Source organism: Diadema setosum, chromosome 4 (genome assembly GCF_964275005.1).
Source record: "Diadema setosum chromosome 4, eeDiaSeto1, whole genome shotgun sequence".
NCBI lineage: Eukaryota > Metazoa > Echinodermata > Echinoidea > Diadematoida > Diadematidae > Diadema > Diadema setosum.
Genome location: NC_092688.1, coordinates 42751694 through 42888025, shown reverse-complemented (window position 1 = coordinate 42888025; position 136332 = coordinate 42751694). Strand labels below are relative to the sequence as shown.

General features: G+C 38.7%; 6 protein-coding genes across 6 annotated transcripts in view; 4 read left to right on the top strand and 2 right to left on the bottom strand.

Annotated features, from left to right (window-relative positions):
- Positions 1–10791: 10791 nt before the first annotated feature.
- Positions 10792–16256, bottom strand: LOC140227292 (sulfotransferase 1B1-like). Its single transcript, XM_072307715.1, has 6 exons — positions 16103–16256; positions 14900–15159; positions 13450–13570; positions 12220–12317; positions 11413–11593; positions 10792–10901 (listed from the first exon to the last, which is right to left on the bottom strand). Exons 1-6 carry the CDS (start codon positions 16254–16256, stop codon positions 10792–10794), a joined length of 924 nt encoding a protein of 307 aa, XP_072163816.1.
- A 19127-nt stretch (positions 16257–35383) lies between these two features.
- LOC140227905 (uncharacterized) lies at positions 35384–37555 on the top strand. The gene has a single exon (XM_072308290.1). It carries the CDS (start codon positions 35384–35386, stop codon positions 37553–37555), a length of 2172 nt encoding a protein of 723 aa, XP_072164391.1.
- Positions 37556–46118: 8563 nt separating this feature from the next.
- LOC140227291 (protein rogdi homolog) lies at positions 46119–91484 on the bottom strand. Its single transcript, XM_072307714.1, has 12 exons — positions 91354–91484; positions 78353–78424; positions 77724–77757; positions 65332–65380; positions 62935–62992; positions 61524–61607; positions 59378–59473; positions 58944–59042; positions 53038–53160; positions 50513–50550; positions 49454–49580; positions 46119–46163 (listed from the first exon to the last, which is right to left on the bottom strand). Exons 1-12 carry the CDS (start codon positions 91393–91395, stop codon positions 46125–46127), a joined length of 861 nt encoding a protein of 286 aa, XP_072163815.1. The 5' UTR covers positions 91396–91484; the 3' UTR covers positions 46119–46124.
- A 3279-nt stretch (positions 91485–94763) lies between these two features.
- Positions 94764–99283, top strand: LOC140227904 (tigger transposable element-derived protein 4-like). The gene is made up of 3 exons (XM_072308289.1): positions 94764–94769; positions 96107–96178; positions 98021–99283. Exons 1-3 carry the CDS (start codon positions 94764–94766, stop codon positions 99236–99238), a joined length of 1296 nt encoding a protein of 431 aa, XP_072164390.1. The 3' UTR covers positions 99239–99283.
- A 7651-nt stretch (positions 99284–106934) lies between these two features.
- On the top strand, positions 106935–116597 carry LOC140227289 (uncharacterized). The gene is made up of 7 exons (XM_072307713.1): positions 106935–107127; positions 109430–109608; positions 110599–110676; positions 112391–112483; positions 113267–113353; positions 114242–114327; positions 115660–116597. Exons 1-7 carry the CDS (start codon positions 107027–107029, stop codon positions 115723–115725), a joined length of 690 nt encoding a protein of 229 aa, XP_072163814.1. The 5' UTR covers positions 106935–107026; the 3' UTR covers positions 115726–116597.
- Positions 116598–124346: 7749 nt separating this feature from the next.
- LOC140227903 (calpain-A-like) overlaps positions 124347–136332 on the top strand; it is a 24576-nt gene continuing 12590 nt past the window's right edge. Inside the window, exons 1-3 of the mRNA XM_072308288.1 lie at positions 124347–124811; positions 134383–134523; positions 136271–136332. The exon at positions 136271–136332 is cut by the window's right edge and continues 70 nt beyond it. Coding sequence (XP_072164389.1) covers positions 124347–124811; positions 134383–134523; positions 136271–136332 — 668 coding nt within the window. The remainder of the gene's footprint in view (positions 124812–134382; positions 134524–136270) is intronic.

The window sequence follows — 136332 nt, the reverse complement described above, 5'->3', positions numbered from 1 at the left end:
ACATAGGGAGTAGATATAAATGTGTGCACTCGTTATTTGTAAGACTATGTTCACTTGAGACTACACTCTCTGTTTAGACTGCGCAAAAACCTTCCATCCATTGATTAGTCTTCTTTTCCTATATAGGAACTTGGGCACAAGAGTTAGAAATATTATGAGGGTATCCGTGCACTTCTCATTTCTTAGTTTGCCTTCCGTAATAATAATAATAATAATATATACAATTTCTATAGCGCCGTTCTCCACTTTGATTAAATGCTCAAGGCGCTTTACAATAGGTACATCAAAGCAAACAGATTGAAAATACAAGTACATCACAGTAATAGAAGAAGATGAAGAAGCAGATAAAAAAAAGAGTTTTTTTTTTTAATGTGCTGAAAACTAGACTTGCGAATTGACTTTTAAATCATATTTTATGTATTTACTTTGTGAGTAAATTTCATGAGGACATTAAGCTTTGTCTTTCAGCATGTTCGGTGTATTGTATTGGAAAGAAGTTTGTTTTGTAGTGACCTATTTCTTTATCGGCTGGAAAATACGGCAGTGGTCTGAAGATCGTTTTATCTTACATTATTGAGAAAAGGAACAACTTTATTGAAAAATTGATACAAATGAATTTATCCGAATATTGTGAACATTATGATTACAAAGTAATTATTGATTGTGGGGCTAACTGTAATCTTTTCTCTAAGAACTACGTCAAAAGCGTGTAATGAGCACAGATGATATATGTTAATTTTCCCGTTCAGCTATATTCCGCAGTAGGTGCGTGTCTGTATATTTCAGTAACGTAGACCTACTATTCGAGAGTTAATGTCCTTCATCTTCTGGCAATAATGCTAACCATTCTACTAACGTCTGTTTTTTATCGTGAATGTGAGAATGAGTAGCAAAATAAAAGTTCTGTGAGAGAATCTTCGAGTGATTTGGTCGTTGTTTTTATGTTTGCCCGAAAACATCAGTGCTAATAAGACTGTGTTTACAGTTCACATTCCTTCATTTTTGAGAACCCTTTTAAAGGATCTTTTTTTGTATCTTGTGCGAGATTCATTGCGAGATGTGCAAGATACAAAAAAAGATCTACATCTACAAGGTTCCGAAGCAAGTCCACCCAGATACTGGAATTTCGAGTCGCGCCATGTCCATCATGAACAGCTTCGTCAACGACTTTCGACAACGAAATTCTCTCATTCGCTTTTATCTTCAGGTACTCTTCTCTCGTTATTACCATCTACGAAATTGATTTCCCATCCTCGTTTAAAGGGAGAATGCTTGTTAAGCCAAAGAATTTTCATGTCGCCAAGAGATCAATTCATCTGAACATTCGTTCCTTCGTTCGTTCGTTCGTTCATTCTTCCATTCATTCCTTCAATCATCTAATCGTTCATTCGTTCGCTGGTTCATTCATTCATTCATTCATTCATTCATTCGTTCGTTCGTTCGTTCGTTCATTCGTTCATGCATTCATTCATTCATTCATTCCCTAATGCAATTGTCATGCTAGACGTCTTATATGCTGGGATCGTGATAGGAAGCACACATGAGGCTTGCTAGAAATTATCCTGTACAAACAGTCATTATTACATTTCCACAAGGGCAATCATCACATGATAAAACAAACATGGGGGATGCAATAAAAAGAGAAAAGAAGAGACGGGGAAACAATGCATACTCGTACACATAACTTCAGGTACATTTCATCAAAAAGGAGTCTTCTTTTTTTAATAAGGTATTTTAAATTGACAGATGGAACAAGGATATTCCAAAGAATCAGGTCATTGTAAAATATAGAAGATTGTTTGTGTATGTGTGTGTGTTTAATCCGGTTTGATGGAGTATGAATATTTTGAGCATTCCTATTGTTGTAATCATGATTGGAACAATATTGAGAGCGAAGTGATTATGAAATACTTCAAAAAATGTTCGCACAAAATTTAGACATAAAAATAACACTCATGGGAAATTAATTCTTCAACAGGTAGAATTTTCATCTTCGAAATGAAGGTTTCGTTGGAGCTGAATGTGAAGAGTATATATAGTACATTTCTGTAATGAATGCGATTAATTTTTTTTCTTTGCAGTGAAGCCCAAAACAATACTAAGATGTTTTATAATAGATGAAATAAAGGAATACCTACTATAATAACTGATCGTTAACGTGATTGTCCTGCATTCAGAGCAGTTACGACTCTGGATAATAGTCGTAAGGGTTCTGTTCTTGATTGGGTACGCTGAAAGCAGTAACGTGCAACTAAAGAAAAGTGTTCGTTGAACCGTCTTATGTGAGAACAAGGGTAACAGAGAATAGAGGTCAGGATATTATGCCTTGCACAAAGAGTCCATGTGAAACAAACTGTCTTTCAAATGTAAATAATGTATTTTATGTGTATCTTTTATATACAAAGGATAGCCATGACAAGATAATACTAATCGTATATATATCTAATGTTACGAAGCTGCTGTGTTCAATAATGGCAACGAAAAATAGATACAGCCTACAGCCTATGAGACCAGCGCGATGACTCATATAACATTTTGTGTGTCTTCTATACCATGAATAATCATGAAAAATCCATTGATGTAAACACGCACAATAGAAATATATTTAAAACTTATCAAAAATCGGAATCGCTACATCCGAAATTAATCCAAGACCGGCGAGAAGGCCTAAATAGAAACCTTTGGTTGACACCAATCATTTGAATCAGAATAACAGACCGACCGACTCGAACGTATCAAAATTTGTGCAGACCTATTAAGAAAGGTTGTTCTTGACAACCATATAGCGTACTCAGACTCAAACGACAGCTAGGCAACAAAGAACAACAGAAGTAAGCAACCTATAGATTCCATTTATTGAAATATATTTAAAGTCGCTGGGAATTCTTTTTTGTAAACGTCTGAGAAGGAAATATGATATAGATTTGAATACGTTGGTCTGTTGGTAGACCGTCTATTGTTAAAGCTGCAGTATTCTCCCCCCCCCCCTCTTTTTGAGAGAAAAAAAAAACATACAAAGTGAATACTTAAAGGTCCAGTTTACCTTAGGGAGCAGTGGTTTTAAAAATGTTCAAGTTATGACATTTCATGCATATGTGTAGGTCAGTTGTATCACAAAACATCATACCATCTAACATTTATGTAATGAAGCCTAAGATATAAGGAGATATCACTATATTTCTCATTAAACCATAACTGTAGACGGTTTTGTCTGGAAACATTTTTATTATAACCATTATTCACATTTTGTGTATTTAACAATACTTAACGTCGATTATACTGATTCAAATTTTTACAGTGGTTTTTTCTATCCCTAACTCGCATTTTAGAACTATTTAAAGCACTAATGCTGGGTTTTTGTGTCATCTGCAAATGGTAAATTACGCCTTTGACCTATACGTTCAATGGAAAGTATTGTATTATTCCACTTTAAAGATCCAGATCCCATTCTGTATCATAACAATGCGTAATGCGACCAAAATATTAGTTTTGCGAAATTCAATCAGAATAAAAAGTTCTATCAGCTTTAGCCAGAGAGTTTTTTTTCTACCAATCAGAGAGTTTAGTATAAATAAAGCGTCATTTTCTCATAAATTCTGCAACGCATATTTACAGAATACCCCAAAATTGTTCGTTCCTCTCTAAAGTCTTCAGATTCCAAAGCGTGCCATCGTTGCCCTTTAATCTATATCTGTTCTTCTTGTGATTCCTCAGAGTCCTAAAGCATATGATGCAAATACTGTGTATCCCCAAAGTATCGACAGCTGATAGTTCCATACATAATGTTATACCAGCTTGAAGGGATGTATAGCTTTGGTTGAGATGGGGATTCAGGTTTTATCTTTTTGCGAGATAATTAGAAACCACGTGTATGAAATATTAAGGAGCATACAATATACAAGGATTTTAAAAGTTCATCCGATGAAAATCGGATTTGAAATGGCTGAGATATAAAAAAAGTAAAGTAACACAAAGATAAAAGAATAAAAGATTGGACACACTTTTATTAGGACCACTTTGTTTTGCTTATACTTGAGCTAAATTCTATTTCATTTTCATCGTTAGACTTTTGATTCCTTTTAGAATAGTAGTATGCTCTTAATTTTTCATATACGTGGTTTTTAATTATCTCGCAAAAAGTTAAAACCTGAATCCCCATCTCAACCAAAACTATACCATCCCTTCAAGTTGACACCTTGTTTACATTCTCCCATCGTAAGAGTGGATCGGGTTTCGGACGACCGACTGGTCAATCACCAAGGTTGGCAAAGGGTCCTGTGACTGATTCCGATGGTCAGGGTAATACGCTGGCTGTGGACGCAAACGGCGGCCGGAGCCACGCCTGCCGAACTCGAAGTCGCTCGCGGCTCGGCGGCTTCCGTAGTCCTCGAACACTGAATCCGTGTCGTGATTGCGGTGACCGTGATCGCTGCCGAACATCTGGGGAGGTGCGCTCACATGCCCTTCATATTGAGGTTGCACTTGTTGAAGGTGTTGTTGATCTGCTTGATGTTGCTCTTGTTGTGGTGGTGGCGGTGGCTGAGATGATGGGTGTACTGGATCCAAGTACTGAGTGTTGTCAACCCTACTACCGTCTGCATCTTGCTGGCCTGCGGGCTCCTCCTGTATGGTTGGTGGATGGGTGTGTCTCACGTTCAGACGGGATGGACCGGGGCGTGGTGTCACCTGCGAACGGCCGTCCTGATTGGTCAGAAGTTGCCGCTCTCGCCTTGATTCTGACTGAGTCATCACCTCGTCATGGAGACTGTAAGAACGTTGACATTTCAATGAACCTTACAACATCCGGAAAATCTGTGATGACCACTTAATGTTTTCGCAAACACTGCATTTCACCTTTGAAATCAAACAAGAACCAATGTAATTGATTTATCGGTGAATGAGAGCATTCACTATGACACAACATTCTCAATCAGTTCCTTTATAACCAATTAGGGCAGAACTTTTGAAAGCAAAGAGAAGCTTTATACATAATTTCAAGCTGTATAAAAGTACAGTGTAACAGAAATGTGAAATAAAACGGTTATGTTTAATCGCATTCAAATACAATGTAGGTCTACAAAGTAGAAATGTTAGCTTCATCTTCTGTACCAATCAATAATTTGACGATGAGTCGCTGGCATCTTAAAATAATATTTCTTACATAATCATGAACGTAAATTTTGCTATAAAGTATGAGACAATAGTGATAATGATATTTTCAGCACGTACGCCGGTGTTGGTAAGCATACGTTGTTCGTGTTGCCAATTTTGTTAACATTAAGTCCAGGTCGGGTGCCAAAGTAGCTGTTTGGATATCTAACGTACCCTTGGGGCGGGACAGCCGCTCTTAGCCCTGTATCCCGGTGGTGTGAATGAGTACTTTCCACACTCCCATCCACAATGGGAACGAACTCGCGCGCAGGGTTGTACACGGCGCTTTGTCTCTGTCCAGGAGGGAGCGAGGGCGGGCTTGGTGCGGGATACGACGGCGGCGGGGGAATCGCACTGCCCATACCTCCTCCTGCTGGACCTGCGGGCAGTGCGTACTCGTCAACGTACTCGTGGTCGGAGCGAGGAGGCAGGCCGGGGAGTGCTCGCTTGTCGGCCACGCGGTATTCGCTGGGGGAGTGGGCACGCCGCCTCTGCTTCCTCGTTCTTTGACGAGACCGACCGTACCTTTCGAACAGCATTAGAAAAATGGGGAGAAACATCGTCAGTCAACGCCTTGATAGTTGTTGTTTTTTTTTCTGTACTCACGCATGAAAGTACGCTGAGATCTCTATGAGGAAAAGGACATAATGTATCATCGTGCTAGAGGGAAAAAATCGCACAATACGAGTGATCCGTTTAATAAAGAGAGAACACTGGAGTAAACATACCGTTTGCTGATTTTCACTATCTATCGACTAGATATTCACACTCTTTATCAGTAAAGAAATCTCGAACAATGTCAAGAGTGAAAGCAGAGACTATTAAAGCAGATCTTGAGAGGTGGAGATGCCCTATGAAAAAAAAAAATCAGTTGTCTCCCGAGCTCTATAATGCATTTGTTTATTCATTAAACTCTTGCTTTTATTATTCTCTGTATAATGGGTTACCATTTAATCGGTTGAGATCGGTTTATTTTGGTCGACAACAACAACAACAACAACAACCACAACAACGGCAAATGCCCACCCCTAACCTCATTTCGTCCATTCGTTTCTCCGTGATATGGCTGTAAATGAGTCGGAAGACCAATCCGACAATGGTCACGAGGGTGAGGGCGATAAGCACGGAGACGATTCCGACGAGCCATTGGTAAATCTCCGTCCCATCAGTTTCTGTGAAATGATACGATATCGTGTTATAATCATCACTGACAAATCGCGTATATTATCACCCTGAGAGCGCTCAAGAAGAAAAAGGTTCGTTAATCCGAAGATGAAACAGCGTTGATTGATCCGAAAATGAAATAAGGAATAACTAACCTTATTTTCTTTCTTTCTTTCTTTCTTTCTTTCTTTCTTTCTTTCTTTCTTTTTTTGATGAACAAACCATTGGAATAACGAACCTTACTTCATATTCGGATTAACGACCCTTCGGAATAACAAACCTTATTTTATTTTCGGAATTATGAACCTTCGGAATGACAAACCTTATTTCATTTTTGGAATTATGAACTTTCGGAATAACAAATCTTATTTCATTTTTGGAATTATGAACTTTCGGAATAACAAACCTTATTTCATTTTCGGAATTATGAACCTTCGGAATGACAAACCTTCTGAATAACGCCACAAATGATAGGAATAACAAACCCTTTTTAATCGTCTAGATTTTCGAACCTGTAGGCATGAGGAATTTGTGTGTTTCGAAACAACGAACCTTCGGAGTAACGAACATCACCACAACTGGACGACACTTAAAACTGCATCTGTAGCAGGAAGCCTAATGTTAGATAAAATATACTGGACACTAATTTGGATGATGACAGTCCGTAAATTCACGTGTATTGTATACTATAAAAGTCTTGTTATTGGAAACATCAAGAAAAGAAATAGGTACAAGCTGCATGAATCTACAAATTACACAAGCGCAGGTTGATTTATCATAGTGTGTTTGTTGGGGTCTGGCTTATCCCTTCAACAGAGGAACCAAACCAAAACTCTGGCAGAAGTAAGGAACTTTAACAGTGTTTAATATATTGCATTATATTGTGTTGTCCCGCAGAAGAAAGGTACAATAACGAGCAACTTCGCTTAATGATTTTGAATGAGATAAATGCATTTATTTGAAAATTCAAATCTGCATACGTGTGGGTAAAAACTTATTGTACTTACAGTCGGAAATGTTTGCAAAGGTTGACAATCTCACCTGGGATTGCTGAAACAGGCGGGACGGTTGTCGTACATCGAACGGCTGGAAGAGCTGTAAGCACTGCCGCCAAAATCACCGAAAATCCTCCAGAGATGTCAAGCATGATCTCGTCACCTGAAGTTGACCTTCTCGTTCCCTTTTCGCTAAAATTAAAGCAATGAGCTTCCCTCGTACGATCTTAAATCGAAGCTTCATGGAGTCATGACTCAGGATTTGGCCTCACTGCTTCGTTGGCTACTGTACTTCTCTCTCCTAAATAGATCAGGGAAAGTTGTCTTCTGTTTCTTTTCACAGTTTGTCTCCGTCGTTGCAATGAAAACTCTCTTTTTTTATTTAGATTGTAAGCTTTAAATCGCAGCAAACCTCTTCCATTGATTCAGAAGACCTCTCCCTAAAAGTTAACAAGGGGCGAGTCTGTTTACCCTTCCTGTGAAAGTTTGCCCTTCTCTTTTATTCCGATGGTCCTCTGACATTGTCAAAGGAATGGAGTGGCGTTCTTCTCCGTTTCGGCAGTCCTTCTACTCAGGCATTGTAAAGCACGATAAAATATTTGTTTTACGATTAAACCTCCCTGGTTTGAAATTCCCTGCCCTTGCACATACAACCTTGCAAGTTAGATGCCTAAATGTTTGAATGGGAGTTTTCTTACAAAGAATGCGCGATTAAAGTCAAATCGGAATCGAGTATTTGCCGTCATTGCAGTGGCGTACCGTGCAATATTACAGAGATGGATGAGGGGCTCAACCAGTATGAGGCTGTGTCTTGTACACATGTATGTCTGTGTGAGTGTGCGTGTGTTTATGCGTGTGTAAGACTGATACATTTCTTAGGTTTTCTTTTTACAGCGACTTATATTTTACACAAATGATTATACTAATCCATGCATTGCACATGAATAAAGGACATTTCACAGAACACATGAGTTGTATTGGTTTAATGGAGATTATCCATGTTTCATCCCTACAAACGTACAAAAATATCGTATATTCGTACCACTTTAGAAAATGATGATAACAACAAACGAACAGACAGACAGACAGAGAGACATGCAGATATGCTCATCATGTGGCAGTTTAACAACTCTATCCAGCTTCTGAAGTTTAATTTGTGTAACTTTGACATACAAAAGAAGGCTATATTCAATCAAATTCAAGTTTTGAGATCTCTCTACATAAATTGATAGATCTCAAACTAATACATGTTCAATTACTTACATGACAGTGAACCCAAAATTAATATGTATGTGTTACGAATAACAGTCAGTAAATCTGTTACGATCTCTTTTACATGTTTGTAAATGAGTAACGATGGGCGCATTGTATTCAAAGCAACGACTGCTTTGGAACAGTTTACAGGACACAGCTTTGTAGTCATCAGTCTTTATTCTGCATATCATTTAATACACTCTACAAAAAGATTTGCAACACGCACCAAACCGAAAGTTAAAGTTTTACCAGCTGATGACGAATTATCTGAAACATGTTTTCATGTCAATCTGTATGTTTAGAATGTCATTTCATTGCCATAGGTTTCTGGGGTTTGGTTTTAATTCTTGTACTCTTCCTTGACAAAGTTTGGTCCTGTCAGAACATTATAATCAGTTTATTTCAAACGACTTTACCGTTCAAAAACTGTATTCTTAATGAAATGTATATAAAGACCATTCTAGATGACTGAACTTCTATTCAAGATCAAACAATCATCGACACTCTTTTAACAATTCCAAAAATTAAAGAGCGATTCCTGATACTACCCCCTTTCCAGTCAATGACATGCGCAACGTGCTTATAAGACGTAAAATGCCAAACACGCCCTATATGCTATAATAATTCAAGTCAATTCAAGTTCAGTCTAAATTCATCTTTATTTTCAACAAAACATAACATACACTTCATTCTGTTCTTTTTGTGACAAAATAACAATGTAAACGGTACACTGTGAAAGGAACAGAGTTAACACCAAGAGCGAAACATTATGATATACAGAATTGGACTAACAAGAAACATTTCAATGTATCACCATGACAAAATATTGCGCAATGCACGAAAAATTTAAGGATACACTGAAAAGACAATGCTTATATTTTGTGCCACTATACATGAAAAGGAAAAATCAATGCAAAAATAATTCTGGAAGTTCACTTCAGAGACAAGACTGACTGGACAGTCTTGTTGTTTTTGCTGTTGTTTTTGCTGTTGTTTTTGCTACTATATTTTTTTTTCTGTATGAGGGAACTGCATTCTACAAGCTCTGCTTTTTAGCAGTCCCCTCCATTTCCAGCAATATTGTTTATGCATTTACCACAGTGACATAACAGTTATTTTTTTTTGTATCTCTGTTGATAATTTACCTGTATCTTTTTTACAATGTTATTTCTGTTCATCGCATTGTGGTACTGATTTTCTGACATCTGTGTATATGAATGTTTCATTGTACTTTCAATTATTTTGTTTGTTGGAAATGAAATAAATCAACTTGAACTTGACAACAGGACGATCATGAGACCAAGACTGACATAACAAGACAAATAAAGAAACAAGGAAACACAACGACCTGAGACAACGACCTGAACAGAAAGATCACAACAAGGTGGATGTGGTTATAAAGTGTAAAGAGGGAAAGGAAAACAGAAGAATTGAGGAAATGACTTGAAGAAAGTCAAAGTTGTAATAACCGCAAACGTTTACAATTTAGTAGCAATAAAATGAGATATCAACTTGATAAAGGAGATTTTGCGAGTGAATGATAACAGGTCTCCGATTAAGTGGAATTATGTGAAATTATGAAAGAAAACATTTTAATCTCTTTTTGAATGAATATAATTGAAGAAGCTGTTCTGATATCGTTATTCAAAATGGGTAAAGGTGCTCTGAGCTAATAATCATCTCCTCGACTATAGTAAATATCAACTTCAAATGTGGATTCGAATCTACGTTATAAATGAAATAAACACCTACAAAACCAGCATAGTTTGAAAGTATACATGAATACCAGCTGACCTGATCATAGCAAAACAAAATACAGAGATAAAATCAGATAAGATTAAAAGCGAAGAAACTATGTAACACGCATTAATCGCTTAGACAGCAAAGCTACGTTTACATTATGCTCCCGGCGGCCAAGATAGTTGCATTTGCGGATGTGTTGCTCCGTGAGATTGGGCCATTTTATTTTTTTTTTTCTGTATAATGGTGGCATTTTTTTTTCTCAGCTTGGTCATCTCTCCTTGTATTAGAGATGTAAGATGTAGTAACGGCCCAATCGCCCCCCCCCCCCGCTTCCCTCCCCGCCCCGCGTTGTTTCACGTCCATCCAGTTTTGTCAACGGCGCGGTGGCCCGAAACGTGATTGCCGTGGCCGCGCGTCTAAAGAAACATAGTGTAAAATTGGCATAAGCGAGGCAGTAAGTTCCAGTTAGTTTTAGTCACCGATCTTATTCAAATCGGACCTCGATATCCACTCCCTGCATCTCCTTCCGGAACCACTCGTCGAACTTTTCGTTTTGTGCAACGGTGAAATAGTTCTTCCAACGACCTGTCTTTCCTGTGTAAGAATATAAATTAGTTCAACTAGTGAGACTTGAGCGCTTAATTTTCAGTTCATTGATGTGACCAATGATGAAAGGCAGTATATGAAACCATGGACCTAAGTAGGTCCATGATGAAACGATATTCGAAATAATGCACGACATCTGGTGCGAGAAGTGGATGTGCTGGCAAGCAACATTTTAAGGATTAAATGAAGAGTCATTACATCACAGATACTTAACACAGTGAATCTAAAAACCAGCATTACTGTCAGTGCAAATAACCTTTCTCTGATCAGGCCAAAATTGGAACTACGAGCTGGCTAATTTGACATGTTTGTGCTTTGTTTTGATTTTTGTATCATGGTTCTGATCAAGCTATCTTATCGTACCACGCCCACTCTTTATCTATAATCTAGAAACTTTTGAGGAAGAAATTATCTTGACGTTGATCGAGGGTGGCTCTTTGCTATAATCTCCCCTATTTCCAGCGTCAATGCAAGACACTGATGGCGATATTTGCTTTACCTTTGTTGAGGAATGGCAGTCGAATGAGCTCAGAATTGGGTTCCGCGTTTTCTTCAGCTCTTTTCTGGTAGGTCTTCCGCATTCCGGGCATGGAGCTGTTTTCAACAACCCGCTGCAAGGCTTCCTTCGACAGAGGGCGCCCCATATGATCGGCCACCATCCGGATGTATTTCGCAGGGTCCTGAAACAGTGTTGACCGCAAGAGTCTTATCATTCTTCTCACCCTTCCTTACTCTTCTTTTCTTCCCCTTAAACCCCGCCACTCTCACCCAACCCCCCCCCCCCCCTCTCTCTCTCTCTTCGGTTTCGTCCACTTCCAATGCATATTCACTGATGAATACTTAATCAATGCATTGCACATGATTATAAAACGTGCTCCAAGAGAGAACACAAATTATCGGCTGAAATTCACATTGCAAGAACTATTTTGAAACTTAAGGCGTGCTTATCTATAACAATTCTAGATTGCAATCTGTGGTGAAAGTAAGGTTGAAAGTGAGATAATATGATAATCTACAATAGATCAACACAACCGCGCGTCATAGTTATACATATCAAGATGAACTTGTTTTGACTTTCTAAAGACTGCAGTGTAAAATTAAGTAAAATCTCTGGAATTGAGCAACAAGGCCACATAATATCTGATGTTAGAGACCTTACACATGTTATGAAACGATCGACGAAGTCTCCTATCGTCAGATTAGATATCTAGGGATGACTATAAGTTCCAAAGTTCATACGGTAACCGTTCTACGTCTTGTGGGTATAGTCTTGTTGCAATGCGCACTGTCTCCCACTCAATCATACCTGTAGGATGTCTTCGTAGAACAAAAAGAGCAGATTTTCTTCCTGTCGGATTTCCCAGAATTCCTTGACATGGTCAGGCCATGGTCCGAATTCAATGTCTGGGAAGATACATATGACACAGATTGAAAGAACAATCATGCCTTTCTCTGTTGATTAAATCCTCATTGTATTATCCTTACGGCGCCAAAGCCGACTTAGATTTATTCAAATTTTTATTCATTAAATGAAATCAGACAGAAATTTTACCAAGAATCATTATCATCATCATCAATAATTTACAAGCTATCATCAGACAATAACAAGGTGTGTAATTGCAAAATATACAAATAAGATATAATGATGTTGTCTCCTCCTAACTTTTGTAATAAATTGTTTGTCGAGTTTTGTGATTGTATTATTTGTAATTGTGTTATTTTTTGCATGAAAACGACAAAGCAAAATTACTGAGCGTAAACTAAATACAAGAATCAACATTACAGTTGGATTGCCCAACTCAGCTTAGCTGTTGTACTGAGTGGTCCAAGGGTAAAAATTGATGATGATACAGTTACATATAATAATAAAAAACATAATATAAAAAACATAAATTTATTTTGATAAAAACATTCTTGAAACATGAAGAGAAAGCACATGCACAAACTACTAAAGAGAGCATGCATTTCATAACAATATGTCCCCCACCATTCCATTGTCAAAGACTAGATTTCATCTTGAAATTAAATTCTCGAGAGAAGAATGTGGGGATACTAACTACAGATGCAATACATACCATTTAAAACTTTAGAACTATTTTGGAATTACAACCTCAATTATATTGCTGAATACAGTTGAATTTGAATGAAATTATGGTTCTGGTGGCATGCCATTATAACTGCAAGACTCTCTAAATAAAACATATTCTGTAAGAGTATTTAGTCTTGGTTTCGGTAATGAACATCTTACAACAGGGAATAGTAGTAGGGAATTAATTCAAATGATCATTTTAGATACTGAGCACTGGGGACATTCAAAATTTACAGAATTAACATGATTTTTGCGTCACGTAAAGAATCCCAGTTAAGCATGTGGATAATTTGATGGCTGGATACATGTTTGTATGGATCTATTCAGGGAATAATCTTGTCTACACCCTATATTGTGGTCTTTGTAATTGCATAGTGTACCAGTATTTAGAATTATAGAGGAGCCATAAAGATATTACTGAGTAATTTTCATTGAGTCGATACTCACTTCCGTTTATAACCAATTCAATTGTTCTTTCCCATGTCAAAGGAACTTCGAAAGGATAGTCCTTCAGAAAGTTGTACCAGGAGACGGCAGTATCCTTAGGGTTGCGGGCGAGGTAGATTACCTAGCAAGGATTATTGATATAATGCGAATGTGTTTTATTGACGAATGAAGACCTCTATATCGCGAAGTCAAAGGGGATGGCTAGTAACTGATCAGTGGGAATCAGTGGAAATGCTGGGGGATGATTGTTCCAATCCTTGTGGGATTCATTTAAGAGTACATTATATATCTATTGTTGTGTGAAAATTATCTGCTGCAGAATGGTCTCATAGTCAAGTAATGTGCAGTTTAATGCCCCGTCATTGTACAGGCATGTAAGCCTGGAACCATTAAACTGCACATTACTTGAATATGAGACCATTCTGAAGCAAATAATTTTCACACAACAATAGATATATAATGTACTCTTAAATGAATCCCACAAGGATTGGAACAATCATCCCTCAGCATTTCCACTGATCAGTTACTAGCCATCCCCTTTAAGTCAAATGTGAAATAATATATTCATGCATTGCATGGCTCGTCACAAGTGGAAGGTGTGGAATAGAGGGCACGGGAACCTTTGAGTTTATATATATATATTTATTCATTTATTTATTTATTTATTTATTTATTTATTTATTTATTTATTTATTCATTCATTCATGTTTCATATTACACATTTCATACAAGTTTTATATTCCATTTGATTTCAGAGAAGAAAATGTGTTTAATACAACAGTCAATTTGAAACAAAATTGCACATAATGTATAAGGACATAATTATAAGCGACGTGGTAATATGAGGAACCTACTAAAAAGCAAAGCTTGTAGGATGTAGGTTCTAAAGATATGATATAGGCTTTTAGTACAATATGTCAATGTCAGAAATGACGAAACATGCGAGAATACAACATGTCGAGAATATAATTAAGTTTACGGAATGCACAAAGTATTGTATGATGTTCATGATTAAACTTAAGGTATTAATGCTAAGTAAAGTAACAAACTGTGATCGAACAAAATAATATCTATTGAACGATAATTCAACTCAAGAAGGAAAAAAAAAAGCAGCAAAGCCCCCCCCCCACCCAAAATTCAAGGTGGATAGAGGGGGGGGGGGGGACCAGATAATTTCAATAGTATGCTCCGCCATGAACAGATGAAGGCAGCTTGAGACCCACTTCTACTGTACATATATTATCTTCTACACAACTATGACCTGATTTATAACAATATTATTCAATGTGAAAGTAAAATCATCACCTAATGATAAGACAATATACCACCCCAAAGGGAGATACGCTTTTCATTTCGTATTAATCAAATATAAGATAAATATTAAGCAAGTCATTCTGCCACTACCTCGGCTATCCTATACAAACACACAGTTCAGTCTTACTCTACCAACCTTGCCTGTCTTCAACAAATCCTTGGGCATGTACTTGAGCCTCAGATGGGTCTGGATAACTCTCGGTGAGGGCGCTTTCGCTATCTTCTCCATGTTTGGCGCCATGTCTGGAGGGCTGTGCTCTTCTTCCTCCTTGGTGTCGGGCAGCTTCTGGTCCAGGTCGATCATCTCGACGACGGTGGAGCTGGAAATGCGGTCGATTTTCTCCGGGTAGCCATCCGAGTTGATGAGACCGACAATTTCCAACATCCAGTGGGTTCCTGCGTGGGAGTCAGACAAAATGCTTTGGCCTTTAAATGTCCTGTCTACCTTTGGGAGCAGTGATTTTGGAAATGTTCAAGATTTCACTTTTGATGCATATGTGAAGGTCAGTTGTATCACAGAACATCATACCATATAAAATTGTCGCAATAAAGCCTAAAATATAAGGAGATATCACTATTTTTCTCATTAAACCGTAACTATCTGACAATAGACGATTTAGTCTGGAAATATTTTTATTGTAACTATTATTCACATTTTGTATATTTAACAATGCTTAACATCAATTATACTGGTTCAAATTCTTACATTGGTTGTTTCTATCCCTAACTCACAGTTTAGAACTATTTTGAAGCAGTAATGCTGGTTTTTGTTCCATCTGCAAAAGGTAAATTATGACTTTAATTTTTTTTTCTGTTGTGCTACATTCCCCTTGCGTTGTCTTCCTCAGACGAAAATTTTGTCATACCATTTAGTGATATTGAAAATACTAAAGAAATTCAAGTTATTCATCTGTGTGCGTGTGTGTGTGTGTGTGTGTGTGTGTGTGTGTGTATGTGTGTGTTTTGTTCCTTCATAAGGAGGAACATTACTGTATACAAACCAGAATGCCCAGAGGTCGTTATTCAAGTCCACTGACGAATTGCCTACCGTTGATAATGGTCTCCTCTACCTGTATACATGAAATATATCATGTAGGCCCTACAGGTATGCTAACTCGTAATTACATATTTCTGTTAAGTATAATGGTTCATCTTGATGCGAAAATTGTTGATTTTGTCATCATGCTTTATTTGTACCAATGGAGAAATAAAACAAACTGAAAATACACGACTGAAATTTTACCATAATAATCGTAATTCATTAATGTTCTTTTGTTCGTGTGTGTATGTGTGTGTGTTTTCAAAACATTGCAAATAATTCGATAACTGAGAAATATACCTGATTTTGGATAAGTCACTACCCAGGTATCGTCGGGGCGGACGTCAAATGTCCGCAAGGCTTTGATGCTGGAATCCAACACAGAGTTGAAGTAGTTGATCCCATCGTACTCGTGCACACCTCGGATATAAGAAGGCTTCGCTCGCTTTGCCATTCTCATGCGAATTCCGGAACTATATCAGAGATCTGTGCGGAAACACAACGGAAGTGTTAGAGAACAAAGTGTAGTGGTGCAGAGGATATGTGTCTGGACTTCCACACGTGAGGGTCCTAGGTTCGAATCACGTAATATGCTTACATTCATGGACAAGATGCTTTGCTGGTGCAATCATAACTATAGCAGGACACAGCACAGCACCACTGAAAAGGCAATCTTTCAAGCTTTCAACGCAAACAAACAAACAAACAAAAAAAACAAATAAAAGATTTGTTTTTGTTTTTATTCGTTACAATCAAGTCTCCTAAAGATGTTAGAAATGGATGATAAAACTACAAATTTGAAATTCACTTTTCTTCCTCTGACGTATACGTGAATGTCATGTCCGTTTCAAATTTTATATCATGATGCTTATAATCCCGGTTTCTAGAATGTTCAAATATTGTAGTTCTATGCGTTTTTAGTGCTCTTTAAATAATATCAAAAGGCAGACAGACAACAGTAATATTAGGCGCTCAAAATGGGAAACATATTATTCCCTATATCTACGACAGGTGACACGTTCAAGAAACATAGTTGCATTCATGACAGTTTTGTTTTTAGATTGTTATTCTGCTTAATGGGATATCGATCTTAAACCGACCTTGTGTTGATATGCATAGCCTAACAATAATGCGCTTTAAAGGAGATGTCCGTTTACAAAATGTAATCAATAGAGGGGAAAATACATTACTTTCCTCAAGTAAAGAGGTATCCCGAAAATAATGCTGCGATTTAGTTGCAAAACGTTACATTCCTGGCAATTGTAGTTTATAATGGGACGCTGGCCTGGGCCTCGAAAAATTATCATATCGTGATAATATCTTCTACCTTTGACTTTTGTATGAAGAGAGAGAGAGAGAGCGAGAGAGAGAGAGAGAGAGAAAGAGAAAGAGAAAGAAAAGAAACATGATGTACAATAGAATTGACATGAAACAAAAACGCGCATTGCCAACAGAAAAGGTATCAAAATCAAGTTGTTTCCACTTACCAACTTAAATCACTTCAATCCAACACGTCCAATTACAACTGCCGCAACAGTGCCACCCTCCAAAATGGATTACAAACCAATGATGTGTTGTACATTCTAGAATATTGTGACCCGCCGCAACAAATGGACCCAAGAAAATCGCGTTAGAAGTCAGATTGTCAGAATTAGTGAACCATTTCTCGAATTATTTCGATCCTGAAAAAAAAAAGGAAATGATCGAAGGAAAGGCACCCTCCCCCTCAGTGGCGTAACTACGGGGGGGCATGGGGGGGCACGTGCCCCCCCCAATCCGCTGGTAAAAAAAAGGAAAAAAAAAAAGGAAAAAAAAAAGGAAAAAAAAAGGGGGAAAAAATACCAAAATGGTAATTCAAGGGTTAATAAACTGATTTTGAAATCGACATGAAAGGATGATCAAGAAAAAAGATATTTTTCTAAGATTTCTTTTAACCATATAACTAAAGAGGTATTATAGTGAAACATTGTTCAAAAAGCCCGGAGACAACAAAAGATTGTGATTCAGCGTGATTCCTGGTTGGCATTTTGAATATAAGCAGGATGTGCGCAGTGAACTCAGAACATCGGAATGGCAAAAAGAGTCGCTGCAATGTTACGCAATGTGATGTTTGATAGGTTGTGCGCATTTGCTATCAAAGCTTGATCATTGATTTTGCAGTATTGCTTTACATACTAGTCTATATTAAAATGCCTTGCATTGCCAATAATAAGACTTGACCTTGGCTATTTCCTAACTTTTCCATCTATATGAAACACACACACACTCACAAACGCAAACAAATTAGGGGATGCTCTATATAAAGTGCAGATTTTGGACATCCTTCTCCCGCTTGGTCACTTCGACGCCCCCTCGCTGGTCATACTCCCCCAATCATGAACATAAACCAACACCCTTGACTACCAGTGGCGGATCCAGGGGGCGCACCGGGCGCCCCCTCCCTCCAAAGCGAAAAAAAAAATACATGTAGCTACAAACGACAGTTTTTGGACTGTAAAATGTCAACATTTTCAAGCTCGCTCGCTTCGCTCGCTCGCATTTAACCGTTATACGCCATTCTCCTAATGTTATTGCCAATAATTGCCAGCAGTTGCGCCCGGTGCGCCCCCCCCCCCCTCCTGAGTTTCCAAAGCGAAAAATATAGCTACAAACGGCAGTTTTGGGACTGTAAAATGTCAAAATTTTCAAGCTCTCTCGCTTCGCTCGCTCGCATTTAATCGTTATGCCATTCTCCTGATGTTACTGCCAGCAATTGCCAGCAGTTGCGCCCGGTGCGCCCTTTCTCCTTAATTTCGAAAGCGAGAAAATATAGCTACAAACGGCAGTTTTGGGACTGTAAAATGTCAAAATTTTCAAGCTCGCTCGCTTCGCTCGCTCGCATTTAATCGTTATGCCATTCTCCTGATGTTACTGCCAGCAATTGCCAGCAGTTGCGCCCGGTGCGCCTCTTCTCCTTCATTTCGAAAGCGAAAAAATATAGCTACAAACGGCAGTTTGGGGACTGTAAAATGTCAAAATCTTCAAGCTCGCTCGCTTCGCTCGCTCGCATTTAATCGTTATGCCATTCTCCTGATGTTACTGCCAGCAATTGCCAGTAGCTGCGCCCGGTGCGCCCCTTCTCCTTAATTTCCAAAGCAAAAGTAAAGCTACAAACGGCAGTTTTGGGACTGTAAAATGTCAAAATTTTCAAGCTCGCTCGCTTCGCTCGCTCGCATTTAATCGTTATGCAGTTCTCCTGATGTTGCTGTCAGTAATTGCCAGCAGTTTCGCCCGATGCGCCCCCTCCCCTTAATTTCCAAAGCGAAAAATATAGCTACAAACGGCATTTTTGGGACTGTAAAATGTCAAAAATTTCAAGCTCGCTCGCATTCAACCGTTATATGCCATTCTCCTGGTGTTACTGCCAGTAATTGCCAGCAGTTGCGCCCGGTGCGCCCCCCCCCCCCCCCGCCCCGAATTTCCAAAGCGAAAAAATATAGATACAAACGGCAGTTTGGGACTGTGGATAGCGTAAAATGTCAAAATTTTCAAGCTCGCTCGCTTCGCTCGCTCGCATTTAATCGTTATGCAATTCTCCTGATGTTGCTGTCAGTAATTGCCAGCAGTTGCGCCCGGTGCGCCCCCTCCCCATAATTTCCAAAGCAAAAATATATAGCTACAAACGGCAGTTTGGGGATTGTAAAATGTCAAAATTTTCAAGCTCGCTCGCTTCGCTCGCTCGCATTTAATCGTTATGCAATTCTCCTGATGTTGCTGTCAGTATATAGTAATTGCCAGCAGTTGCGCCCGGTGCGCCCCCTCCCAATAATTTCCAAAGCGAAAATATATACAGTAGCTACAAACGGCAGTTTGGGGACTGTAAAATGACAAAATTTTCAAGCTCGCTCGCTTCGCTCGCTCGCATTTAATCGTTATGCCATTCATGTTACTGCCAGCAACGGCCAGCAGTTGCGCCCAGTGCAACGCCCTTAATTTCAAAGCAAATATATTATTATATATAGCTACAAACGGCAGTTTGGGGACTGTAAAATGTCAAAATTTTCAAGCTCGCTCGCTCCGCTCGCTCGCATTTATTCATACCGTTATGCAATTCTGATGTTGCTGCCATAAGGTGCCCCCCCAATGTCTTCCCCCTTTAAAAAAGTGTGTGTATGTGTGCGTGTATGTGTTAGGCATTTTATCGTGGATTTCAAGCAGTTCGAAACAAGTGCGAAGCTTCAGATGGCTGTACTAAATACAATGTAATAGTAGACTCCGCCCCCAGTACCAAGGGAAGCATTATCATTGGTCACTCCGCTGTTATGTGCTAACCGAAGCGGAAAGCTCGCGCAATATATAGCGCGTGGGCGTCCGTAAAGTTTAATTTTCTTTTTTTTTTTAACTTCTAGATCCGCCGAGGAGCTTTATGTTTTTGTTTATGTTTTAGTTTATGTTTTAGTTTATGAGTTTGTTTATGTTTTTGTTTATGATTTTGTTTATGGTTTTGTTTATGTTTGTTTATATTTTGTCATGCTTTGTTTGTTTGTCTGTCCACTGTTTGCAAAATAACTCTGAAAGTTGAGAACGGACTTGGCTGAAAGTTAGAGAAAAAAATGGTGATAACACAACTGGAGCAGATGATTAAATTTTGGTAGTGATACACATAACCATCCTGATCAAGGATTCTTTTTGTTATTCTTTTAATCTTTTAAAGGGTTTTCATTGGCAAATGGGGCCAACAAACAATCTCCAAGTGCTTTTCTAGCTTTGCCCAGTTTTTTTTTTTCCTGGATCTTTCTCATGAAAATATTACCCTAGCGAAGAAAGCCGGGAGAGCGCCTTTCTGTCCATACCGTGGCAATGCATGCAAAGACACCAAGCCACAAACCTGCATGAGCAGATTCCAGCCGTGATACATAGGCCTACGATTTATTCAGACGACTAAAAAATTGCCACTTACCGGTACTTATTACTTAAGGCCTTATCAAATACCTCCAGAAGACTGAAAATTGTCAAATTTGTTTCCTTCATAAGTACATTAGCATTGACTACAAGATCATGCATCTCAACTGTATGTATATAAACAGGAGCTATCAAGGTTAAAGTCCTTGTGACTGGTGTACTGTACATGTAATGAAGTATGTTGTTACATGCAATATCTTATCTCCGTGTGGATCAGTCACAGGACGAAAATCTGTTCAGAGAGTAATGCTTCGCTACTGGGCAGCCAATTTCTCCCCTTCCGGTACATGATTGTCATTTCTTACAAATTCAATTCATTCCATTCAAATAATTATATTTCTATATATTCCAAAGTAAAACAAGGTAATGTACATAACGCTTACATGAGTAAACAAATGTAAATCAGACAAATTTCAATTATGCATAATATAATCGTAGTAATTTTGTTTTGTATTTCGATAAATGAACTAATGATAGGACCAAAGCAATTAAACTGATGCTTAGAACACGGTTCCATGACATTTGCTCCTGCGGCAATATTGCTCGTGTGAAACATCTGCGTGCTGAGTCAAAATAAAAAATCTAACATAAACAAACATAAACAGAACTCTAATCCTAATCCTCATATGAGAGTATAAACCTAAACCCTATCACATCTCTAACCCTTACCCTAAGTCCTTGGAAAAAATAAGACCAGAGGAACTGTCGCTGTCATGTCACCTTAGGACACAACATGTCAACAGAATTTAGGTCGAACGTCCTTTGCGGCGCTGCTCATAATGTAGGAATTTAATGACTGGAATTATAGACGTAACTGCAAATAGATAGGATTGCAAATAATTTTCCTCCTCAGTACGCACAGAAATTTGGCATAATCTGAAAGCCAAGTATGCTACATATCAAGACCAAATCTGAGTTTACACCGGTATTATAAAATGTTGAAAGGCAGCGCGACATTTTGAAAAATGCAGTTTGGTGGTGTTGGTGTTGGTGTTGGGGTGCGGGTGGGGGCGAGAGGGGTGAAATCCCGCGCTGGGTCTAAAAACATGTTTTCTGTTTCATTCATGCGTATAGTAAAAGTTAACGAGTTCATCCTTTGACGACTTGCAAACCGGTGTTGGGGGTACAACACAGCTCGAATAATATACGCCATCAAATCGAGTCATCCTATGAGTATGATAACAGCCTGCCAACCCTCAGTTGCTTGCCCTTCTCAACGCTATCTCATCCATGCTTTACAATGTCGGAAAAACATGACACAATAAACTGTTTGTGCCTTTCCGCACCAATCTCTGAAAAATCGACATTCCACACCACAGTCCAATGATTAGGAACCATTCGAGAGACATAAAGCAGACAATCACTCGACATGACAATGATAGGAAAAAGAAATTAAAGGCATAAGCATAACGGCAGAATTCAAAGTGAACAGTAGGGCGTGATAGGCGAATATTTCGTTCAAGTAATAGCGGTTTTCTTTTCTACGAGACCTGCACCTCATGAAAGGCAAACGTAGGATACAGGCTCAAATCCTGGCAATTAATAGAACAGGTCTCTGTTTGCAAAGCTATAATGTAGCTTACCCCTTTTTTCCCCTAGGTGCACTTGTTAATTTTCATTTCCGAAAGAGTTATATTCTATGCAAAGAAAATATGTAAGTATTGAACATGGCATAATTCAGAACATGAATCAAAGTTAACTATCCAAACATAATGAAACTATTACTGTATTGATATGTAGCGAGTATTGAAAATTGTAACGGTGAATAGCCCACTAAGCCCTTAACTTCCAAGGGGAAAAACACACACAGAAATTGCCAGTGATATGGCAACAAAAGGCTCTGGTGTGCAATTTTAAGTTTAACAAAATAGACAGACAGTATAAATTAACAAGACAATATTGGCTTCATTGATACAATGTTTCTCTCACTCGTTATTTGTGTATCTCCACCTCTCATTCTGTTTTTTCTCTCTCTATTTTAAAAGGTCCTTTGTACTTCGCTCGTCTCTTAAGTGATATCTCACATCAGTACTCCTTTAAACCCTTCAAACTTTGAGAATTGTCTTGTATCACTTATAGCAAGTGCGGTGCCAAGTAAGTGTGAAAAGATACAGAAAAGCTATAGTTATATTATAGCATATCAGTAGGTGTGATATGAATATTAATCATCAACTGTCAAAGGCATTTGACAAATATGCTAATTGAATGAATCTATCTCAATTCAATTTAGTTCAAATATTCATTTTCATTTTTCCCAACAAAGCATAACATAACCTAATTACGAATCATCCTAGGTATACATTTGACTGTGAAAAAAGAATAATGATAGTTAACAAGTGATGATGATACATGCATACCAGTTAAGAAAAAAAAAAATGTGTTTAGAGGGAACAAATCTGAGATATCCATAAAAAAGCATGCTTGTATTGCGACCACTCAAAGAATTCTAGGAGAGTACTTCAATTGCAAATACCTAACATCAAATCCAAAACAGGAAGGAACAAAACAGGAGAAACACAACAACATGGCATTATTGTGGGGTATTCAATTAAAAGATCAGCAACAATCGCTTTGTTTTACTTTGTTTTGGATATTCAACCATTCAAAAAACCGATTTTCATCAAATAAACTCTGAATTCCTCTTAGAATAAGTATGCACTGTAACATTTCATAAGTGGTTTCTTCGTGTCTCGCAAGAAAAAGTTGAAAAGCTCAATCTTCATTTCAACAAATAGTATTCCATCATTTAAACCCGTGATATCTTTGCCAAAAAAAAAGAAAAAAGAATTTATCTAAATGAATCGCGCTATGTATCAAATTAAAGCAAAGGAATTAAAAGAGGAGATCAGAGATTCCGCGGGATCATCCCACAAGACCGACACCCATATAAGTTATACAGCCCACGAGTTCGACACTAGGCAAATTAAGCCCATGAGACCGACACTAGGTAAAAACAGCCCACGAGTTTGACAGATACAACACGGGGTTTAATGTGTCGGTCTCGTGGGCCTTATTTGCTTAGTGTCGAACTCATGGGCTGTATAAATCGTGAGCTGTATAATTCGTAGGCTGTATGATTCGTGGGTGTCGGTCTCGTGATGTGCACCCGATTCCACCACTCCAGACATTTTGCTTCTTTTGTTGAAGGGCATGGGGTCACATACTACACAACTCAGTAAGCATATTGAAGAAGTTTTTGATGAGAGAAAGAGAAAAAAAAAAATAGCATACCGCCCGGGTCACCATAGTCCCTGTTCACAGCCTCTCTATGCTTTAAAATACATTAAGGAAACAAAATCAGGGTTTGGGATAAACGAAAAGGTTGAAAAGTCACGACAGCGTGGCTTTTTGTGGAATTATTTTTTATCACCTTACGTTCACTGCCCTATCATTAAAGGTTGATTGTGTACACATTTTTACTTATAGGAGAACGTTTCATAGATAGAAACTCTTGGAATATCATTTAAAATTTGTTTGGATTAATTTCTGGTTGTTTTCAAAGCAACTTTTGTCACATTGTCACTTCATACAGGCTTAACAAATAATGCTCTCGCGTAACAACCAGTAGGAGTGATGTGTAATTGTAGCTTGTGTAAATATCATAATCATTATCATAATCAATAAAGATTAAATATAAGTGTTGTGGTGTACCCTGTGTTGTACTGGCACTACATATTTGAGTAATAAAGCTGTTGGGTACACGGGTCAGTGCAATCTCAAGTCAACAGGCATTTTGGCGCACACACAATGTCAGTTTGCGAATTGACAAAATGAAATTCATTTCGCTCATTACACCGTGACGTTGAAAATTTGTTCATCCATGGTGTTCGACTGTCAGTGGTTGTTACCACTTGCCATGGTGTGTGTGTGTGTGTGTGTGTGTGTGTGTGTGTGTGTGTGTGTGTGTTTCTTTTGTGTAGTTTTGAATTTGTGTACAAAATAATGTCGTATGTCTTTCGGGTCATGCACCGATTGATTTTTTTTTCCCGTTGATCAAGCATATTGATTATATATTGTGTGCATCCATTCAAGATGAATGTTTTGTCATGTGAAATCATAGAAATCGAATAAATATTTTTGAAAAACAAATAAAAAAAAAGTGTCTCTGTGTGTGCGTGCGTGTGTTATAGCTGACTACCGTTTGACTTCGTGCCATGTCGGAATGGAATCATTTTCCCATTTAAAGGGCAAGTTCACCTTCATAGACATGTGGGTTTAGTGAATGCAGCAATATTAATAGAACACATCAGCAAGAGTTTGAGGAAAATCGGACAATCCGTTTAAAAGTTATGAATTTTTGAAGTTTCTGCTCAGTCACGATTGGATGAGAAGACTACTACGGCTTATGATGTCACATGAGTACAACGATATAAAGAAAGAATAAAGAAAATTCAACATACAACGTATTTCCATTTTTCTCGCATAACGAAAGAACACTCAACTTCTCTTTTTCAGAAGGCAGGGGGAATAATATTACCCTTAATATACGTCAGTGACAAGTCGAAGAAATGTGCACTTTATTCAAAAAATAAAGTTTTGTGAACTTCTCTTTTTATTTTCCTTATTTCGTTGTACGCATGTGACATCATGCACTGTAGTATTCTTCTCATCCAGCAGTGACTGCGCAGATACTTCAAAAATTCATAACTTTTGAACGGATTGTCCGATTTTCCTCAAACAAAAAAGTTCACTAAATGTGTTGTACTAATATTGCTGCATTCTCTCAATCCTTATGTATATGAAGGTGGACTTGTCCTTTAAGTATGAAAAGCCTTGTGTGTTAAAAAGCTTTTCAGACTGCTGAAACGCTAACAGGTGCATTTGAACGAAAAAAAAGGGGAAAAAAAGTCGCATAACAATGTGCTTGTTTGCTCTTTTTTGATGTCTTTTGTTTTGTTTTGTAGTTATTTTGGTTTGGTTTTCACCCCCATAAATCTATCATGTGAGCTAGTCTTGGCAAAGGAAACAATTTGCCAGACCAAATATACAACCATTCAAAATACATACACTTGTCTTCCTAGTCTTGGCTTATACTATACTATTTTGCTGCATTTTTCCCGTGTTCAGATTCTGTACATTGTAAATATACATTCTGAAACTTCCCAACGTTAAAGCAAGTCACCAAGATATTCATGGCATCTGTGGTTGAGCTTACTTTTACTCAGTGATCGTGATTGATCACTGATGCTAATCAGTAGAAACTTTGATAATCAGGTTTGATCCTATATAGCGATAGAATTTACATATATATATATATAAATGCATGATATATATATATATATATATATATATATATATATATATATATATATATCTTGGAATTTTCCACGTGTTGGACTTCGAATGTTGTAATTATTAGAAGAAAGAGTCTCAAGTACGCCATGGATCCAACGATTACACAAAAATTTTATTACATAATAAAATTTTTGTGTAATCGTTGGATCCATGGCGTACTTGAGACTCTTTCTTCTAATATATATATATATATATATATAATATAATATAAAATATTTCATGCTACATTTAGTTTCTAATCGTATGTAGAGACGAAACAATTTCTAAAGCATTATTTTGATACATATTTCGTTACATATTTCGATCACAAGTAAAGTGATCGCGATTTTATTTGACACCATAAACATTATCACCGTTTTGGAATGGTTGTTGATAGTTTCTTCCGATTTTGTACTTTCTGCGCATATTTGTTGGTAAGTTAATTTTGTAATCTATCTTATGACTCAACAGGGATTGTATGCTTAGTTGAAAGTATTTAGCTGTAGGGATATGCGTAGTAGAAATAAACAGATGGCTAGAAAAATGTAATTGTTATATGTACTGTATGAGAGATTGGGTTGTGACCAAACTTGAGAATCTTTTCCTCGTAGTAGGCTTGGTTGATGTTCATCAGGTATTGCCATCTCTATTTCTTTTAAAGAAAAGCTTTAAAAGAAAAAGAGAAGGAGACACAAGGATAAAAGTATATTCACCCCACCACAATACACTGGTTCATTCTTACGCTGATGCTGATGACGCAGCTATTTGCTGATACGTAGTGTTTTGATTGTCAATGTTGAATGGAATAGAAATGAGATAAGGCGAAGATAATTCGAATGATATATATGTATATTTATCAATGCCTAAGGTTTGATCTGCCATGACCTTCACGTATATCCCATACGTTTTGTCTCGCGGAACAAACGCATTGACGTGGGATTCCGGTTTAATTGTCTGCTATATGTCTGCCGCGTATATTCCACATTTTGTCTCATGGTATACAAACCCGCATCATACAAGACACTGTGCTGCTCTATTTTATGCCTTTTCCAACGAGTCTGCAGAAGTTCTTTTGAGTTTTTTTTTCTCAAAATGTTCTTCTGTTCTTTTTTTTTCCCTCTTCATTTATGAGTAGTGTCTGAATGTCTGCAGCTGCTTGATGGCTGTTTGTTAACATCCTACGAGACCGACTCCCACGAGTCATAGTACAGCCCACTAGTTCGACAATGGGGGAAAAAAAAGGTCCGCGATGAGGTACACAGCCCACTCGAGTCATGCAGCCCATGAGTAGGTAAAAACAGCCCACGAGTTCGACATTGCAGCACGGAACTTAATGTGTCGGTCTCGTGGGCCTTGTTTGCTTAGTGTCACACTCATGGGCTGTATGACTCGTGGACTGTATAACTCGTGGACTGTATAACTCGTGGGCTGTATGACTCATGGACTGTATGATTCATGGGTGTCGAACTCGTGACGTGCACTTAAAGCGACGAACCATTCAAAAGGGTATTTTGTGTCGGTAATGCAGGACATTCATCGTTTATATATCGTACTATTTTTTTTTTTTTTTTTTAGATTGTGGCAATACAAAAAATGCATTTGTTTTATTTTTGTGCTGGAATATATTAGAATATGACAAAAACATTCAAAGACTTAATTTCATTTCCTAGTTGTTATTTTCTTCTTTCTTTCTTTCTTTTTTCTAGCTTCAAATCACCTTTTGTTTGATGTGAGAAAGTTCTTAATAATTGCCCTCATTATCATAAGTATCTCGTATAACAGTCACAATTATTGCAATACAATCATGCCAAGTATTTTAGGATTATCAGTGAGGTTTATTGCAATCCTTATACAGCTGGTCCTTGCCATCGGTAGTTTTTAATCGTTGAATTCTTGTATTTACTTAGATTAAAAAAAAAAAATAACGAAAACAGAAATGAGCCAGCATAAATGTGCCAGGACTTTAAGTCTGATCGTTTGCCGTTTTTGTGCGACTTCAGCTGATGTGTGTCGTAACAACATACACATGACACATACGAATGGCAACAAAACCAGCTGCTGACGTGAAAAATGACAGTTTTTTTGAACAGAACAATTAGCTTATCATCGCTGAAGACAAAAATTCATCCTATTATTGGAAACCGAAGTTCATAATACAGTTCTGATTTGCGCATTTTTGATTAACTGTCTTTGTTAAGTGGCCTAGATCGTTGTCTCACTGTCACTTAAATCTTTATAAGCCAATGAGTAAAATGTGCTCAAATTTCACACACAAACCAATGGACTAGAAATAAACGTTGCACACAAAGGGTTAATAATAACAATAAGGTCTTATTTACCCAGGGTAGCCTCTTCAGTGTTGCCACTGCTCTACCAGAGGGCCCTGCTATTATTATTACCCTAGCGTTGACAGGTACCCATTTATACACCTGGGTCGAGAGAGACACAGTGGGTAAAAACATCTTGTCCAAGGACGTAAGCACTGGGCGGGATTCGAACTCGGGTCTTCAGATCGGGAGTCGGGAGTCTTATCCACTATGCCACAGCGCCCCCACTTCGCAGTCTGGCATTGCTTTATCTGCTTTCTTCCTCTTCTCCTTCGTTTGTTTAAACTTCCTCACCTTCTTTCCTCCTCTGTCATCTTGTCCTTTGTTAACGTAGCGTTGCCTTCCGTGAAGTTAAAGCTAAACATGTTATTTTATGCAATGTTCTTCGTCATTATCATCATCATCATCATCATCAACATCACCATCACCATCATCATCGTCGTCATCATCATCATCATCATCGTCATCATCATCGTCATCATCATCATCGTCATCATCATCATCATCGTCATCATCATCATCATCATCGTCATCATCATCATCGTCATCATCATTATCATCATTCCTTTCTTCTTCCCCCTCATACCCCTCTAAACTTTATCAACAACATCGTCACAGTATCTGGTGTATAAAACAACAACAACATCGGTTCTTACTGTCTTAGCCACTGTAAGAACTCAACAAAGCTCTGCAAACTTGTGACGTAGAGGGCTCTGTACACACTTTGCCCGCAAGTAGACATTGACGTCAGTGCAATGTGAAATTTCCAGATTCCATTGCACATTTTGTATCAGATATAGCTGCAGATTGAAATGAAAAAGAATGATGATGAAAATCAATGATAATGATAATGATAATGAATAACATTTATATAGCGCTTAATACTGATGTTTCTAAGCGCATCAATCTGGAAAAAAAAAAAGGCGTGACATTGAGGTAAAATATGCAGCATTATGTACATAACGACAATAACAACAACAACAACAACAACAACAGAATTAAGGTTTAGTAAACAAATAAGTTTTCAACAATGACTTGAACTTATCAACATTTTCAGCATTACGAATATAAAGAGGGAGTTTATTCCAAAGAGATGGGGAAATAACAGAAAAAGCTTTATTACCATAACAGGTACATGGGTGCGGGGACCATGTGATAATTGGAGAGTGGAGGAAGAACGGAAAGAACGGGTTGAAGTGGAGGAGCGGAAGGAAATCAAGTCTTTGAGATAAGATGGGGCAAGATTATTACACATCTTGAAAACAATAAAGAGGATTTTAAAGGTGATACGTTGATGTATGGGGAATGTATATCTCATGTCATCATTGTGATCATGTTTGAAACCTGCAAATTCCACGGCAAAATATGTCCCTCTAATATTCATTATTTGGAGAAGCTCATTACACGATAAAGATGAGGATTTAGCGATAACTGTGAATCTTATGCAAATCAACGTACCTCAGAGTTCATCTTTTAGAAATGTAAAAAAAAAAAAAATCAATCCCGAACATTTTCCTTGTTCGTTAAACTTCTTTTCAGACTGCTTTGTGACATTATATAAACAACACAATACGGAAAGTATTTGGCGTAGACCTGCGTACGCGTGAAAAACAACAACAGCAACTAAACAACAAAAACAGCTAACATCTGACAAAATAAACACCAAACGAATAGTCCGAAATTTTGATTAACCACAAAAGATTTCGAAGCAAACTATCTTGTTTAAACAAGCAGTGTACTATTTTTTTTAATCGACCTACACACAGGAGGTCACCTCTCTTTTCAGAGTGGAATTGACTCCACGGGGAATAATTTTATGTTAGGGGTTGTTCAGGGAAAAGAATTTTTATTGTGAGTCACTCTTAGTGGAAAATCCCTTAATTCTGTGGAGTCATCCAGCGAAAGAAAGCGTGACGTAACAATAGGATACTCGCCTTCGATGGCTGTCGTAATACATCGTATCGTCTGCGGGGGGCACTGATCGATCGTTCGGATGATCGATTTTGAGACAACGCCTTTCGCCTATGCGTGCAGCTGCCCATTGTTGCCGCTTTAGATATAAATCTAATGATCTGTATTGTTAAAAACAACCCATTGCCTCTTTTCGTGTTACTTTTCAATAGGCTTTGGAGGATTCATCCACCCCTACCGTAGCTCACATTGATTTGGCTAACCTCTGTACGGCAGACCCTATTTCTACCTGACGCATTAAATGTCACCTTTACCCATAATAATAACAAATCAACAGTGTTTCTAGAGTCATGCTCTTTTAAAAGTAAACAATCGATGTTCAAAATAGATTAAATTCATGACTTTTACAATACTTCAAGTTGCAGTACGTCTTTTGATGCGAGGATGTGATGCCCATTTTGTAAAACGCGAAGCGAAGTTCTTGACAATTTTAAGTGCAATTGATTTTAAGTATGGAAAGCCCATTGCTTTTATAAACATGCTTATAAGATGGAAACCCAGTCCATGGTGCCAAATTTCACGTTTGGCATAGGATGATTTATCTATCAAATCTGGATTTTATCTGTTAATTTTCACCACCTTCAATACACAATTTGTGACGGCGTGTGGTGTATCTTTAATTTGTCTGTTGTTGCATCTTGTTGAAATGTTTTTGCGATTTTCCTATATTGTCTCATGGTTATTCAAAATAAGATGAAACTGATGGGTGGCCTACCACTGTGCATGATGATAATGAGATACTCATTGCTATATCATAAGTACAATCACAAATGTTTTTATCATTGATACGATTATTTGGTATCAAGATGTTGGTACCTGTATGATTATACAGGCCTAGTACTATGTTTGTTCAATGGTTTCACTGAAGGGAATTGCTGTAAAAAAAAAGATAATCATTCAGTGACAAGAATCGTGAAGGAATACATTATAGTGTTTTGTCTTTCTTGAATAGTTAGATTGTCATTCATTACTCATCGCTAAATGGTTGATGATATCTAGGATTTAACCTCTCTCATAAAGAAAAGATATGAAGGACAAAAATTAGGAAAACTGATTTAAGCCTACATGCCAGTGTTCATGTCAATTTAGCTATAAATCGATTGTAATACCTAGGAAACAAAATTTAAAGAATTATTGTTGTGGAAGAACTAAATGATACAAATTATCTCATCGAGAACGTTAAATACGGCTATCCACTCCTGTTTTTGGTTGCAGTAATTCATCTTTTTTTTTTTTTTTTTTTTTTTTTTTTTTTTACTTCTTTGCGAAGGATATTTGCGAAAGCATGTAGATGGGAACCTTGTTTGACATCAAAACTTCGGCCTAATTGCGATCTATAAAATAACGGTGCTTTTGAGACCGTCCAAGTCACTAGCCTTTATTCTAAGCGAGCGCAGATCACTGATACACACGCATGCACACGCACACACAATCATCTTGGCGGCTCGAACAGGTGCTGCTCCGTATCGATCGCAAGACGCACCCCTATTCTTGATCCGTGGATAGCTACGGGGCCGCCGCTTGACAACGCCACGTTGTTTACACTTCTAATACTTTGATCCACTTTAGATTACCGGGCGGGGATAGAGCACACACTTAGCTGACACCTCGGTACATTATTGCTCCATGTTTGAAGTTTCTCGGACAAGTTCGCTCACACCTGACCTGAAATCAACGGAACTAATACATTTTGCTTCTACTGATCATTAAATTGAAGTGGAATATATTTCTTGACGACGAAATGTTGGCCATAGATTTTCTGTGAACTTGATATCAGGAACTAAACAGACAGCTTTGGAAAGCACGTGTATAACCTCACTGTATAGCAATCTCAACAAGGACGAAAGAAAAATCCTTCTCCTAAATTTACAACGGTGAGTATGAATTTGAATTATGAAATTGCACAATTTGTCTGATTTTACTGTGGAATATAAACCGGCATCTCTCTTGAAATGTTGTTTATAAGTCAACCTTAGTGACTCGATCAGCCTTAACGTCTGGTCTTATCTTCTTACTGTCAAAGTGTGAGTTTTTTATTCGAATTCATTTTACCGATGTTTGGTAAAAACATATTTGACAGAAATGGAACTAATCGGTATCGAAAAGGAAAAAAAAATCACTGATGACTATGTTTCGAAGACGATGATGCATTAATATTTGGCTCATAATTGGAAACACTGACAAAAGTCTGAAACTGTTCTGGCCCCGAATCAAGTTCGTCCGTAAAAAGCACTACATCCATTAATCGTTTCTCAGTACAGTGAAAGATTTGATGCAAGGTTCTTAGATTAACATCACATTCAACCTGCGATTGACCATCTTCATCGTAACCGTCAATTTTGTCACGCGTTTGATATACATATAAATTGTATACATACATGTGTGTGTGTGTGTGTGTGTGTGTGTGAGGGTGGTCATTTCCATCTACATGTCTGAAATAGGGAAAAAGAGTATATTTTTGATAATCTAATTGCAAATACCATGCAGCACGATGCTGAGATATTTCATATCATTTATATTACGTTTTATAATTTCAAAACAAATTCTTTCGGATTACATTCAATTTCCAGGAAGTAATATTGCATCAAAGGTGAAGGAGCGAATCGTCAGCTCTTTTTCCCCTTTTCTTTCCAGAGAATATTAGGGAAATATTCAAAACCTGTTTTGTTTATTTCATCAGCTTGTTGTTAACTTTAACAAGAAACGCAGCAAACAGAGTCTGTACTGATCCAATCTGTCATAAAAATTGCCTGAACAAATCAACTGGGCAGGCTTGTTCAGTCCTTTCCACCATGTGTTTGTTTTGAAATAACTATTAGATTATGCGTGCTGCATTAACGAGGTCCAGAATCTAGCTTTTTCTGTGTACAGAACACAGCTGATCTACATTTGATAGGCACGACACATGACTTTTAGTGTTTGTTAAAAAATAACACACACTGCATCGCTGGGAAGTTAGGTCTACTTCTTTATCAGCTTATTGGAGGAAACGTATATCTTACTAGGTGCTAATCAGTAAATGATTAAACGATTAAATAACGCCACCCCTTTGTATCACGTTATCAGCCAAGACAGCTCAAAGAAGAACCCTTTACTACACTATGTAGAGATCGGGTTTCGAGTGCTTGACATGTACAACCTGCATGTTTACATTCGTTAGATGTTTAATTGAGTGACTGGTTTTGTTTTGTTTTATGTCTGTGTGTGGATTTCTGAAAGCGGGGGCGAGAACTTAAATGACGAGCCCCGGGCACCCCTGCCGGGTGAAAAGGAGGGATGCATAGCGCAAGTGATCAAGATTTCCGACCTAAAATGATCAAATCTCTTTCCACTCTGGGATATCCCCTAGTTTAAAGTGAACATTTACTCCAATTTTGTATCTCATCACTTCTACTGTGTATTGTTTTCATTTTAAAGTCGTTCCAGACCGTGGGATATTGAATTCAATATCCCACGGTCTGTCCGGAACGACTTTAAAATGAAAACAATACACAGTAGAAGTGATGAGATACAACGTTTTACGAATGAAGAAACCACAGACAATATTATTGCCACCAACGTGTGACCTTACAAAGTGACATAAAATAATCTATCTTCTCCCATATTCTCTGATACTCCAAATAGAATTTTCTCGATATTTTAGGCCATCTTTTGCGAGAAATGTGTGTTAAAATAAAATTGATGCCAGGACAAAATATCATACCCGCCATATACCCTGTTAGGCTATATACAAAAGTGCACAATATCTTTTCCTCGATTCAAAATCTTGCGCAACAAAGAAATAAGTCAAGTCACACACACACACACACACACAAATAAAAACAGTGATGACATTTTCCTACGTAGCATTCAATCAGCGAAATGTACAGGTTCTCATTTATTGTTTTTTCTTCCAGAATATCTTTCTCCATATATAGACATATCATAATTGTGAGGTGATTAATCATATACCGCCATGACTCTCGTCATTCAACAACAACAAAAAATATTTACATGCTATAATGTGGACCAGCGTCGCCAGTTGCCATTCCAACGGGCATCTTGGCATGAAATCGCATCAGGATGTTTTGAAACCACGAGCAAACTAGCAGAACGCCAATCTGCCGTTCACTCGCGCGTATAATGCAAATAGAAATAATTACTCGTTTATATCACATTCTGAAAAACGACAGGTGGTTCTGTGAAGGGCTATGAGCTGTGTTCCCTGATCATGAGGAACAGGGTAAATATTTCTGTTGCTGCGCTGTACACTCAAGGACTCGTGTGGGTGTGGGTTTCATCAGCATAAGATGTGGCGTATACAAAAACAAACACGACACGAAGAGTAGATGATACACTGTTCCTGACTTTTCTTGTGTCACAGTAATGAAAGTAATAACCACGATGATATCGGTGATGATAATTATCTACTAATTCACTTGGGGCAGCATCTTGACTATGAGCTCGTTAGTGCTCCGAGTTCGCTGCTGATGAAAAAAAAAAACAAAAAAACAGAGCCTTCAGGTGTGAGTTTCTTCAATTTGTCTCCCTCTACAAATTAAATTTCATTCAAACAGAGCCTTATTTACTAAATACAACACAGTGCTGTCACATCCTATACAACATAAAAAATGATTAAACGTTTGCAAAAAGGTAACGTGTTCGCAGTTAGTGGAGGCTGTAGTACGTCACAGTAAAACCGTTATGTGTGTAAGTAATGTGTATGTATGTGTGCTTGTAATGTTTGTGTTTGTTTGTTTGTTTGCCTGTGTGTGTGTGTTTTCATTTACCGTCAATTCATGTATCCTGCACTCGCTCACACACTAAGTATGACAAGGAGGTGATTTTACAAAGTTGCGTTTAAATTACATTGATTTAACGTGCATCTACTCATGATGTCGCATCACCTTTGATTGAAACTGCTAACATTGGTTACTAATGTGTTTTTTTTTTCTCTCTCTCTCTCTCTTCCGCAGCACCCTGTGTTACTGATGACTGAAGAAATGACTGTGTGGTTGAAGGCGATGCTTTGAAATATTGCGTCCTTCGGGATTTTCTCTTCGAACAACACCACAAGCCCGCCCTCACCATGCTCCGGATCTTTGTTGTTTACAATAAGCTGCGATACACCTTCGACACCGACGCCAATGAGACCATCGCGTCGCTCCGGGACCGCGTCTGCGACACCTGTCAAATCGACACCCGCGGCGGTAACAATGGCGAGCAGAAGTTTGTGGTGCTGCAGTACCAGGGTGCAGATCTCCAGGACACTTGGAAACTCGGCGACATCGGCATCGTAGCCGGGTCGACCCTTCGCTGCTTTCTCCGTGAGGAGATCACGCCGAAGCTATTCGTCTACTGCGCGTACAACGACGAGAAGGTGGAAATCTTGGAGGAGGTTCGCTTCGAGACGGACTATGTCGCCGCACTGCGGTCAATTATCTCGCGTCGCGTTGGCTTGCCAGTTACCGTCTACCGCATCATAGATTCTGAAGGGAGGGAAATGTTTGACGGCAACACTCTTCAAATGTATGACATCACGTTCGGTTGCACCGTGAGACTCGAGACGTACGATGGGTGGAACGATTTCCTGCGAGCAGCGTCCATCGGTCATACTTCCCACGTATTTCACAACCTGTCGCAGGACGAGTCGATTTCCAAGTTCCAGACGCGAGTGGCCCTCTTCATTGCCGCACACCACGGCCACATGGACCTGGCTTCCGCCGTGCTCAAACTCGGGATAAGGTCCGACGAGGCTGTAGGGGACCATCCGACGAAAGAATGGTGCCCAAGCTCGCACATCGAGGCCTTGAAGACGCCGGTCCACGAAGCGGCAGAACACGGCCAACTTAGCATCCTCAGGATTTTCGTATACAACAACATATGCTGCGTGACCTGTAAGGATGGAAACGGTCTAACAGCTCTCAACGTTGCCCTGAGAAAACAGAAGCGTGAGGTAGCACTCTATCTCCTGACGAAGCAATGGTCCAATGTACAATACAGCGCCCTCATTCTGCCCTTGACTGTCTATTCGCAGATACGTAAGTGGTGCGATCGAGCAAAGGACAAAGTACTCCTGGTTCACGGACCAGAGAAGTCAAGTATGCGATACAAGAGAACGACCCGCCAGCCTGGTGCTCTTTGCGGTGAAGGTGTCCATGTTGATGGTTTCTCGAAGAGTGCTATAAATACCAATCCTAAACGTGGGTCAGAGATCAGTCGTACCAAGCGGAAAAAGCAGAGAGAACAAAGGAGACTCACCACAGCCATGACGGGTGTGACCGGACTTACTGGAATGTCCTCACCCGATCTGAGACTTCCTCGGCTAGCTGGCGTGAAGACCCCATCCATCGTCAACGAGTGCCGAAATCGTCTTCGCAGGAAGGAAGAAGACGAGGATGAGCTAGAGGAGGACATCTTGCCAACGGAAGAGGATAAGTTCGCCCAGTCGGGCCGCACCGACAGGATCCGTCCACGGAGTAAAAGTTTAAATCAAGACAGAACCGTTGCGCTGCCTCAGATCAGCCAGAAGCATCGTCCGCGCAGCTCTTCCCAGCAAGGAAACGGTCTTCCTGACATGCGCACCATAAGCGCCGCGCCAAGTAGTATTGACATAGGCGCCGAGCGCAGCAAGATTGCATACATCCGCACGACGGGGACGGGGAGTAGGCGTTCGCGGCGCCCCAAGCCGCAAGCGTCAGAATCGTTACCCGCTAAGTCTATCATCATCGAAAAGAAGCCGAACTCGTCCACTGAACGCATGGAGAAGTTACGAAGGCAGCGCAAGAAGGCCGCTAAGATGGACAGTAGCATCCCCCTACCTCCTGTCAGCATCAACTCCGTCAACCGACCATTTTTCTATTCGGTGGATGAGGCGGACAACATACCGCGCGTCACCGTCGACCTCTACGACCAGATGAACGGTAAGACAACATGGGAGCGCGCACTCGACGCGCTGACGATCGCGTCGACGTTCAAGGAGAAGCCGTGGCTGCAGCGAGTGAGGATGGCCATGGTGTTGTCCCAGAACCACGTAAGGCGAATAAAGACGCTTCAGCGCCCTCCAACGCATAGCAAGAGTAAGGGAGTAGCGAGTGTTCCTAGCTCGAGGAGAGGAAACACTGCGGACGAGCGGGGCATCGAGCGAGAAGAGAGGGGACTTGGGACAGAAACCGCGGTGAATCAGACTGAAACGAGACTATCGACGTCAGCTGTCGAACAGCGCCACGAAGAAGCACGGGTGGCTGAAGTGAGCGGCTAAAATTGCTTAGAAGACTTCCTCAATCAACACAAGCAGCTTCCTCCTGGCTACAACATGTATCTTTCAAATAAATCAATTTTATCCTTCCAACTTCCTACATGTACGTGATTTTTATCATTGTATGGTTAAGTCTGTATTGATCTGTATCAAATGTTGAATGTAATCATCATCGCTAAAGACGTTAAGGTTACTAATACACAGTCACGTGTGCTAATTAGGTGTAAAGGAGAGAGTGAAGAAAATACTCCTTGTAAGTGTCCTCCTTTCATAGTTCATCTATTCTATTCTATTCTATTCTATTCTATTCTATTCTATTCTATTCTATGCTATTCTATTCTATTCTATTCTATTCTATTCTATTCTACTGTAACCCTGTATCATTTGCTATCTTGCCAGATGCTACCTCCTTTACATCAAGTGATGTGTGTAGGGAGTTTACACTCTCTTGTGCTAATCAGCCTGAATATCTTTAAGGCATAATCAGAAGGAAGCTTGTGTGATTAGAATAAAACCAAAGACTCAGAGTCATAGACTTTATGCTGAATGAAATTATTTATAATATTATTCTGTAAAGTTTGTTGTAACTATTACACATGATAATCTTTGCTCATAGTTTGCCGACGATGCCGATTTCTTTTTACACTTTTTTTTACAAAATAGTTTATTATGACGAAACGTGTTATGTTATATCTATTATACAAGCTACAATGTGTGCTATCATGTAAGAGAATTATGCAGTATTAAATCTAATGTATTTAAATATATAATGTACATTTGTATTTTGGGTCTGTATACTGTTCTTCATTCTTAATTTTATGTGCGTATATTATGTGTCGTGTATGTGTGTGTGCGTGTGTGTGTATGTGTGCTTGTGTGAGAACGAGAGAGAGAGAGAGAGAGAGAGAGTGTGAGAGAGGGAGAGAGAGAGGAAGGGTGAGAGGAAAAGACAAAGAAAAAAAATCTGGTTGCTATGGACTCTAGAAAATCCACAAACAATACATGCAATGTACAGTTAAAGAGTACGATTGCATCCAGAGGATCTGTGTGTGTGTGTGTGCTGAAAGATTAAATTCTTAGTCAAGTGGAGTGCAAAAAGCACTAACTAAGTGACAAACAGACGACAAGAAACCGTGAATTAATGCGAAGGAATTTCGCTCCGTTAATCTCTTGTTTGACGATCGGAGGCTGTTCCTATTGTCCGCCCGACAATGGGTGTCGCCCTCTGGTGAGCTGGGAAGAAAGGCATTTCGTCCCAAGCGAATAAAGTCATGAGGATGTTAAAGCCCTCAGCATGAACAAACCGAAAACGCAGTTTGCATCGATGTAGTAGAGACAAGAGGGCTGAAAATTGAAAAGGGGGTTAGAAGAACCTCAATTCGTCCTTTTGTCTGCTGTATTTGCATCTTGGCGAGAGGATATAGTTGAGAAGAAGTACAAATGGAAAGATCTAAAGATTATTGGCTCTCAAGATGTAAACAGAACCCACCGAGTCTGCGGCGGGAGGAGAATGACCAGAGAGTGAAAGGAGAAAGGGTTAAAATAAAAGAGGGAGAGAGAAGGAAATGGTTATAAGAGAAAAGAAATGGGTTTATATCTTGGTTGAGTGGCTATTCGAAAGTAACTTTGCCAGAAGAGAGTTGAAAGTGTGGCGAAAGTTGTAAATGTGGCGGTGGTGTATAGCATACTAAAAGTGGCACCTGGAAACGAGCACCATTATGATGCATGTCTCGAGTGAGGAGTTTAAAGTTCCCTCCCCGTAGCTCGAGGGAGGAAGATGATGTGGCGCTACAGGGAACGATGTATCTAGACCAATGTATATCATACCTAAAAGAAGAAGGGTCACAGGAAAGACGACTGAGGTTGCAAGGATGACCACATAATGTTTAAAATTATAGACAGGACGTGATGATGTTTACATCACGATGGCCGAGACTTACTGTTGGCAGTCGCCAAAACTCGAGAAGGATGTGAATTCACATTTTGGCATCTTGTTTATCTATAAACAAGCCAGAGAAATCGAATGTAACACGGCTGACATAAAGGGGAAAAAACATATGTAATCGATAAGAAATTATGAGGTTTACTGTGGTTTCGCTTCGGGCGATGTTCGATGGTTTACCGACACGTTCCGAATGTTGTTAATTGACATTGCCATGAAGAGGTTAGAAATCGAAGAGGGTCGGAATCGATTCGGAGCTTGTTTGCTGGGGAAGGACAAACAGGACTTACAACACTTCAGGCTGGCTTAGGGGCGTAAACAACGGTGAATGTTGAGCTGTTCGTCCTTCGGACGTGTAAAGACTGTACAAGCATTTGGCAGTGTTGGGACTGCTCATTGCGGCGGATTTTTGGGGGGCGAGGGTAAAATAGAGGGCGCCCTGGGGTATACAGACTGGCAAGAGGTACGCCGTGCGAAATCATTCATGTCGTCTTTGTATTTAAAGTTTAATGGAAAACATTTATTTGTGGAAATCAATTTATGGGTACGTCAACAATAACAAAAACAACAAACAATGTGTCCAAAAATACACTGTATCTCACTCGCCGAAGCCAAGACTTCATGACACGCTTGCTCCCACAGACAGAGGACAAACATGCTAGCACACACAGGAACACACACACACACACACACACACACACACACACACACACACACACAACTGCACACATACATTGGTCATTGGTAGTTTTGAACACTTTGAATATGGTACAATGTACAACAAGCGCAGACGAATGTGATCATTATTTCATTCTTGATCTAAAACATCAAGACATTTATTGGAATCACTGGTTCACATTCATTCAAAATGGATGACACTGCAAGAAGTGAGTAGTTGACTTGTCTTAATAAGTGAACAAAATGACAACATCACATTTTTTTTTCAAATTTGCTATCACATGTCATACATGGGACATCTATGAATTACTCAAAAAAGAGAGATTAATTACTTCTCAAACTTACAACCATCTAATAAACAAAACTCTGGCCTTTACTCACAAATCAACATTAAACTGGTGTCAAGGGAAATTATTAGTAACATGTACTCTATATCCACATGGGTGCACAAAATAAAGCTAAATGTATCATTCACATGGCAAAATCTGGTCATGTCTTGTGTATATCACGGCATCAATCATACGAAACTGGTAATATCTTGGTAAAAAGGGCTACCCGGGAATATCAAAATTTACTTATTCTATGGGGGGGGGGGGGAGGGTGTAGGTATGATGGGGAAACTTCGGTTGATAACATGATTACCTTATTTAAATCTATCCTAAACATTAATTATAGTACATATGTTGACAATTTCACTTCAAATTACATTTCAGCTCAATCGTGGCTTGCCAAAGAAATATTTAAAATCAACTGATTCTACAGGGTTGGAGGAAAACTTCAATATACTATATAGTATTACACGTTTATCTCATTTAGATTTGAATATAAACATCACTCTATAAATGGAGACTATATCATTAACACTATATATACAGTGTATATATATTTCAGCTCAACCTCTGACATTTACTGGTGAACTCAATTTACCTACAATGGCATTCCCTCTACCTTTAGGAAGGTTGTGAATTGTACATTGATACTGGCTAAAACACAGAAACTTATAGAATACAGTTCTTTACCCTAACAAGTGATCATTTTTATTTACTTATCTAAATTGGGGGGGGGGGGGGTTCTTTGGACATGTGCAAATAAGAAATACCAGTAGGGTTACTGAAAATATGTTCTGTCTATGCTGGCACATCTATTACTTGTACCTCAATGGGCAAAAACAATTTACAACTCTGAGAAGTTTTTATATACACTGTATCTCCCTTTTTTGGTCAGATATAGATATGGAAGTTTTCAAGGGGGGGGGGGGGGGGGGGAGTGTTCTTCGGAATCAGGGAGAGTTGGCAGCTTGGTGGAAGTGAACCAAAAGAATGGATTAATGATTTTACTTGTTACTGCTAAATTCTGAAGTATGCATTGGTACTCAAAAACTACAATTTTGATAATGCATGCTGCTTTCACACTATATCCAAACTTCAGATGAAACTAGACAGCTATGTCTGTCTGTCTGTCTGATCCCTTTTGGATATTTGGGAGACAAATAGTTTGAATAGGAAGGCATCTATATTTATGGTGGAGCATTAATGAGTGTTCAATGAGTCTAATCTCACTGATGCATTACAGTTGAGCACTTAACCCATCTCCTACCAAGTTCTTAGACACCCATAAGCTTTGTATATGACTGCCAGAAATCTCAGAAGTAATGGGATAATGGGGAAATATATGTCTTCCTCCCCCACCTGTTTAACCCTTCAATAACTACCTCCCCAAGATGCCATAGATAGCATCAGTAAAGTGCTATGGATGGTGACCGCAGGGTTAACATGAATTTCATTCAGTTCTTTGGGCAGTGTCTTAGGAAGTGGGAAGTGATGTCATTATGACACTGTTCACAGGACAAACACTGGCATTATAACACTGTTTATAGGACAAACCTTCAAATTAGAAAACAAAAACAACTGATGCTGCAGCCATTTAGATATTGCAAACTGCCTGATTCAATGAGTGCATGGTATTTAAAGACATCATTACTAGTTTAAGATAATATTTTTAGACATGGTAAAATGCAGCAATCATTGGCAAAATTTTCAGATGTCATGCCTTAATAACAAACTGTACCATGTACAATGGAAATCCGGCAAAAAAAAACCTGTTAATTTTTTATCACCTGGAAGTACCAATCACATTGCATACCAAGTCACGAGTTGAATCATATTTTGTATAAATCTTCCATAAATACATGTACCTATACATCCCTGGAATGTAATAAACGAATGTAATACAACCTAAAATTCAGCACATTTGACATTTTTCACAGTTGCATTTCAAAATCAGCAAAATCAAATTCAAACACATAGCTTGCACAAAAACACAAATATAAAACTAGTGAAGTGGTAACAAAATATCAAACCAATATCAAAACAAGAACATAATATCTATTCACATGACTGAACTTCAAACAGTCCCTAACTCGTGGCAGGTGAAAATACAAAATCATCATTGTGCAAAAAAAAAAAAAAGCAAAAAAAAACAAAAACAAAAACAAAAAACCCATCCCAAAATCCAACAAATCTTCAGAAATGCTTTTCAAGGAAGAAAGCCTAATTTGCCATTTTTATTATTTATGTATTTACTATTTATAAGAAATACATACATACATTTTTACTTTTTTACTCTGTTTATTTCTTCTTCTTTTTTTTGGGGGGGGGGGGGGTGTCGGGGTTCACTATCAGAAAAAAATGATGTCGGGCACAATGTCTTACAGTGATAACTACCCACATACATAGATTACATCAATGTACAGCAATGGTGAACTTGTTTCTTTTACCACATGAATCAGACATAAGTTCCAGAGGGGCAATTTGAAAATGGGGAATTATTATAAAAAAATCATGAGAAAATCCGAAAAATGCTTTCATTCCTCACTGTTTTAAGTGATATTCCAATTCATGGTCAGGTTGATTTGTAAAACGACAAAGAAAGTAAAAGCAAGCCAACAGAAAAGAACAAGTTTCAAAGAGGTACATTTCATTCAGGTAAGTTTCATCAAGATAACTGTCATTACGACTGGATGGAGAAAAAGAAATTTCCAGCATTGTATTTTTTTTTTTATATCCTCATTTTTACAAAACAGTGATATTTCGCACAACCACCAATGTTAATCAAATGAGATCATAGTGACATCAGCTCACTACTCTCTACGTAGTTTGTACAAAAAAAATGTTATAAAACTCATGTTTTTGATCTCGTATTGCCCCCACTCAGACTCCTCCCCAGAAACAGTCACCATTGCTGAGTTATTACAATGCTACAATGATTTGATGCAGAGGACATAACTAACTCTTTCAAAACTTTATTTCAAATCAGGAAATTTGGTGAAAATTAGCATACAGGTCACTGCGAATCGATGACATAGTGCCTTCTAGTACGAAAATGTGGTTGTGAAAAAAAAAGTTTTGAAAACATGTGCAAGTTAGGAATACTGTATTTTTCTTCTTGTATGTCCAATTCTAATGTAAGGTTTAGGACTTGATGTGTTTCATTCTATTTTATATACTAAAATCAACTTGAATATGCATTGGAATTTCAGTTAAATCCTGCAGGTGCAGGTACAACTGTTTGATAAAAATGAATAAATGTTACTTCTTTTGTGAATGCAATCTCTTGATGAGAATTCAGGGAGAACTTGAGAAGGCTTGTAAAAGAGGGTTTATAACTCAATGAATATTATTTTTCTTTATTTTTCTTTGTAAGGGCTTAGTTGCATCCAAGCAACTACAACAGTTCAATATGCCTTTTTCCTGCTGTCTCGACCTTATCAACATAACAAAAGGTATACTCATTTGACTCGGCTCAAGAAGCGAACCAATGTCAACATCAAATTACACAACAGATTCATGCCCTTCGATTTGCAATACAAGTTGAACCTTTATTTCTTTGATGAGTTGGACTCCTGAATAAATCTTTTTAGCACATTACTCATTCACCACTTCTCACAAGCTAATTTTCAGAGCAGAGCAGAGGTTCAGACTAGATGTTATTGCCTCCTGCAACAGACTAACCTGCCAATATTGTTATGAAATCACACTTTTTTTGCTACTTTTGCCAGAAAAAAAAAAATCCTCTCACAAAAGGCAATACATGCATCAAATTTGCAATGTCTGAACTAGCACAACAGACAAAAAATTGCATGTATGGGCCTATCAACGTATCCACACTGAAGGGTAGTTCTGGAGACATATAATGAAAACTGATTCATAATAATGTCATGCAAAATTGAACATATTCTTCTGGTTTCTGTCACTGCAATCTTAAAAGAGAACGAAGTGAAGCACATTGGGTGTCTCTGCTCTGCTAGGTATCATCATTTGTACAAATACATGAGCAGTAAACAAGGAGTGTTACCATGGAGAGTGGGTAAAAAGGTTCAAACTCTGTGGCTGTACAGAACGATGGTTTCATTGCACAGGAAGAGCACTGAATGCAGTATGCTTAGGACCTGAAATCATTCTTTGATGGTCTTACTACAGTAAGATTACTACAGTAAGATCACAGTTCTGCTCATGATTTGGCTGATGATGACAGCTTTAGTAAACTTCTTCTGTGATGTCATACTAAGAAGCACGCACCCTGGCATCACTACAGACTGCGTGACGCGCAGAAGGCAATGTTATCTAGCAACACCTACACGCTTTACTTGACGACAGCTCAACTTCGGCAATCTTCATATCAATGCCTACATGATCGGCCTTATCATCCAACAGCTGCCGGGTCTATGCATCTTTGAAGACTCTGCGATAGATAGTATTAAATTCTAGCACACTTTACCTTGCTATCATCGTAGTAGTCATACAGTGCTTTCATGATAGACTCATATTGTTACACTAAGTCTTGCACTGTATCATGATAGGCAATAAAATCTCTCATATAAAGCTTTGTTTTAGTTTTCTTTTCTTTCTTCAAATATATCTCATATGAAGCCACTTTTGTAGACTGTATACATAGCCGAGTAATTATCACCCCGCCAGATTGGTACAATTCTGTACATCATACATGTTTTCTTGGGGGGGGGGGAAGAGCACTGGTGAAATAGGTAAAATAATGTTTTTCATGCTGTAATGGATTAGCATGATGTATGATAGTCGTGAAAGTACCATGCAATATGCTTCAAATCATTGGTCAATATACACTTGGATTGCATTGCATTGCATCACAAAGCGGTGAATAAGTACATATTCGGATCTGCCAAAAAATGATGTTTGTGGTTTAATTTGACACAAATGTATGTAGATGATGGATAAAAACGTAGCATGGCAGTTATTTTCTTTCCCTCTGTGAAATGTACTCGTATCTGCTCAAAGTGTCCCTTGCCTCATGTCTCTTGCAACATGGAACGGCAATAAAAGTACAGTCTCCTACTCGCTGAATGACTGCCACCAGTAGAATTGTGCCACCGATGGGTGGGGTGAGTAGGGGACTCCATGTTGGGTAGCTGCTGCCATCCATCGCTCCCAGACAACATTGCAGGACAGTAATATCATGTCTCAGTCTCTCACATCCTACAGCTTGAATCATGATGCGGTGATCCCTGGCAAGTATATCAATCTACCTCTAATCTCTGAAGGAATCTTTGGCAAGCTTTCATTGAAAACTAGATGGATAGATAGATGAATAGAGAGATATATAGATAGATTGAGGAAAAATAGATAGATTGATGGATAGATTGATAGATAGATAGATAGATAGATAGTTCAAGGAAAAATATAGAGTTAGATAGATTGATGGAGAGATTGATAGATAGATAGATCAATACAGTGAGACAGACTGATAGATAGATAGATAGATTGATAGATAGATAGAAAGATATACAGAAAGGCAGGCAGGGAGAGAAAGAAAGAGGGGAGAGACAGAAGGAAGAGACAGAGAAAGATATAGAGCAATGGATAGATAGATAGATAGATAGAGAGACAGAGAGGGAGAAAGAGAGATAGAAAAGATACAGCACTACCTATACTGATCCCAGCAGCATGCAAAGACAGATATCTACAATGTGTGAGATAAAAGAAAGAAGAGAGAAAGAAAATCACAGGTCAATTTCTAGTCAAGGCGCTAATTCCTGTAAGAGGCTTAATTAAGGAGTTCGTTCAACCCACCCCGCAGAAAAGGTTTGACCAGACAAGGTGGTAGATGGGACCTCTATGAACATCCCCAGGTAGTATGTGGTTCCAAATTGTGGTGTCAGTAGAATTTTACTGGCCACTTTTCATCATGATTTGTTGGAACAAACGTAAAAGAGTCTGCGCACGTCAAGACTACTCTAGTATTACACGCACCACTTGCACTGCTACAGGCGCCAGTGCCAGTGCTGCGTGTAGTAGTCTTAGCGCGCATATACTTTTTCTTCGATAAACAAGGGTTTTGCCTGCAAACTAACTTTTCACGCCAAGCTGGGTTCGGTGTAGTGTAGTTTCTAGCCGTTTTTATTTCGTCTTTATTTCAAGAGTTCAAGCAAGCCGAGTGAGAGCGCATACCCGGTGATTGTGACGACCGAATCGCAATTACTGGGTGTGTGCTCTCACTCCACTTAGCGCAATATATACAGCGGGCTTCTGCATAATACACAAGCTGCAACTCAGAGAAATAAAGACGAAAAACGGCTAGAAATTAAGACTAGGGTCGGTAAACGCTTGTCGCTATTTGGGGCACTGAAAACGACGAACTCACACAGTTTTTGCATTTATTTCATGAAGAATTCATCAAAACTGCATAAAACTATATATGTACATGTTGCTAGAGATGTCACCTATACAGTGGGATTCATTGTAAGTTATAATATTGTGCATGGTTACCATGGTAACCGGATGCCTAAAGGTGACTGGTGACCCCCAAAATGCCTCCTACTGCTGCAAACATTGTTTTTTTTTTTTTAATCTTATAGATGCAATAAAAACACACACACACACTTTTTTATTGATCTTCGTTTAAAAAAAAGTTTTCCCTGTTGCCATGGCAACCAGTATCATCCAATCAGAATTTAGTTGTCAATAACTCAAAAACTAAAGCCCATAATTTCAAAAAGCTCAATAAGCATGTCCTTCCTTCTGCATAAAGTGTACGACATATATGTGAAGAATATTTTGAAGCATTCTCAAGTTACAGCAAAATTTGTATGCAAAGGCATAATAAACGGCCATTGAAAGAAAGATATCATTTTCGAATAGTAAAATGCATGAAAAAGTTGCTTCCGTCGCACTTTCAACACAAATTTGACTTCAAAGCATAGGCAAATGTATATAGTTTTTAATAATGTATGGACACAAATTTCCCTTAAAAATAAGATGAATACAGAAAGCAAAGCCAATATTCTATAGTAGCTCTTTCGAGTATTTACAGAGCGATGGTTATTCAAAACACCCTGGAAAAGAGCTGAGGAAAGCAATTGAATGTTTATGTTCTTAAAGGTTTATTCAAGAATATCGATAAATTCCTTTCTAAAGAAGGAATATACACGTGCGCTGGATTATCCATCAAGAATTAAGCGTACTTTTGTGTTCGTTAGCTATTGTAAAATATATATATATGTACAGTATATAGAATAAAATGAAATATCATGATATGTAAATTTTATTCAAAACACGCTGTAATGAATTAATGCCGAGGAGAGAATGAGGGAAAAATCTTGGGCGTCTTTTCCCTTTTTATCCAGACTAATTTTACAGTGTAGAGCTCATCTACAATGAGTGATGTGCACGAAAGGCAAAAGAAACAAACCTGTCTAAATTCCAGATATTTTTGGGAGTTACCAATCACCTGTAGACATCCGGTTACCATGGTAACCATGCACAATATTATACCTTACAATGTATCCCATTGTATTGCTGACATCTCTAGCAACATGCACATATATAGTTTTAAGGCGTTTCGACGAATCTTTCGTGAAATAAATGCAAAAACTGTGATAATTTTGTCATTTTCAGTGCCCCAATAGCGACAAGCGTTACCAACCCTCGTCTTAATTTCTAGCTGTTTTTATTTCGCCTTCATTTCTCTGAGTTACAACTTGTGTATTGTGCAGAAGCCCACTGTATTGCGCTAAGCCGAGTGAGGGTGCATGCTCAATGATTGCCACAAAAAACGGTTTGGGCGTCACAATCGCTGGGTATGCACTCTCACTTGGCTTGCTTCAACTCGGAGAAATAAAGATGAAATAAAAACTTCTGGAAACTACACTACACCGACCCCAGCTTAGCGTGAAAAGTTAGTTTGCAGGCAAAAACCGATGTTTGTCGCGGAAAAAGTCTTTGTACGCTAAGACTATAACACGCACCACTGGCATTGGCGCCTGTAGCAGTGCTAGTGGTATGTGTAGTAGTCTTAGTGTGCGCAGACGCTTCCCCGAAGAATATGGTCATGTCGCAACTAAAATGGCCTGTAAAATTTCATTTCACAATTTTTTTTTCATTTCACAATTTTCATTTCACAATTTTCATTTCACAATTTCATTCACAAATTTCATTTCACAATTTGATATCACATACTACCTAGGGGTGTTCCAGAGGGTCCAACCGACCACCCCATACAGTCAAACCTTTTCTGCGGGGTGGGTTGAACGAAGTCATTTTTTCTGGGTCGCTGCGCCTGGACTATTCTGGGCAGACAGTAATTTTTATATACCAATCAACTCAACAATGACATTAAAGTAGTCACTTCAAATAAACCCCTATTGATCACACAGCACTGTTTGCCTTTCCAAAGTATGCTAGCCTCTTGACCAACCCTCTTGAAAGATCCTGATATGAATTAAATATATATTGCTATGCAAAACTGACATTGATACACACAATAAGAAAGGATACACACCTCACAGATGATAAAATATCATAGTTTCTTAGCGTACCATACAATTTTGTACCCTGCCGTACGATACCAGAGAACGCTCAATGCAAACTGGTCCAAAAGCACACGGATTCCAAAGTTCAGATGCAAAGAATGCATGTCACACATAGCATCACAATACAAAAAGTTGATTCTCTTAATCAGGGACACCTGTGTGTAGCATACGCGCAAGGTGGTTGTGTTGGTTGCTAAAAAAGGTGCGACCCCTCTGACTTGTGTTCAAATATAACTTGTGAGGTACGCTATCTCCACAGAGTGCTCAAATGCTTCAAATCTCGCATGATATGGTAAAGTTCATTTTGAGTGCTCGAACATGGTCTGATTGTACGTAAAGCTCTTTGAAGTGTTTTTGGTTCCATGTGAGGCCTGGGGTGGGGGGTGGGGAGGGAGAAAGGTCTCGGAACTACAGATCAGAAGAAAGAAAGAAACAGCCTTACCTTGTCCTTGAGTTCTTGGCAGAGTTGTATGGCAAACGTCAGACAAGCTGTGACTTCTTCCACCCAGGGTATAGCGCACTCTACTGTCGTCTGAGAGAACAGTTCGTACTTCACGGGACCCACATCTCTGTGACGTGAAAGATTTGCAGGAAGGGAGAAAAAAAATACATTGCTGTTTCGAAAGAGATAGCGCAAAGTTCCTGTTGGTCTTACTGGTAGCAAAAGAACAAAGTGGGGGATACAGTTCAACAGCAATTATCAATACTAGAATAAGACCATGTGTCTGACTATTACAAGGAAATCCTGGATTCAAACCATAGTGAGAATTACTTGATGACACATAAAGACATGAAACAGAAAGCAAATTGAAAATTCTCTTCATCTGAGTGCAACTGTTGCATCTGTTTATCAAAATATAATTCAGTGTCAAGAATGGTATGAGTAAAGGTGGTGCATGAAATTAATGCATCCTCATTTTGTCTTTGAAACGTCATGATGATGTTACACACGATGGAACTTCTGATCAATCCTCCTCCTCTGTCAAATATTCATCCTGGCTTGCATTTGATGAAATAAAGTCTCTGAAGTTGGATTTTTTTTTTAAGGCTGAATTGCCTCTCGGTACTATTTAGTACCTAGAGGTACATGAATCAAAAGTATCAATTAAATGTGCACTTTAAAGGTCCTGTTTACCTTTGAGAGCAGTGATTTAAAAGAATGTTCACGATATCACACTTGATGCATATGTGTAGGTCTGTTGTATCACAAAACATCCTACCATGTAAATCTTTTGCAATAAAATCTAAAATATAAGGAGATATCAGTTTTTTCTCATTAAATAGACAGTTTAGTCTGGAAGCATTTTTATTATAACTATTGTTCACATTTTGTGTATTTAACAATAGTTAAACATCAACTAAACGGATTCAAATGTTTGCAATGGTTGTTTCTATCCCTAACTCACATATCAGAACTATTTTACAGCACTAATAGTGGGTTTTTGTTTCTCCTGCAAATGGTAAATTGTGCCTTTAAGCTACAAGATTTCTCAGTACTTACAATAATCTGCTCTTGGACTCCGAGGATGACATTCCTTTCTGTATTGATGAACAGAAAACAGAGGACATAAAATATCAGAGCAAACCTGCCAACACTAGTGGCCAGCAAACACCTTCACCAAGAATATACACTGTTGTCATCTACTTAAATATTTGTGAACTCATTCTATCAATACACCCAGCTAGCTTCAATACACCTAATTCTCAAATGTGCATGTTTATCTTTTAAATGTAAATATTTGTTTTTGTTTTTGTTAGAAGTAAACATCTTGTATTACATACATGTACTACAATTATCAGTAAAATAATCTCATAATGAATCATTAGCAGAAGAATTATTGATAACTATTTAACAGTAACTATGGTGACACATTACTGCACAGTTAAAAAACAAAACAAAAACAAAAATAAAAAACAAAGACAACAAGGAAAAGTAGAAATTACACGGTGCGTAATATATGTCCCCGCCGGAAGTAGCATTTTGTAGCAAAATGTACAATATAGGTAAAAAATCAAGGTCAAAGGTCAAAGAAGTCAAAGGTCAAAATTCTGTGTAAAGGTTTTGAAGCCCTCACCTAGTGCCATCACATAAAGCAAACAGAATCGAAATCGGGTAAGAAATGGCAAAGGCGTAGCATTTTGTAGCAAAATGTACAATACAGGTCAAAAATCAAGGTCAAAGGTCAAAGAAGTCAAAGGTCAAAATTCTGTGTAGAAGTTTTGAAGCCCTCACCTAGTGCCATCACATAAAGCAAACAGAATCGAAATCGGGTTAGAAATGGCGAAGGAGTAGCATTTTGTAGCCAATGTACAATATGGGTCAAAAATCAAGGTCTAAGTTCAAAGAAGTCAAAGGTCAAAATTCTGTGTAGAAGTTTTGAAGCCCTCACCTAGTGCCATCACATAAAGCAAACAGAATCGAAATCGGGTTAGAAATGGCGAAGGAGTAGCATTTTGTAGCAAAATGTACAATATAGGTCAAAGGTCAAAGGTCAAATTCTGAAATTCTGTGTAGAAGTTTCAAAGCTCCCATGTAGTGCTATCATATAAAGCAAACAGAATCAAAATTGGCTCATAAATGACAGAGAAGTACCAAATTGAAGATTTTGATCACACACGGACGCACACACAGACACACACATGTACGGAGCCCGTTTCATAGTCCCCTGCTCGAACTCGTTCGGCGGGGACAAAAATTTTATAACTGTATGAATTGCAAGTGGCCAGACTTGACTAGCATTCATGATGCTAGTTTCTGGTTCCTATTATCCTTGCTTTTTTTCCATATAACTGTGTATTTGTAAACACGCACAATGATTATCATTGCATTGGCTAATGAATTCAAATTCATACATTCGTTCACATTGGAAACGGCTGTCTTGTTTATGTGCAGAACACCATTTTTTTGCCTCTTTAAATGGGTGGTATAGTTTTGGTTGAGATGGGACTTCATGTTTCCAACATTTTGTGAGAGAATGAGAAACCTCTTATGAAATATTAAAGAGCATGCAATTCTAAGGGGAATATAATTTTTTTGCTGTTGATGAAAACTGGTTTTGAAATGGCTAAGATATCCTAGAACTATGAGGTCATAATAAAAGGTGGGACCCACCTTACATTAGGACCTCCATGCTTTACTGTGTTTTTGGATATCTCAGCCATTTCAAAACAGATCCTTAAGTTTCCTCTTAGAATTGTATGCTCTTTAAAGGGATCGTATAGTTTTGGTTGAGACCTAATTTCAGGTTTCTAACATTTTTGGGTGAGATAATGAGAAACCTCTTGTGAAATATGAAAGAGCATGTAATTCCGCGAGGAATTCAACGTTTATTTGATGAAAAATGGTTTTGAAATGGCCGAGATATCCAAAACAGAGCGATTCTAGTACAGTGTGGGACCCACACTTTATTACGATCGCTTTGTTTTACTTTGTTTTTTGATGTTTCAGTTTTTCCAAACCCGATTTTCATCGAATAAACTTTTAATTCCTCCTAAAATGGTATGCACTGTATTATTTCGTAAGTGTTTTCTTGATATCTTGCAAAAAGTTAAAAGCCCAATTCTCGTCTCCACCAATACTGTACCATCCCTTTAAAGTTGTTTGAATTATCTTGCAAAAAGTGAGAATCTGAATCCCCCATCGCAACCAAAACTATACTATCCCTTTAACATCGTCTTAGTGTTAACGTCGCAGATCTAAAGCTATTAGGGAGTTTTCGCTACACAACGGGGAGACCGACAGCACACGGAAGCAATCAGTTGTGACAGTACCCACACTTGGACTCCCGTCCCCATATCTATGTAGTTTCGCTTTCCTGTTAGGACAGAGGCGTGGGGACAAGACCGCTGATTGGCTGGCTGGCTCAATCCTGCCCAGTATCGGGACCGAACGCTATTTTGGCAGAGTACAGTACTCGTTTTCCCTTGGACGGGACGTTTCTCAGATTTTATCATGTGCAGAAGCAAATTTTGCACACAGCACGCTCAACTACCGGCTGTATCGTGCTTGGGAAAGCTCGCTATTACCTGGTGGTGGTGAGCCTTTTGTGGAGCAGCTGGATGAAGGTAGTATGTGTGCAGCACCAACTTGGTTCCTTGGATGTAGAAGTTCACCATGCTCTCATGAGGCAATGGAGGGGTTAAGGATTTCTGAGGAGACAAACATGCAAAACATTTCAAAGCAATCTTTGCTGTGATTTAGCTGGATTTCATGAGCTGGCTACTCATAGCTTTTAATCTACAGAGTATTAAAGGAGTTTTACATGAGGAACATACTCAAGTTGCTTTCAATACCCACTTCTTTGTCTTACATACCAAAAACAGGCTATTCATGGTCAAAGAAATATCATATTCACATAATACATGATAGATAAATGGTATTTTATTGAAGTATTCATGTCTCGCAGTCATAAGACTGAATTGTACAGAGAATTACATCGTAAAACAGACAACAAATATTGCAAAACAAGTATTCATACAAAAGAAACACGTAAAGTACTGACATTATAAAACGACAGGACATGTAGACTTACAAACATCAGTATAAAGTCAACTTATGGATACTACAATGAGTCTATCAAATTAGAATGACATATAAAACCAGGTAATGGGTAATAGATAACAATTCATCACTGAAGAATAACTTATACATTATAAATGAAATTTTAACTCACAACAGTAGTCAGTGAAGAACACTTTTGAATTTCATTATATGATTTCAAATGTGATTGTTGCACATCTAATTTGGCTATACATACTTATGTCACTTACCAGTACTTCAAATATTTGTAGTAACTTTCTTCTGAAATTCATGCAATGTAATATCTGAGGATTTTTTTTTTTTTTTTTTTTTGGGGGGGGGGGGGGAGGGTCACGTCCTTGCATGCAAACAAGAACTGTCATTACATAAATATTTGTGCTGCATTTATTGCTTCATCCCATCTCTTCTGTCCAGTAAATTTGATGGATTGCTCACAGTATGATGCTATTGGTACAGCAGAAATGATCCTTGGCCATGCCAGAAACTTACATGCATGAGCCAATGCATGTAGCGAGTACCCGTAAAAAGCTCATTAATTTGTGTGAAACGTGACACCAATGTTTAGCTGTGATTTGTTTGTGATGTGGGGGAGAAAAAATGCTGGTACTATTGATCCATGATTCCGGTTTGCTCAAGTGTACGTATCAACTTTCATATGACATTGTAAACTCAGTGTTTGCAGGATAATAGTCCATCAATCACTTCGAGCTGTCATAAAACTTGCCACTGGGCGGTGACTATGTTTTTCTTTCCTACATGATATCAGGAACAGTGACATGCTACTACAGCAGACTGCATAGGGTAATTGGTCTATTTGCTGCTGCAGCAATCTTTTAAAAACTACAACATCTTAGTACAAACACTCAAGAACGTAAAGACAGCATCTGCAATGCAATTGTTTGTTTCTACGTTAAACACACAAAGAAATTAAATTGAGTTAAGATGTTTCAAGGCCTTAGATACTGTATACAGCATTTTGCTGAGTTTTTATTTTTGCAAATTTCGGGAGTCTGGTGCTATTCAGAAATGTTACAACATGCAAAGATATTACCACTGATCACGTGATGAGCATGCCTACATTTCTCTGTTCATACCATAGTACATGATGACAAATTTAACCCTCACAAAATTGTTGGGAAGTCTCGATTCGCGAATAATTAGACTCACTACATACATGGTGTATATGTGACAGTGCACCTCAAAACGAACATAAAGTCGCACACACTGATTTTGTGTGAGGACTGAAAATAAGTGAAATGGGTCAACCTAGCCAAACTTGACTTTTTCATATTTCCTGAAAGAGTGGGTCTTCTTTTACATTATGCTAAAATTTGGCATCATAAAACGGGCAGGAAAGTGTGTTTTTTTCGCAGTTTATCTCGAACATTTTTGGTAGAATAGTTTGATTAGGTGTGCCTTTAGAACCCCTTTTTCATTTCTGAAAAACCTTGTCCACACTCTTCACTTTCAACTCTATAACTTTTGAAAGGATAGTGCTACTGCTTTGAAAGTTGGCATTAATTATGGTCAGAATGTGTTGATGAGGCATGCCTAATTTCAGTTTAATCTGATAATCCTTTCATTGTTGTTACTCTGGTGGTTTACTTCCTGTTTTTTGTCCCATTCATCACACAGCCAGCACGGTTTGGTAAAGATTAAGCGCTCGAATAGACACTGTACTTCAGAGCCTCTTTTCTCAGTTCACACTTTTCATGAGTTTGTGCTTTCTTTCCAATATTTAGATAGGTTAGAAGAGTCCATTTGATTTGAGTTATACATCATTTTAAAGCTTAAAGTATGCTCTTTCAGAATATGGTCTTAACTAAAAATTCATGTCTGGCGACTTTTTGTTTGTTTTGAGGTGCAGGGTCACATATAGTCACTTGAAATTAAGCTAGGCTTGATGTTCCTTGTTACCCTCTGTGCTCCTACAATGTAGCAGACAGAAGATCAAAGCCACTTTTAGTCCTAGTAACCACATTTATGTGGTTGGATGCTGTGTCTTTTTATCACAATTTTACTTACCAGTTATATTGTTTTATAAAATTACATAACAAAAAACACTCTATTTCATTTAAGCCATTGACGTTAATATACAATTGTTTGTTTCAGTTTCACAGTTTTGAAAAGCTTCTCCACTGCTACATTCAGCATTTCAAATAATGCTTGGCAGAAGTAAAAAATGTTAGAAACTAAGATATTACATCTTTGCACGATTTATACACACTTTTGATGCAGAAGTGAACAGTGTCAAGAAATCTGCTAAATGTTTATTTAACCCATCTAAATATGAACCAATTTTGCTGCAGATAGTGTCATCTTTCCATCATTAAATTGGCACCCAGGAATTTCCTTACATATCCTATACTGGAGGATTATATGAAACTGCTAAATGCATGAAATCTGCACAAAATCAGAGAAAAATTCAAAGAATTTGCCAATATGACAGAGAAACAGGCACTTCTATCTCATAAAATATGTTGCCAAATGAAGAATCAATAACAAAATTGGGAACGAAGAAGCTTCTCAAAAACTGTAAACTGGGCAAACAATTATTATATATGAACGACAAAGAGCTCCAATGAAACCCACAGTTTTTGTTAAATTTACCTTATAAAAGCATAATAATGAGTAGTAAAAAAAGAATAGGAAGAAAAGAAAGAGCACCAAATCACAGATATGTGATTTCTTGGACTTGATTCATTATGAAAGGACAGTCCTTGCTTCCCTTTGGTGATCTACATGAGATGACAATGTCAAATCTTTTTGTCAATATACTCTGGAACATAGCCAAGCAAACTTATTGGCCCGAATTCACGAAGGTGGTACAAATGAAACCATGGTTTAAACCATGGACAAAAACCATGGAGCGCCAAGTGTCGCATGGAATATTTCATTACAAAATCAGTCATTTCGTCGATGAAATTATTATTTTGTAACGAAATGACAACATTTTGTATCTAAATGAACATTTCGTTAACGAAATGATAATTTCGTAAACGAAACCGTCATTTTTTTCGACGAAATGACCAATTTTGTAACGAAATATTCCATGCCACACTTGACGCTCCATGGTTTTTGTCCATGGTTTAAACCATGGTTTCATTTGTACCACCGTCGTGAATTTGGGCCCTAAGGTTTTCACCCAAATCTCTTTTTGTACTGTCAAGAAGAAGAAGGAGAAGAAGAAACTACCAGCAAGGGCTCATTGTACAGTGTCATGTCCATACAATTTGGTCTCGCTGGGTGTAACTTTCACGGAAAGCGATTCTCATTTGAGAGGCGTTTTGGTTCTAGAACTGAAATGAGATCCAGAAACTTCAAAAGGAAAGTGAAAGCGGTGAACATATCCAAGTATCCATTTGTGGTCATTTGATGCACGTTCATGTCATAAATCAAACCCTTTGACTGAACTGTGCTATAATATATTCTTGGATTGGTGCACTGGCTGAGATATTTTTCTTCACTGCCAGGAACAATTTACCCACAATTAAATGTTGTTGAAAGTGAGTCACATTTATCCTTTCCCTCAGTTCTATAGCACAGTAAGTCGTGTTCACATGGGACTATCATATGAGTTAGGTGTGTCCGTCTTATGTTGACGTCTGAAGTCCTCGAGGAAATTCACTATGTATCAATCAAACCATTTTGCAAAGTACCTGATCACTTTGGCCTGTATTCACGAAGGTGGTACAAATGAAACCATGGTTTAAACCATGGACAAAAACCATGGAGCACCAAGTGTCGCAAGGAATATTTTGTTACGAAATTGGTAATTTCGTTGACAAAATGATCTTTCGTTAACGAAATTATCATTTCGTGGACGAAATGTTCATTTAGTTATAAAATTTTGTAATTTCGTTACAAAATAATCATTTCATCGACAAAATTACTGATTTCGTAACGAAATATTCCATGCGACACTTGGCGCTCCATGGTTTTTGTCCATGGTTTAAACCATGGTTTCATTTGTACCACCTTCGTGAATTCGGGCCTTTGAGGATGAATCTCAATACAAATAAAAGGTTCCCTGAAATGCAAATGCATGTTGATTTGTGTTGATTTATGATACCCTCAACATCACTTTTGCAGTGAAACAAATATCTGGAAACATTCCATATATTTTTCAATAATTCTTCTTCTATTGTTCTTCAGATTACTTGGGAATGCCCATAAAAAAATCCCTCCAAACCAATATTCCTGTTGTGACCTCATCTGTCAATCATTGCTAAAGTACTGAAATGTTTAACAAAAGACATTGGAATGCACCTTCCCCTCGACTCAGCATAACTTGCATGTTTCTGTGATATTAATGTGACTAACAAAAACAAAAGACATGGCGAGGGAACATGCAAGTAACATGCAGAGTAAAGGGGAAGGTGCATTCCAATGTGAACGGAGGGACAGATATGCTATGTGATATAGTCAGGTTTGCCACTCACCTTCCCAAAGTGGCCAGAGAGTCTATACAGGTCATCTTTTATGTTTCACTTGTACTACCACTACATACAGCTTTAAACTGTGCTATGTGCATTGGATGACATCTGGTAAACAAACTATTTGCTCCTGTTTGCATGTTTGTGCTGGTATCAAAAAGTACAAAATGGGTTGAAATCTCCACACTACTGCAGCTCTCATATTTCCTGGTATCGGCAGTGGTGCCAACATCATTCCAGACAGTAGTCAGGCAGATACTTGCGTGTCACACAGCAGTCAGGACAATTTCTATATGATTTCTCTTGTCTGGACATGAAGAGTAACCATAGTTTTCTGGAAGACTCCAGGGGGTGGGTATTATGAGGTGATCACACAAAGGTCAGTACATAAATCTCAGAATGGCCAAAGTCGCTCATATGGAGCTCCTGTATAAGCCATATATTTTGCAAGTCTAAATTTTTGTGAATCGGGACTTCCTAATGATTTCGCAAGTGGTTAAATTCGCGAAGATGGAGTCCTGGGGCCCGTTTCATAAAACTTGTCATCAGTGACAACTGCCACATTTCTATGACAAATTTGCTCTCAGCCAATCAGATGCAAGGATTTCAGTAGCTTGTCACATCTATGACAACTTGTCACTGATGACAAGTTTTATGAAACAGGCCCCTGTACTGAACGGAGAATTTTTTACACATTTGTCATATTCATATCGGGTTCAGGGTCAATATCTTTCGCATGTCTTCAATTTCGCCTCTAGCACATGACTCGTGAAATTCACGAAAAGAAAAACCTCACAAAATATTTGGCATATGCAGTATATGAGACTTTCAAATCCATTTCATGAAGTCTTTCATACGTGTGTCTAATGAGCGAAAAGTCTCTCTTAAGACTTTCATGAAACGGACCCCTGAAGAATCAGGGAGACGTGGGCAGCTCTGGTACATGTTTTACTCACTGTGTATCGACTGTGGTAGAGTTCTTGCAGGGTCGGCGTTACTGGGTTCAGAAACCTCTGCCTCGCCCTCTTGAGCTGACTTAGAACCTCGTTCATCAGCTGGAAAGACAACAAGAAAGTGACATTAAAAATAATATTTTAGGTATTAATGCATTGATCAGTCTGATTCTTCATAATCTCATATGTGGCTGCATATAAAGGCCTGTATTCAATATAAAAAAAAACAACAACTTACACTTGTTTAAATATATTTGAAGAAATAAACCCATTTACTGACAACACAAGGCTACACAATGACCCAGTCACACGTTCTTGTCACGATCAAAGAAACAATGCAAAACATGGTACAATATGTACATCAGGTGTCAAAGGAGTAAAATACTTTCAAGTGGCACACTGGACACTGGCAGAGACTTGATCTCCCTGTCAACTACCTTGATGACTTCCTCCGCCGACTGGAATTCGTAGTCGACGTCCTTGGCGTTGATGACTTCTAGAGTGGAGTAGATGTGGTTGCCGACGTCTTGTACCTGGGCAGGGGAGGTAGCCAGTCATGGAACACATCAGAAATGATACAAACTTATCATCTATTTTTCATTCAAGACCTCTGTGGAGAGGTACTACTGTCAATACACAAGTCACATTTTACACAGCTATGCTACTTCATTTCCAATATAGTCAATTCTTTTTATTCATCAATTTTGTTTGACCATAGTATTGATAGCGTTAAAGGAAAATCCACCCTGAAAATCAGTTTGTGTGAATAGCAGCAGAAAATGTGAGGAACAAGAAATTGAAAGTTTGAGCAAATTCTGATCAAAACTGAGATGGTCACAATTTCTTGAAGTCGCGATGGATCAAATGCAAATTAGCAATTCTGTGATGTCAGACACAAGCTGACCCCCCCCCCCAATTTGTGCTATAGTATAATATAAGTCCCATCAAATAAATTTCCCATCGTACATGCATCCCTAATACAACAATTACACATATTTCCCTACATAACTCCTGCATAAATCAAATACATTCCATCAGCTATAAAAACAGGAAGAAATATCAATTCTATCATCTATGTACAGGGCAAATACAAATTGTAGAAGGTTTGTTCACATGCTATAATCGTGGCATTGTCAATTTCTGTGTACTTGGTCACAAATTAAAAATGCCATTACTCTCATATATTCAATCAGAATTTGGTCAAACTTTCACTGACCTGTTCCTCTCATTTTCTGGGTCTATTCAACAAACTTTCATTTTTCCCCTTTTTTTTTGACTTCCCCTTTAAGCTTGGGTTGGATTTGCACAAGTAATGGACAGGAAATGATAACAAAGTGTGATCAACATTCATTCTGGGACTGGTATATAAATCCCCTTTCCTTTGCACTTAAGTACGAGAGAGGAAGCGTGATTATGCTCATTAAACTAATGCACATTAATGTTACATTTCTCTCAAAAGCTTACAGCATACATCAGCATCTGTGTATTAACACCCTTAACTGTGATATTACATCCTTCATACACACACACACACACAGACACACACACACACAAAGAGTGTGAGATTTGCATTGGACAGAAAAAAAAAAGAAGGAAAAAAAAAAGTTGGAGCAGCTTTTCAAGGAAATATATTTTCATGAGGACATTTTGTCAAAGGCTTTCAAATCTATACATGACATGAGGTTTTGCAGTTGAAGCATTGAATAATGCAATGGCATTCCAACTTTTATGTATCATTGATATCAAACAACCAGAATCAATTCAATCATTTTGCTGGGAAAATAGAGAAAAGAAGAAGAAGAAAAAAGAAATACTACAGTTTACTGTACTTGTTCACAAGGTTACACCTGACAAAGCTATGCTTTAACATTGCTTTGTGTACTTGTCATTGATCACTAAGTAGAAAGTAAACATTAACTGTTTTCTATGCAAACAATGATTGTTGGAAAATACTTGCTTCAAAAATAGCACAATCATCAGCCCGGAACTCCTGCAGTGCATACAACTGAAAAAAAAAAAAAAAACTCTGACAGAGCAAAACACCACACCCAAATCTCTCCGGATAAACATGCCAGAAACTCCACCTCTCCCGCTTTTGACAGGAGATCTCCTACCAAAAGCTCATTTTTGCAAAATCTCCCATTCTCCCGCCTGAAATTTAATTTCTCCCGCCCTGGCTCTGTATCTCCAGCTTAAGATGCATTTTCTCCCGCTTGAAATGATCTTTCTCCCAACCAAACCCCTTTTTAAAACCTGGAATTAGATTTTGAGCTACATGTAGGTGCTCAACCCCCCCCCCCATACATTCATACCATCAACTATAGATTTTAAAACGCATGCACAGAGTGCTGGTACGTGTTCACACGGGATCAACACAGTGCCTCCGTGAGCTTTTATAATCTTTGATGTGCATACATGGTACGTACTGTGCGCTTCGCGCACATCAAGTTGGAGTCTCCAGTTTGCTAGGGGTTTCAGGCAGGAGAATCTCCAGATCAGAAGGTGCTGGTGGTTGGAGTTTCTGACATGTACTTCCTCTTTGCCAATATAAATTGGGAAACAATGACGGCTTCTTATTCAAACCTGTTGCAATCTCCACGGCATGTCATCTCGTATGTATGTCTTCACAAGCTGGTTGGTATTTCTGTGTGGCTTTAAAGTCAGATCCTGGGAAGAGGATAGTAATAATAATAATCATAATAATTGCATTTATATGGCGCTTTATACTGGTGTTTCTAAGCGCATTGGTGCTATAAATGTATTCATACAAGAAGACTAGAAAACACAACAACATTAGGACAATGCAAAACCAACCAATAACAAAAGAAGAAGAAAAAAACAATACATGTGATACAGTGATACAATAATTAATAACTGACTGTGTATGGATGGAGGGGGGATGGGAGTGGACAATAAAGGATAGGAAAAGGGGGTGAAGGATGGGATTAAGGATGGGATTAAGGATGGGGGATGGTAGATGGAGGATGGTGAAAGGGGGATTCAGAATGGGGATCACGTACGGAAGAAGGGGATGGGGGATTGACGGTCAGGATGGGAGATGGGGATGGGGATTGCGGGTGGTGGAGATGGAGATGAGAGTGAGGGGTGAGGGATGGGGGTAGGGGATAGGGGTGGGGAATAGTGATTAGGAGATGGGGTTGGGGGATGGGGGATGGGGGAGAGGGATAAGGGTAGGGAATAGGGATTGGGAGATGGGTTGGTTGGGAGATGGGATGGGCGTTGGGGATGAGAGGGATAGGGGTTGGGGGATAGCGAATGAGGGATGGGGCTCGGGATAGGGGTGGAGAATGGTTAATGGGGGAGGTGGTGGGAGTGGGGAATGGGGGATAGTGGATGAGGTTGGGATATATGGGATGGGGGACAGAGTATGTGGAGTATGGAGTATGGAGGATAAGGGATGAAGGATGAGGGATGGGATGGGATGGGGATATGAGATGAGGAAAGGTAGTCAAACAGACAAGAAATAGGTCAGCATTTTTATTCTTTCTTTTTTTTTAACATGCAGTGAAAAATGAAGCTCAGAGCATGTAACTTCTTCTCCTACCAAGAAAAGGTCACTGGAGTTTTTATTTTGCAACAATACAACAATTGTAATACTGCAGGATGTCACCCTACGGGGTTTGAAGCAACTTTATGTGGAAGATTGTGGATAAGTTTACCATCTCCTGAGGAGGCATTCTACCTACCCTAACCTCCCAGAGAATAAAGTACCCTTCAGAAAAACAAACAGCATAAAGGAAGAAATCTGAACTGAATATGGTCTAAAAATAAGAAAGTTATGATAATTTGACGATGGTAAAGCATCTCAAATGGTCTCCCTTGGGCAGATGGAGACAGTTGCCTTGGTAACATGACCAAGAGAACATGTGAGTGATATTCCTTTCTCAAGACTATAATGCAAATGTACACTGAACAGCCTAACACAATCAAAGCTGTCACATAAAAGTTTGGATAACAAGCTATTACTACTTACAGCTTTGCATAGCATGTCTCCAACCAGAGTCACGATACCCTTCACGTAATCTGTGCCACTGAAAAAAAAAGAAAGAAATGCAGAAACATGGTCAAAGAAAAAAACATAAACCCAAACCAATAGCACCCAAGATGAACAAATGGTATACTTTTCCACTATAATTACACATCCTACCAAGTAGGTCCATGCTACCACGGAGGTGGGAAGCTCTGTGTAAATTGTGTCAAAATGTTTGACACTTCACAACCCTGCCTGAGCAGATTGGCGACTTTGTGTTGCTGCTAATCACTTTAACGCCGTCATAAAAGCTGCAAAAAAATATGCATAGAAACTGGACTGAATGGACCACAGCTAAGAACCATCGTCAGTGCTATGAGATTATTTGTGGCATTTATACCAGTGGCGTACTGGTGTTATATACTTCTCTAAAAGATAAGTTTCACAAAGGTACACATGTATATGTGTTCAAACTGATTGGAACAAATAAATGCAGATGTACCCGTACTCCATACACCAAAATGTAGTGTGAAATAGTCATATTCAAAGATAATATTGCTTCAGTGAGCCAACCTTACAAATGAATGAAGTGTGCCATTGCATATATACCATGGGTATGCTTTAATTTCTAAAATGCTACCTTTTGTTCATTTTCCTTTTTACATAGGAGAAGTTGTTTAACCAAAAGGGAAGGTGACAACCTTAAAGTGAATCAGTTCTTTACATACAATTTGCACTACTGACTCACAACTCTTTCTTGATTTATAAATTATTCCTTCCTCAGGTAGTTTGAGCAATAGTTGCTTGCATTTTCTTTTCCTTTGGGGATGGGGGGGGGGGATGTGAAATTAATCCTGCTACAGTTAATCAACAAGGGCTGTTGTCTTTATAATGTTCTCTTGTTGTTGTTGTTGTTTATATGTTGAGTTGATCTTGAATTATTTAAAATCAGCCAGGACGCTATGATTTGCCTACATCATATCTTTTTTTTTTTCTTTTTTCTTTTTTTACATCAAACAGCTACAGACGATTGAGCAACACACTGTCTACACTCGACCTTGGTTTCCTGACTCCTATTACCCAGGGTCACATGATCACATTTCAATTTTGTTTTGTTTTGTTTTAAAATCATGGCCCTGTGATGGAGAGTGAAACTCCTTAATGTATAGTGGTAAGGAAAACTAAGAGTGGATAAGTGGTCGAGTATACCATGTGACACTGGTAGTTGTAGTAAGTAAAAGTGAGAGTAACAGAGATGATGGTTGTCAAAAAGCCCAATGATAACAATGAAGACGCTGGTAATACCGAGAATGACAAAGTACAGTGACGACAACACTTATTTGATTGACTTCTACAATGGCAACAATGATGACAGTGATTAAAGGGATGGTCATAGTATTTTCTTGAGGTGAGGATTCAGCTTTTAACATTTTGCACGATATTTAGAAACCACTCTATGAAATGTTAAAGAGCATAGGGGAATTGAAAGTTAATTTGATGAAAATTTGTTTCAAAATGACTGAAATATATAAAAAAAAAACCATAAAACAAAACGATTCTAATAAAAGTTGTGGCCTGTTGCATTCTTCTAAGATCACTGTTTTGGATATATCTCAGCCATTTTAAGACCAATTTTCATCGAATAAATGGTGAATTCCTCTAAGAATTTCATGGTCTTTCATATTTCATATGAGGTTTCTCATTATCTCACAAACACACCCACATAAAAAAAAAAGTTGGAAACCTGCAGCCCCATCTAAACCGAAACTGTACTGTTCCTTTAAACTAGTCACAATAACATGAATTATGGTGATGAATTAGAGGTCGATAGTGGGTTAGATTGTTTAGATCGTCATGTACATGTATAGAAGAACACATTACACAATGCAAGTCAAGAGCACTGAATGCCTGGCCAATGTTTAGTCTCTATGCATTCATACTGTGTTGAATAGACCAAGGAGTTATCACATAATTGTGATAACTCCTTGAATAAACACAGTAGCTGTTAATCTGTTTATGTATGTTGCTCTCAATTTGTGGAATAATCTTGCTCTGTTTGCATATCAGCAAGCAGCAACAGTTAATGAGTTTAAGACCTGTTTAAAACTCATTCTAAAAATGTTATTTCATTTGAATAACGTATGTCATGACTGTCATTATTATCATTATTATTTTTGTAATAATAATAATAATAATAATAATAATAATAATAATAATAATAATGATGATAAAAACAATTGTTATTATCATTATTATCACTATTACCATCATCATCACTATTATCATTAATTATGATTTTGTTGCTGTCAGTGAATAATGTCCTGATCATTACTATTATTATCATCATCATCATCTGTAACTGAAGGAGGATGAAGTTTGCTGGTTTAGAGAAAAACTTACTTTGTGCTTGAGAGGACAAATGTTTCTGGTTTGATGAGTGATCCAGAACCTGAATGGAACAAATGAGAGAAACATAAAGAGATAAAAACACATGCTGATGCAGTCTCATATGAGCGAAATATTATGTAAATTACTTCCTCTTTTTTTCTCTCTCTATTCATGTATTTATCATGAATTTTCTTATCCCTATTTTCTCCTATCTCTCTGCTCTCAAATATAGCTAGAGAAATAGTGTGAGCAATAATTAGATAGGTTGATAAATAAACAGATAGATAGATATAACTACAATACTTCTGAGGATGAAAAGGAAAATTGAACAATTGCTACCACTGTCTCATCATACAAGAAGTAAGACTGAGTTTGTTTGCTTGTTTGTTTCATTTCCATCTGAGAAGATGGCTGGATAGCCCATATTCAGCTATGCTAAGCTGGTCTTCCATGGGGTCCAGTTGGATGTGAGGTGGGACCACTTCAGCGGGGTAGAAACCCTGTTCTTTGCGATGAATTAAGTGAGAGTTGTGACTCTCTCACACACGGGACTTCCCACGTGTCCTATCCAAGGGACGCTGTGTTTTGCCTCAACTAAAGGGGATGGTATGGTTACTCACAACATTACCTGCACCTCATCAACATCAACAAATAAAATGTTGCATACAAAAGGAAAAATGACTCATAAAAGGAGAATAAATATTTTAAATAGGTCACAAAGACAAGGAAGCCACTACTATGACTATTCATCCTGACTATCATTAACCCGTTGAGGACGGTTTGATTTTGCTACAACACGCATTTCCCATAGACACCTGCCTGAGTATACTCAGGACTCATCCTCAACGGGTTAAGGGACTTGGTATTTGAAAAGAGTGATTTAATGAGCCGTTTGGGATCTTTCTACATACCAGAAATGTCACTATGATGCACAAAAATCTGATGGTAGTCCTTTGATTCATGCTAACCTGAAATTATGAACCTGGTACAAATGTGCATCATACATGTATGTACACATGCAGAACCTGTAATTGCATTCTGCCAGTGCTAATAAAACTACAAAGACTCAGATACCATATTTGTGTGGATTGATACTTTATCATATGATAATGATTTTTATCATGCATTGCCAGTATTTTGTAAGGTTGAATGAAAACATTTCTTTTTAATTTGAGCCCTATTTTGATCATAACTATCGTATCACTCTGTTGCAGAATCATCAAATGCTTCTAAATCACTAAAGTTACATCTGATCCTTTAACTGACAACATTAAAGGTTGGAATAAATGCTCCTGCATCAAATTGGTAATTTTATATTAATTATCTGTTTCATTTTGTGCAGATTCAACTAACTCTAATTACTTCCATTTAATGTTTCTACAAGATAAGCAAATTGAAATTGCATTTTAAAACTCCAATGTGGTCAATCTTAAAATTTCTGTGGTAAAATTATTCCACGATTTGATATACAAATTTACATCATATGGTAGTACCCCCTTCCTACCCTTGGCATACAATGTACACTCTGGATGTGTGTTGTCATGCGCTGACAGCACATACAAATATTGATTCAATCAATACGGCCCTCCTGGGTTGACTGTGTAGAGAAAAGCAATAATCACAGCGATCTTGACTCACATTTTTCTTTAATAAGATGCCTGCTGGCAATTAGGTCTCTCTAGAGAGGACGGTGGCCTCAGCCCAGCTTGCAAAAACGTCTCATTCAGATTAAAATCAGCAAACATGTTCTTCATTAGCGCTGAACAATCCAACATTTACGGCTTGCAATTTTCTTCCCATAACTACTGTATGGCTCAGCTTTTTAATGAATGAAGCCCCTGCTGTATGTATAGTAGCTCTCTTACCATAATAGAAGCATTTCAAGCTCGATAATGACAGCCACTTGGCTTTTGAGAATTCATGCTGCTGCCATAGTGGCTACAATTACCATGGTACCACAGCTGATTTTCACTGCATTACATATTGAGTTGGGTTTCCGCTATGTAAAGCAGCACAAGTCTTCTTAAACGAGACCTCTCAGATGATTTTCAGATTTTTACATTTGAACAACTATAAATTAGTTATACTGAGTACAGAGTTTCAGAATTTGTGATAATTGGGATGAAGAATAAGAATATTTTTAAAATTTAGAACAAATTTCAATGAACAAGGATGATGACATGGCACAGTCACCATAATAATGCATGAATTGGGCTCAAGGAAGCAGAAGAAAAGAAGAAGGCATGCATAAATTATACACAGGTGAACTTGCAAGCAAGCGGTATTGTAATGGAATTACACTGCTACATTTCTGAAATATGTGAACCTCCTATCTCATCATCCTTGTTCAGTGTAATTTGTTTCAGGTTTTTCAAAGTATTGTTTCTCTGCTCAAGAACCAAAATAAATCCCACAAATCTATACATGGAGCTGTCGTTTTATGTACTACATGATGTGAAATTATGAAAATCGTCTGGAATGTCCCTTTAACTTGTCAAAAAGTGTACAACATGTGAACAATTTCATCATTTAAGCATTCACTGATTACTCATCGATTGTTATGGAAACTTTCAGTGTCCCCATTCCACAGAGAAGACCAGCATTAGTGAGTCTAAAGAGGAAATACTTCAGCCAAGTAAAGATGGGACAATATCAAAATAGCTGAAACTCACACACAGAAATGCATAGATGGGACTACACATGGAGAGAGAGATCATACAGTAACAGGAACACCCCTAATGCTTGCTGCTCATGCATGAAACAGGGTGAAAGACAAACAGTAATATTATATGACCTATATAGATACCAATGTGTGATTGGTCAAAATGCTGTCACGTGACCATGTTCACAAGGATGAGAAGCATTATATTTCATAACATGACGTAAATTACGTACAATCATGGAATATAACAGCCACTACGTTAAACAAATGGCGTTATATCTGGAGGGGTGACGTAATCAAAAATCAATTGTTATGATGCGCGCAACATACACAGAGACGCTTTGCACACGTACACACACACACATACTTACGAATGTAATCGTGACCGGTCGACTGACCACACGCACCATACCACTTACGTTTACAGAATGCGCTAGCGGTATTAAATGAGCATCACACTGACACACGCTAGTACACTGCAAGCGCGAATTACGAAATTGCAACTGATTTGTTTTCGTCAAACTGGCATGGCAGCTTTGATGAGCAGCTGCCCTTCGCTTGTGAGAGAGAAAGAATTGTTGTCCTGATAGCTATAGAGCCTCCTACTCCAATCAATGTTAGACAGTCGTGACAGGAAAGCCAAAGGATTTCCCATTACATTACCAGAGCCTGAACTGAGTAAGTTTTTATGCTAACGTTACTTGTACTAGCGCAGGACCTGGACCAGGGCCAGGTCCGTAGTCTAAACAGCTCTTGTTCCAGTGACTGCAGGCAGAAGAGATTAGGCCCTACATTATCAGACAGTTCACATTCTCATACATCACCACAAACAAATGTTATGTCAACAAGCTTGCTTTACCCAGACCAAAAGCGGCATTTGGTCTAGTCTTCTACAATTTTCACATCTCTCATTACAAAATCTGGCTCTACCGCTACGAAACTAGGCCCTACAGTACGTACGATTGATTAACGACTGTTCTAGAAATTACTTAGTATGTGATAAACAGGCAACGGCCGTACTCCACGGAAGAACGAATTCCTGGTAGGCCGACGTGAAAGCCATCGGAGTTAGATCTACGTATCAAAAAGGTTACTTGTGGCTCGATTGAATACCACTGGCACTACTAGCGCACTGTTGTCATGCGGTACGCGCGTTCATGAATATGACTGCGAAAAGGAGTAGTGTTTCTAACTAGACCTAGTCGTTTTGCTTTAGGGCCTATACAGCAGTTTATTTCTTGTACTGCAGGTCATATAATATAACAGATATTGACTTTTTCCTTCGGTAGGAATATAACATTTAATTTCCCTTGGGAAGTTATATTTTTGTCTCGGAATACTATATTTTTCCTCAGCGCTACGCGCTTCGGAAAAATATAATAATCCTCGACAAAAATATAACTTCCCGCGAGGATCTCAAATGTTATATTCCACCTCTGGTAAGTCAATATCTGTATATTATTACATTACATATTACATAATTACATGACTGGCTCTGGATCAAATGCCCAAGCTAAACTCCTTAGCAACTGAACATTCTGTACCTAATGGCCTATTGTTCCCTAGAAGTTACAGCAATACAATTCTCATTTTGACAACTTTCTTAAAAAGATCACTGCATGTTTATTTTTGTCTATTATAAGTTATGTTTATTTGAAAGCCCATTAAAACTTTACAAAATGAATGGTGTGTCAGAGAAAAATTAGTCGTGCAAAAATATCCACAAATGGCGACAACAGCTCTGATTTTTGAAACTGGAAAAGTTGCCAAACATTGCCTACAACCCTTTGTGTGCTTTGAGTATCAATTGGCACAAAAAAAAAAAAAAAAAAAAAACCCACAGCAGTTTTAAACACCATCCAAAGTAATGAGTCCCAGGCACAGAAAGGTTTTACAGAAAGAGGCGGCGGAGTGGAATGGGTGCTAATGGTCAGACATTGCACAGTGGCAAGTTTGGCAATACTGGTGTGAAGATGAATTTTGTGAGAAACTCCCTGAAATATGCTCTGAATAGTGAGGCGGCCTTCAAAATACCGAGTATCATACCTGGGGCCTGTTTCATAAAACTGGTCATCAGTGACAAGTTGTCATAGATGTGACAAGCTACTGAAATCCTTGCATCTGATTGGCTGAGAGTAAATTTGTCATAGAAAAGTGGCAGTTGTCACTGATAACAAGTTTTATGAAACGGGCCCCTGGTACATCACATGAATGCTGTGGGCTACACACTAATCAAGAATCTATAGAAATATGCTATAGACTATTTACATTTGATTCTCTTCATTATCATGTCCTTTAGCAAGGTTGTTTTGTTTATTACCTTGTCTTTCCAATGCACAAAATATACAGTTCAGTGATTACCAAACATTTGTCAAAAAACATTGTTGTTTTCACCTGTTGGACCCATACATTTTCTTTTTGTTTCATTCCTCACATGAACATGAACTGGCAGAAAAGCTGTTGCAGTAATGTCATTCAGCAGAATCCCCACAGCTTGAAATTATCTTTGGCAACCCTCTGTTTCTCAAACCGCAAGAGACTAAACACTCAGAGGTTGAAATATCACTTCCTCATTCTTCCCATGCTTTGCTCGACGCCTACATTAGTGTGACCTAACATGCTTTCGGGAGAACACAAGAGCGAAGTGGATGGTACATTGCTCATTCACAATGTGCCCACTCTACCCGAGATCGGTCTGATTGTAGCGCAGCAAGATCTAAATGGCCACTTTGGAGTTTAATGTAGCATGCACGCCAGTTAGTTATTAAAATGGATCATAGCTGGATATCATCCTCGCTCTAGCCTCTGATTACCAATTATGATTCATGATTGCACGTACGTGATTAGATTGGGTTCCGCATAAAGCCTTCGAGATTAACAGAAGTGATATGGACGAACTGTCTACAGACCATGAAAGGATTTTGCGGTAAACAGCAGACAAACATTGCAGTTCACTACTCACACTGTGTCAGATGTCAGAAGATATAATTTTCTAGCTTCTGTTGAGGGTTAGATTCAGAAAGGCAAATGTAGCTCTATGGAGTAATTGCAAACTACTTATTAAGATGCAAATGAAATGTGAACAATCTGAAAATAAAGCCCCCACCTCCACATGCAGTTTTAAAAACCCCTGTCCCTCATTTTCTTAGGTTAAAAATAAACAACGCACATGCTTGCTCACTTTTCAGTGGAAAACATTCCAGTTTTTGGTCTCATTTCTCAATTTGTTTTGCACTCATGATAAAAGTTAGATACATGTATATAAGTGGTTACTTTTGTTCGTGTTCTGCATCTGTTGGCAAGTATACTGCATGCCTCCCCTCCCTACATAAAAGAGAAAAACGAAAACACGAACACTACTTTCAATAAAAAGAAAAGAAAAAAAGAAGAGTTTCAAGGGGAAAAAGACTCCAACTGGTTTTTCTGTCAGTGTTACTGAGGGTGCAGAAGAAAAAAAAATAAAAGGATTTTATCTATGTTAATGAGCTGTACTAAAGACATTCATGAACAGAAAATATTATGTAGGATCACCTGTGCTTACAAATTATGTGCGCCCGTCATAATACATCACTAAATTCTCTTTTTGAGTTCCAACAGACTCATGGGAGGAATCGTGTCCTTTTACTGCACACCTACACATTTTCATTCATGCGGAAACTTAATTAGCTTTTGCGCCATCAAATCGGGCTGACGATACAAGCCACAACAAATGCCTTGTTGATATCAGGGAGGTGTTTCACCTTCCTGTTGATATACAGTCTAACAATGTTTGCTGATACGTCGCATGTTTATTTTGGATGGTTACAAATTAAAGGGACAGTACAGTACTGGTTGAGGTGGGGATTCAGGTTTATAACATTCCTAAGTGAGATGAAGAGAGACCTCTTATGAAATATGAAAGACCATGCAATTTTAAGAAGGATTCAACGTTTATTTGATGAAAATTGGTTTTCAAATGGCCGAGATAGCCAAAAAATTGATAACAATAAAAGGTGGCAGGCCACACTTTTTATTAGGATCTCTTTGTTTCACCTTGTTTTTGGATATCTCAGCCATTTCAAAACTGATTTTTATCAAATAAACTTTTGATACCCCTTAGAATTGCATGCTCTTTGACATCTCATAGAGTGGTTTCTGAATATCTCTCAAAACGTTAAACACTAAATCCTCACCTCAACCAGAATTGTACACACCCTTTAAGTGCAGCATGTGAGGCATAGTTCTTGTAAGCTGTACTCGAGGTTTGTTTTGTTTTGTTTTTTTCCCCCAAATGCAATGTTTAATGTTGACCATGATTGGTTCAAACCTTCATATCTTGTGACAGATGGCACAAATTACTCTGCATGTCCACAGTAAAATCTCTCCAAAACTGACTGCTCACTTTTCATTCAGCAGGGTGTAACAAATCCACTTGTCTGCTTACCAGGGGCAATTGGAGCTCACTTGGGGGGAATTCACACTGGAATTACTGCAAAACCAGAAATTTTCACATGCATGAAACTTTCGCAAATTTGAAGAGGAGCCAAGATTCGTGAAAATGAAATGCATGCGAAAGTTCTTGTTTACACAATGCATTGAATGCCAGTGGCAATTTGCGAAAGTTTTGTGCCATGAAAAAGGCTGACGGCTCCAATTTGCAAAAGTTGTATGCTACAAAAATTTCTGGTTTTACAGTAAATACCATGGTAATTTTGTTGTCACCATTCTTACTGAAATACCAACTGAAGGTAAAAGATACTGCAGTCTTTCAGTTTGTACCATTCTCATTCACAAAATACCATGGTGTTTCAAGACCGAAAATACACCTCTCTAGAAGTACATGTATGTATGCATACAGTATCTCCTCCTCCAGTGAGAAGACAGGAAGTGTGTCGGTTCATGTGAATACCGGTATACACACACTGCTGTACAGGGGGTGGTATATTGTAACATGATTTACAAACAAATCTCAAATGGGTATTTCGTGAGAAGTTTGAATTACCGCCCTAAATACCAGGGTATTTTGTGGTGTATTTGCATTCGTATATAAAAAAATATACGAAATACTGTGTGAAATAGCACAGCATGTCACCATTCTTGTGAGTGGGCCTAATTTTGGGCAAGTGACTAGTGTGCTCTAGCCTGTTACAAGAATTGGGCGCTTGCCCGAGTACCCGTCTGGGTAAGGAGATTTTTTTTTTCTACTTGGTAATGGTGTGATTCAGTACCTTTTTTAGTCTTTTCTGAAACCACAGATGTCTACAAGTACCCATACACTACACCAACAAATGCAGAATGCATGATCTAGATGTAAGCTCTTGGTGGCTGTTCACATCTTGACAAATTATCTCAAAGTCATAAGAGATTTAGATGACATATCTTTTCAAATATGAGCTATTGGCCAAAAAAATGAAATCAACCACATTCTCAAAATCTAGTTTGAAGATTCAATTTTGTTTAAAAGTGTTACAGCCCCTTTTAGACATTAAAATGATAACAGCATATTATAACTCTCGGTGTTTTACAAGATGCTATTTGGGATTCAGTTTTGCCTCAACTAGAAGTTCCACTTGCCGCCCTTGTTCTCTTTTTTTTTCTTAATCCACCTGAAATGAAAGCAAATATTGCAAAAAATGTCATTCCTCTCTCATATCTTAATGAAATTCATAAAATGTTGCCATTCATAAAATGTTCCAACAAAGGGTGTAGACAAGAAAAGTGCTTTCAGACGTGTAACAATAAAGGGATGGTGAGAAAAAAAAAATAATACTCAACATCATGTATCTGGAACTACTCAACAAAGTGCTCAAGGTCCATTTCAGAGAATTTGATATGAAGAACATCCTTTCATATAAATTTAAGTTGATGAGCAATGTGAAAGTTTATTGTTTTCTTTAATTAAAAAAGAGGAGTCCTCCAATGATGCACCCTGTAGTTCAGTAAATAAAAAGTTCTGCATTGTTTGTACACCCCGAGGTCCAGTAAATATAAAGTTCTACATCTCTACATTGTTTGTATACCCTGTAGTCAAGTAAATATAAAGTTGCAGTTCTGCATTGTTTGTACACCCTGTAGTCCAGAAAATATAAAGTTCTGCATCTCTGCATTGTTTGTATACCCTGTAGTCAAGTAAATATAAAGTTACAGCTCTGCATTATTTGTACACCCGTAGTCCTGAAAATATTATACAAATGATGCACAGGATAGAGTGTGTTAGTGAAGGTGCGGCGCGCTCGAGAGTATTGACAATGGTGCGACATGCACGAGGCGCAGCCGAGTGCATGTTTGCAACCATTGTCAATACTCGAGAGTGCGCCACACCTTCACTAACGCCACGAAATAATCCTGTGCATCATTTGTTTTATAAAATGGGTCGAAAACTAACAGCATTATTCACGTACCTTTGTGGGTCAATACCAGTCAGCTACATGTAGCACTCGCTCAAAAGTCAAGATGTGCGAAGATGTTCGTCCCAAACATTTACGCACGTCGCACTCGGAAATCCCGCACATAAGTACTGTACGTACGTATAAGAGTATACGTACGCCACGTGTTATGCACAAGAAAGGCCGCCGGCTGTTGTGGCAGCCCGTGGCCTGAAACATCTTAACTAGAAGCTGTTTACAGGATTGACAGCGCGTATAGTAGCATGTGACGCACTTGTAAACGACTGATTGAGTGCGCACTGCTAGTGTAAACCTTGTGACGTTCGTCAGGCCAGGGAGGTGGAAGAGAGACTCTTTTTAGTGCATTTACTAAGAAATTAATGCATGCACACATGACTCATTTCAGCGCTTCCAATTGGCTACATTCTTGAACCCATTTTATAAAAAGTTCTACATCTCTGCATTGTTTGCACATCCTGTAGTCAAGTAAATATAGAGTTCTACATCTCTGCATTGTTTGTACACCCTGTAGTCCAGGAAATATAAAGTTCTACATCTCTGCATTGTTTTCCACCTGTCTATATAGATACAGCCAGCCTAGTCTTTATGCTTCTCATGCTCTTGTACTGAATATATCAAGTCTCCTTGTACTCTTTTTTACATTGCGATGAGTATCTAATATCTCTAATGGAACATATAAAATGCCAAAATACAACATCCCGGCTGCATGAGAAGTGTAATGAGGCTTACCACAGTGGCAAAAGTGCATTTTAATCCCCCCTGCGTGTGTCCCGAGTAATGTGATCAATGCAAAAATCAAAATTAAATTACGATCACTTCGTTACACGCATGCTCGATGACGAGGCTCGATTGGGGTTGTTCGTACCTAATATGCTGATGAATATACTCTGCGCAATACACAGTACATCAATACAGGTGCCTGATGAGAGCCCATCCCCCCCCCCCCCACAAAAAAAAAGCCTACCTGCACTTGGCTACACATGGTGATCACGTAAGAGGAGGCACACTGCAAAAGGATGGGGCAATGACGGATTCTATTTTTGGAGCATTACCCCCCCCCCCCCCTTTTCTGTCTTTCATTTCTAAATCCCGGAGCTGTCACTACCGGCTCTTTGCCAATCTCACAGATAGACGGCCGGTGAATCGGCAAGGTCTGATTTCATTTTGGCCATGAGCAGCGAGATGCCGTTCTTAGTGTGGATGGCTTCTCTTATTGCAAAGGCAATGCCAATCAAACACTGTATCCTCTCAAAGAAAACAGGACAGCTGAAATGAGATACGTTTATTACCTCCAACACACACACACACACACACACACACACACACACACACAGACTCTTCTCCCCCTATCCTTTTCACTCTCCACTGTGAGTGTTGTGACAATATATGGGACATTAACAAAGAGATTCATCTTACGAACCATGCAGGGGATCAATAATTACGTCATGGGAGTGTGGAATTTCTGATTCATTGTGAAATTGTGATTTTTTTCTTTTGAGGCACGCACAGTTAGTTATTATATCACATACTTTTGTTATTTTCTATCTTATTTTGTTACTGTCACTTTGGTTTTGCAATGTCTTTTATATGTCATTGTTCTTACTAGTGTAGGACCGTTATATAGTTTTCTCCTATAAATAGCACCAGTGCACTTAGAAATGCTCGTAGAAAGTGCCATATAAATGCAGAAAGAGAGTTATCACTATCATTATCATTATTATTGAGTGAGATACATGCTTATAAATAAAATCTCTACTGTCCCAGTCATCTCAAAGGACTATGCACAACAAATAAATCTGCAATTGAAAACAAAAGCTTTTCTGCTTCTCTTTCGACACTTTTTTTCTCCTACCCTCTTATCTCCCACCATTACCCATCTTTCCATGAGACTATATTTTCTTCTTTCCTTTTCTTTTCTCCCTACCTCATCTTCCTCTCACTACCCCTTCCTCTACTTCTACTTCCTCTTCCCTTTTTGTTCTTCTTTTTCTCTTCCTCACTCTTAGTCCATCCAAACATTTACCCCTCCTCCTCCTCCTTTTCCTTCTCTTCCTCTTTCCTTAAATCTTCCCTGGTATTCTTTTATCACAACCTCTTCTTTCTCTTCATTCCATTGCTTTTTCCTCTTCTTCTGCTTTTACTTATCTTTTTCTTCTTTTTAGTAGTCTCTTTCTCTAACAAAACAAATTCCTTCCCCTTCTCCTACTTCTCCTTCTCCTTCTTCTTCTTCTTCTTCTTCTTCTTCTTCTTCTTCTTCTTCTTCTTCTTCTTCTTCTTCTTCTTCATCTTCATCTTCTTCTTGACTTTCATCCTCTGAGCACTCTTCCTAATTGTCTCCTCCAAAACTCTCCCCTCCCTCTTTCTTCTCCTCTTCCTCCTGCTCCTTCCATCTCTTCCTTTTCCGACCATCCTCCTCACCCTCCTCCTCCTTCCTGGGGTTCCTTCAGGGACTGTATAATGTCACACCTCTTTTTCTGATGCTATGAGTAAATGGATGCACATCCTAAGATGGAGTGCTGTTCAACTGGATGAATAATTCACATTTACACATGCCCAATGAAGAGCTGCATCTGCGTGGAAGAAAAGATATAAACACGAGGATGCCAGATCCTTTCTGACCCTTACCATCTCCATGTCCAATCAAGAAGGATGAGTTTCGCAAATGAAACTGATCCCTGGGGATGAATTAATTCGTACTCAGCACTGTCTCTCTCCTTCCTTTTAGGGATCTCTACTGGCCTGCCTCTTCCCTCACTCATGCAAAATGCAGGCTGGAGGAACTGCATATAAACTGCTGTTTCAGCTCAGAGTGATCTGTAAAACTCTTCCCACTGCCATGTCTGCACTTACAACCGTTTTGTAAACATTACCCAGCTTACACGGGAACGATGCATCAAGCAACCCACACTTCAGTATTTCACAAACCTTAGTTAATGCTCTTCATGTGTGATTTTCCCCAAAACAGTCAAACCTGCTGTGAGAGACCACCTGTCTAAAAAGGTCCTTCCCTCAAAATGCTTTAATAGACAATGTGATAACAGCATGCATGGGGCAAAAATTTCTTTGATCTATGATGATGGCTCCACACTCACTATAAGAAATACAACTTAATTCCAAACTTCATTGATGTAGTCATGGAATACCTTGAGCACAATCATTAGGCACAGTTTTCCTTTATTATGGCATGGTGGTAGCACAATAAATCTGTCAAAATAATGTCAGCTGCCTCCTTTTATCACTTTCAGGGACAAAATCAAAATCTGCAATTTTGTTAGTCTTTGTGATTTTTATGACAAATGTGCATCCCCAGCAATATGAAAGACAATGACAGATGTAACGATGGGTAAATTTCTTACCTGATCCTGGTATGTTAAATCTCCTTCCAGATTGCTGCATAAAATGAGACCAAACAACGTCCAATTAATATCGAGTACAGGAAAATGCAGATAGTTAGAAAAAGTGGTCGTTGAGTGTCCACTGGCTAAGAAAAAAACCCACAGTGCTATAACCACTCTCCAAAGTCCATGTCATAGAAAGGGTTAAGCAACTTAGTATGTGTCAGGGCATAAATCATGCATGGGACATACGCAGTATATCATTTTACCTTCCTTTTCTATACACTGGTGCAATTGATCTTACAAGGGATAGTCTTTACTCAAGACTGAAGCATGTCAAAATGTTATGAGATCATGTATTTCCTTACTTGTCAACCCTAGAGCATCTAGATCCTTTTTGCAAATATCACATCAGTCACAGGTCACTAACAAGAAGCAGTAAATCTCATCATTTTTTTTCTTCTTCTTCTTTTTTTTGTTTTTGTTTTTGCCTGGGTTAAGACCAAACTTGCTATGTATTTATAGAGATCAGCTAGTAGATGATAAAGATAAAGATTTTCAAAAACATTTTTTTTTTAAATTTCTTAACACGCACATAGTATGTACAGAGAATCATCTATAGGCATGGGAGCAGAAGGGTTGCTACTTACATCCAGGATAGCATTGAGCTGCCTCAGGACAGCATGGACCTCCTCCTTTAACAGCCACTGGAACTCATCCTCCTGTGGATCAAAAGAAATTATTTATAGGGTCATTTCATCTGTTGCTGTCAAGATCTTTGACATCAAAATGTCTAACCATCAAGATCTTTGACATCAAAATGTCTAACCATCAAGATCTTTGACATCATTATGTCTCACCCACAAAATCTTTGACATCATTATGTCTCACCCACAAAATCTTTGACATCATTATGTCTCACCCACAAAATCTTTGACATCACTACTTGTATGTCATACAGTCAAGATCTTTGACATCGCTATGTTTAACCATCAAGATCTTTGACATCATTATGTCTCACCCACAAAATCTTTGACATCACTACTCGTATGTCATACAGTCAAGATCTTTGACATCGCTATGTCTCGCAGTCAAGATCTTTGACATCATTTATCTCTTGCTCTCACAGTCTTTAACACGTCATTTGCTGCCCTCACGAGCTATGACAGCATGTCATCAGTTGCCTTCAGGGTCTTTGAAATTATTTCATCTGTTGCCTTCAAGATCTATGACATCATTGATTTCATCTATTGCCCTACAGATCAGTGACATCACTGCCTTTACATACATTACCTTCAAGATCGTTGATATGCTTTCATCTGTTGCCCTCAAATTCTTTGACATTTCATGCTGCCTGAAAGACCTTTGACATCATCCCATTGGTTGCCATCAAGATCTTTGACATCGTTTTTACACTGCCCTCAAGATCTTTGACATTATTTCATCTGTTGCCCTCGATGTCTATGACATTTATCTCTTACCACCAAGATCTATGACAAAATCTTATCTGTTGCCCCAAAGATTTACAATGTATGACATCATTTCAAAATTTGTTGTCCTCAAGATCTACAATACAATGTACGACATCACTTTATCTGTTGCCCTGAAGATAGACATGTATGAGATCATTTCATTTGTTGCCCTATGAAATCATTCTATCTGTTGCTGCCAAGATGACTTCATTTCATCCTTTGCATTCAATATCTGATATCACTTCTTTTGTTGCCTTTAAGATTATTGACACAATCTCATCTGTTCTATACATGCACTTTGACATTGCCTCATTACTTGCCCTCATCTAAATTGAACCACACCCATATGATGCCCTGAAGACTGATATCATTGCAATCATCTGGATCACTTGGTGCAATCAGTGCATGAAAGACCTTGGCAATGACTGAATTTGATTGCTCTCAAGACTGCACCATCAAAAACTTTGTTTTCAGTTGCTTTCAAGTCTCTGCCATAAATTCATCCATTGTCCCAAAGAAACTCATTATCATTTAACTCACAAAAAATAAAAACAAGGAACAAATGTGTCAAATAGCCAGCGTCGTAGTTCCAAGTTGTGAATGAGCAGAGAAAGAGTAAAGTCATTTGTACTGGCAGCATTGTTGGTTTGTTAATTTACTGAGATAAGTGTCTCTGATGTAATAATTATTAATGTAATTCTTAAACACATATAATAAAATGTACATGTAAATGGTGCTTGCTGGCACATCCACTTTACAGCAAGCCTAGTATGTGGTTATGTTAAATGAAGGAAACGTTAATGCATTCAATGTAAAATCATGAAACGGATGCCTCCCCAAGTTTATTAAATGGACCATTCTGGTCATCTGAGTGTATGCAAGTTCCTTCTTTGTTTGAACATGGATTCCATTCAAATAAATTGCTGCATATCGCTATCATGCATTTAAGTTTGTATGCCGCTTTGAAAATGACTGAAATGTCTAACCAAATGAGAGAAAAAAGAAAAGAAAGGCCATTTGTACAAACATGCACATGATCTAATTATGAACTGGCTTATTTGTGACCCGCAAGACCTTTGCCATCATTTCATCTGCTGCCCTACAAACTCACCTTTTTGTCCACCATCCATCTGTTACAAATTTGTCCTTTATTTTCACCACCACAACACTCCCAGGCCTATATTGTGAAGCAGGTGGTTATTGTGCCAAAGTTCTTGTGCTCCTGCACACATTATCATTTGTCCGAGGTCACAGGTGTTACACACCTGCTTCAGAAATTGTAAAGTGATCAGTCCTAACATGGAAGTGAACCGTGATGCCTGACCTCAAAACGTATTTGTGGCAGAAAATACTTTATGTAAACAGCAATCATCAGATAAACTTTGATATGATTGTGGGATTTAAAAAAAAAATGTTCTGGTATTCATCACATCACACTCAAACATTACAGGATTTTAGTGGACTGGCCAAAAATAAATGTAAACTCAAATGCTCATGATAGTGAACTCTGTAAGCTACCTACTCTACGCAGGCACGGGTATGTGGGGTAATGTTTTGTAAATGATGATAGTTTTTCTTCTGAAAAATGGTCACTTAATTGCTTTAGTTCAAAGAGAGTATAATGAAGATTTTGCCAAGCCTTCTCTAAGTTCTACAATTGTATTTGTTTGTATATCTTCTTCACGACCAACTGGATTAGAAATACAAGATTGGAATAAACAGGGGAAAATATATGATAAAATCATGATAAATCCTTCCTTTATGTTTGTGTGATTTGCAACATTTTTCATACTGTTTCAGATTGTACAATGTCAACAGCATCAAGAATCAAACTGTCAGAAAGTATAGATAACTACACACATTAGGTAATCAAATGTCCCACCCCCTAACGACAGTGCTAAATCAACATAAATCCTTGTAACGAATACCTTGCATGATTTTTTTTTTCCAAAAAAATATTATTGTATACTACACTGTTTTAACATTTTAAACTTATCAACAGCTCTTCTCTATTGTAAACCTAATAAAACAGATATAGTACTCTGTGCTCTCAACTACAGAAAAGGGATGATTACTGAATTTTATTTTTTATGGAAGGAAACATGTACTGCACAACCTGTTAACCAACTTCCATATATGTAACCAATTTTGCCAGTGACACCTGGGATTGAAAATGATTGGCTACAGATTTACCTTTAGAAATGGACTAGATAATATGGCATGCTTGTTAAACTGTTATGGTGACCTTGGAATGAACACCTTGCTTTATAAATCAATTATGGGAAAAATGTAAACATACATGTATGGGACCCTTTGAGCTTTGAAATATTAACATCGCATATTTGTTATTATTATCCATACAGAGGATTTTGGAGCCCAAATACAAGTGTTATTTTGTCGACGCACCTCATAACTTCCGACCCACTTAGAAAGTTTGTTGAACTCGACCAATATTTTTTGCCGAGGCGACCAATATTTAAAATATTGGACGGCAAGAGGGGGATTCCCCAAAGTTTTTATAAACTGCACCGTGATTGGCTGAGATATATACGAGATGACCTGAAATATGAAGTAAAAACGTCTGTGATTGGTCAACCACGAATTAACTAAAATATCGTTTCTTCTAAAATTCTGTGTTTATACAAACAAATTTCAATTAATTGAAATTGTTTTGCATACAATTTTTCAAAATATCACTTTCATACCAGGAAATTAAATTTAGGTTTGATGAAAACAAGTTGCATTTTTTGTGCAGGCGACGATTGATCAGCTCAGCGCTACTGACTGCTAGATAGCCCGCGCGCGATATACAAATACATGTAGCCGGCCGCCGCTTGCATTTACATGCATAATGTGTAAGTACAGTAGGCCATAATAGGACTACAGCACACCACTGAAGTAAATCTTTCACGATCTACTGTAGATGTGACGTGAATTGTGTCTCAGATCTCGGATACAAGAACATCTAATTCTGGTCTAAATTAGCTAGATCTCTGCCTAACAGTAACATGACGGCTACCAGGGATACATAGATCACTGTTTTATCTATCAGGGAATGAAGTAGATTAACTTGCACTGAAGAGTGTACTGGTACCATACCCCATGTCAGGATCAAGTACAGTAGTTAGTAGGAGACCATACAGCACTCAGAGACAGAAAGGGTACGTGAAAATATTCTTTGCTAAAATCCTCTGTAGGATAATAATGATAATATTGGATGTCCTATTTTTGATTAATACAAGGAAATATTGGACTCGCTAAGCAAAATATTGGACTCGTCTTCGACTCGTCCAATATTTGTGCATAGCTCGTCCAATATTTCCTTGTATTAATCTCAAGGCCATCCAATATTATATAACTGTTATTTACCTAGAGAATTTAGATCCATAGCTTTCATTATGACGTCATTATACATCTTCCATGAGGGCTGCACTAAGCTCTTACTCCAACATACATCCACTATAGAATTGTGGCACTGTGAGAAAAATAACATCCTTACACAAGATGTTCTCCTGTGGAAAATTTTTTAATTTTAGGTCTACTGTTTCAACCCTTGATAGGCCCATTCACAATGTGATCACCAGAAATTAACAGCATTTGAAATTTCTTTTTTTCCCCCAATACCATTGCAATGCAAAATCGGTCTGTCTTGGAAAATTTTGACAGAAAATTTACCTAGCGCAGTGTTTTAATCCCTTGATGTCACTCGCTGCACTACGTCTGAAGTGAGGGTACACCTTGGGTCATGCCCCAGTCATTGTTTGAGCATGTGCAGTTCGAAGGCTTTTAAGCGCTTTGCTGACAGCATAATGAGTTATTTGGCCTTGTGTGAATGGCAGTAAATAACATCAAGTTTAGCATGACTATCCAAAGACCAATAACTCATGTGCACGAATGGGCCTCCATTGTTAGTGTTTGTTCGCTGATTAGCACGTACACTGTCCAGAGTGCTTTCTTTGCAAATTGACAGTGTGGAAACTAACTGCCAACTAGAAAAGCACTCGGAGAGCGCAGACCTCTGCCAAGCCAACAAATCATTTCCACAAAACATGCATGCAATTTCCCAATAGAAGCTTTTTTTCTACCTCATTAGCAGAGCATGTGCTGTTGTGCGCATATTCAAACCTCCAGTGCGTGCAGCTAGAACTCCTCAGTTCATTGACCTTACAACTTGTATCATATGCCAAAATATCAAAAATCCTTAAAAAATCCATTAGAATTCCCAGATCACTACCAAAATTTAATCATCTGTGCATTGTGTCATTCAAATTTCTGCAAGTTTTATTCAAATCCGTTTACAACTTTTTGAGTTATTTTGCAAACAGACAAACCAAGGCTGATGATCAATAAACCTCCTCCTCCCTTGGCGGAAGAAATGAACAGATATTACCAAATCCCCTTGATTGCTATTGTGTTATTGTGGCCTTCTTGCAGGACTGAAGTATTTTAGTTACGTTCTGACGGCAGGCCCTAACCTCGAGGTTAGGAAACCTCGAGGTTTAGCTCTTGCCCCCTAACTACGACGTGTGTCCACACGACGAATCTTAACCTCGAAGTTACGAAACCTCGAGGTTAAGCTTCTGCCCCCATCTCCCCCCCCCCCCCCCCCGTAACTACCAGTGGGTCCCACTCGATGTTAAAACCATAAAACCGGAAGTTTCAGCCCACACTGCTAACAAGGCGTCTATTTATTCTTTAGTCCAACCCTGTCGGACTCACTTAAGGGCTTTTTACACTTGTAAATTTTTGCTTAGCCCCGGACCAACGGTGGGGCTAAGGGGGGGGGGGGGGGGGGCCTTAGCCCCAACCGTTGGTACGGGACTATCCTTAGCCCACTTTCTGTTTACACTCGTTTTTGCCAAAGTGGGCTAGCCCCACCGATAGTATGGTACTATCTGGCCCTGCAAAATAGCAGGGGTTAGCACCGCAATTGCAGTGCCAAGCGCCAAGTGAGTGTAAACAGAACAAAAAAATAACAGAAAAAAAAAAATAATACAGTACACAGCGTAATTATGAATATTCATGTGGTTTGGAAAGTCCGGGGCTAAGAAATACGAGTGTAAAAAGGTCAGTTTTCTCCTTAGCCCCGGACAAGAGATAGTGCGGGACTAATTGGCGAGTGTAAAAAGCTGAAAAAATTGGTACGGGACTAACGATAGTCCTGGGTCAGAGAAAGTCCGGGGTTAAGAAACACAAGTGTAAAAAGCCCTCAACAGGTACTCTTTTTCTCTGTCATGGTATGCAGAGATAGCACTGCACTGATGACTTTATGCCTTTATGAAGATATTCGTCGAAAACATTTTTTTAGCGAGTTCGACGTGTTCAGTTTCAGAAATCAAGTGCATGGGAAGAAAAGATGATGTTGTTGTGTCGTGCGTCATAGGTTTTTCACGTGTAGTGTATTTGTGGTGTATGTTTGGGAGGTTGACCCGGAAGCAGAGGGAAATTGTGGGGGCTGGAGTTTACGGCGAGGTCACTCTTAACTTCGAGTTCGTTGTTTTTTGTGTCCACACGGTGCTTAACTACGAGTGGGGACCCCCCGCGGCTCGTGATTAGAGCGCTAACCATAAGATTTCTCGTGGCTCGAAACATCAAGCAAACCTCGAGGTTTGCTAACTACGAGTGCGTCTTCACGGTCCCTAACTACAAGCTCTAACCTTGAAGTTTCCTAACTTCGAGGTTAAGGGCTCCCGTCTGAACGTTACTATTGTTTTTAATGCTCCACTGGGCCATGGGTGGCCACCCTACAAATGAGTCAAGTTTGGTGTAATTCACTGAAAGCAGATGAACTGCGCAGCAAGCTACAGCTAAGTGCCTGAGCACTAACCAAAGGGTTAAAGGGTTCATAGCCCTGTCCAGTGGCGGATCCTTTATTTTTCGTTAAAAACAAAAGAAATAAAAAGAAAAAAAATGAAATGAAACCCGGAAGTGGCACCAGAAATATTAGTTGCGCCCCCCCCCCCCCCCTTTACAGAATTCCTGGATCCACCCCTGCTGTCCACAATAATGCAGTGCTTCCAATTTGGATTCCATATATTTTGGGAGAAGATTGGATTCTAACTCAATTTTGTCAGAAAGGTTTATATGTAGGCTTACTGTGCATAAAAAGCACTACTTTGACCTTTCTCTCGTATCTATGGTCAAATCAAAGTTTCAGTGAAGAGAATACATGTGGACACTGTATGAATCTGGTCAAATAATTGCTCCTACTGTGTATTTTTTTACTCTGTAAAGATTAATGGGGTCAACAGTCTCTGCAGATTAAATATCAATCACTGTGAATATTTATGTATCATTGCTAAACAAGATAAAGTGACCCGAGATTGGAACTGTAATAAACCTTCAATGCAAACATACAACAATGGCTCTTTATGCTAATTAATACAATTTATCAAATATTGTTTATTTGTTTTGACTAAGTTAAAAAACACAATTTGCTCTGGTAAAAATTTTACTGATTAAGGTATGAGATTCTCACTCTAATGTATTCAGTTTGAATCTCTGACTACATTGGTACCTCCAACATTATCTACTCTACTGCCCATTCCACCCCACCCCCATAAACTTGAGAGCTCTGCACAGTATGAATGGCAAATGTGGACTTTGTATTGGATATCATGTTTTAGCCTCAAGGGCATAGTACATGTACTGTATCAAAAGAGATAACTTGTACGTGTTGGAGGAGGAATCAAAGATGAGAGCAATTGGACCTTCCAGTACCAAGGCTCATAATATACAATGTAGGCTATATAATCCATGTCAGACTGCCCCAGCTACAATATACATTGTACATGATGCATAATCTTAGCAAGGCAGGCAGTAAGTCTCAAATATACTGCCTGTTTTACCATGGATCACAGGAATGTCTAATTTAACATGCAGTTATAGAGACAGAAACTATTTTTCTTCACTAACACATTTAAGTTCCAATTGAAATTCAAATCTCTAGTTTCATGTCCAACTTACATTCTACCTAAGAAAAAAAAAACAAGAGACCCGCGGGTCTAGCGCTCACCTGAGTATCGCAAGTTCACCTTTCACGCAGTCACTCAATTTAAATTAATCACAGCTGTACTAAAATTTGACCAGGCATTCACAAGTAGAAGATGAAAATGTACAATGAGGGCCCAAATTTTTTAAGATTCCTTAATTTGGGGGGATGGGGCCCCCTGGGGCCCTCTGGGTGGGGCATGGTGCCCATTTTGATAAATTTAGATCCTGACCCCCTAGGGATGCTACCTGCCAAGTTTGACGAAAATCCATCATGAGGTTTTCAGGAAGAAGATGAAAATGTACAATTCAGGCCCCCATTTGGACCTTCCCAACCCCCCCCCCCCCCCTGCCCCCAAGAGGGGCACCCCTGGATTTGCCATGAACAAACTTGAAACTACAGTCATTAATGTACTCACTCATAGTATTATCTTTATATAGCTCTATAACTTCTGATTCTAGAGAAGATTTTTAAAGATTCCTTCATTTTGGGGGGTTTGGGTCCCCCTGGGGCCCCTGGGTGGGGCATGGTGCCCATTTTAAGAAATTGAGATCCTAACCCCCTAGGGATGCTACCTGCCAATTTTGGTGAAAATTGGTCATGGGGTTCTCAAGAAGAAGATGAAAATGTATAATTTAGGCCCCATTAGGACCCCTCCCCACCCGCCTCCCCTGGGTCCCAAGGGGGGCACCCCTGATTCTGCCATGAACAAACTTGAAACTACAGTTATCAATGTACTAACTCATAGTATTAACTTAGCTCTATCACTTCTGGTTCTAGAGAAGAAGATTTTTACAGATTCCTTAATTTTGGGGGGTTTGGGCCCCCCTGGGGGCCCCGTGGGTGGGGCATGGTGCCCATTTTAACAATTTGAGTTCCTAACCCCCTAGGGATGCTACCTGCCAAGTTTAATGAAAATCGGTCTTGGGGTTTTCAAGAAGAAGATGAAAATGTAAAAAGTTTACGCACGTCAGACGACGCACGACGGACGCCGGACGAAGGGCGATCGCAATAGCTCACTTGAGCCTTTGGCTCAGGTGAGCTAAAAATGGGCCAGGAAAGAAATAAAATGACATTACGGCATTTAATAAAGAAGTACAAAGGAAAGAGTAATAAGGTTCTATACGATACTTTTGCAATTCATTGATAACTATAACTTCATTTGAGAACTAATTCCTGTCATTCACACACGGAATTATGCATACATTACAAGAAGTGCATAAATGCCAGAATTACAGATGTATTGAACCACTAAACCTTTAGCAGCTAACATCCTGGTTAAAGACTGATGATAACAATAACATATTAGTGTATACTGTGTGGTGGTGGTCAATGTTTGTGAGAAGAAACTAAAAATAACTAAAAATTTCCTATCATCATCAAAGCTGCATTCTGTTAACAATTTCAACAAAAAAAAATCATACTTTCATGGGTGGATGACTTATTGTTGGAATTGACGAATCTGTTAGCAAATAAAATTCAAATATTGGCAAATAATACTTATAATACAGATGTTGCTCTTTCCGATATTGGAATTATGGGTCTGTGTATCACGAATAGATGACATGTATACATTGCAGTGACTTACAAATATCTGACCTATTGATGTATCCATGGCAACATGCATCATCATGCAATGGGAACATGCACAATTCAAGTATTTCAAGTAATTCAGGAGCAAGTACAGTTTTGGTGACCCCGATTCATTTCAGGACAAACTGTCTGACAAGTGCTTTAATAGAGTAATCACTGCTGTTTGCGACAGGGTGCCTATTAGTGGCAGGGGCCCCCTCATTCATTGATGAAAAGGCCCAATCAGGTGCGAGAGTATTCTCACCTCCCTGAACACTTCTGAGTACCGTACCTCTTGCTTTTGTTCTACAGTGGGACTAGGCACTCCTGATGCTCTTTAGCTGTTTTATTGCCGAATGAAATAGCCCCTGCCATAAATAGGCACCCTGTCGCAAACGGGGATGATTACTCTAGACCACTGAATCTGATCCTCTCATCTCACCACACTGCAAACCATTTCTTTCAATGTTTGCTCTTGTGTGATCGACACCATGGACTTTAGGTACAATGTGTATCTCCATGCAGAGACTACACAAAAAGTAGTTTGAACTCATAACTTTCTGCTTGTTTTACTCAAAACTATACTTGCTCCTTCAGACACATAACTACAGGGCTGCCAACTCTCACTCATTGAGAGTGAGACTCACTCATTTTGGTCCTTTCTCACTCTAAAACTTTATTTCATTTGCATGCATTTCTATTGATCTCACTCATTTTGACTCCTAAATTATAGCATTGGCCTATGGGAGTCTCACTCTCAGCTAGTTTCCAATGTTGGCAGCCCTGTAACTAGATAGAACTACATTTGTACTTTCGTATGAATTAATTCAAATATGTGATACAAAGTTTGTGACTTACAGCATCGAAGAGACTACTGTAGAAATCCATCACCTATTAGGCAAGAGTAGCACCAAAACACACAGACCATGCTGATGTGATTATGTTCCAAAAAGCTCATTGAGGGGGACTACTGGGTCAGCTGTAAACGGGTGACGGTAAATTGCCTTCGGTTGTCATGGGACAGGAAGGGCTTATTTTATGGCGTACTATTTCGACCCGCATATGAGGTCAACTACATAGGCCGACTCGTGCAGTCAGGAAATGTTTTGGGCTTCTTTTTGCTATGTGAAATAACACTACATTGTACAAGTCTATTACCACCCTGCTAATCAAGAGTCTAGAACTGAAACCAAGAATCACACTGTACTGCAGAATGCTGGTACAGAATTCATGAAGAAATTTAAAAAATATATATATAGAAAATGGTGGAAATTATCTTACATTTTGTACAGAAGACCACACCCAATACCAGGGGAACACTAAATAATGAAAAAATGCTCCTCCAACCTTGTGAATTGATATTCTTTTACACTCACAAATAGTGAAGTGTCTTTTGGTAATGACTGTAGCCAACCATGTGACCAGTTTGGAACTGACAACTTTATCAATGCCACCAGCTGCCTCTTTGTGCACAATATTACCAGTGATGGTACTTTGAGATGAAGGTCCCAATGAATTGCTGGTAATACTCCACAAAGAACACATTGTTCTTTGGTTCTTGTGTTTATTTGCTTGTCTGTTTTGTTGTTGTTTTTTATGGAGGAAGGGGAGGCTAAACAGGATTGTTATGAGAGCTGTAACTGCTCTCATTCATGTTGAGGATGATAGAAATTCATTTTCAAATATCACTGAATGGTTGAAAGCATCTTGATTGGGATCCTCCATTTTACATTGATATGTGAAATCTGGTATTGCTGCACTGAAAATCTCATGTTTTGTCTCACTTTTTTTTTCTTTTTCTTTTTTTATTAAACTCTACTTGTAGTTAACAAAAAAAATATGCCAACTTATTGATGAAATTTCATTAGAACTGAATGTTTGTGCAAATGTATTTGATAAAATTTTTTTAAACTCATTGATCTAAGAGGTCTTGTGTCTTATTGTAAAGAAAACTTCATCTTTGATCCCTCTGTTCATTACTCCTTACAACAAAAAACTCACAAACAATCTTATCAATCATTCATTAACAGCATTATACTGCTTACAGTACATTGTGCATGTATGTTGTACAGTCTGTACTTCACTGTCAAAAATATGCATCACATACAAGTGTACAAATTTCAATCAAGTTAACCGACAACTATCTGCATGAAAGCAAAATGATAAAATCAATATCTGTTAACATCCTTATCACAATCATCACATGTTGACAATGGTATACCACTACTACTATGACAGCACTCTGCATAACTGACCCTTGGTACCACTTTTCCAATCAAGAGCATCAGGTTATGAGATAGACCAGGAACTGATGCTTGGCAAAGCAAACACTCATAGACCATCATGTTGTCCTAAGATGGAATGTTGTTGATATGTTGTGATTTGTTGAGCTAAAGCTGTTTTTGTTCAACAGGGCAATAACCAATCAAAGAAAACCAAACTGTAAATATTGCATATCATATCGATATTTATCATGCCATTAAATATTGTGCAATTATTCCTGTAAACTGAAAAATATATCAGTGTTGACTTTTTCTCAGAACACCAGTTCTGAACTTTGATTAAGCACAGTATGCTTTTGACATTTTAATCAAAGATGTATCCTTCTATCAACCTATAACTGTTAATTTTAATGTACATAACATCTCTACATGTACTACAATGTACAATGTATAACCACCATGGAGTTGGCATGATCTTGCAGTTCTCCCTTAAATATTGCCTATGAGGGAGAAAGAAATGTATTAAAGGCAAATATTACAAATGCGCTCTCACCTACACTGTACATGGAGTGATTGAAACTAGGCAGGGGCATTAATGTGAAGAATTCCTGACAACCTGTCAAAGAAGGTACCTCTGTAAATATGATAAATTTGTTAATCATTGTAAATTATGAAATGTCATTCTCAATACCCAACAAAGCAGGCAATATTTGGTCATTTGCTGTATTTTGCCCATTTTTTCTGTTGCTGATTGCTTTGAGTTAGAATGGTATTATGTCCTACAAAATTTCACTCTGCTTTGCAATGAAAAATAACAAACATTACATTTTGACAGTTATACATGTATAGTACCTAGATAGTGCTAGATATACTTTAATTTTTCCTCTTCATATTTTCAAGGGTAAGCACAGAGAGGGTAAGCAAACTAAGCAAATATTCCTTGCCAGACCTAAAAATATATGCAGTTGCTTTGAATGCACTATTGATTTTCAAAACTAAGCATTCACATCTCCATTTCAAGGTCTTATCTGTATTGCTTTGTGCATGGAAATCTGGCATGTCAAGTCTGTTCAAATACACACAGATGCTCAATGGAAGCCTGGGGGGGGGGGGGGCTGGCTGGCTATAATGAGGACTTCCAAAATGACATACAAAAGTAACGAAGTAAATCTACTTTAAAAAGAAAACCAACCAAACAAGCAGGTTCAACCAATGCAATCAATAAGAACAACAAAAAAGAGCACTTACTTCCATGAAAATAGATATTTTTGTGTTTTGCAAATTAGGAAACAGGTCACACTAAATGCACTACAGAAATTTTGTTGTTGTTGTTGTTGTTGAAAGTAGCAACAACATGCAATGTAAAGATAAGAGCTGGTTTCTGATATCCTTACCATATTTCTCTCTTCTTCCTCACTGTCTATGTCATCTGCCATCTACTCTCTGCAAACAAACTGGGCGAACAAGTCTTTCGGATCCTCAAAGCTGCTGTAAACACGGTACCTCCAATGTGAGGAAAATGTCACACTTTCTTAAGGGTGTAGAAGACAGTTGTGCTTGCATTGCAACCAAAAGCATCAATGTTTCCAACCTGGTAGCCCGTCTGTCATGACTTATCATCTGCAGTTTGTTTCTTACAGATATTGATATTTTCAGTCTGAACAGTTATCCTCCAACTCCGCTTCTGCTGGGTGATCAACAAGCTTGGAAGTAATGAGCTTCTTCTAAGCGTAGCTTTAAAAGTAGTCTTATGACAGTTTACACATAGAGTTGTACTTGTATGTTGGAATGGAGGCCCACCAGTACCGTGGTACTTTATCTATCTCTTGTTGGCAACTGTCAATTTACCCTGGCTATCCTGTAAAAAATTTGAGCCCACCAGAAGGCTTTTGCCAAGAGATGTAAGCTATGCTCTACACAAACAAGTACTATATCTGCAGATTCCACATACGTTCAGGCTTTTTTACATTTTCATAATTTTTACACATTACTCACTCACCAGAACAGGAGTCACTACTACTGACTGGCACTACTGCATGCATTAAAAACTTTGCATTTTTGGTTCTACTTGTGATTCAGATTTCACTTTAAATGGCTTGATGAGCGATTGATGAACATCAAATCCGACTGATGACCTCACTTCACTGTACCTGCGAATATGCGACGTGCCACACTATTGACTATAGTTACTTGAGTATTACACTAAGTCAAGGCAAGGCAGCTCGTACAAGCTCGTCCGGTGAAAAGTCAATGAATGAAATTACCGAATTACGGAGAAACGTAAAAACAAGTGAGTGGGACTACACACTGCACCTTGGACACAAGGATTCCACGAAATAGCTACGCCCACACACAACACACGTATCTCACGAGCTCCGTCCGCCTGGGTCTTGCAAGAAATATCCTTTGTCGACGGTTCTCTGTAGCTGTCTGTGGAGATAACTGGCTAATTCCAAGTTTCCCCGTCAACCTAAGCTTTTGTTGTCCCTCCAGAATATCCAGCGTAAAAGGTTACTCACATAGAATACATAGGCTGTATGAGTAACTGGCACGGTATCCGACTTTCTTTACCACCCCGCCCGGCCGCCGGACGTGTTCATTTGCTCCGATCCGGATCCTCCTCGCGCCACCATAACAATGCATTGATATCAATACAGCTCTCGCGTCGCTCGCGGCGCCGCCGCCGCGCCGTGGCCGTGGTCGTGTACACCCTGTACATTACCTGACGTCCAGTTTGACAAAGTTCCCCCAAAGCATGCAATCTGTACACAACAATGACAAACAATGATGTTGACGAGACAGGATTGCCGAACTAGCAGCAGGTGTGGCGCCTCGCAGAGGACACAGACGGACGACTTTCTCCGGCGACAGGAACGACCAACGGCGCACACAATGTCATCACCACATTTTCTTGTCTTTCTTCCTAATCCTATTTTCTTCAAGCCTGATGCATAATCTGCCACACCACGTTTACAAAACAACACGGCGTTAACAAATATCAAGAATATCTGCATATGAAGCAACAAAAACAAATCAACAACAAAAACACAATCTGATTCTCGATCATCAAACTTTGATAATTTCATGACACTTTAAGAAAGCAAAAGTATTAAAATAAAAGTATTAAACAAAAATATAAAAAATAGGGCTTATGCTTTTTTTAAAAATTAAACTTTCGAAGGGTATACAGGAATGAAATTCACTCTAAAAATAAGTCAAGAAAAGACGAGAGGGGGTATGCAAAATCATCATACCTGTATTATTAGCGGTTGTAAGGTTTCTACGTGTTTTTTTTTTTTTTTTTTTTTTTGTGGAGACCTTGAACTAGGGCCTATTCACCAGTAATAAGAATAAACCAATGTGAGGAAGAACTTATAAGGAAAAGGGAAGAAATAAGAAAAATCAAAAAAAAAATCAGTGCAACCGAATATTGGAAGATAGAAAAATAGAAGGAAGAAGAAAATAAGTGAAATACAAATCAAAATGAAAAAGAATATCTTTGGTGGCAATTTAATTTCCTTTTACTTTGACTTATGAATTTACCCTTCATGCAAAATTAATGGTTTCCAACTGAGGAGAAAATTTTTGTCCTTTCATGAAAAAAAGTACCTACCATGGATCGGCAGTTATAAAACCCATGAATACTTTTCTTTTTAAGCGAATCATAAATGAGATGATATCCTTGAACGTGTAATGGGGTTTCAAAAACATGACGTATAACAGGTAGGCCCTACTGTATTATCTTCTGATATCTTTATTGTCCCATACTTCCAAGGGATTGTTATAACGAGACTTAATTCCATTCTCTACTCAACGTAGGGCCTACATCCCAACGATCTCTGTAGAAATATTATATTCCTATTATGGTGCTAGGCCTACATCCCTTCCAAAAGGTCAATGAAGACAGCGTTCATGGCAGTGAAAACACAAGATGGCGCTATGCATAAATCACTTACAGACAGAGAATGCGTACAGATAGGATATACAGTATTATTTTGGGATGAAAAATTTATCCTCTAGTGATTGGTTGGAAGATCTCTACGTGATCATAAATTTCAGCTATGTCAGAGTGTTTGACACTCCATGAAGAACTGTTTGCAAAATGATGTCTCAAAGCGTGCACAGCTGCTCTGCACCGTCATTCTATGAAATGATTGTAACAATTTTTACTAATGTGGTAAATACGATTGTGACATCACAAAGCAATTCTGGCATTGCGCACTGTCGTATCGTCACTGCACTGTGTGAAATGTATTAATTTCAAGCAAAACAAATGTGACGTCACAAAGCAATTTTGACATTGCGCACGGCTTCGTACCGTCACTCTGTGAAAATGTAGCAGTTTCTTACAAAACAATTGTTACGTCACAAAGCAGTTCTGACATCGTGCGCTGCGCGGCTGTCGTAATAAAGTCACTCTGTGAAAGTGTACTCGTAACAAATTTCTAACAAAACAACTCTGACGTCACAAAGCAATTTTGACATTGCGCACTGTTTCGTACCGTCACTCTGTGAAATAAAACAGCTTCGTACAAAACAAATTGTAACGTCACAATGCAGTTCTGACATCGTGAGCTGCTTCTTAGGGTCCATTCACAAGATAGCATAATGACACGACTTCAGAGTGAATGTTGTTGTTTTTTACATGACTTACTCGTACTTGCTAGGCCCAACGTTATGTTTGTACTATTTCGCTTTAGAAAAAAAAATTAGCCTGCATATTATTTGTAAACGTTATTGAAATTTCGAATAAAACAACAACAATTAAACAATGAGATAGGCCTATGTTGTTGTTGACAACGTTATGGCTGTGAAGTAATTTCTCAAATTTTACCAATCATGAAAAACCAATGTAAAAATACCGTATAATTATTGTTTTGTAAAATGTTGTTTCAATGTCGAAGGGCAAAACATTCTTTAAAACAAACAAAACTAGAATATCACCATGGCGACTGATATGCCTCCGCGATATCCCGTCATTCTCTTATAGATGTGTATGGTACATGAGTTGGCAGTGTGAGACGACATTTTCATATGATTGATAAAAAATAAAATGATATGAGATGTTTGAAAGTTTGTGGCACAATCCCGAATGTGTTGAGTGTTTATACATTCCTTGAACCATAGACTTCATTGGATGATTTAATTGTTTCAGAGAGCAAGAATTCGGTAATTTGAGCATTTTCACTTGACGTTTGACCCTTGCCCTTGGATCCCATGACCCGCATCTTAAATTATTTCAGATGATCACCTTTTGCTATATATCTAAATTTCACGACAATACTTTGAGCCATTTTCAAAATATGGGGAAAAATAGTGACATTCAACATTATCTTTGCCTTTGACCCCATGATACATTCCTTACAGAATCATCGTGCAGTAATGCACGTTTATGTCTAGTTTATGTAAGTGTATACACTCAGCATTTTTCAAAGGTGTCGAGAAAATAGTGTAATAACAGCATTCAAACAACAAAATGTTACCATTATAGTCACCTGACGTTTGATCCATTGACCACACGGCCAAAACTTCTCAAGAAAATCATTGTCAGACAGTCGGTTTATATATATATATATATATATATAGGTCCTACGTAGGTGTACCAAGTTTCAAGAAGATTACTAGAGCCACTTCAGAGATATATATTATTATGGAGGAAAAAATATAAAGTGTTAACATTTTTTCACTTAACTTTTGACCTTTTGACTTTTGACCCATAAATATCCCAATAGGTCCCAACAAAAAATTTCCCTCATGAATCTTTATATACCTGGTTGATTCACTGAAAAATTCAGGCATTGCAAAGATATGGGGAAAAGTGAAATTTTTAGAATTTGATCTTGATCTTTGACATGGAGCGTATATGCACCCAAAAGGTGATGGGCACAGTTTCGGGCCACTCATACTTTACATGCCAAGTTTCACAACTATGACATGCCTCCGGCGACTTTTCGTGCCTGAGGCATTACACGGAATTATAAACATGTATGTGAAGAGGCTATAATTGTATCCATCAGGGCCGACCTGCGTTTTTGAAAGTGGGGGCCCTGAATAACAAATTACGTTTTGGGGCCACTTCTTGGTTTAATCAGCTGACAAGCAAGAAAACCGCGCTTGTTTTCTATTGCCACTTCCGGGGTAAAAAAGAAGAAGAAGAAGAAGAAGAAGAAGAAGAAGAAGAAGAAGAAGAAGAAGAAGAAGAAGAAGAAGAAGAAGAAGAAGAAAAGTGTATGGGGGGGGGGGGGACAAGTGGTTACACCCTATGTATCATTTTTTTTAAAGTGTGTGTGTGTGTGTGGGGGGGGGGGGGGGGGGGACGCAAGCCCTTGGCCCCCGGTCAGTGCGCCGGCCCTGATACCTGGTGGATAACGAAGACCATTATATATACTATTCTAGAAAATCTACACTGAACGTTTGCCTGCAATATGAAAACAATTTTATTTACTTATTTCTACATGGTGAAAATTCGTTGGAGGAACATAAAACAAATATAATTCACCTTTTATCAAAAAATTTCTCAATGATAGACATTTAATTGCATTATTCCTCGGGGCTGTGTCCCTCGGAATTAAAATACAGCTCTTCCTGCCACCTCAGGTCCTCGCCTGTGTAATTTATAAACTTAAATTAGAGCCAAGCAATGCATAGTATTTAATTTAATTTTCTACCTAAATAGTAGCCCGATTTTAGCTCCTAACATAATATGCATACTCTACCCTGCCTTCCTAATTTCTGTATGGTTCTTGACGACCTGAAAGCTTGCCCGGAGGTTTGCCCGCCGTTTAATAGCAATTAACTGCTCAGCAGACTGGGTTTTAAATATTGAAAGGTGTTTTGGTAAGGTAGACATATAGGGCCTACAGGTTAAGATAACTAATCAACTACGCAAGAACAGGAGAAATATCCATAACTCTGATTACATGATAATATACCACTATACGTACTACTTTGTATTCATAGACTGCATTGTTCGAGGGGACCCGCACACGTGCAATCGTGCCTATAAAGCGGAGCAACCGATTATTATAATGAGGTCACTCACACGGATGGAGCATGCAGTACACACATCGGATTCGCGTGCACGGTACACTGCCCGTGGAGAACCAAAGTACCTACAGTGCAACATGCGCGATGTATGTATGCGGTAACGAGCTAACTGCATGCCGTTTAATCGGCACTCGGATAAACGAAAGAGCAAACTCCCTGGATAAACGGCACAGACTTCCTCGCTCCACAATATTCCCGTTGCTCCCTGAAAATCACCATCAAGGGGTTTGTTATTAATGCATGAGACATCGCTGCGACACCCTGAAGAAATTACCAGCAGATTACGTTATGTGACATTGTCAGACAGTACCCGGGGATCGGATCGAGGCACACTGGCTGTTGAATGGAAGGCGTAAGTGGCGTAAAATTTCCAGACTTTCCGATGTCTGCTCAGTTGTAGATTTTTATACACATATAGTGGGGTCTTGTGCCACGTGACCGTGAAATGTAGGCCTACTTCAAATACACTGTCCCTCGAGTAGCATGTGTAAGGACTGCATTCGTTCCTATATAGGAGTCTGCCAAGGTGTCCATCATAGCCTGAAGCATGGAATTGTGATGGCTTGCGGTTAATTGCAACTCCACTTGGAGAGGGTTCATTGCATGGCGATGTGACGCTGAGGTGATGCTACGGTGCATGTCGTGAAATTCAGCTCGTGAGTGCGTACGTTCGTTTGTGGATTGATAAATCACATCGGCAGTTTATGACAAGAAAGAGGAGGAGCCCCGGCCCACCACCACCCCACCTGTTCAACTTATCGCATGACATCAATTAATTTATTGCCTGAACTCGCAGTGCATGAACTGTGACACCACTCAACTATTATTGCAACCATGGCTTCTACGTCGAGAAGACGTGTTGAATTGTCTCTTTCAAAAAAAGTTGAACTTTTGAAATGTCTGGAATCATCGGGAATGAAACAAGCAAGAGTGGCAAGGAAATTTGGAGTGTCCAAGTCGACGGTATCGAGAGTGATGCTGTCAAAGGATCAGATCTTGCAATATTATGAAAAGGGAAACAGAGATCGAAAGCGAAGGAGACAGGGGAAGTATTCTGACATTGAAAAAGAACTGTTTGTTTGGGCCAAAGAGAAGATGGGTCAAGGCTTGCGCCTCTCGACACCACTCTTAAAGGAGAAAGCAATAGAGATTGGTTTGTCACAGGGTTGCGAGTTCAAGCCATCTGAGGGCTGGATGAGCAGGTGGAAGATTCGACATAACATTTCATTTAAGAAAGGACGTGGTGAAAAGCAAGACGTAGACATGGCAGCTGAGGAGATGGAGATGATAGGCGATAAGGAAGAGCACGACATTGGCCTAAAGGGGACGGAACTCTGCAGCGGGAATAAGACCAGCAAGGATCGATGCAACAAAACGAGTGGTACCAAAAAGTGTAGGCCTAGTGTGGTCGTCGACGAGAAATCCAGCAAGACACGTTCCTACCCTCCTGACCTTGGCACACTTCCTGTCATGTACGACTCCTCCAAAAATAGGTGGATGACGGGCGACATCTTCAAGAAGTGGCTTATGAACTGGGATGCGGACCTCCGGGCCCAAAGCCAGCAGGTTTGCCTTCTTGTCTGTAACTCTGCTGTCCATCTCAAGGACGAAGAACTTTCCAACATTATGATGAAGTTTGTACCTCCCGCTCCATCAACTGCAGTACGACCAATCCAGGACGAGGAGGTCATCAAGAACGGGAAAGGTCACCATAGGAGCAAACCTGCCGCCAGGATGACACCAGCCCTTGACGAGTGTGAGACCACATACGTCCATGATGATGCTCGCCCAGTGCCCCAAATCCTCGATGCCCTTCGCCTTTCCATGTCATCAGATTCAGTTCGTCCTAGCATTACTGTGAACTCTAACCAGAAGACTGGGTCCAATGCCGCATACGCGTCTGACAGTGAGAATGACCATGATGACAGCCTTGGTGATGATGCAGAGTACATCGAGGTGGAGTATCAGCAGCTCACGGATGATGAGGTTTCCAATCGGAGTGATGGTGAGTCACCCAATGCCGAACAGCGGGTGGAGAGGTCATCAGGCTGCTCCAGCACCCACGACGAATGTGACCATCACGAGTCTGAGAATGAGACTGAGGAAGACCCGCCCTTAACGAAGAAAGAGAAGGTTACCATGGTGGACCTCCTTGGACGCTTTGTTGTTCAAAATGACCTCGACCCAGACAATCTGTCTTATATGGACATTGAGACCCTAGTTTTCTCGTAAATGCCAAATGCAAAGAAATAGTGCGCCTTTCATTATACTTCCTGAGAAGCCTTTTGTGCCTGAAAAAAAGTATTATAAAACAAAAAGTACACTGTGTTTTGAAATTATTGGTTCGCTTAGCTCTGACGTCTTCTAGTATGCTCTGTAGCTATGAAGATCACTTTAGTGATACTCATTGGGCAGAAGGCAGCATGAGACCTTTTTTTTTTAAAACTATTTTTCAATTTTGAAGAGACATGCAATTTACAAGAAACTGAGATACTGAAACAAACGTAGGTTTTGAGTTCGTTTTCAAAAAGAAAAAATTATATAGGGGTCTTCATTCTTATTTTCACAATATGTCTTGTTTCTGTTAAAAGCAAGTTCATTATCAGTGTAATTATTTGCAGTGAATGAAGCAGTTGTCCTAAATTGTTTCAACTCACATTTTCATTTCATTATCAGCAAAAAACTTACTGTAATAGATCTTTTCGATCAATCCACAATCGATTTATTCGTCAGGTTGTTCTGGCGAAACTGAGAAATGCTGTGTTCATATGAGTACATGTATTCATTTAAACGGTATTAAGCCTAAAATTAGATTCCTTTTCAATATTGTAGAGGTAGATAATTCAGACCGTCCTTAGAATAATAAAACTGGAAACGTCTTTATGATGGAGGGAGAAACAATACTCGAGATTTCCAGTGAGATTTTTAGGACCCCCTATATATATATATAAAAAAAAAAAATCCAACCAATATTTTCAGTACAAAAAGGAAGCGTATTTCCAGTGACAAGGTGCTACTTTTTCATTTCTTTCTTAGAAACTGTGAGGTGAATTACAGTAAGATTTTATGAGCGATGTTGCAAGATATTTTTCAACAATGCAAAATTTTGTGACTTTCTTTTGCAAAAGGTATCAGCTTTACCTATCTTTGAAAACAAACACTTTTTTCATTTACATGAATAACGATTCTGCAAAGGCTATTTCTATGAACAGGTTCAAAAGAAGAATCAGTCGATTTTAATCGGTTGCTGGTTATTGCCCGTAGATCAGCCAATATCATACACAAAATGGTCATCACGCTGATTTTTTTTTTTCTTTTCATATAGCGCAAAACAATGATTGCTCTATATTGGTCATCTTATACCAGCTACAATATAAAATATTTATACTGAGTGACTGTGTTACAATGTATCATTATTTTTGAATGGTGATGATGACTCAATCATAATTGAGTATCGTCATAGTAGCTATCAGTGTTATAAGTAAATAAGATTATAGTGGCAATGAGCAAGTGGATATACACTACTAGTGTTATGTTTTGCAGCTTAAAATTGAATACATGTACAATGTTGTGCTTGAAATACAAAGCAAGCTGATCGTAACTTCAAGCAATAACGTAAATTATGTAAGTGATGATTTCATGCGATTTTTGTTTTGTTTTGTTTTGTTATGTTTTTACGACTATGATTCATCACATCGGTTTGAGTCTACTTAAATGATGATGATAGGCCCTAATTTGTGGGGCGATGTGTTTGACCAAAATTTGAATCACTGTGATGTCACTATCGTGGATTGCACAATAACCAGACCATGGTTGTATCCTTCATCATAATAAATTGCACTTTACAACCGAGTGTCCCATAATGCATCATTTAAAAACCATATCCCCTCTGATATATAGGCATACTTTGTCTAATTCAGATATAGTTATGATAACAATCAGATTTTTTTTTTTTCAGGCTGGTGATATTTCATTTGTATCAGTTATTACGATTATTATGTACGATGTACTGTCTTTTTTGTGATCATGGCCTGCATTTTGTCTCTCTTGTTACACTACAAGAGTAAAGGAGTTAATGTTCACTTGTTTCATGTCGTTATCGGGAATTATTTATAAAATGCAAGAAATTTCGTTCGTCCTAAATAAGTGGTGTTGCTTTTTTTCTCTTTGTTTATACCTTGTAAAAGATATTCATAAGCGGAGTGGGGAGATGGTGAGAGGTATAAAGGAGAGAGAAAGAGAGAGAGAGAGAGAGAGAGAGAGAGAGACTTTCGTATCACGCACGCTTTGATGAGGGTTAAAGGAAACCAAAACCCAAAGAGAATTCTGGATTGAGTGAAAGCAGCAACATTAGTAGAACACATCAGTGGAAGTTTGAGAAAAATCGGACAGTCGATGCAAAAGTTATCTATGAGTTTTTAAAGTTTTGGTGTTAGAACTGCTGGATAAGGAGACTACTATAGGTTATGACGTCATGTGTGGACAACATTATAAAGAAAATATAAAGGGAATTCCACAAAAATTCACTTTTTTAGCATAATGAAAGAGCACTTGACTATAACCGCTTTCAGAAAGCATGGGGATATTGCTACCCTTAACCTACATGTTTGTCAGTAAAAGTTGATGGAATGTGTAATTTTCATTAAAATAGAAATTAATTTTTATGGAATTCCCTTTACATTTTCTTTATATTGTTATCCACACATGACGCCATAACCTCTAATACGTAGTCTCCTCATCCAGTGGTTCCAACACCAAAACTTTAAAAATTCATAACTTTTTCATCCGATTGTCCGATTTTCCTCAACATTTCACTGATGTGATCTACTAGCTAATGTTGCTACTTTCACTCAATTCACATTTCTCTTGGGGTTTTGTTTTCCTTTAAGTGTGACGCTACGGATGCATGCTGGCTCATGAAGAGAGACCTCATAGCTATCTTTTTTTTCTGCATGTCTCTGATCAGATAGAACAACTGACTGACCCCACATTGGCAATTAAGATCTATAACTTGGCAGCCTCAAAGACCAGATTAAAAAAAAAAACAAAACAGTCACTAATGTGGAATGGCCCATAGAGAATCTTAAAAGACCAAAAAAGTAATTTCCCAGCAAATCTCTTCCCAGAGACCTTAAAGACAGGGTTACACGAAAGCCGAATTCTCCCGAACTAAGGACCGATTCTACCCGAATATGGCCTGAATATAGGATGGATCGGTGGATTCGAAACCTATTCGTCTCTCTGATTCGGGGAGCTCCCCGAATCAGAGACGAATTATAACACTTGTGATTGAGAGATCACTGAGAGATATCATCTGATGGCATACTACCAGAGATCTTCGAGAGATCAATTAAAGTCTCTTTGAGACTAAAGTCTTTCAAAGGTCCCTCAATATTATTCCCTACTCCTCCAAAAGGAAAAAAAGACAAAAAAGTATCAGCGATCTTCTTCAAAATTAATGTGGCAATTCTTGAGAAACTGTGGAGAGAAAATTGGAAGACTATAAAACCCATGACCCTGAAAGATCGCTGAGAGACTGATGTAAGACCATGGAGCTACTAACAGAGATAACTCTGTTAGTAGCTCCGTGGTAAGACCACTGAAAGACCATTGCCATAAGAGATTGCCTAAAAGTGAACAATTCAAAATATTTTGAAGACTATCAAAGAGACCACAAAAAAATTACTGAAAGATTATTTAGGAATCATAGAAGACCTCGAAGATCTTTGAAAATCTCTGAAAGATTACTGAGAGATCTGTCAAGTTTTACGGTCTTTCAGTGGTCTTTCAGGGGTCTTGCATACCCTCGTATACAATGTAATGTGGAATGGGGTGTTATTATCGGCACGGTTTCCGGTTTCCTTATACATCCGTGCAGTATTTGCGGAGGCTCAACATGCGTGGTTGTTGTTGTTGTTGTTGTTGTTGTTGTTGTTGTTGTTGTTGCTGTTAATGAAATGAAGTGTACTGGACTCCATAGTATAGTATACTTTTCCTGGACCATCGAAGCTTTTGAAATACCCCCCCCCCCCACCACACACACAGACTTACCCAGGCTGCGCCTTTGATTTTGGTGCCACTATTATACTGCTGTGAATTGACATCATCATCCATAAGTTATAATCCACACACCTTGGCAGTTTCATGCAGGTTGAAAATAATGAGGGTCAATGCAAATTTATCGTCAAGACACTTTAAGTATAATATTATGTCAACATCTTACAGCTACATGTACATGCTCATTTGACGAAAGGGTGGGGTATTATGGAGTTGAAAAATGTCGCCTCCTCACCCCCCTAAAACAACAACAACAACAACAACAACAACAACAACAACAACAACAACAACAACAACAACAACAACAACAACAACAACAACAACAACAACTGTAACGTGTGGATTACTTATAACTCCTTTCGCGACTTGGCCGAAGAGCCTGAAAAAGGTGACTAAAGGAGGGGCCGCGGAACAGGCTGCAATCCCCTATACCTCGCCATACCACTCCATTGTGAAACAAACAAACAAACACACGAATAAATACAAGAGAACCCATGGCATTTGAGGATTGTGGGGGGGGGGGGGGAGCATTGACCCGACCAACCGCGCAAGGACATGTATACCACCTTCCCCCACCCCCTCAAAAAACAAACAAACAAACAAACAAACAAACAACAACAACAACAACAACAACAACAACAACAACAACAACAACATCATTCCGCGGCCCGTGGATGTTATCCGTTTATGTGTAGTTTTATCATGGAGCTATATAGCTCCATGGTTTTATCATGGAGCTACCATAGCTTCATGGTTTTATCAATAGGAGGTGTCTGATACACGCATCCTTAATGTTTCATAAACCAGAAGCGCAGTATGTGATGTAAAAGTCTAATAGATTTACTTCCGTTGAAGATAATGATGAGATGAACAAGCAAAATATAAATGGAAAAGTCAAGTTTTGTTTCTCACTTCTATATCCATATGCAGTTTGTTTTCGCTTCGTTTTCAGCTCGGACACGACACAGTCATGTATTATCATACGATCGTAGCATGAAGAAGGCGATCGATCAGTTTTCTTTTCTTTTTTTTTTAGATAAAAAAAAACATTAACCAATGTAGATCATGAAACAGAATAAAGTAGGCCTGTGCCGAATGACAAGGGCAGTTGTAATGAATTTATATCATTCTTGCTATATTCATATATTATTTCATCTACATTTCCTGTGACGAAGTGAACGTTTGGAAAGGGTTCCGTTGCAGTTAACGTAAAAATCGATGAAGATGATAAAAACTGATTGTGACAGTGACAATGAGTAATAGTACTAATACTGAATACAGCAAGAATTCATCACAACTGCCCTTGTCATTCGACACTACACCTACTTAATTTTGTTTCATGCTCTACATTGGTTACTTGGTATTTCTTTATTTGAATAGTTTTGTTAGAGCTTCTGTGTCTTTTGAGAGATTACTATAAAAGTATAGATACATGATAATATAGTATGTTTATATGACACCTTTGATGCCTCGACCTCCCCCCCCCCCCTCTCTCTCTCTCTCTCTCTCTATCTGTCTCAACACGTGCTAAATGTGTGTGTGTGTGTGTGTGTGTGTGTGCACTTTGCCATTGTCATTTTGCTCCGAGACTGGGTGCTCTGACCCCAACATGCACGGTGAACACGCCCCCTAGACTGATCACGAGCTGTGGTTTGCGAGCGCAGGATTTTTTTTTTTTTCTCAGAAAAACTCCTCAGGCCAAGACCAGCACCTCAATAGTCTTGATTCAGACCTTTTGCCATATGTGCTGGAAGTCTGACACTGTGTTGTTGTTGCATGTCGTCGTCGTCGTTGTTGTTGTTGTGTAAAGTTAAAGTCTACATCATAACACAGTCGGCTTGCTGGCACCTTGTTGACCGCTTGATTCTTTACCACTATAGTGTACAAGTTTGTGTCAAAGTTGAAAGTTTATACATGTAGTTGAAAGTTTATGGGCCTACACTGCTAGTTGAAAGTTTATCAATATGTACTCAACAACCTATTCTGGGTATCGGGGTCCAATGTAAACACCTCGAAGCTTGTTTTTCCCCGTTATTCAATACTACAACGGAGTTACGAATTACTTTACAGAATGTACAAAATAACCATGATAAAAGTAAACATTAGTGAAATAGGCCCCTACGATTGATAATTAGAAAAAAAAAGAAAAATGTACAGAAATCTATACATACGACAAGCCTATAGTGAACCAAAAAAAAAAAAGGAAGGAAAATATGAAGAGAGAGAGAGAGAGAGAGAGGAAGGGGGGGGGGGGGAGAACTGATGGTCGAGGGAAGTGTGAGAAGGGGCCGACTGAGATGGATTGATTGCAAAGTAGGCCTACCTTTTATAGTCATGATAAAATTATAGGCCTATATATACAGGCCTAGTTATAAAAGAAATATAATCGAGAAAAAGAAAAAACCGCAAAGACGTAGAGAGATATACCGTAGGCCTAAGTGAACAAAAAGGAAGGAAATGGAGACGGGGGCGAGAGGAGGAAAAATGGAGATCACGAGGAACAGAAAAAGTGAAAAAGATAAGTAAATTTCAATAAGCATAAGACACAGCCTGTCAAAGGCATATGTATTATAGTAACTGTAAAAGGATGTAATAGATAATCTAAACATACATCATTATAATAACTACAAAACTTTATTTTATTAGAAAGGTCTGTTTTTCGCACTTGAATAATTGATCTATTTTCGTAGTATTTGGCTATTTCCAGTTGTATTTTTCAAAGTATTTTTTTTTTTCATTGAGAGTTGTTCGTTGCAGAATCTGCACTGATAAGGTAATGAAATTCTTTTCCACTTTTATCCTCATTGGAATGGGTATATTAATTTAGGCCTAATCTTTCATTTCAAGGAATTATCTTTGAGTATACAATTCACGATTTGTGATGATCACGTCGGAATTTCCGTATAATTTTCTCCTGCGAATCATTCAAGTATTGTAATTATTTCTCAAAATGAAGCTCCTGCTTGAAAATTCGATGATTGTAATAGACCCATGGAATTTTCTTCAACATTGATACACTCAGATTGAGTGGAGTTGTCACGGAATGAAAACAACTATTATGTAGTTGTGAAATCAGACTACTCACAGACGTAGTCTAGTACCATATGTAACCTAATTTATAGTTTCGGTTTTTATAATGTTCTTACATGATCGATCAGGGATAACAATCATATTTTCTCATGAAGTTACAACCAGCATCTTTCAAGTGTACAGTGTTGACACTGCAAAAGGAAAACAATACTATGGTGTTAATACACTCTTTCATTGATAAGGACTCGAAAGAGTGTAAAGGTTTAGAAGTAAGCTCTAACATTTTTTCGACACGCGCGTTAGGGCACTCACGTACCCTAACCACAGAACTCTTATTCTGTGACCCTAACCGCAGCGCAGTAGGGGAATTCTCTCTCGCCCATCTTATCACAGGGGTATAGATCAGAGATCAGTATGCACAGATACTGGCACCCTCACACACAGACACACACACACGTCCCACGCATGCACACCAAGTACTCCGCCCGCGGCATACACACAATCAACGCACAGCAGAGCCCGTTGAGGATGGTTGGTTTTGTGTGCATGTGTGAGTGTGTGTTGTGTGTGTGTACTTATAATGCAGGAGCGCATGTGTGTGTGTGAGTGTGTAGATGTGTGAATGTAGGTATTCATGCATATGTGTACAGCAAGAGCACTACGGGTCCGGGTGCGACCGCTCCGCACACATTTCACAGCGCTTCGATTATTTGTGATGCTGTGTAGTCTACATACAATCCATACATTGCGGATGCATTGAGTGAAGTGCAGTGCTATGCTGCTATGCATGCTGTACTCAAGATTCAGTCTGTTGGCCTATTCGTTGTAACCTTCTGTTCTTGAACGTACGTTCACGGCGGCCGTGTACGTATTGTAGACTCCAGTTTCATTCAGTGGCACATTTTCGAGCATTGTTTTGTTTCCGATCGGGGGATGATGATGTCTTCCTCACGGTCTTCTCGCGCTGAGACCCGCAGCCGCGCCAAAGATGAAATCAAACGGGTAATGCAAGCGATAGATAAAGTGAGGAAATGGTGAGTAGCAATGGCGGAGCGGCCGCTTTTACCTCACGATTGTGTACCTTTCGTAGATAGTCTGCACTGTGTAAAAAGCTGCTTTGTCTGTGTGTGTGGTGACTGTCTGCTAGCTGCTGTGGATATGGCGAGCTACTGAACAAAAGGTCAGGAGGAATATCCACCTCTCACAGGCTTGTGTTGTGGTTCATTGATTTGGTTGTAGGCTGGACTAAGATTCCCCAGAACTATGGCAGAAGAATGATTAGTTCTTTGTCGTGTTTGTGACCTGAAATAACCTAACATCACACATTCCGTATCTCTAAGTAAGACATTGAATCGATGGATGGTGCTGTGAGTGTGACTGCACTGGTGACTGTGTGTGAGATAGCTCTATTCAGAACTCGAACTGTCCGTGTATGAAAGACATGACAAGGGACGTGACACTGCACTGGGCCTGGGTGGGAGTCGTGGGTATGATATGGGATAAACTACAGGTGCAGTGCGACGCTATCATTCACATACATTACAAATTCTAGATCTATGAATGACTGGCCTACACTGTAACTGTATCTTACTATAGAACTCTAGAAATAGAGTTTATCTCCACTTGCAATCATCATCATGCAGTGAAGTAAAGCACCTTCGAAAGATATGTCTGTAACGTTAGGCCCATCTGTTCGTGGAGGATATGTTCCGCGGAGACTGCATACTAGCATCTGGCTTCACGGATCCCCTTGAGGAGAGCAATAGGGCCTAACGTCCACAAAAACATTATGATAAAGACTCCTCTGGACAGACGGATCTTTCTGTCTACTTATACCGTACATACCGCCCAATATCATTTAAAATATCTAGATTTGACCCTTCTATATGACTTCATTTCTGTCTTGTTCTACTCCGGTCTAACTACATTTTAAGTAACCAGTCCCTTTAACCCTGGCGCGGGGCGCTGTAACCAGTAACAGTGCCCCGACGACTTGTATGCAATTTAGTCAAGTAATCAAGTGCACTGCGATGCTTGCAATTTAGTAAACAACTCATCTTTCAAAACGACACTTGGATTCGCAACGAAAAGTCACGTTGTAATACCATATTGTTGAATAATATATAGACGACTAAGGCAACTACTAGTATCCCTCACCATTACCTCCGAAAACAAGATTAATTGTCATCATCTTAACCGTTAGAGACCATCTCCGCGAGATACGAATCGCCATTTTGAACATATCTCGTAAATAAAATGATCTGCACATGCGCGAATGAATATTCATTTCAGCTCTCAGCTAGCCATCCTGGTTTTTTTTTCCACATGCATACATTGTGTATTATAATATGTGCTACGATTTATCCACACTTGATCGACAGCAAGAGCTTGCTGTTAGCGCATGCGCTGTGTAAGTTGTCCTACGATACAAAGTGCGGAGGGACTAAAAGATATGACACATGAAAAGTAAAATTGCTTGAAGATAAGACACTTAATTGTCAAATAGGCCTTGATTAGGAAATCAAATCTGGTGCACATTGTTTTACATACTGGTACTGGAATAAAGTCTGAGTGTTGTTTTGGCTGCAAATAGAGGCCAATACAAGCTTTGTATCTTTGTTGTGTGCAGATTTGGAAATTTAGGCAGTACGTATCCATAGCTACTGAAATAAAAGTGGATGTGGTGCATTTGGCAGGATCAGCACTATTTTTTTTTTTTTTTTTTTTTTTTTTTTTTTTGTGGTGGCTCATTTGGGCCAGTAACATCTTTCAATTTCATATTTTGGTGGCTGGAAAATAAAATGAATTGACCAGAAATTCAAGGAAATGTAGCAATCCATTTTGAATTGTAGTTGCCCCATTGGGCCGCTAAAAGATAGCCTTCTTGGAAATTTGATGGCCTGATATCAATTTGAATGGCCATTGCTAATGTCGAGTCCTGCATTTACAGTAATTACAGGGGTCTAAGTATTATGTGTTTGTGTGTGTGTGTGTGTTGTGTGTTGTGTGTATTGACATGCATAAAAGTGAAGAAAAGCAAACTTTAAAACAAGAAGTATTACAATAATGAGGCCATTGCATTTTAATCAGTAAGTGTCATTCTCACTTGTCCCAGTCGTAGTTACTGTACATCATAGTCAATTCTGTCGTGTGACTTCACTATGGCTGCATCAAATTTGATGACTTTTTCATCATTATTTTTCTTTCTTTTCCTGTACTATTTTATGTTTGTATGCAATGACTGGTCAAGTTTTACAATGTGGAATGCATTACTAAGTGTCCTTGTTATCTGTTTTTCCTAGAATATTAATAATATTATTTTTTTTTTTCATACAGGGAGAAGAAATGGGTAACCATCGGCGACACGTCCCTGCGAATCTTCAAGTGGGTCCCCATCATTGAGGCCAAGAAGAAGGGGGGCTCAGACCCAGGCAGCCCCCAGGAGAATGGGGAGAGCGACAAGTCTGGTAACGACAGCGACAGCAAGAGCCTCAATGGAGAGAAAGAGAACAGAGGTCAGTGGAAAGCTTGGGCCGGGTTGTATGCGACTGATTTTCTGTCTCAAGGGGGCTCCCTTTGGCCAAAATACTAGATGGCATTGTATGGCATACTTAAGAACATGCACTGGTGGTATGTTAACAAAATGGTGGATTAGATGGCATGTCCATATACTTTTAGTACATTATTAAGGAGCTTTAGATTTTAGACGCGCGGACGTTCAAAGGAAAAAAACGTTCTGAGCGTGCGCAGTAGCGCGCGTAAAGTCAATCTATTTTTGGCTTGCGTGGCCTGAGTTGTTTACTACGCGTACTGGGCTATTTTCACGTCCGCACAGTTTGCGACGTAGAGAGCTTCTTCATGCACTGATCATATGGGGGCGCAAGTTTATTTTTTATACGTTGCGTCCCAGCGTAATCTAAAGCTACTTTTCCACACGACGCGGGGAGAGGAGAACGTCCAGCGCAAGCGTCGGCTCAAACGTCCGCTCGTCAAAATCTAAAGCTCCCTATTTTCTAAAAGGCCTCTGGCTCACTTTAAGAGATTGTCAGTATTGATTGCATGAATCATTGGATAGAATATTTGTACCCTGCAATTGTGCATGTTGGATAACAACAGTGCAGGACTTGCCTTGTTATTGAAGTGAAGATTTTGTCATTGGCAACCCACAAGCACAATTTGATCTTGAAGCATCTAGATCTGCTGCTCTTTGTGATCTAAAAATGTTCCTGAATACAATTTCTATGCATATTCATTATACCTTAACCCCAGGGCGCTGTAACCAATGACGTGTTGGGGTCGCTGGTGCGGTTAATTATACCAATAATGCTCTTACTAGGAAATGTTGCCCTTTCATATTATAGTGCCCCAAGTATGAGTATTTGCCATGTAGAAACCATGTTTCCCAATTCAGACAGGGCTCAGTACTGATGCTGCTTGTGTGCATTTTGTTTAAAGCATGAATATGTGAACAGCCAACTATTTCTTTATGTGTCTGTCATTTCCAGGAGGAGGCTTGAATTCCCATCAAACAACTCCATCAAAGCACAAAGATCTGTCAAACATGGAAGACTCTAACAGATTGAGTAAGTCTAATCAAGTCCCTAGTTACTATATGTCAATACTGTAGCGGCTTGCACATACAAGTTACATTTGTATGTACAATGTACAGATGTGTATGAACACAAAGCATACTGGTATGTGTGTGTGTGTTTGTGTGTATGAGTAAATTTGCGTAGCGGGTTAGACTGGCTTTGTCCTTGAGGATCATTGGGAAAACACCTGCAATTACATGTATGTGTATCTTGAACAGAGTGATGAGGGAAAACATTCAGGAATTAGTTATTACAGGGGAAACTCAATATAACGAGATAGTTGGGACCGAGTCGTTTTCCTCATTATAGCCGATATCTCAGTACGAAAAAGCCTAACATTAAGACATTAAAGGCATAATTTACCATTTGCAGATGAAAGCATTAGTGCTTTAAAATAGTTCTAAAATGTGAGTTAGGGATAGAAACAGCCACTGTCGAAATTTGAATCCGTATAATCGATGTTAAGTGTTGTTAAATACACAAAATGTGAACAATAGTTATAATGAAAATATTTCCAGACTAAACCGTGTACAGTTACGGTTTATTGAGAAAAACCCTGATATCTCCTTATATTTTAGGTTTTACGGCAAATATTTCATATGGTAGGATGTTTTATGATACAACAGACCTACACATATGCATCAAATGTGATATCTTGAACATTTTTGAAATCACTGCTCCCAAAGGTAAACTGGACCTTTAATTTACACATGTGGGACTACCCATCACCCTTCAATCAATGCTGATAACCTGGTAATGTGTGTGAGGGAATTACCTTTATGAGTAAGATGTTTTTCACCAATGAAATCCAATATCAAGTTTGTGTTTCTTAATGGATGTTTGAATTTGTAAATGTTTTGGTTCACCTTGCAATCGTGTCGCAGTTGTCTGTGGATTGGTATGTGGTTATGGCAAGCGTGTGTTGCGTGTGGAAAGCTCGAACATGTTCTGCATAATGCTGTGTGTGTATGTGACACATTCTGTATTCATGTACATTATGCCTGCGTGTGTGAAGATGGGGAATTCCCTAGTAGAAAGCCAATCACAGCATCAGATTGCCTCACACCTGCTATACGTTATGATGATGTCATGTATGCATAGGGCTGTACAATACTCCCAGTATAGTGTACACGCACACACACACACACACACACACACACACACACACGCACGTACATCATGCGGTGGTAGGTAGAGTGCACTGAAGAAAATACAATGTATGTGTGTACAAGACGCAGTTTTCATCGCATCGAGCTTTACAATCTTGGAACATGACCTGACCTAACAGGTTGATTAGCTATGCTTTTCTTTGTATGGAAATCACAAAATTTATCTTGTTATAGCAGTTATTTCAAAGCCGATCTCGCTGTAGGAGTAGTGTTTTACATACAGACTTGTGTGGAAAGGCAATTTGGGACCGAGTAAGTTTCCTCATAATAACCGATATCTCGTTATAGCGGTGTTTGATTTTGAGTTTCCCCTGTAGTACATACAGTGTAGTACTATACATGCATCATGCAGCAAATTCAGCATACAATTTAACCAACATTATTTACCAATGAATGAAAATGAAGACGTCTGAGTGAGCATCATAAAAGATGTGACATGAGGGTGCAGTATATCATTATTTTTGTTCTCAGCATTTTATCTTATGCAAACATATTGGAAGTAACATCCCTGTCATTGTTCTCACATCCTTACACAGCGCCCTCATCAGCCTTGAGCAATGACGACTCGACGATGGACTCCATGTGCAGCAGTGACATGGATGATAGCAGCAACCAGGGTCCCATGGAAGGTAGGTGCTCTTTGCATTCCTCTCGAGGACAGTTTCGTACATAGATTTCTACCATCTTGTTGCAGAGAATATAAATTTCTTAATTAAGCAGTAAGCTCTGGAATATTCTTCTTTTTTTTGGGGGGGGGGGGGAGAATAAATAAATATATTCCCAGATCCCAAGGACAAAAAAGGTTGAAAAATTGATGTAATGTTCTCACCATAAATTCAGTGTTACATTTTAAACTCACAAAGCATGAATTTGAGCTGAGAATTCGTGGGAATCTCTGTAGAATGAGGGCTTTTAAGTTTACTTTAAACGATAGAGGTTATTTTTTTGACGTCAAACTTCTTGGTTTATATTTGGCTTACGATGACCCCTTCATACAAACGTACAAGACACTGTTGGTAGTGTTGAGGCTATATAACTGTGGAGAGTAACTTGTACCTCACCTATCCTTCAAACATATTTGCCAATCACATTCAGGTGAGAGTAACTCTTATGCTGCCATCAATACCAATATGGCCAAAGCCCGATTATAACATGGTTGCAGGGACCACCAGGGACCTTGGTCCCTCAGTATAAACGTACTAAAACAGAGAGCAGTTGAATACAGTAATGGAAGATGGAATAGAAGTAATGAGAATGGACTGCAGAGTTCACCTTGTCAGAAGCATTAACCTGTCGTAAGCAAACTCATTATAACAGGATATCCTTGTACGTTAAAGCTCCATTGCAGTGCTGTGTAAGAATCCCCCCTTTTCATGTTTTGAGTAGAATGACTTTCTTTCCTATCCCACCAGATCTTGACAAGAGTCGACAGTCGGGAGACAGCAGAGTTCATGCGTTGGATTCCCAGCCGAGTATAGAAAAAGAAACAGGAATTGCAGGTATGGCCAATAATGTGGTGTAGTACTTGCCTGGTAGGCATACACAGTTGGGTTTTTAAAAGTCAGGGCTCGGCATTAGCGTTGGACTGGGACCACTAGAAATTGATGTTGAGCCACCAAACTTCCCAAATGGTCACGATTTGATAACCTGATCAGGCAGTTAAGATTCAAAATGGATTGTTCTGTTAATCCTTTTATTGTGGACCGCTGCATTTCTTTCTTGGGCCACCAAAATTCAATATTAAAAGATTTTAGAGGCCCTAATGGGCCACAAGAGAAAAAGTGTCAAGATAGTGTCAAGCCCTGTACAAGGTAATGCAGTTTCAACACTGAAATTTGGGGGTTCAAACTTGGCAGTGTTAAATGCATATGAGCAGTCCTTTATCTTTTATGGGGATCTGTACTTTCGACTCTATAAGTACAAGCTGAAGGTGTCAATGTGTTCAAGTTTTTACAACCAAATATTGACAATTAAATAAGGAGGAGTTACGAAATTTTGAAAGAGTCAATTGTTAAATAACGCAAAGGGCACTTTTGATCTCATGGTAAATCTGAATCAGAAGAAAGGAATCAAAGACAGCTGGAAATCAATTGAAATCATAGATTTTACCCTTTTGAAAAAAAAGAGATAAATTCTATTTGAATTTTGAGATGAAAGCAAAATATGTTGACTTCTCTAGCAATCTTCAATGTGCATGGAGAGGGATACCATTTTAGATACAGGATACATGTCGGCATAAGTCACAGCAATGTTATTTTCTGTAATTGTATTGCCTATGACTTCAAAATGCATTGAGCTAGTTTGATAGATACCTGATTTTACTGTTGGCTTGCATCCATCAAAGTCATGCAAATCACTGTCTGTAGACCTATCCCTTTACCCCATAGATTCATCGTCCAGAAACGAAGAGCCCCCTCTCTTGACGGCAGAGGAACCAGTGTCCAAACAGAGTGCAAGACCACATTCGGCAATGGTAAGATCAATTTTGACGTAATTGCTTTCCCCTCCCTCTACTCCCCTCCCCCAATCTTGGCCATGTATTATTATTCTTAATTTGTGTGATTAATTATTCAAGTTTGACTTTTTTCCCAAGGAATTTTCCATTTCTGTTTTCTCCATTATGGAAAAGAAAATGCTATCAAATGTTTTTAGATTGTCATGTAATCTAAAAGAAAGCTTGGTCAAATGTATCACAATTTCATATGAATGATTACAATTATGCAAATATGCGTTTCCCCCAGATTCTGAATATTTATGTTTTGATTACATCATCGAGGCAAAAAAAAAAATCTTATGCCTTTTTTCATTTTAGAATTTATATTTTTGATTTTCATTGTTTTGTGATCTGAAATAGTTTATGGTAACCAAAAGGGATGTTATCTGAGGAAAACGGGAGAAAAAAAATGTTTTAGACACTCAAAACTTGTTTTTGTGACATTTGTCAAGAATATGTGCTATATCTTTGTAACTGTCCCCCTGATTTTCACAAATAGGATCTTTAGATGTGCATGAGATATAAAAGTAAAGTAGAACTAGTAGTAATGAAATTTTAGTGTGAGATCTTTATGTGTTGAAAAATGATTGTGAAAAATATCAAGGTGGGCTACTCCACAAAGGGACATTTGTGCAATGCCATCAATGTAATGACATTTTGCCCGGCTCTGCCTGCACCCTGTCACAACCACTGTCTGCCCATGCTAGATGATATAGCAAGGGACTACTTACTGTATAATACTGTATACGCTGTTATTTTCGCGAGGGTTTAATTTTCGTTAATTTAGCGAATTGCAGTTGGATCGCGAATTTAACAACACGCGAAATTGTCGCCATGCACTTTGTTAATAGAGCAGTAACGTAAGCGTCGGCGTCGATTCGCGAAAATAACATCTCGCGAAAATGTCCATCACCTCGTCATTCGCGAAAATATCTGTACGCGAAAATAACGGCGTATACAGTAATCTGCTTGTATACAGCAGATGCTTTGCTATTACCATACAGTGAAACCAATAAATCAGAAGCATTAAATGATGGATGAATCAACACATATCATTTATTTATCTGTATTCATGGTCTGGATATGTCATTGCCTTGTGTTTGTTAATGCAAAACCAGATAAACAATAAGCCTCTCTGTCTTTAACAGGCAGTCCCCTTAAAGGGGTTGTCTGTCTTTAACAGGCAGTCCCCTTAAAGGGGAACTGTTGAATGGATTCTCTTAATACCTGACCTAGATTTGTTGTGTATAATCACTCATGGCAACTGTGATGTTTTTCAGCCAAACATAAAATCTTCTTTCCAATCCCCAGGAGGACGGTGATGAGCCCCCGACGAAGCAGCCACGCCTTGAATCAGAGGTACCACCCAGTAGTTGATGGCAGCACGCTGGTAGTTGCTGGAGGAAACGAGGGAAAGATGGATGAGAATATGGGGGAAGGGCGTGGTCGGAGGAGGGGGGGCAGGGTCCCCCTTTCCTCGGCTTATCTCCTTCCATTTTTGTCTTTATTCTTCAGAGTGGAATATTTATGATATGTGTCGATACAATCCAATTTTAAATTATTGTGAATATACAGCTGTAAATAGCCAAAATGTCAAGGGATGGTGCCTAGGTATTAGGTCGTGGATGGGCACCGTCAGAAATTGTGGCTTCATTTTTGGAGCACGTGGGATGAACATTGATTGTATGTATATAGTGAAGTCAATTTTCATGGATATGCACATGAAGTAGAACGTACTGATTAACTCTTTCATTACCTTTCAGGGCCTACTTGTATGCAGAATATATACGGCATTATGAGACTGTGGTGCCAAGAGGGTTTCCAAAAGAGATGGTAGCTACTTTAAATGTCACGGCAGCACAATATCATTATCAGTGATTTCTTGTGTGGCAGAAATGGCCTTAGCAGAGTCAATTTTCACCTATAATTAGCTGCTTTCTATGTGCCCTGAGATTATCTCGGCTTTTGAATGTTATAGCTATCATATGCAAGTCTTTTGATTTTCCTCTGTATTCCATTAATTTTTGCTATGTACCATGGAAATAGAATGCTTCAAATTTATCAAACTCCCTTTGTCGATTATTGGCAATTGAATGTGGACCGTAGTAAAATGTAATCAAACTGATCTCTTTGTCAGAAAGGTGTGTTGCACTTGCTTCAGAATCAAAGTGTCGGAAATGCAAATATTAACTTCACGAGAAATAGAATGGCATGTTTGTCGGATGATTTGCCGTGTTTAGCTTCAGTGATGTAATTTGCGCCATCAGTCACTGCTTTTTCGAGCGATAACTTCTGCTTGGAAGACCACGCATAATTTTGAACAGAACTTAACGGTACTGCATTAAAGACACGCATTGGAAAGTGATTTCATGCGTGCAGTGTTTATTGACCTCTTTGAACATCGTCTTGTATGTGTGATTGTAGTACTGTATGTAGCAGGTGCATGATTCCTTTAAAGGGGCTGGCTAGTAACCGATCAATGGGAATCAGTGGGAATGCTGAGGGATGATTGTTCCAATCCTTGTGGGATTCGTTTAAGAGTACATTATATATCTACTGTTGTGTGAAAATTATTTGCTTCAGAACGGTCTCATATTCAAGTAATGTGCAGATTAATGCCCCGTCACTGACCAGGCACGCTAACCTGGAAACATTAAACTGCACATTACGTGAATATGAGACCATTCTGAAGCAAATAATTTTCACACAACAATAAATATATAATGTACTCTTAAATGAATCCCACAAGGATTAGAACAATCATCCTCCAGCATTCCCACTGATTCCCACTGATCGGTTACTAGCCTTCCCCTTTTAAGATCATTCAAGGAGACTTTGTGGATGCCGAAGGCGTATATTTCCCCCAGGCTTCAAATAATTTTGGGATGTAACGATATCAATCAGCCCATATAGAAACTTGTGAAACGCTGGTTCGCTCATTCATTTACACTACAAAAGGTTTGACAGAATATTCTTGCATGTCAAGTAGAGCCCCACCCGGGGACAGTGTGTCTAGCACTGGCCCAAGTTTGTAGATCAAACTACCTTTTGTCTGTGCTGGTTGAAAAGCAAATGGGAATTTTAAGGGCAATTGCGATGTTTTTTTTTTCCCAATTTCAGATTTGCAATTTTGTATTTCAAGGGCATTTCTAGTGGCTTTATGAGGATATTGACTGTAAATATTGTGCCATAGCCATGCACGCTATGTATACTTTGAATTGATTAGTTTTAATTTCAAGACACAAATAATACATTTCATTTTTTTTAATAGCGCACATTGCTCTGCTCGAGTGCTTTTTGTGTTTCATTTAATGTGTAAGTTTTTGCCTCTACTATGATTTAATTGCATTTACATGTACCAATATGTGCAAAGCTAAGGATTTTTGATGCGCCTCTTTTGTGCATAGTATTGTGTAACATTAAGTACTCGAGAATGGCAGAATGGCTGGTATCTTGTTTCCATATCTGTTGTTTTTGTCAGCCGTAGCGGTGACCTTTTCTTTTAAAAAGAAAGAAAGAAGTTGAATTCTAGCCTGATGATGATCTGCAGTTCAGTTTTGGTATGGACAGAAATGAATTTATAGTGAGAGGGTGTCAAACTTTACTCTTTCAAAGATTGTATGTTGTGGATGAGGCATTATTGACAGCTCTTTGAGACCTTGTGATAGAGCCTGTTAGACAGTGAATAAAAAGTCACATAAAAGTAGGAAGTGCAGTATGGCCAAACTTCAGCTTAGATTTGTGATTTTGAGATCTGCCTTATGATTTGTTTTACATTGCTGCTAAGGAAGTAGTGAATATTTGTAAGCAGCAGCCAGCTTCAAGTCCCCTCCAAAGAACCTGGCAATGAGGTGGGGAGGGGTGTAACCGCTGTAACCAGGGAACTTGAACCATGGACCTCAAATCAACAGTCCATTGTCTTGTCCACTAAGCCACAGTAGCTCCCGATTCTGTGAAATACCCGTATCCTTCCTTAACTAGGGTAAAAAGACTTCAGTAAAGTGGAAGGGATATACTTTTATTGCTGTTTTGCCCATAAATCTGGTTTTTTTTTTTCACATAGAACATATGATTACGTGATTTGAAAGAGGTCAAAGATCAACAAAAGTATGTCGGAATTATTTCTGTGACACACCATTCTCTTCGTAAAATCTTACCAGGCTTTCAAATAACTTAACGGTAGACCAAAATAAACATGCATTGAGCTGTTTTGTATCATCTAGAAAGTTGTCGAAATGAGAGCAATATTTCTGTACCTTCCAGGTAACCATTGGCCATTATATACAGAATCGCCAGTTGCTAAAGGGTTAAAGTGAGCTATTTGAATAGTGCTAAATTGTGTCATGTCATGTTTGTTGTGTGTACTTACGTAACACGGTGTTGAGGAATTCTGCAAATGCCTCATTTTGGATCACTTGATTTGTTATTTTTTCCCATAGAGCAACTCATGTAGGCACATTGTATGATTATTGGTCATCAGACTTGTTGCAGTTGATTTTGAGAGAATTATATGAATTCATATCTTTTCTACCATTTTATTTGTTTTGATTACACAGTTAACTTGTGTAAGATGTAAAATCAGCTTTATCAGTGGTGAGCGTACTTCTGAGTTCTCAGGTGTGAAAGAAAACCCCTCGCCCATCTTTTGTAAGAAGACATGAAATGAAATGGAATATTTCTCACTATTGATGTATGATATAGCATAATGGTGTTTACATCCTGCTCTATGCTTTGTGTTATCCTTGCAATGCAAAAGTGAAAGTAGTGTCATTCTCATTTCCTGTGTGGATCCGGACGATCCTTGCTTGGCATGCATTCTTGTTAGTGCTTGTCTAAAGAGGGTTTTTAAAAAAAATCTGAATCATAATTTCTGCTATGTGCATGCAACGTTTCAGCAATGCTGTGTACAGATTTCAAGGCAAGTAATCAAATTAATTTTCCTGCAGCAAATTCAACTGCTGTGATTGTCTTAGAATTAGCAGTAAGAACGAAGCTGGAATAAACTAAAAGAAAAACCTTCACTCAAAAAGATATTTCTGTATCTGCTGTTGCTCCATTTTAGCCAGCTTCACCATGTGTAGTGTATTATTGATTGCTGATATCTTGTATATTTTGATATTTCTTATTGTCTTGGCTTGGAAGAGAGGATATGAATTTTTGTGTTGTTTTGTTGTTCAAATCAGCTAGAGAATGACTTATGATGTTTTGATATGCTGCCCTCTCTTGTCCAGTACCAGTTAGTTTGTAAGTCTCTGCAGAATTCGTGTGATAAGCATTTTGAGGCCCATTTCATATGATTTCTTACTACTGCACTGTACATGTTTCTTCTTGTCGTTAATAGATGGGGTTTCTTTGTATGATGCAGGTCCCAATGCAAGCCCAGTGAAATGAAATTGATTCTGTAGTAGGGCAAATCAATATGTTCAGTCACTAACTTGAACTGCAGAATTCGTGATTTTCCGTTTTGCCATTCGTGTACATAACAAGGGGAAGAATGGTGAAGAGGTGCATTGTGAGAACAAGTACAGTATCTAGCCATTATCTCCTGTATTGCAGGAGTGAAGTGGAGTTTCATTACATCAACAGTTGTCTGTGAATGACGTCACAGGATTTTTCACTCGTCTTCACCTGTCACCGGGGTAGTGGAAAGAAGCAGCAACACATGAAAAATGTGAATTCAATGTCATTGTCATGGGCTGTGCTCCGTCATAACACGCAAAATTGTAAATGCAATTTACTTTGTACATGTAAAAGAGAGAGAGTACAGAGTTGGAAACTTGAAGTTTCTTTGGTTTGTATTTAAGACATAGTGGACGAAATGTGTGCACTGACTTGTGCTGCGGCTGGATCTCGTCTTTCCCCTAACTCAGTGTGAGGGGGAAAAGTAATAAAACATTTGCAGATTGGAAACCCTAGTTTCGTACAAACATTTACACATGTATTGCAGTTTCTCATCATTTGATTTGTGAGGGCCCCATTTCTACACTAACCTAGTTACTGGTAATGTGAATAAACGTTGCTGGAAGCTCGGTGTATGACCTATGATAGGGCAGGTTGGTATGCCCTCTACCACTTCAGAGCAGTGCGTGAAACATTCTACTTTGTATTTATGTAATCGGTCAATCAATCAATAAGTCAATGGGTGCATCCATCCATCATCATGATTATCAATCCGTCCGTCCATTCGCCATCATAATTATCAATCCATCAATCAATCAATCAACCAACCAACCAACCAACCAACCAACCAATCAACCAATCAATCAATCAATCAATCAATCAATCAATCAATCAATCAATCAATCAATCAATCAATCAATCAATCAATGAATCAATCACTCAATCAATCAATCAATCAATCAATCAATCAATCAATCAATCAATCAATCAATCAATCAATCAATCAATCAATCAATCAATCAATCAATCAATCAATCAATCAATCAACATGTACTACATGCATCCGCCTGTCTCTCAATCGATTATATCCATGTAGCGATTCTCTGTCTGTAATATGTACACACTTATATTGCTTTTACAGATTGAGTACAATCCCCATGTAGCTCTTCTGTGAGTGACTTCGGGAAAGGGGACCCCACATTCTGCACAGCTGTATGCTGTTAGAAATGTGAAGATGCAGGTGCAGTTCCGACATATTTTTTGAACGACTGCATTTCCTTGAAGTGTGAGAATCGTGTTCGTGAACGGTGGAACACCAACAATAATGAAGAGAGAGAGAGAGAGAGAGAGAGAGAGAGGGGGGGGGGGACAAGGAGCACACGCTTGTCTAGCAGAGTAACATCGGGTAGGAGTGTGTGTGTGTGTGTGTGTGTTCCCACTCATGCGATATAAAGCGGTAAATTATGATACTAATTGTAAGTACAGTATTAGGGAGATGCTCTCGCTTCCCGTGTTACATTAGCCAGAATTTACAGAGTTGAAACCTAATCAAATTGTTTAAATCAAGGAGGAATGATACCTCCTTTAAACCAAGTCCAAGTGGATGCGGAAATGTGATAAGCGTGACAGTGACAATGTCTTTGTATATTGTTTAACGTTAAAAAACCAGTGATATTAATAGCAACAATTCAGGTATAATAATGGTGTTGATGATTATGATAATGATGATAACAATAGCATAAATAATGAGAAAATACGATTGTTATTTTTGTTGTTTATCGCCATGAGTTTTTCTTTTCTTTTCTTTTCCTTTTTTTGCCAAGCTATGGACAGAAATGGCGGAGAGGCACTTGTGCTGTGTATTATATACCCAGTGCAATTACACCGCTGATTACCCACACGCACACACACACACACACACACACAAATAAAAGAATTAGACTAGATAAAGCCCATTTCTGAACCAAAAAATCCTAATCACCATTAATCTTCGAAAGTGAAGGCCATATCCATATTCATCTTTCTCGAGTATCTGATTGTGTGAATACAGTGTGAGTGTGAGTGCGGCGTCCTATGAAGTCAAAGCAAGATATGAGAGGATTGGGAAACAACGATAACAACGACGACGACCTCAACAACAACAACAACAACAACAACACCGACGACGACGACGTCGACGACGACAACAACAACATCAAAACAACAACAACCTGCCGCAAGAGTAATTGCCTTTTAACAAATCGTGGGGGGGGGGGGGGGAGGAAGAGGAAGGGGGATGGGGGAGGGATAGACTTTTGTCAAGACCCTCTCGATGTATGGTGGTGAGTGAATGAAGGCGAACGGAGCTCGGCTTGGCTCGCTTGCCTCGCTCCTTACAACCATCATACAGCATACATACAACAAAAGGCTAAGGGAGGGAGGGACGAGAGATGACCTAATGAAAGACACGAAGTGATTTGCGCATTTCTTATACACTGATGCTTCGGAGGTCATTCCAATACAGGAATATACGTTTAGCAGCATAATTATTATACCTGATGAAAGTTCTCAAAAATCCAACAAAAACAAACACACGTGAAGATGACACCAAAATGAGTACGCCTACATCACACCACGATAGTGCCACTTTGTAACTTCATACACAATATTAATTGCACACAGCGCTTTGTCTAATGGGTCAGCAAATCGTAAAATTCTGTGTAAAATCCCGGCACTTTACCATATAGGCCTACACATCACAGCAGGGCTGTGTACCTTCTTGCTTAAAACATTCATACATGCACATTATGCAATCACAATACAGTCATGTCATACGGACGCATTTTTCTTTGTCTTGTACTTTTTGTCTATGTATGTAACGCACACACACACACACACTTACATATATTATATATATATATATATATATATATATAGGCATATATATTCATACAGTCAAACCTGTTATATACATAGCGGCCACCCATAAGGGGGACGAAAAAAGTGGCCGTTGCAGATCACAGAAGGCCGCTATAGACAGGGTCGTTAACATTAGTTTTCTCTTCTGGGGAATTGTGCTTAGTGGCCGCTGTAGGTGGTCGCTATCGATATAGGCAGGTTTGACTGTATTTACACATAACTATGCATCCAGCTTTAGGGAGGCATTATGGTCGTAAATATAACGGAGATACTCGACCTTAAGATATTTGTGTCTTCTTAACGTTTTCAGCTATATCCCATTCAATTGCATACTTAACTGCCACGCACTGTCTCCCTACTTAAGGCTAGATCCAGCTAAAATCGTTTATGATACATGTAGTATATTATCCCGATGCGTGAGTATTTTGCATGTGTATTATGTGCGCACATGCGCGCATGCGGATTATTAGGGCCTACCTTGGATTAGTCCAGATATTTCGCTTTCCATTTGTTTTTTCAATTTTTAAAATTGGAGGTTATGAAGTGAAGCAAAGCTCCTTTTCTCTTTATATAAACACACAGTCACATGCAGAAAGATGTATAGATAGATAGATAGATAGATAGATGGAGAGAAATAACATTGTATATAGGGGTCTTACACAAAAGGTACTAAATTATTGGTAAGCATGTCCTTCAGTTTGTTAATTATGATAATGGAAGGAGTCTTTACCACCACATAATACAGTTATACTGTATACAAATCACGATCGGCGGCTTGTCTTTGGTTGCATTTCTGAGAAGTATTTCAGCTAACAATCTTTACATTCCTTTTTCACGTGGACGGTGAAATGTAGGCTACTACGGATCTTTGTGAGCAATTGCAAGCTATATAGCTAAGAATGCACGGGCTCTCTTTTGGGAACGTATACGCCACAGCGTGAAAATTAGCTCTGTTCATGGACCTACAACGAACGGCGTTGTAGGTCCATGCTCTGTTTAACGAGACGGCTTGCTGCCTCCAGTCGTTCATTTTACGTGGAGGTCCCCTGTTCCTGCTTGTGAAAACCCCACCTTTGCGTCATTAACGAATCCGCCAATCGCGTCTCGTCACCAGGGAAACCGATCGACCTCCAGCGATTTGCTATTCGGTGTAGTATTGTCCGTGTAGTATATTGCTCGCCAAACGGCATGGGTGCAGTGGAGCGTATAGCAATCAACAGATCAAGAGTAGAGGGACCACCACACGAAGCAAACCTACTTCCCAATATGTTCACCCACTGCACTGTACGTGGCTTATTATAATCCGAAACCGCAAAAGCCGTTCGCGGTGTACGGTGGATATCTTCTATGTGTTTTCACATTGAGCAGCAGCTCAACATGTTGATGCCCTAGCTGTGCGTGTACTTTAATCCTTGTACACCGTTTTGTCCGCCTTGTACAATATTTCTCTAGGAATTGAACAAAATGTGCCTGCTATTTTACGAAGATAATGAGCTGATTGACAGAATAACGCATGGAATATGAGCAGATTTGATCATGACAGAGAAGTAACGAGCGTTTTGGTCAGCAAACTCAAATGGATGTCTTTTTGCTGTCAAGATGTGAACGACCCGATCGTGGATACTTCTATCATTCTTGTATGGGATGATGTCGACATAGTATAACCAGGAGAGGAGGAGGAATTTCCAGACCATAATATCATGGGATCGTCCTCCTCCCTGTGCGGAGGAGCCGATGCGTCCAGGGTCGTACATCCAACCCCTCGACGACCACGACTGCGATCGAGAACGAGCCACGATCTCGGCAGTCGACCGCTGGCGCCGCCACCGTATGACAGGCACCCGCCCTCGACCCATGGAGGATACGTGCCGCCCAGCAGCTATGCATATTCGCATCACGCACCGCCCGTTATCACACCAAACGACCCGCCACCACCTTACGAGTCGCCCCAAAGGCAGCCGCCCACTCGTGTCATCGTCAGTCGCGATGTCGCCACCGCGGTGCGGGCGAGACCAAACGTGGTCGATGAACCCGGCGATCTGTGGCTGGACTCTGAGCTGCCACCGCTGTCCATAGAGGATGACGACGAGGACTTCGACAACGGAGACGATGTTGAGGATTTTGACACGCCACCAGACGGTCATCTGGTTTTCGCTTCCTATAAGGTAAACATACATGTTGATAATAATTATCAAAATGTATTACATGTACTACAGCCCTGTATATCGCTTTTATGGCACATGCGAAGAATGTGGTGACATGATTTGCACACAAATCAACATTTATAATAATCATTTCTACACATTCTGACGGATAATGGCCATGAGATATTCTAGCATCTTTCTCTCTAGACTTCCTCTCTCTCTCTCTCTCTCTCTCTCTGTATTCACTGAGTCATATGATCACAAATACAAGGTCCTCTCTCTCTCTCTCTCTCTCTCTCTATATATATATATATATCGTCGGTCGCATTACGAACCGGCGAATGTTCGAATTTGCGCGGAAACACGATTACGAGATAATCGCGTTTAAAGAATCGGGACTTCTTTAAACGTATAAAAACGTGTCTTATAACCGCACATTGATGATGATATTAAGAGAGTGATGAAAGCGGAATTTTCTGCTTTGTCTGATACTAAATATTATTTTGTAGCTGCACCTGGGGCTCTGTGGTAGTGATGCAAAGTGCGTTTGCCGGTTCGTAAAACCCCCCATTTCAGCGTTTTACGTACATCGCGTACTAAAGAGAGGGCATTACGAATCGGCAAATGTATACATTTGCCGGTTCGTAAAGCCCATGCTCAATACGTGTGGACGTAGCGAGTGCGCATTACGAACCGGCAAATGTAACATAAAATGGCGCGTATCATCACACATTCCACACGCTTAGGTGGTACGCGCACAGTGTAATGTATACATTCGCCGCTCTAGGTAGTGGGATTGTGATTCATTCATGTTCATTCATGTTCATTCATGTTAGTCGTATCATAATCATGGGTATTAGGAAAGTGTAACAAACACCAGTTATTTTCTCAAACTATACAACCTACCTGTGCTTTTACACATTAATTGTTGATGCGAGTAATGTTATCAAACTGTGCAATGGGTTTTTGATTGGACGAGTACCGTTCTATTAAAGCGTGCCTGGTAGTCACTCATTATCTATAAATATTACAAGTGTTAAGTCATTATCAGTATTGAGAGAATATAATTACACCCATACAAACACAAACATACATAAAACACACATACACGCACATATACCAGTAAACACACTCGAACCCACACACACAACCTACTTTCTGACACATTAATTGTTGATGCCAGTAATGTTATCAAACTGTGCAATGGGTTTTTATTGACTACTGGATGAGTACTAAAAGTGCGCCTGGTAGTCACTGTCTATAAAAAAGTGTAAATTCATTATTGAGAAAATATAATTACACCCATGCAAACACAAACATACACAAACACACACTATACATGCACATACCAGTACACACACTCGAACAAACACACACACACACACATACCCTCTTACAAAGCAGTCATAATCACCTTGTTCTCCCAATTCTAGGTATCTGTGTCTCTCTCACTCCTCTTTTTTTTCTTTTGTTCTTTTTTTTTTTGTTTTCTATTCACCAGTCCCCAAGTTTGTGAATTCTGCATTTTATTAATTCAAAATGCACCATTCCACATGTGTGTTCATAATTACATACAGTAACTACAAAACAAAGCATTCTCCTCAAACTTCCAGATATAACCTGTAAATTCAGAGAGTGATTTTTTTTTTTTTTTTGCATTTTCGACAGCTCACAATAATTACATTGCACACTATTATTACAATACATTAAATTACAACTGATACAAAATAAATGTGACATTCTCCATGATACTTCACTATGTAATCTCACTTGGAATGAGAAGTTAGGCATTTGTTGCATTTCAGAATTGTGTTCTGACCACTATAAAAGTGGTGCAATAACATGTACAAAATTTCTCCCAACACTTCACGAGGTAATCTGACATGTAAATTGGTGAGAAGTTCTGCATTTCCTTGACTTTAATGTATTACAGTAGTACGCGTGTTAGTCACAAATAGTGCAATAACATGATCAAGTGTACCATTCTCCTCACACTTCACAAGGTAATTTTGCCCAGGGTTGAATTAATGAAAGTGATACCCAATGTGTTTATAAACACGAGTCTACAAACTTTAACAGTCTGCCAACTACTGGACTGCTGGGAGGAGAGTAGTGTACGTCATTTGTCTCTTTTTGCTGTCCTTAGGATGGGGGACAACATGACAACATGTTAATAACATGTCTGGCTAGCCATTCTCTTTCTAGGACCAGAATTTTCAAGGCATGATAATATTGTCTGATAGACATTCTGCCATTTTCACTGAGGCAATCATAGCCAAAAGATTGATATGGTTACGTGTTAAATCACATCTTTGATGGTTAAAATGTGTTCTACCATCTACAAATATTTCTGACTTTTTGTAGGCTTCCCCACTGTTCAGCTTTTTTTTTTGACAATTCTGTTTTAGATTCCATTAATTTTTTCATGACAACTGAAGATCTATCAGGAATAGAACTGATGTCAGTACCTACATATTCTTCCACATGAAAATCTTCTGGCTTTGCACTGACATCTATCTTCCACTCCCTCAAAAGCCTCAATGGCAGTAGTTTCCAAATTTGCAATGAAGAGACAATAAATGGAATACATACTGGAACACTACACTTTATTTCTATTGTTTATTTTATATTTGAATAAGGTCCTCCCGAAGTGAAAAAAATTGGTCGATTTGTGTGAAACTGTGTTGAAATTATTGAAAGCATGTAGCAAATATGTAACACTGAAGATAAAATAATTACCAGAAAGTATTACAAACTTGATCATGCATCAAGTCTATATTTGTACAAGGCACTATGAGCAAGAAATTCACCAATAATTCCCTTTCCTTTCCTTACAAGAAACATGTACAATAGTTTGCCTAAATGGTCTTTATTTTAGGAAAGTTGGTCAACAGTTAGTGCACTACATATAATAATGTAAATACAACCAGATGTATACCAACAAGACTAGATAAAGGGCAGTATAGAATACATACAGCACAATATGAATATGCTGTACTTCCATTACACTTAACAAACAGTTTTCTATTGCTTTCCTGTGTCCGGTTACCATCAAAATCGGTTCTTCAATGTCTGACAGGGACATTGCTTTCTCGAGATTTAACAGTTTTCCATCATCCAGCAAGGTTCAGTATTCTTTGTAATCTGAAATAAGAGTGGAGGACTTAGTCTGCTTTCAAATTGAAATCAGTTACACCTAATGCAAGGAAAACAAATACATAATTTGATGAAACTACCAAGTCTGGTTGAATAATTGTTACTTCATTTACTGTTTTTTTTTTAACTATTCTCTGCAGAAGACAAACTATTTTCTTTAAATTTTACAGGTTGCCTGCCACAAACTTTTTCCTACAAGAGTGAAGGATAAAAGAAAAAAAAAAAGATAATCAAAGTATTTATCACATGTTTAAATTATTTTACATTTGTTATTGGAAAATTAAGTTTTGGCTCATAATTGCTTTTTTAGGAATTTGCACCACACAGACAGATAATGCAAGAAATACAAACAACAGTTATACAATGCCCTGAACTTCTCAACTCCAGTTGAATTACCTTCAGCTTCAAAGGTAACATTGCTGCATTGTTTCTTAGAATGCGGACACCACAGTTGTTTGTAGAGGCTCTGCTTCTGTTGCTGCTGCTGCTTCTAGCAGTGTTGCTAATGTTCCTGGAAGTGCAGATGCTAAAGTTGCAAGTAGAGGCTCTGCTGCTACAGTGGTAAGTAGAGGCTCAGTTGCTACAGTTGTAAGTAGAGGCTCTACCACTGTTGTCGTACTTAGAGGCTCAGCTGCTAGGGCTGTATGTACAGGCTCCGCTGCTGCTACTGCTGCTGCTGCTGCTTCAAGCGGTGCTGCTGATGTTTCTGGGGATTCAGCTGTCACAAATCGACGTTGAGGCTCTGCTACTGCTGTCGCAAGTAACGATACTGCTGGGGAAGTTGTAAACAATGCATCAATGAAAAAAATTATGTGACCATCCTGTGGGTAGAATCAACAAGATTTATACTAGATATACTTGCAAACATCTATCATGGACACTAGAATCTACAGTGTATTACATGCACATAAAGCAAATTATCAGTAATTGATTTTGTTTTGGGACTGAGAAGAGACGTTGACATAATAAATTGTAAGTAATAATCAATATCAGACTTTTAAAGAAAGGAAGTGGAGAGCTAACAGTCTTCAGCATCCTACAGTCATTACAAACTGCAATTACGACATTTGTTTTATTCATTACACAGAATTGAACATTTATATTGAAATGGTAATGCAATGAAAGTACATTGTACCTACATGATACTATGCATAAAAATCTCTACATCATTTTAAAATGAAAAAAGACATAATATATCTTGATAAACTTATTGATGTAGAACAAATCAGTAACTATGTATTCAAATTACCTCAGGCAGAAAGAGGAATGCCCTCGTCATCTGACATCCTACGTCCATCCATGGGCATGTTGAAGACTTGAAGCACCCTCCCTTTCCACCAGCCATTTTCACTTCTCATGTGTACGCAGGAACCTTGTTTCGGTTTGGTCCGTTGAGCATGATAGAGGTCACTTGAGCTGACAGGATTCATAGAACCATCCCTCTTCCACTTGACAAGAACATCTATGCCTACGGTGGTTCAAAAACACACAAAATTGTATGGACAATTTCAGTGAGAAATTTGACAGTTGTGTCATACACTATGTGATAAAACATTACAAGTACCTGCAGGTTTGAAAAATGTGAAGAAGAGTATTTCTTACAGCTAAAGCACAATTTCAGAAGAAAAAACAAAGTAACATAAGGAAATTCTTTACAGGCAATCACCTACGACATTTTGTGAGACAAAATGAAAATAGCTACAGCCAGCATACCTATTTGAAATGCAAAAAAAAATTGTCATCAAAGTCTGCTGATCTCTGAAGGGCATAGTAATTCAGGTGCTATTGGTCGAGCTTTTACGCCTTGGGGTTGGCAAAGGTAAATAATGATAACTGCTACACATTCTTTGATTAGAAATGTGATGTCTTTCACATAAAAACCTAACAATCTTATACAAGTGTTAGTGCTTGCTTTTTTCTCTTTTAATACATTGAGTAGCAGTCAACATTGATATACATGTATGAAATAATTACAGTAAGGCCATTAGAAACTTCCCCCAAGTATGCTCAAGCAGGTGCCTAGGGAAGAGCTTGTAATATCAACATGAGCCTGTCCTCACCAGGTTAATATCTGCATAAGATACTTGACAGTAGAGTTAGATAAGATCGACATTACAGAAAAGGTATGACTACATTACCTAGTACATTCCAGATATCAAAACAGTGATTTCTGTCAAATGACATGGTATTGTTCAATCATCTATTCCACTGAAAGTAATAAATGACCTATTCCATTCACCGTAAACTGAGAAATGTTTGTGAATACCTGGTTCCTGGTACACTTTATGGTCCACAAGTACCGGTACCATAATCACCTGTTACGAATCAAGGAAAAACATCCTCATCACCACTACTCTCTGCGGTTGTACGTAGAGGCTCTGCTGCTACAGTCTGAAAGGCTCAGCTGCTACAGTTGAAAGTTAGGATCATGCTGCTACAAATGTAGAGTTTTACAGTAGCATACGTAGACGCTCTGTTGCAATAGTACTGTCGGTAGGCCTACTGTAGTACATAGAGGCTTCGCGACTACAATTGTATGGAGAAGTTCAGCTGCTACAGTTGCACTTTACAGGCTCTGCTAATGCTGCTCCTGCGCCGAGAGGTGCTGCTGATGTTCCTGGGATGCTAGCTGCTACAGTTGTAATGATAGCGGTGCTGCCTTTGTTTGTGGGGACTCGGCTCCTGCTTGTAGTGGCCTGCTGCTCCTAGAATTATCCCCAAGATATAAATAAGGAAAATCATGTCAGTGTTATCAGGGCACAAATAGGATACCGCGGTAACTTATATAGAATAAAAATCCCTGGATATAGGCTTATACTTGTACCAGTACATGAGAGTTAAAAAAAAACTGTGAGTACCGGTACCGGTAATCAACTTCGTTTAATTTTTCTGAAAGTTCATTGATATCTGTCCCGGTAATCAAAATAAGTAACATACCGGTGAATACAACCTCGATCTAGCCTATAAATTTACTGTTTATGCAGGATTTTAGTTAGACAGTAAAGGCCAGAGCAGCTATTCTTGCATGCTTAAGGAAGCTATATGTAACTATAACTGACTTAACACTGACGCTAAACAGTCTCATCATGCAATTTCATTCTTACTTAGGGCCTAAATACTTTTTTTTTTTTAATGCAACAACATGAATCTTTGAAAACAATGATAATTATTTATTACTTTGGGCCTATTTTCAGTTCTACCTGGGTATTTGCAATTGCTACACGATATTTTTTTTTTCAGTTTATAGATTCTACTATGCTTTAGTTTAAAAAACAATGCATCCGGGTTGTATGGGAGGATTGCTTTATCTCTGACCAAGAATAATCAAGGACCACCTTCGACAAAAATGGTGGCTAGGTGTACGACTGTGTAGGATCTACAACTACAAGGAAATGAAATACACAGGAAAGCTACTTTTACATGATAATGTCGAGCAATTCTACTTCTCTGATGTAATATTTTATGATTACACATTAACCTGCCCCGATTATCATTACTTTTGTTTTTAAACAGAAGATTAAATAACAAATGCACCTAGTAGTTACATACCAGCACAATTCCGAGTGCATGGGACTGATGGTGATGACGAGCCCTCGCTCGCGGCCTCGCAAGCTCCTCGATTCGCCCCACATACCTCACGTGTGTTCCGTCTGAACAGGGATTTTACGAACCGGCGTATACGAACATTTGCCGGTTCGTAATGTCACAAATTGCAGCATTTGGACATTTTGAAAATTCGTCACTACCAAAAATACATGTTTTCGTGAATTTTGCGATTTGATATTTTGGGGATAGATAGAGTTTGGTATGGACATTCAAAAAATGGAAAAAAGTGAATTTTGAAAAATTGACCCAAATTCGAACATTCGCCGGTTCGTAATGCGACCGACGATATGTGTGTGTGTGTGTGTGTGTGTGTGTGTGTGTGTATACACAAAGACGTATTTTATGTATTTGTGATATGGCCTATATGAATATAATACGATAGATAAACATGTATGTGTATCTCATAATGTATGTACCTATATTTTATTTATAAGTATTTCTCTAAACAATTTGTTTTTATTATGATTGTGATTCGATTCGATCTGAGGAAAATTAACGGAAAGATGAGTCTAAGTATGTTTATATTGGTATATCTGATAATAATTGTACGCTCCACAAAAAAAAAAAAAAAACCAACAAAACCCAACAAAACAAAACAAAAACGTACTGGTAATGTATAGAAGAAAAATCGATGAAGCTGATATTATCTGATTGCAGCACTGACATTTTTTTTTTTTTTTGTAAAGAAAATCTTATTACAAATCTGTCTTACATCTAAGCATTTAAGATGAAAGGGGAATCTGATCGAGCTGCTGATTTTTGTACATGAACAAAGACATTCTTTGACCGAAAGAATTAGCATTAAAAATATCAGACAGAGTCAACTGCACACTCCCACGCAAAATGACGTATGTATATACATTGTATCTGCCCAGCAGTCTACTCATTATTTATGCACACGTCATTTTTCAATGGATGGATTGTGTGTTCAAATAGAAAAATACAAACCAGTACAGTGATTTTTGTACATCTATATATCGACTAATTTCCGAAGTGATTCTATTCAGTGTTTGAAATACCTTACAATGTGTTTTCCAAATTTCTTTTTATTTACCTCATCGTCTTAAACCTATAAAGCCCAAGCTATTTTGACCCCTGCTAGGCCCAAGGGGGGGGGGGGGGGCACATTGTGCCCCCTATATAACTTCTTTATTATATGATGTATGACAGTTATATTTGGCACATGGGTAAAGCAACTCGTACTCTACATGACCCAACATTTGAAATTTCTCAAGGTCATCCACTGAGGGCGCTATTTACCAAAATATAAAGAAATACATAGGAAATACGCTAAAATCATGTTTTTTCTGTTTATTTCTTTATCTCCAGTATATATCTTTTTTTTTTATATCAATCTTTTTCATATTTACCACAAAGGAAAAGCAAGTCAGCCTTCACTGTTTGTTATGGTTTAAATTTCTCAAGGTCAACACATGGGGGCGCTATTCATTACAATAAAAAGAAATATATAAAACCTATGATGTATTACTTGGAATGAATACATATATCGGTATCGCATTTCATATTTCCAGAATATTGTAATTTTGAGTTTGCAGATTGATAATAAGACTGACAAATGATATTACAGGCACAGTTTGTGTGAAAATATCCAAAATAAAAGGGTAGTGGAAAATGCTGTATTTTCACTTATTTTTATTATTTTTGTTTGCTGCCTATGTCATATAGAAAATAAAGGAAATAATAAGAAAACCATGTCAGGGTAATTCACAACCATAATTCCTTCACCCATGGTCCTTCAGCAAATTACAGCCAAGAAAACCCCCATTCCATCCATTATTATACTGTTAACTGAAATTGGAACAGAAAATCATGCAAAATCTGACGAACATGGTTGTCAGTTTATGGTTGCCATGGCAACCAGCAATATCGGACATAGCTAAATTATACATCAAAATGTGCGCAATAATATTTTATGAAAAGTCACCAAATTTGGTTAAAATCGGGTAAAGGGTGTAGGAACGGCAAACGAAACTATGGTAGGGGGGCACAATGTGCCCCCCCCCCCCTTGGGCTTTATAGGGTTAATGGAAACCATTTATGAACTGTTAAGGAGCGTACAATATTCTAAGAGGTATTTTGAAGTATCTGAGATATCCAAAAACAGAGCAAAGCAAAGTGATCTTAATAAAAGGTGGATCCCACTTTGTATTAGGACGTCTTTTCTTTTATATCTCAGTCATTTCAAAGCTAATTTTCTTCAAATAACTTTTAATTCTTCTAGAATATATTGTATTCTCTTTCAAATTTTATAAGAGGTTTCACATTGTCTTACTAAAAAGTTAGAAACCTGAAGCCCCTTCTCAACCAAAATTATGCCATTCCTTTAAGAGTTGATATTCAACGGAGTTGAAAACTCTCTGACGTTTGTTTTTGTTCATTGTTCTTCTTAATCAGGCAAAGACATATGTTTACAAACCTCAGGTAAACAGTGGTAACTCACAATACTTGAGATATAATCTTATTTTAATGTTTGGCTAAGAATCGAATAAAACCCCGGGCTGAACTTTTTCATAGCAAGTTGATATTGTTTTGAAATATCAGTCGTCGATAGACATAGCTGTTTACGATTTTCTCATATTAATGTTTGTAGTGATAATGTTAATTATGATGATGATTTTGAGCTGATTTTGAAAACATGTTTAGCATAAACATAATCATACAAGTGCATAATTTTGCTACATGTACAATAGACGTAAGCACAACTTGGTTTGATAATAGATATAGCAAGATGATCAGACAGTAATGACGTCATAATGATAACATTTGAAAACACAATTTCTTCTATTTTTTACTTCTTTGCATTTGGCAGAATTTCGAGACATTCTATAACAACTTCGTATCGAGCAGGGGAAACCAGCTCTTTGAAGATCCTGACTTCAGAGCGGAGGCAGACTCCATTTACGCCGAGGGCTCGGGGGACGCCAGTGGCGTTCGATGGATGAGACCCCACGTAAGATTATTTTTCTAATTTTCTGTTTTTGTTTTTCTATTCGTTTATTTATTTATTTATTTATTTATTTATTTATTTATTTATTTATTTATTTATCTATTTATTTATTTATTTATTTATTTATTTATTTATTTACTTATCTAATTATTTCTTACACCGAGCAGCATCTTCCGTGTAAACATTGCTCCCCCAGATGGACCATAGAACTTATGACAACTTTATTTTCGAAAATGAATTTCTCGAAATTTTGAAACGATCAAATTTTGCACGTACGTGGCAGATTTCTGACAGTGTGATATGGAACTTAAAGAAATGGACACCATGACACTCCGCGATCCTCAGAGCTGCTGCTGCCCCTTTTCCCCTCCCCTCCCCTGCCCCTCCCCTGCACTGACCCTTGCCCCTCCCCTTCCCCCCTCTCTCCCCCCCCCCCCCCCCCCTCCCCAAAGCACTGTCATGCAGTTGTCAATCTTTGCATCTGGATCAAGATCGACACTTTGGATGAAATATCTTGTGCCTTTCGGGGAGGAATTGAACCAGTAGGGATCTCCTGTTTCCGAGTCCAGGAATCTCAAACTATACCACATGAGTACCTGCCCCACCCATATCTCGAACAGACACATTTTATTCAACTAAAATGCCGGTGATGCTGAAAATCGTCTCACTTTGTACTTAAGTTTATAATTATTATTTTTTTGACAACCATTTTTATTCTACATGTAATATGCTATAGGAGAAGAAGAGTCTTCTACAGTCGTAGATACACTTTTAACTATAACTTGGAGGGGGGGGGGGGCTGTTCGTTTATAATCACATACAAAACGAGGACTGTATTTCAATCACGTACAACGTATATGACGTTTTGGCAATCCCACCAATGCACCGTGGTGCGACATTTACTCCTGCGGCGATTGCTCCGGTCTTATTTTCTCCAAGCACTTAGGGTTAGGGTTGTGATAGGGTTTCAGGCTGGTTATGATTTTATGTGAGGATTGGAATTGCGGTGAGCGTTATGTTTGTGGGTAGAATTCATGTTTGGCTTTAGCTTGCAGATATATCATTGAGGCAATTATGTCGCAGGAGCGAATGTCATGGAACCCCGTGGTTTAGATGTTGGTGCACTTGACTTGTTGGTACACGTTGTACCTTGAATTCGAGTCTTGCCCTGTGTGAGAATCTTGACCAGCTGAAAAAAGGGAAATAAAGTAAAGATAACTAAAAACGAGGCATGGTATTATGCAGAATAGTTTTGATCTATTTATTTATTCACTTTCTGCTCAATTGAAAGAAAATCATTCCCTTCCACTTGCCTCATAAAATTTCCTTATACCTCCATCTACTTGGGAAGTGAGCTCGGCTTGGATGGAAAAAACCATAATGTGAGGTGTTACTTTGTTTCTTTTTTTTTTTTTAGTATACGACAATCTCCTGCATGTCTAAAATGAGCTTCGAACTGGACGAGGTTTCTAACAGAGACCTGCGATAACAAACTAACTCTCTTTCTCTCTATCATATTACATTGTATTGACGTTTGAACAAGGAACGTTCCCTGTCACCTTTATTTTGCGACCCCATTGTTTTGAGATCTCATTGCTCTGCCTCATTATGCCAAACGATGAATCTGCATGAACATTGCCATGGTAGCGTAATTAAAGTGGCTGGGCTGTCTTGGCCCAGTCTGAATTATTACTACGTCTTCCATGGGTTGCATGTGTATGACGTTCATTCCCCCCTTGGCTATCGACAGGAGCTGTGTGCCGAACCGGGACTGATTGTCGACGGGATAAGCCGGCGGGATGTCGTGCAGGG

Coding starts and splice junctions, on each gene's coding strand:
- LOC140227904 (XM_072308289.1), top strand. Junction 96,179..98,020: donor AGAAGAAGAAGAAGAAGAAG/AAGAAAAGTGTA, acceptor TATTATGAAAAG/GGAAACAGAGATCGAAAGCG.
- LOC140227292 (XM_072307715.1), bottom strand. CDS start 16,256: ATGGCAAAGCGAGCGAAGCCTTCTTATATCCGAGGTGTGCACGAGTAC. Junction 12,318..13,449: donor TGAATTGGTTATAAACGGAA/GTGAGTATCGAC, acceptor GTATCTTCCCAG/ACATTGAATTCGGACCATGG. Junction 11,594..12,219: donor TCTACGAAGACATCCTACAG/GTATGATTGAGT, acceptor ACACTGTTTCAG/GACCCTGCGAAATACATCCG.
- LOC140227291 (XM_072307714.1), bottom strand. CDS start 91,395: ATGGCAGATGACATAGACAGTGAGGAAGAAGAGAGAAATATG. Junction 77,758..78,352: donor AGCTCAATGCTATCCTGGAT/GTAAGTAGCAAC, acceptor CATTTTATGCAG/CAATCTGGAAGGAGATTTAA. Junction 50,551..53,037: donor AAAAGGCTCACCACCACCAG/GTAATAGCGAGC, acceptor TCATCAATACAG/AAAGGAATGTCATCCTCGGA.
- LOC140227289 (XM_072307713.1), top strand. CDS start 107,027: ATGATGATGTCTTCCTCACGGTCTTCTCGCGCTGAGACCCGCAGCCGC. Junction 112,484..113,266: donor CAACCAGGGTCCCATGGAAG/GTAGGTGCTCTT, acceptor CTATCCCACCAG/ATCTTGACAAGAGTCGACAG. Junction 114,328..115,659: donor CAAGACCACATTCGGCAATG/GTAAGATCAATT, acceptor TCCAATCCCCAG/GAGGACGGTGATGAGCCCCC.
- LOC140227905 (XM_072308290.1), top strand. CDS start 35,384: ATGCTCCGGATCTTTGTTGTTTACAATAAGCTGCGATACACCTTCGAC.